Source organism: Podarcis gaigeae (assembly GCF_964106915.1).
Source record: "Podarcis gaigeae genome assembly, chromosome: 5".
NCBI classification, from domain to species: Eukaryota; Metazoa; Chordata; class Lepidosauria; order Squamata; family Lacertidae; genus Podarcis; species Podarcis gaigeae.
The window spans coordinates 59,256,880-59,369,736 of NC_139681.1; the positions used below are offsets into that span (position 1 = coordinate 59,256,880).

At 47.0% G+C, this 112,857-nt stretch overlaps 8 protein-coding genes and 1 long non-coding RNA gene across 19 annotated transcripts; 5 read left to right on the plus strand and 4 right to left on the minus strand.

Moving 5' to 3' along the window:
* The first annotated feature begins 2,220 nt into the window (after window positions 1-2,220).
* ANKRD2 (ankyrin repeat domain 2) lies at window positions 2,221-12,044 on the plus strand. The gene is made up of 9 exons (XM_083740119.1): window positions 2,221-2,313; window positions 3,696-3,812; window positions 6,517-6,660; window positions 7,506-7,613; window positions 8,191-8,289; window positions 9,653-9,751; window positions 10,045-10,143; window positions 10,899-10,997; window positions 11,849-12,044. The coding sequence occupies exons 1-9, from the start codon at window positions 2,224-2,226 to the stop codon at window positions 11,945-11,947; spliced, it is 954 nt and encodes a 317-aa protein (XP_083596245.1). The 5' UTR covers window positions 2,221-2,223; the 3' UTR covers window positions 11,948-12,044.
* Window positions 12,045-13,887: 1,843 nt separating this feature from the next.
* HOGA1 (4-hydroxy-2-oxoglutarate aldolase 1) lies at window positions 13,888-24,394 on the plus strand. 2 transcript variants are annotated; one of them, XM_083738044.1, is made up of 7 exons: window positions 13,888-14,220; window positions 17,368-17,496; window positions 17,731-17,858; window positions 19,182-19,316; window positions 20,304-20,400; window positions 20,774-20,907; window positions 22,230-22,499. In XM_083738044.1, exons 1-7 carry the CDS (start codon window positions 13,962-13,964, stop codon window positions 22,377-22,379), a joined length of 1,032 nt encoding a protein of 343 aa, XP_083594170.1. In that variant the 5' UTR covers window positions 13,888-13,961; the 3' UTR covers window positions 22,380-22,499. The 2 variants fall into 2 exon arrangements, 1 of the variants encoding a protein (XP_083594170.1); XR_014563997.1 differs by having other exon boundaries at window positions 13,936-14,220; window positions 20,774-21,663; window positions 21,841-24,394.
* MORN4 (MORN repeat containing 4) lies at window positions 23,521-32,551 on the minus strand. Of its 3 annotated transcripts, none has more exons than XM_083738082.1 (6): window positions 32,361-32,551; window positions 31,165-31,269; window positions 28,048-28,145; window positions 27,183-27,297; window positions 26,647-26,756; window positions 23,521-25,611 (listed from the first exon to the last, which is right to left on the minus strand). In XM_083738082.1, exons 3-6 carry the CDS (start codon window positions 28,112-28,114, stop codon window positions 25,463-25,465), a joined length of 441 nt encoding a protein of 146 aa, XP_083594208.1. In that variant the 5' UTR covers window positions 28,115-28,145; window positions 31,165-31,269; window positions 32,361-32,551; the 3' UTR covers window positions 23,521-25,462. The 3 variants fall into 3 exon arrangements, with proteins under 3 accessions (XP_083594208.1, XP_083594206.1, XP_083594207.1); XM_083738080.1 differs by having other exon boundaries at window positions 31,161-31,269; window positions 32,361-32,488; XM_083738081.1 differs by lacking the exon at window positions 31,165-31,269 and having other exon boundaries at window positions 32,361-32,506.
* A 565-nt stretch (window positions 32,552-33,116) lies between these two features.
* On the minus strand, window positions 33,117-35,299 carry LOC310845204. The gene is made up of 2 exons (XR_014564574.1): window positions 35,068-35,299; window positions 33,117-33,440 (listed from the first exon to the last, which is right to left on the minus strand). It is a non-coding gene; the product is annotated as an uncharacterized lncRNA (long non-coding RNA).
* A 549-nt stretch (window positions 35,300-35,848) lies between these two features.
* PI4K2A (phosphatidylinositol 4-kinase type 2 alpha) lies at window positions 35,849-55,931 on the plus strand. Its single transcript, XM_083740059.1, has 9 exons — window positions 35,849-36,405; window positions 49,653-49,853; window positions 50,954-51,085; window positions 51,171-51,324; window positions 52,484-52,545; window positions 53,397-53,496; window positions 53,725-53,858; window positions 54,045-54,104; window positions 54,230-55,931. The coding sequence occupies exons 1-9, from the start codon at window positions 35,962-35,964 to the stop codon at window positions 54,389-54,391; spliced, it is 1,449 nt and encodes a 482-aa protein (XP_083596185.1). The 5' UTR covers window positions 35,849-35,961; the 3' UTR covers window positions 54,392-55,931.
* A 1,474-nt stretch (window positions 55,932-57,405) lies between these two features.
* AVPI1 (arginine vasopressin induced 1) lies at window positions 57,406-61,590 on the minus strand. Its single transcript, XM_083740079.1, has 3 exons — window positions 61,368-61,590; window positions 59,562-59,922; window positions 57,406-57,861 (listed from the first exon to the last, which is right to left on the minus strand). Exons 1-3 carry the CDS (start codon window positions 61,480-61,482, stop codon window positions 57,699-57,701), a joined length of 639 nt encoding a protein of 212 aa, XP_083596205.1. The 5' UTR covers window positions 61,483-61,590; the 3' UTR covers window positions 57,406-57,698.
* Window positions 61,591-63,219: 1,629 nt separating this feature from the next.
* MARVELD1 (MARVEL domain containing 1) lies at window positions 63,220-65,561 on the plus strand. Its single transcript, XM_083740089.1, has one exon. It carries the CDS (start codon window positions 64,116-64,118, stop codon window positions 64,638-64,640), a length of 525 nt encoding a protein of 174 aa, XP_083596215.1. The 5' UTR covers window positions 63,220-64,115; the 3' UTR covers window positions 64,641-65,561.
* A 12,987-nt stretch (window positions 65,562-78,548) lies between these two features.
* ZFYVE27 (zinc finger FYVE-type containing 27) lies at window positions 78,549-92,322 on the plus strand. Of its 7 annotated transcripts, none has more exons than XM_083740064.1 (13): window positions 78,549-78,748; window positions 79,856-80,059; window positions 80,596-80,666; window positions 81,141-81,327; window positions 83,646-83,741; window positions 85,056-85,168; window positions 86,148-86,290; window positions 87,588-87,659; window positions 87,967-87,987; window positions 88,292-88,439; window positions 89,428-89,474; window positions 89,658-89,739; window positions 90,010-92,322. In XM_083740064.1, exons 2-13 carry the CDS (start codon window positions 79,857-79,859, stop codon window positions 90,072-90,074), a joined length of 1,248 nt encoding a protein of 415 aa, XP_083596190.1. In that variant the 5' UTR covers window positions 78,549-78,748; window position 79,856; the 3' UTR covers window positions 90,075-92,322. The 7 variants fall into 7 exon arrangements, with proteins under 7 accessions (XP_083596190.1, XP_083596193.1, XP_083596192.1 ...); XM_083740066.1 differs by having other exon boundaries at window positions 78,560-78,662; XM_083740065.1 differs by lacking the exon at window positions 78,549-78,748 and adding an exon at window positions 78,779-79,155.
* A 3,641-nt stretch (window positions 92,323-95,963) lies between these two features.
* Window positions 95,964-108,677, minus strand: SFRP5 (secreted frizzled related protein 5). 2 transcript variants are annotated; one of them, XM_083740073.1, is made up of 4 exons: window positions 108,569-108,677; window positions 105,520-106,075; window positions 101,193-101,270; window positions 95,964-97,472 (listed from the first exon to the last, which is right to left on the minus strand). In XM_083740073.1, the coding sequence occupies exons 2-4, from the start codon at window positions 106,040-106,042 to the stop codon at window positions 97,129-97,131; spliced, it is 945 nt and encodes a 314-aa protein (XP_083596199.1). In that variant the 5' UTR covers window positions 106,043-106,075; window positions 108,569-108,677; the 3' UTR covers window positions 95,964-97,128. The 2 variants fall into 2 exon arrangements, with proteins under 2 accessions (XP_083596199.1, XP_083596198.1); XM_083740072.1 differs by lacking the exon at window positions 108,569-108,677 and having other exon boundaries at window positions 105,520-106,382.
* Window positions 108,678-112,857: the final 4,180 nt, after the last annotated feature.

Here is a 112,857-nt window from a genome sequence, read left to right on the forward strand (position 1 = left end):
TAATAAAAATAGGAACAGCAAGGAACCCCAAATCCCCCGTTATTCAAAGGCAGAGGTAGTGATGGCCACCAACGTGAATGGCTTTGGAAGAGGATTAGACAAATTCGTAGAGGATGAGACTATTATAGCCACTAGCCCTGGCGGCTATGTTCTCCCTTCACTGCCAGAGAAAGCATTCCCCAATACCAGTACTTACCAGTTTCTCCAAAGCAGCGTACAAGATTTCATGCGAACCAGCACCCACATCTAGTTATTAAGCGACCATCAGTTCCCATCAGATTCATACATTGGTTTTGTTCCGTGGCACTCGTACAGCTGCCATTCTTTAAAAACAATGTGTGACTAAAATAATATGCATACTTGCTCTCCTTATAGGTTGGTTTGGGGTCAGGACTGTGTAATGAAACAGGGCTGGTGACAAAAAGAGCACCCACGGATTTGTAAGATGGCCCAGGATATATTTGGAAGGTCCTCCTTCCCGCTGCTTGACTGCCGTGGCTCATCCTGGCCTCTTATCACCTCGGAAGCTGCCTTGCAGGCTTGGAAGGCGTCCCACGTCATTAATTCTCAGACTGGTTATTGGGAAATGGGATGTTATCTCCATCCTGTTGTGCAGAAGAGCACCCTGGAGCTCAGGAACGACTTAAGTAGCACTGCTGTCACGGTACAATTGGGGGCTATGAGACTGAGAGGGATAGACTGATGTGTCTGTTGCCATAAATAACTTCCAGCTCATCCCTTCCTGGTGTCCTCTCACCTGCCCCCCCCCTCCCCAGTTCACCCGATGTTATTCATCCTGTTCCACTACACTTTCTGTTCCAGGCTTTGTGCCTATGTTAGCTGCTTGGCAGGTTGGTAAGTTGTTTCCTGGCAGAGATCAGTGGCTTGGGCTTGTGCCCTCGTGAGCAGGCCCCTCAGGAGATGTTGGCACCTACAGCAGAGGGCAAAAATGCCCTGTGGGTATCATGTGTCTCATCACAGAGGCAAGAGTTCTATGCTGGGGGAGCAGCAGCCACTAAGGCTAGTGATGGAAGCCTTTTAGAAGAAGGTTGGTTGGTTGACTTAGTTGATTTACCTGCTGCCTTCACACAATGAGCTGTGCCCAAAGTGCCTTACAAGTTACAACAAACGTTCACTTATCAAAATACAAAGCACTGGGGTGGGAGTGGGGAGAAAGGCCAGTTTACAATATGTATTGATAAATTCAGATACCTCTATTCCCAGGTAGCACTTTAAAAAAGGCGTGGTCCTTGATTCCAGAAGCTCATAGTCATCGCAGGATGGAAACCCCTAATTTTCACACTGGAATATTTATCATTTATTACATTGATATACCTTTATCTTCCAGGGATTTCAAGGGGGTGTACGTGGTTCTCATCCTCACAATAACCCTGTGAGGTAGATTAGGCCAAGAGATGGTGACTGGCTCAGGTTCACCCAGTGAGCTTCATGGCTGAGCAGGGATTTGAACCCTGTTCTGCTAGGTCCCAGTCCAACACTCTAACCATTACGCCACACTGAACAGAAGGTGGTGGACTTGCCTCTGCTAGAAGTTTTAAAGCAGTGGCTGGATTTTCAGGGATGTTGCTGGAGTGGTTTTCCTGCATTGACTGATGGCTGAACTAGAGGAACTTTGGAGATCCCTCCCAACCTGATGGTTTTATTACGGCCATATTTCAGATGCTACAGCTTTTGAAATTATGATCGGCAGCTCTGTGCAGGGACCACCACTTTTGGAAACTCCACGTGTATGTGGAGTTTCTGGGATGTATGTGCGCATGACAATACAAATCTCCCAGGAGTGACTCATAGGACAACTCGGGAAGCTTGCAGCTGGGCACGGAGCCACAATCCCTGTCCCCAATGTATCTGGGAGAAGGACATCAGCCTATATGGAATGGACAAATCTTCCCCAGGAGTCAAGGGGGAAACTCAGTGCTCACCTCCCGATTGGGAGGGGTTGTCTGGCTACTAATGGGTCGTTTTTAGGAAGGTGAGCTGTGTGCAGTTGGAAAAGGAGAGATTGCGACAAGCTGAGCTCACGGCAAAGGCCTTTGGGGTGGGGAATGTGAACAGGGTCACTTGGGCAGGACGCACATCAGGTCTTTTAAGTCAGCGGCTGCGAGCGGCAGGAACAGGTCCACAGAATCCTGCATAAAGCTTGGGAAGAGAGCAGAGCCAGGATCAGGGGGAGTGTTGGGGAGGACTCACAACTCCAGGATAATGACAGAGAAGATGGCTGTGGACCAGGGGGTGAAATGGGTAACAGACCTGATTGAACAGAAGCTGGCCCTGGAGGAAGAGGAAGAACAGGTGAGTCTTGGGGATGCATTCCTGGGACTGAGGAGGCAGACCCAGTGGCTGTACTGGATGGGGCCTGGATTCCTGGATATCCACGGGAGGGAGAAGGATCTCATGTTCTTGCCAACCACAGGAGATGGGACAGCTTTACTATGAAGTGGTGTGAAATGGTTGTTTCGAAGCAGCCAATTTATTTCCTGTAACCTCCTTTCCATGTAATTAGCAAATAATATATCGGAAAGGGGGTCACCATTTTGACTGTTTGAGTAAGGGATGTTTAAGGCTGGCGCTGCTATCACTGCCCCAAAAGAAAATGTAATAGAAAAAAGACGGTCACGGAACTGAGAAATTCCACAAAACAAATAAAATACCGTGAAAATCCCTGAAACGAGAAGTAATCGACTATAAATATTATCTTGCGGAAATCAACTAAAAAAAATAATAATCAAAAAGCTTAAGGGAAAAAATTAGAAAAACCTAAAACAGAACAAAGCCTTAACGGGATGCCGGCTACAAACTTCGTTTCACTGAACTATTCAGTTTCCTCAGAAGGAAATAGAAAAATCATAAACTTTAAATGACCAAAATTCAAACAAGGGTAGAACCCCAAAAATTCTGACGTGTTCATAATCCTAGCTCGACCTAGGTAAAATAAAGTGCAGTAATAAAGGACTGAGGACTCAAAAGTACAGTTTCTAATACTGAATTTACAAAAAAGGTTTGAAAACCTAAATAGCAAGTTTTAAACAAAGCTCACTTGAAGAGTGGCTTATTTATTTGGTTGCATTTATTTCATGTGCTTTAGACAATTTGTTGTGGGCAGCCTAGTAATTATGCAGTGGTTATTCTGGGCAGCTTCTGAGAGATGCCCCACCAGAGATCATGGGGAGAAGAAGAGGGAAATAAGGATAACACTGAATGATGGGGCAGGCATGTCCAACTTTCTAGAGACTGCGATCTACTCCCACTGTAAAAAAACTGGCAGAGATCTACCCATTTGATTTACCAAAGTTGTTGAAGCCAAAGTTGTTGAACTGTGTTTTTTTTTTGGGGGGGGGGGGATCATGTGATCGACCGCAATCAACCATGGGACACCCCCCCCCCCCGCGATTGACCAGTAAATCGCGATCAACCTGTTGGACATCCCTGCTCTAGGGCCTCAAAAGAGACTGATATGGAACATGGATGGCTCTGGGAGAGACCATTTTGAGGCTGACAGCAATTTTCAGGAAAAGGCTCTCTCATGAAACCCAGTCTGCTTATCACTGTGATCATAGAATACATCTAATTTTTAAAAATGTGTGGAAAGAGAAGCCACAGCTCACTACACGGTCAAAAGAAAAGAGGTGTGGGATGTTGCAATGCTTTTCCTGTCTCCTGTTTGCTTCCCCCAGAAACACCGTTCCTGCCCCCCCGCTGCAGAACCGCCAGTCGTGGCCCGGCTAGATACCCCACTTCTGGAGGATGAGAAGAAGCACGGGCCTCTCAACAAAGGTCTTGAGGGGCTTAAGGTGAGAGAGGCTGCGGTCCTCAGTGAGGCTCTTGTATCCTACTCTGTCAGGCACAAAGCTTTATAATGTATGAATTTATAATACTCCTGGGGGCATCATCCAGGATCTATCAATCCAGTAGTCACACGGATCCAGTGGAAGCGTCTTAAGTTGTCTTTCCTGGCATTATCAGCTATGTCATGTTAACGGCCTTCCAGTGTAGTGTAATGGTTAGAGTAAAGCACCAAGGTTGGGTGAGGCCTGGGTTCAAATCCCCGCTTAGCTCACTGGGTGACTCTTTGGCAGTCACTCACTCTGAGCCTAATCTGCCTCCTCACAGGGCTCTTGTGAGGATAAGGTGGGAAGGAAAGAGACAGCCTCAGCTCCTTGGGGGAAAGGTGGAATAAAACAATACTAAGCTAGGAAAGGCCCATTACGGAGTATGCCTGCTTATGGTCTCTCTTCCTTTCCCTGGGCGTACATTCCAAATGAATTCCCAAGTGCCTTTCCTGCCCTCTAGTGGCTAAATACTTCCACCGTTCCCTAATATTGGTGTGATAATCAGTGGTGTTTTTTTTCCTAAAAGAAAATATTTAGGGGTACTCTCATTTTCCTAGGGGACGCAGGTGGCGCTGTGGGTTAAAGCCTCAGCGCCTAGGACTTGCCGATCTAAAGGTTGGCGGTTCGAATCCCTGCGGCGGGGTGCGCTCCCGCTGCTCGGTCCCAGCGCCTGCCAACCTAGCAGTTCGAAAGCACTTCCGGGTGCAAATAGATAAATAGGGACCGCTTACCAGTGGGAAGGTAAACGGCGTTTCCGTGTGCGGCTCTGGCTTGCCAGATGCAGCTTTGTCATGCTGGCCACGTGACCCGGAAGTGTCTCCGGACAGCGCTGGCCCCTGGCCTCTTAAGTGAGATGGGCGCACAACCCCAGAGTCTGTCAAGACTGGCCCGTACGGGCAGGGGTACCTTTACCTTTACTTTACTCATTTTCCTACTCATATTGAAATACTGCCTCTCAATGAGGCGAAAGTTAGATTCACAAAATGTCTAGGGGTATGTGTACCCCTGCGTCCCCCCCAGAAAAAAAGCACGGATAATAATAGCCTTCCCGGGTACAAGGCCCCTATCCTGACTCTAGCCAGTGCTGGCCCATCCGTGAGGTAAAAGTGGGTGACTGCCTTGGGAAGCAGGATCTATTAGCCTATCTAGATCAGTACTGTCTACACCAGGCATAGGCAAACTCAGCCCTCCAGATGTTTTGGGACTACAATTCCCATCATCCCTGACCACTGGTCCTGTTAGCTAAGGATCATGGGAGTTGTAGTCCCAAAACATCTGGAGGGCTGAGTATGCATATGCCTGGTCTACACTGACTGGCAGAGGCTTTCCGGGATTTTAGAGAGGATGAATCTCTCCCAGCCCTACCTAGAGAAGCCTGGGGCTTTCTGGGTGCAAAGCAAAACACCCTTCTATGGTCCTTCCATAAATCTCTGTATCAGTAGGGCTTGGATTCCTTCAAGCTCAAGTCGGACCATCAGCCATATATTGCAGCCTCCCCACCAAGGGCTTGACAGCCCCCCTCCTCGATTTCTGCAGTTCCCTGACAGGCAGCCATGCCAGGAGATTTACAGAGCCCCGATGGGCTGTCATTCAAGATTGATGGATGGCCAGCATGCAGCTTGGCAGGGCACAAGCTACGCTGAGTGTTTTTTTCAGTGCAGTACTAAAAATAAATCCCACACGGTAAAACAGTACATAAAAGTAACGTCGTTTGATCTGGCACCAGAGCAGGAAAGTTAATGTTCTGATAGCTACATAGGAAGTTCTGGGCGACATGTGCCGTTATTAGGTACAAATTCTGCACACACCACCAGCAAGCCCCACATGGTAAGAGAAAAGCCGTGGATATTCCTTTTATAATCTCCATTTCCTGCAGGAAGTTTCATTTCATAATGAGACAGCTGGGACTCTAGTTGGCCTGGGAACCCAGTTCTCTCATGCCTTTGGGGGACAAAAGAAACACACTCTGCATATGCTCAGATATGCTCCTGCATGCTCTAGGGCTGAGTTCTCTCATTAAAAAGGGCTGAACCCATTGGCTCCATTGCAGAATGCTGCTGTTCCCAGACTCAGCTGAACTCTGTTCCACTGTCCTCAGCCTAGCAGGATATCTTGCTTGGAATCTGGAACAGTCCAACCACCTCCCCCCCCCCCCCCGATCTTTCAAAGGAAGTTGCTCTCTTGGTGAGTGAAAGGAGAGAAGCCAGCATGAGTCAGCAGGACTTTACATTGCTCATCACAGTACCAATTTTAAATGTGAGAACTGGAGTAAACAAAGACAAAAATATTCCATTTGATCAGCAAGCCCTTGGTTACAATTAGCTGGGCCAAGCCCGGCCCTACCATTAGGCAAAGGGAGCATTGTTGCCTTCGACAGGAAGCCGTGGAAGGCAGAGCTGTGTTGATGACATTGCCTACCCTGCACCTCAGAAGGTCCTCTGCCGTGTTGGGAGCAAGATCAAACTTCCTACCCACTTAGCAGCTGCACATGGGAAGAGGGGCACCATCTCATCCTTCGCGTCTGGGCAGGGCCTCATGGGCCAGCCCTAACTGGAAAGCAAAAGAAAGGGGTGGGGCAGAGTGGATTTGCTGCTAAAGGGGGAAATAAAAGCAGGGATTTAGTCCTAAACTAGAGTTTTTCTTATAAATCTCTCTCCTCCCACAGGGCCAGGAAAGGGTGCGGAAGAGCTCTGTGGACCTGAGACGAGAGATCATCCAAGTTGGTGGCACACAATACCTCTTCGAGTTGCGCAAAAAGCCTAAGAAGAAAAAAGAGGAGAAGAAACCAGAGCCTGAGCCAGAGGAGATTGTAAGGGGTGGGGGGAGCTTCTATAAGTGGGAGGGGGGAAAGGGACTACGGAGGCAGCAGCAGTGAGAGCCTGAGATTCACCCAGGAGCAGCAGAAGCAAGATGGCATAGCTCCAGTACAAGGGAGTTGCCTTATACTGAGTGGGCTTGTTGGTCCACCTAGTTCAGTATCACCTACTCTGACTGGCAGCATCCTCCCCAAGTTTCAGACAGGGGGACATTCCTGGTCCTGCTTGGAGATACCAGGTGCTCAACAGCTCTTCCCCCAGGGAGGAGTCCTTGGGCAAGGTCCCATGAGTGGGGCCCACTTTGCCGTTGCTGTTGTTGCCTCTGCCCACTTGACTGCCGTCTCCCTTTGGCCACCATCTACCCAGCTGTCTGGAGGGAGAGGGCAGAGTGAGGTGGGCCTCCTGCTCTCTCCTCCTTGCTCTTATCCCTGCTCACTTGCATACTGGCAGCATCAGTAAAGAGGAAGAGCAGCAACAGCCACAGAGCCCAGGGGCTTCAGCGGTTGCGGGTGATGGAGGAAACCCTGCTGGGGGGTGGGCAGGTGCTCAAGGACCCTGATCTCCAACACTCACCCTGAAGAGTGCTAATTGTGCTCCTAGAGCCCTCTCAAAATGCATACCCCATCCCATGAGATCAGGGATAGCTATGCCCCTGCTCCTTTTTTCGGAAAAGCCTTCGTGATGAAATTTTATTCATTTTTATGGTTCGTTTCCTACAATTTATATGCCGCTTGATTGTTTTTTTTAAAAAGAAGCTTATAAAGTGGCCCAAGCCCCTCGCCGTGGGCTTTCAGAGCTTTTGCAACACCCATTGAAGCATCGACCCTTTCCCCTACAGACGGGCCCTGTGACGGAAGAGGACTTCTTGAAAGCAGCTGTGCAAGGCAAGGTGCATGTGGTGGACAAGTTCCTGGCAGACGGGGGATCCCCAAATGCCTGCGATGAGGTATGACGAAGGGAGCAGAGATTGTTCTTTTCATGAAATGCCTTCAAATGCCATCACCCTCTTCGGAGAACCAACCATCTCCACACTTGGGATAAGGCTTACAGCAGAGCATTGGGGGGGGGTGTCTTCTGCAAGCAAATCAGAATAAATAATAATTATTATTTATACCCCGCCCATCTGGCTGGGTTTCCCCAGCTACTCTGGGTGGCTTCCAACCAAATATTAAAAACAATACAGCGTCAGACATTAAAAACTTCCCTAAACAGGGCCGCCTTCAGTTGTCTTTTAAAAATAAAATAGTTGTTTATTGCCTGGACATCCGCTGGGAGGGCGTTCCACAGGGCAGGTGCCACTACTAAGAAGGCCCTTTGCCTGGTTTCCTGTAACCTCACTTCTCACAGTGAGGGAACCGCCAGAAGGCCTTCAGCGCTGGACCTCAGTGTCCGGGCTGGATGATGGGGGAGAAGACGCTCCTTCAGGTATACAGGACCGAGGCCGTTTAGGGCTTTAAAGGTCAGCACCAACACTACTTAATCACTATGTCATGTGAAGAAGCCCTAATTCTGTCCTCACTTAGTTCCGCAGGACAGCATTGCACCGTGCCTCACTTGAGGGGTACATGGAGATTGCAGAGAAGCTTTTGGCCCATGGAGCCACTGTCGACTTCAGAGATCGAGTAAGATAACCCTTCATTGCATCATTCTGTATCTATGCCTGCTCATTCCCCACCACCACTACCCTGCTATCTCCAGCTATGCCCATATATGCTTCTTCTAAGCCACTACTATCAGCTTCCTCTCTCTGGTACAGGGGTAGCATTTACTGGGTGCTCCAGGTAAAAAAAAAAAAAAAAGACTGGCATTGTGTTGTGTTCTGAAAACAAAGGAAGGACTGGACCCTGATTAATACAACAGACATGAGGCTTGACCAGCAAGACCCTGGGAGAAGTGTGCATCCCACTCCCTGGCCCAGGTCGTTTTTATTCACAAAAGAACTTTAACACAGCATTTGTAAGAACCAATCAGATTTCCTCTGAGCATTTCAAAAAATCCCTACGTGGGGACAAAGTCAGATCAGAGGAAGCCTCTTAACTACAAAGAACTATTTACTATTTGAGCATGCATACATGTTTAGGCTAAATAAACAGGAACCAAGGAGGAATGCGGGACGCGGGTGGCGCTGTGGGTAAAACCGCAGTGCCTAGGACTTGCCGATCGTATGGTCGGCGGTTCGAATCCCCACGGCGTGGTGAGCTCCCGTCTTTCGGTCCCAGCTCCTGCCCACCTAGCAGTTTGAAAGCACCCCTAAGTGCAAGTAGATAAATAGGTACCGCTTTATAGCGGGAAGGTAAACGGCGTTTCCGTGTGCTGCGCTGGTGCTGGCTCGCCAGAGCAGCTTCGTCATGCTGGCCACGTGACCCGGAAGTGTCTTCGGACAGCGCTGGCTCCCTGCCTCTTAAGTGAGATGAGCGCACAACCCTAGAGTCGGACACGACTGACCCGTACGGGCAGGGGTACCTTTACCTTTTAAGGAGGAATGCATTTAGCAAACCCTGGAGGTAATAACCCACAGTAAAAGGAAATGCAGGCATTTTACCACCTCCATGTGAACTCTGTTTCTGGCCCTAAGATCTACCTATAGATTAACAAAGGCTACCTCCTTCAAAGCTACCTCCTTATTTTTATGTACCCAGGATGCCTGGTAAGCAACTGGTCTGTAGAATGCTTTAGACGTGACTGTCAGGCATAGAGAAAATGGGGCAGAGATGCAAAGGCTCATGGGATTGATCAGAAATCATGTTGATGACCCAAACCCAGTCAAAGCGATGCTTTCACCGCTGACACAATGGCTTGCTTCATTTTTCATAATTCCTCATAGCAATCCTACATGACCACTACAGCTTTGTTATTTTAAGAAACGCTAGGAGATGCAGTTGCATGAATCTCAAAAGGGTTTGGGGCAGGGAAGGAAGGGGGTGAACACAGGTGCAGGAGGGAGAGGTTCTCCTCTTCTGAGGGATGTGTACTGCTTGCCAACAGCTGGATTCCACAGCCATGCACTGGGCCTGCCGAGGAGGACATCTGGACGTGGTGAAGCTGCTGCAGGAGAAAGGATCCAATCTCAATGTCAAGGACAAGGTGGGAAATCCAGGGTTTGGTTCATGGTGGGAGAACAGCACTGTGGGAGGAACTCAGCAAGCAGACAATGGTGGAGGAAGGAGATTTGCGCGGGAGGAGTGGAAAGAAGGAGGTTTTAAGGGACTGTGGGATCTTGCAGCTATTCTGGGTTAACAGGAAGGTGGTTCTGTTCTGGAGCAATGCAAAGTCCTTCCTATAAGAACATGATGAAGCACATGAAGGAAGCAGGCACACTAACATGAAATCATGTTTCCCCTTTCTTGCTCCCGTCTTCACCACCTGCCCAAATCCAGCTTCTCAGCACCCCACTGCATGTGGCCACCCGTACTGGCATGGCGGAGATTGTGGAGCACCTGATAAACAATGGAGTGGATGTCAATTCCCGTGACCGGGTAAGAGGCACATTGTATGGTTGCTTATTGCAGTGTACCCTGCTCATCTAATTCCAGTAACTTAATGTGAGTCTAGGCAACAATTGTACACACGCACAGGTTTGTGTAGGAATCACACCAATCCATGGAAGGGCAGGTTATAAATATAATACACAATACATGGATACACAAAGTCCTTTCTATAGGGAGGTGCATGCATGCACACAAAACAAAAAAAGTAAAAGGAAAGATCAAGTTTTAAAAGGTGGTATATTAACTTAATAATGTCAATAATATCCCCTTCCTTACTGCCTTCAATTCCTGAGTCCAAGTCCTAGTTTCTCTTCTTTTCATTGAAGGCTGAGCTGTTCTATACCTCTCTAGTAATTTTTAGCTAGGGACGCACAAACCGAGAGATCATCCATGCATATTCCCTAATCCCCAGTGTTAGTACCTTCCATCCATTAGAATGGGGAAATTGCAGCCCACTCTGTCGATGGCACACAGAAAGGCTTTACGTTCAGCTGGCTTAAGTCTTTCAAGGTACAGTATTTGCCATGCTCTTCTCTCTTTAGCTCACCAACTGATCTCTGCTCACAAAGCTATCTATACTCAGTGCACCCAGACTCTCGTTTCAAAGCACTTGATCGATCTGAACTGGATGAGCAGGCGGATAAACTAACAATTTCTGCTAGTCTTATGAGCAGTGAGCATAAGTGTTCTGGTGGCTGCCTGTCCTTGCCTTACACATAACGGTGCTGCCATGTCTGTTGCAGGAGGGAGACAGTGCCCTGCACGATGCTGTGCGCCTCAATCGCTACAAGATCATTAAGATGCTGATTCTGCATGGGGCAGACATGATGGCCAAAAACCTGGTGAGTGTTGCCCCCTTGTGGCTTATGCATGGAATAACAATGCAAAGTACTAGATTCAGGTAGGTAGCCGAGTTGGTCTGATGCAGTCAAAGGAAATTAAAAAATTAAAAAATTGTCCAGTAGCTCCGTAGAGACCAACTAAGTTTGTTCTGGTCTCTAAGGTGCTACTGGATAATTTTTTTAGTTTTTAAATTTAATGCAAAGTACATCTGCTTCCCAATATGTCCTTTTGATTCATCATGGTTTGTGTCCAGGCATAGGCAAACTCAGCCCTCCAGATGTTTTGGGACTACAACTCCCACCATCCCTAGCTAACAGGACCAGTGGTCATGGATGATGGGAGTTGTAGTCCCAAAACATCTGGAGGGCCGAGTTTGCCTATGCCTGGTTTGTGCTCTTTGATGTCACTTTCAATTCTGCTTTTGCCTGCAGACGTTTTGGCGCAGCCATACGGCTTTGTTTCCAGTTGGTGCATGTCTCATGGTCTCCTGCTATACCCCAGATGCTCTTAGTTTAGCACTTCCTTTCGTTTTGCTATATAGTGCAAGGGTGCCCTCCCAGTGGCAAAGTGATATCATTATGGGAGCATTGCAGAACAACTACAGTAATAAAGTGGAATGATGTGGATGCTTCAGAATAAATCCACCACTAAGGCACTATTATCGTATCAATGACATGTTTCAGACTACATTTGCAAAAAAATAAAAATAAAATAAAAATCTGTCTGGAGGAGACCCCAGAAGCATGCTTTCTTAATTTCAGTTGCTGCCTGTGTCAGGTTTTTTTTTTTTTTGCAGTCTGCTGGTTAGAAGTTGCAGTTTTGTAACCCAAGGATGCTGGTCTTTCCACAGGCTGGGAAGACACCTACAGACCTGGTGCAGCTGTGGCAGGCAGACACGCGGGAAGTGCTGGAGAAGCGAGAGCCCGAGGCAACAGAGTCGCCAGCATGAGCAAACGGACAAAAGATGGGAGTACAAGCAAAGACAGTTCTGGACTTGGGGGAGGCTGTGCCATTAACACTCAATAAAGAACCAAGCAAACGAAAAACCTGCGGGAATCTGATGTCCTCTTTGGGTTGCTGTGAAGCAGGAGGTGACTAACTTGTGGCTCTGCACATACTGTGGGGCTCCAGGGCCCATTAGCCCCAGCCAGCATAACTATGGGAAGTGGAATTCAACAACTTCTGGAGGGGTGAAGGTGACCCACTGCTTTAGAAGAGCATAATGGGCAGAAATTCAGCAAGTCATTGCTCCTATCAGCCTCATGTGTGACATTTTTGCCAGCCCCACAGCTGTTACAGCAGCAGGGACTTTCTTAGGTAAACAAGTGCTAATTTTATATCCACTAGGTCCAACTGAGCTGAGCTATCCACAATGCCTGTTTGATCCAGCTCCATATTATTCAGATAGGTGCACGATGGCAATTTTGCCCATGAGATGCTACAGTCCAAAACTGTTCGCACTCTGTTGCATGGGGGTGGGGGATTGAGCATATGTGGAAGTCTAGATTCAAAGCATCTCCTAGGGATTCTAATGAAACCGTGCATCTTTCCTCAAGTAGTGCGGAAGGCTTGGAGCCTGAGCAGCAGCAAAAATCTCCGCGTGGGCCTGATCTGAGCTGCTATGATTGAATGCCCGGAGATGAAAACTGGCTGCAAATCAAAAGCTATTCCAGGAATGAAGGAATGGTGAAAGAATCAATGGAGGTCCAGTAGGCTCATATAACCATCTGCATGCAGATCTTTGCAGAGTCTTTCATTGTCTATACACAGAACCTCCATCCTGTGTATCTACTCACTAACTATAGTAGCTGGCAATAATATATCTGCCCCAAACCCCATCTCCTCTACCTGTCACACATGGAATACAAACATATGTCACATTAAATACAAACTTCAAGCAACTAATGCCAAACTGGCTCAGCAAAAGGAGATAAGACCTGCTGTTCAAGGTACAAAAATTCTTGGTGCCTAATATTAGGACAGGGACGCGGGTGGTGCTGTGGGTTAAACCACAGAGCCTAGGACCTGCCAATCAGAAGGTCAGTGGTTCGAATCCCCGCGACAGGGTGAGCTCCCGTTGCTCAGTCCCCACTCCTGCCAACCTAGCAGTTCGAAAGCACGTCAAAGTGCAAGTAGACAAATAGGTAGCGCTCCGGTGGGAAGGTTAACGGTGTTTCTGTGCACTGCTCTGGTTCGCCAGAAGCGGCTTAGTCATCCTGGCCACATGACCCGGAAGCTGTACGCCAGCTCCCTCGGCCAATAAAGTGAGATGAGCGCCGCAACCCCAGAGTCGGTCACGACTGGACCTAATGGTCAGGGGTCCCTTTACCTTAATATTAGGGCAGCAAACGCCTCTTCCTCCTAAGAAGACTAAAGCATGTTCCACATACATAATAGATATAACACCACATTTCACAAAACCGAAACAGTGCATTAATGGCATAGTCCTATGCATGTCTACTCAGAAGTCTTAGCGTGTATAATGAGGCTTTCTCCCTAATAAGTATGTTTAGGCTTGCAATCTAAAACGTTCAAACAGATGGATCAATTACCAAAACCAGAATTCCCAACAAACCCACAGTCCCCGCCCCCAATCCTTCACCTCTGCTAGCTGAAAGAAAAGCAGATTGGCAGGGGGGATTTGGGGCCCCTCCAAACATCCTTTTATTATGCATTTATGCTCAGGGTGGCATGGGGGCAGTCACGAACAATTCCACTCTCCATACTTTCTGCACCTGCAAAGTTTGGGAACAGGGCATACGACTTGGCTTCCTATCAGGATCCAGCTGACGGAGCCGCTTCCACTCCTCTCTTCGAGTTTGATAAGGGCTGTATGGTGCGGCGAGGCCGATCGGCTTGGACTCCCACCCCACGCCGACGGGGCGGACTTCGCCAACTCTCCCCGCCCCGGATCAAGCCTTGTGCAGCTCCCACAGGGCGCAGCGCTACGCCGCGACAGGGCCATGGTGCGGGTGGCTGTGGTGGCTGCGCGGCTCCTGCGCCTGCAGCGGCAGAAAGGCCCTGGCCTGCGCCCCGCGGGGATTGGGGCGGGCAGCGCGCCCAGGAGGTTTGCCGCGGGGGCCTCGGCAGCGACACCCTCCCGGCGCCTCGACCTGCGGGGCATCTACCCGCCCCTGGCCACCCCGTTCACCTCGCAGGGAGAGGTGGATTACAGCCGGCTGGAGGAAAACCTGCGCCTCTACTCCGGGATTCCCTTCCGAGGTAGGGTCGGCAGGCGGGGCAGAGCACCAAATGGAGAGGGCGGGTGGTGCAGCAACTTTGTACTTTCTGGAGAGGGATGTGGGTCGCAGTTTGTTCCCGTGGGGTTCCGGGGGCGTTGGCAACGCTGTTGACTACACATCCACACCATTCATTTAAAGCGCTATGATGCCACTTGGAACAGTCATGGCTCGCCGCTCCCCCCCCCCCCCCAAATAATCCTGAGAGCTGTCCTTGGCTAGAGGTGCAGAGAGTGACGGGCAGCGCCTCTCGTTTAGTCATTTGGGGTGATAGGAGACATGCTGCCCTACCCCGCTGCCACCTGCCCTCCCATCCCCATTGGAGCAGCCCTGGATTCCCCCGCACAGGGTGCTGAGCCGAGGAGATGCAAAACTGAGAAAATCCATCATTGAGAAGATCCATTTTGGGGCGCCCAATTTAGGCCTCACACAGAGCGCCATATTACGAAAGATTACTCAAGTCTGCCCCTGGCTGGAGAAATGGTGCTGGCATTGGCACCGATTTTGGGCAAAGCCGTGCCAATTTCCAGCGGGATCTGGCAAAAATTGTATGAGATCTCACACAATTTCAGTGAGATCTTGCCTGAAATCTGTGCGATCTCCCCCCAAGTCTACACTGGTGTTGGTGCCACTTCACTGGCAGATGGTGGTGGGACAGACCCACAAAAATGCTGCCTCAGGGCTTCCACCGCCTGAGGCAGTGACCTCACCCTACCCAATGGCTGTGTAGGCCTTCCTAAGAGTACTTAGGAGACCCCTGTTCTCCTCCCAGAGCTACTACAGTGGTACCTCGGGTTACAGATGCTTCAGGTTACAGACTCCGCTAACCCAGAAATAGTACCTTGGGTTAAGAACTTTGCTTCATGATGAGAACAGAAATCACGCGGCGGCAGTGGAAGGTCCCATTAGCTAAAGTGGTACCTCGGGTTAAGAATAGTTTCAGGTTAAGAACGGACCTCCAGAACAAAATATGTTCTTAACCCGAGGTACCACTGTATTTCCAGAATGGTTTAAGACAAATCCCTCTTCATGGGGGAGCTCTGCGAAGTGTAGCTCTTTGAGAGGAATTGCTCTTCATTCAATGGTAAGGTAGCTAGGGATAAGGACCCCATTCTTGGAATATACTCTCCAAACAGATTTGTGGGGGTCTTGTTGTATCCTGGAAGGCAGGTTCACAGTGAACTAGGACCCCCCTTCTCTATAACTCTGGAAAGAGAAACAAAAAAAATCTCAATGCCTTTAAGAACTATCTGATACACAGAAATGCAACGTGTCTTGCTAGACCTTCTGCCCTGAAACTGATAAAGGCACAGAACGTTTTGCAGGAAAAATGGATGAGCAAGTGGTTTCACTGTATTGTAGGCACAGTTATTCCCAGCCAGCTAGAGGGGGGGGGGGGTGTGCTGGATGCACATACTGTGCTGAAAGGTCCTTCAGAGCTAGCACTGCTACTTCTCCAGTGGTGACAATTTAACAGAGCAAAACCAAGCCTTCCATTTACTTGTTTCATCCAGCGGGACCTTTTCCAGTAAATAGGAAAGGGGTACACAGCTGAATTGTCAACTATGCTATTTCTTCAAAGACACACATGGCTGCCTGCACGAACTTTGGCCTTTGTCTGCTGCTCTGCTAGAGATGGGGGAGGAACCTGCATTTTTGGCGTATTTTTCCTTCCCCTCCCCCCAATGATGCTATCCTAGTCTTCACTAGCAGGGGACAACTTTGCATGGATACCCTACCAGTAACCGGCTGCCATACTTCCTGGATTCCACATGCCCAGGCATTCTTTCCGAAAAGATCTTGGTTTACCACCTATCCAATTACAGTGACTCCCCTTTTCCAAGTGTAGTTACTATGTTGTTGACAGTTCCCCATCCTTGCTTTTGTAGCCTTACTTGTTGGATTTCTGTCTGAAATGCATCTGCTAAAGGCACGGGAGCCCTGCCAGGAAGAAGTCAGTAATGCTGCCCAGCATGATTTTCTTCTCCTGGGGGTTTGGACATGGTTTGGCAGGCAAGAGTAGAAAGCTTCTGTAACTCAACTGTTGTTATAGCTGTGAGACAGGAGTCTTCATTTGGTTGGCTACTTACCACCTTCTTGACTTTGTGGCCAAGCCCACTCTTAGATCACCAGACTTCAGCTCCAGTAACATCCTGGTTAGACTACTCATGTTCTCGATGTGGGGCTGTCTTTGAAGACTTCATCAAATCTTCAATAGGCTCAAATTACAGCAGCTAGGAGGAAGCAGTTACGAGTTCCCAGTCTCTGCAGCCACAGCAGGGGCTGTGATTCTCCAGTGGTTTGACTTTACCCCCGGAGGCACACTTCATGAGCTAGACTGATGCCTGGAACACTGGAGACCTCAGTGTTGGCACCCTCCCCAAGCAGATTTATGGAGTCCTTTTAGCACAATTATTGTTTAAATTACAGGTTAACACTTTTTAAAAATTCATCAGGGTTCCTACTCCACTCCTAGTTCGTCTAGTTTTATTCACTCCTGCTTTATTGTTTTCTACTGCTATTTGGGCTTGTTTTGTTCATGCTCATTTGTTTTACATTTTATCATTTTATCTAGCTAGCTACACACACACACACACAGAGAGAGAGAGAGAGAGAGAGAGAGAGAGAGAGCTTTTTTTCAGCCAGAACTTGCCAGAACTCAGTTGGGTGCCATTGCGATTATAAGAGAGCAAGGGAGATGTTCATGGTGAGTTCTGGCACCTCTTCTTTCATTCATCTATCATCTATCTACCTATCTATACAGTGGTACCTCAGGTTACATATGCTTCGGGTTACATACGCTTCAGGTTACAGCCTCCGCTAACCCAGAAATAGTGCTTCAGGTTAAGAACTTTGCTTCAGGATGAGAACAGAAATCGTGCTCCGGTGGTGCGGTGGCAGTGGGAGGCCCCATTAACTAAAGTGGTGCTTCAGGTTAAGAACAGTTTCAGGTTAAGAACGGACCTCTGGAACAAATTAAGTACTTGACCCGAGGTACTACTGTATTGTGATTTAAGGTTTTGGTGTTTCTCTGTTGCTTTGGGGTCCTTCTGTTTAAAAGCAGAACATAAACTCTTGAAATGAAAATGGCTGAGTTCCCATTGCCAACTCTCTCTCTGTCTTTTTGCAGGTTTTGTGGTGCAGGGTTCCAATGGGGAATTTCCCTACCTGACTCAACAAGAACGCCTGGAAGTGGTGAGACGGGTGCGCCAAGCTATGCCCAAGGATAAGCTCCTGCTGGCTGGGACTGGATGTGAATGTGAGCAGCATACAGGGGATGGGGCCAGAGGATGCCATTCTCCAGCCGCACCACCTCCTGAATTAAGATGCTAGAGCTGAGCAATGATCTTATATAGGCACTTTCTATCCCCTGATTCCACCTCTGGTTCTGGGAGCCTCTTAATCTCACTGAGCCCATCCTTTGGTCCCACAGGCCTCTTAAAACCCGTTTATTATTTTTGTCCATTTATCCTCTTTCTCCTCCTTCCTTTAGCAACTCGGGGCACCATTGAGATGACAGCACAAATGGCTGATAAGGGCGCAGACGCTGCCCTCGTGGTGACGCCTTGCTACTTCCGGGGAAGCATGACCAGTGCAGCCTTGATTCATCATTACAAACAGGTGAAGGATGCAGCGCAGGCATCTGGTCAGAGCCGCAGGGACTGGGGGGAAGGCTGAGATGGTACCAAGATGATGGTAGCTTGTATTACAGGTTGGTTGATGTTGCAGGCATGAGTGGATTTTCAATAGAAATGCAATTAAAATAAATACCTTTAATTCTGAATTCAAGTGCAACTTCTCCCTAAGGTGCTTAGGGTTTTTATTGCAGGCACCAGTGTTTGCCTGGGTTAAAAAGTATTTATACAGAAAATAAAAAGCTTATTTGAGAAAGTAAAAAATGTGGGTTTGAAAAGAGAGAGCATTTGGTCTCTAGCTACCTTGAATTTTAGAACAAAGATCTGTATATTAAATAGTCATTCTCTGTGTCTAATTCAGATCAGTGATGATTCATTTGCAGGGTTCGGTGTAGTATGAAACATGTGCTATATCTCCACAGCTACTGAGCAGGGTACCCATAAATCAGAATGAATAAACACTTGACTTGTTTCTTCCAGGTCCTGTTCCCTTTCATTATCATGATGTTCTTCCTTGGAATGAGACTGACCTTTGAGTACTAGTTATTTAGCTTGTGTGTGAGAAGTTATTTATTTATTTCATAAAAATTTATACACCACATGATTGTAAAAAACAAAAAAATCGGTTTACAAAAAGATTTTTTTTAAAGAAAGGAAAGGTATGCTTTAAAACATACAAGAGTTAAAATACTAAAGCAGATTAAAATTAGCTCAACTTTCTAAGCACCTGGGTAGACCTATCTAAATAAGAATGTTTTAAGCAGGTACTGAAAAGAGTTAAATGGTTCTCCAAGTCAAAAAATGCTGGCAGACGCTTAGGAGCCTGGGAGCCATTGGCTGCCATGTTAGGGCTGCAAGTCTTGTTTAACATTGCTGTGCTGGAAGTGTGGAAAAACGTAGCCCACGAAAAGGAGCATTTTGTTGCAGGGATGATGAAACCTGTGTTGCCACTACAACTCCCATCATCCCCAGCCAGCATGGCCCAGTGGTCAGGGATGATGGGAGTTGTAGTCCTGCATCATCTGCATGGCCGCAGGTTTGTTGTATTGCTTCACACTGAGAATTAAAAAAACCCAGACCTGTCCAGTCCCAGTGAAAACATTGGCTAATAAGTGTAACAGCACACACAGTAAGTGTATCTATACAAGATCTACCACAGCAAGGGGATGGCTGGAGTTGACATGGATTTTACTGTGTGAAAGGAAGCATGTGAACCAGGCTTTGAAGGGTAACTTGCTGTGTGGAGGCTTCTCGCGGTCTGTATGTGGGTTTTCCCATGTGCCACTACCATGCTATTTTGTGTCCTCAGGTAGCTGAAGCATCTCCAATCCCTGTGATACTCTACAGCGTCCCGGCCAATACGAATCTGGAGCTGCCCACCGATGTGGTGCTCAGCCTAGCACAGCACCCCAACATTGTAGGGATCAAGGACAGTGGTGGCAATGTGAGTGAAGGGGGGAAGGCCGGGTGCTGAGACAAAGCGGGTTGCGATCGCATATTGGGGTGCTGGCAAGAATCTGAGTTGGAGGGCCTGTCAGTATTGGCCCTCTTAAGGAAGCTAATGGCCCACAGGGGGATCTGGAGCATGTCCCTCCTCCTAGACTATTGAAAGATTAACTTTGAAGTAATCATTTCCCACAGCTTAAGGCTGTTTTCCACGTCAGGACACAGCCAGGTGGCAGTTTCCTAACACACTTTTCATTAGCTTCGTTAATGTGTAACCCCCAAAATTTGGATCCTCTCCAAACTGATGCGAAGGTTTTGTGCTCTCTTTAATAACCCTAAACGCTTAAACACTCATATGCAGACACTTTCAAACTGTGGCCCATCCTGCCAGTGAAGCTATGGAATCAGCCGTTTCAGTAATAAAACAGCTCCATTTGCTTACCCCAACAAATCCACCAGGAGATATGTGACTGGAAAGCGGCTGTGATCTCTGTTGAACCCAGACCTTCAGTGGTGACTCTACCAGTGAATTTCACCTTCTTTTGGTATTACACTATCTCTGTTTCCCAAAACTTCAGTGCCGCCTTTGTGGGTCTCTCGTCTACCCAAGAATTAGGCAGGCTGTGCTGTTAACAATGTGACAGCACCATGTGACCTTAGACTACTACCCTCTGCTTATAGTAGCATAGTCCATCCATCCCTCCCCACTTGATGTTGAGATCGCCCATTGTAGGCAGAGCATTAGATAAGTGAGGCAAAAAGAGGGGAGTTGCTGTAGGGGCTGATGCTCTTCTTTCAAAGACAGGAGCTGCCTGTTAGCTTACAGGGGGAAGCTGCAGAACTGATAAAGCCAGCTTTGCACAAGGGGACATGAATAAAGCAATGGCAGAGCAGTGTTTTCATTGTCAGCGTCAACTGCTGCCCCCTCATTTTGATGGATGCCTACTGCTGTCCTCCCCTATCAAGCGATCCCATCTCTTGCCAGATCACCCGCCTCGGACTGCTTGTCCACAGGACCTACCATGAGGACTTCCAGGTACTGGCAGGATCAGCTGGTTTTCTGCTGGCCAGTTACATTGTAGGTAGGTGATACTGGGAGCTGATGTCCATACGGGGCTGGCTGGCTGTTTCAGGACATGGGGAAGGGTTACAAAGTAGCCTAGGGTGTGCATTATAACATTTGTCAAGAGATTAAAAAAGCATTTTCCAACTTGGATACCCTTGAGCAGAGTATGATCTTCCTTCCTTCCTTCCTTCCTTCCTTCCTTCCTTCCTTCCTTCTTTGGGTTGGAAGCTGCTACAGGGAGCCCAACATTTGGTCCAGGCTTTGCTAGTTTGAAATGAGCAGAGAACGAAAAAATGCTGGGGAAGTGGTGTGTGTATTATGCAAAGATGCCCGTTTCACTGCCTAGGTGCCCTATTCTTTTTTTGATGGAACTATGCTCCTTGCTCCAGGTGCTGCTGGAGGGATTTGTGCCCTTGCCAATGTGCTTGGCTCTCCAGTCTGTCAGCTTGAGCAACTGTGCTGTGCTGGAAGCTGGGATGAGGCCCGTGCACTGCAGCACCGACTCATTGAGCCTAACATTGCGGTAAGAGCCAGAAAACATGAGGAAAGTGGGACGTAAGAAGTGGGGACGCCCCACTTCCTTGGGAATGTATGGGGAGGAAAAGGCCCAACTGGAAAAGAGGCAATTGCTTTGGTGGAGCTCCCAACAGAACAACATACAGTTGTTGCTCATGTGCTCATGGTTTGCAGCAGAGGCTGTGGGTCAAGCCCTATCCTTCCCCATCCTTTGCAAACCATATTTCCTGAAGCAGAGGTTATCTGCTTCAGGAGTCAGCAATATGACCAAGCAATTGTGTTTTATTGCTTCCCCTTTGGTCTTACATTTCTCCCACTTTGCCCTGTCCTATTCTGCGTGAGCGCCAGTGTTCTGAGCCATCTCAGCATTACATTTTTATTTTTGTGACAATTTTGGGAACGTCAGCCATGCTTTGGATTTTTCTTGGCAAAACCTGTGACTTATTCACACTACAATCTTCTGGATTTTGCAAAAGCATGATATGCAACTGTAAATGTTTATTTTATTTTTTGGCAGTTTCTTTTCGGCTCCATTTAATAATTTCAGAAACATATCTGGGGCTTGTAATTCTAGTACTAATCCTCTGGAGCCCTTGCACCTCCCTCCCAAAGCTTGATAAGCAAAGAAAACCTGCTGGGTGCATGGGTGGGGAAAATAAATGAATGAATGAATGAATGAATGAATGAATGAAGAGCAGAGAACAGTTTCCCCAGTTCTCCATGTATTAATTTATTCCCCCCCCACACACCTGTGTAAGATTCAGTGGCGTAGCGTGGGTTGCCAGCACCCGGGGCAAGGCAAGTAATTTGCGCCCCCTAACACGTGGATTTTAGTAGGGGCAGAGAGCTGCGAGTGCGAGCGCCCCCCCCCCAGATGTTGCACCCGGTGCGTCCAGCCCCCCCTGCACCCCCACGCCCCCCTGCACCCCCCACTGGTAAGATTGCAATTGCATAAGTGAACGCAAGTTGTAAGCTTACTGTATATCCTTGTACTAGTAGTACTTTATTAGACCTCATGTAGTTTAAGAATTAACCAACCGCTTCTTCATATGCACATACACTGTTGACTTCAAACGTTCACGCTTAGTATGATCTGCACCATTACCTCCTTGCCTGGATTGATTAAGTGTCAAACAGGAATTACTGGGTCATAACACTTTCCCATGTCTAAATTTCTGGACATTCTGTGACCACAGACAAGTCCTTGACAAGTTTCTGCAGGCCTAGAGCTGAGTGATGCTTGTAGGAAAAGGGGGTTCATGTACACCTCTGCCACACTGTTGGCCACAGAGCAGTTCTGAGTGCCCTGCACTGTTTCTCTTTCCACAGGTAACAAGCAAGTTTGGAGTCCCAGGCCTGAAACAGGCCATGGAATGGTTTGGTTTAAATGGGGGCTTCTGTCGCTCTCCCTTGCTCCCGCTAAGTGAGGCACAAGTGAGGGAGCTGCGTCAGGATTTCAGCTCCAACGGATGGCTCTGAAAGACGAAGCTGTTCCAGGCAATGGTCGGAACCTTGAAATGGGCAGCAGGGATATTGCCATCCAGTTAAGCCTCGAATTTCATATCCTGCAGCTTACTAAAATACAGCTCATTCAACCTACACCGTTCATTGGCATGTTTGAAAACCAAAGTATTATTACAAGTGAAACAGCATAAGGAAGATGCCAGAAAGGTTTTCAAATGGGCAAGTAAGCCTTCTCATAAAGGTTCTAACCCTTCCGGCTTGGAATCGCCAAATTTGTCCTTAGCTGGGGTACTTATCTATTGTATCAAATTGACCATTGGGGGCCCATTTAACATTTGAGTGCCTGAGGCACTATCCTTTCAGGTTGACTTCCTTTCCTGTGCTCCCCCAGCTGACAAGAAAGAAAGAAGACCCCATGTCCATTGCTTTTCCAAGGGGGTCTGGATAACAGCTGGAGCCAGCAAAATTAAAACTACCATGGTCTGCCAATGGACAGAGTTGCAGTCCAACAATATCTGGAAAGAAATAGGTGCCTCATCCTCCTATTCCCCATCATTACAATCTTCCAAGGTGATGTCAAAGGAGTTTGCTGCATGACTACATGGCCTACTTCCATAAGTCAGTAGGTGTTGACCAACTGCAAATTCACAAGGTGTGTAAGAATGGAAGAGGGTGGGGCCATATTTGTTTGATCCATAGATTCATGGTACCGACTGGTGTTAGCTCACCAACTAGGAAGCACCGTTTAACAGGGAAGATGCTTTATTTGCAAGATACTGCTTCCTGGGGCGGAGTCTCTTGCCCTCAGTGACCAAGATAGCATGGGTGGAATTAATCTTTAGAAAAGTATGTTCTCCAGGTAAAAATGCTTTGCCCCATTTACTGTCTCAGTAATGGTACACTCTGCTTGCAAAGGGGAAATAGAGTGACTGAATAAATAGTGAAACCAGCACAATTTCAGGCCAGAGCTGTGCGTTGAGCCAAAGGAGGGAAACATGGATTGTCTGCACAAAACAAAAGCAGCATACAGAGCTGAGTGTGCCTGCTGCTGTATTCCCAGCATAAAGATGATTAGAAAGGCTATTACAGAATGCACACAGCCCACCCTTGATGATACGTTACATCCTTCCAATAGGGGAAAAAAGACATGGAGGCAGAGATTCAGCAACTCTTTATTTGGCCAAGGCCCTTACATGGGCAGAGACACAAAAGGCACGAGGGTGGCATTGACACGCAGACATTCAGTGTGGAGGTGGGCTGGTAACAAGAGGCTCCAGCATGGCACTTAGGGACACACACCATGCAGGTCAATGCTTGGCTAAGAACACCCCCCAGTCTCAAAACAATCCCATGTTTACTTTCAGTGCACAGAAACACAAAGTGGCTGGATAGAAACTAAGTCGCTCTTCAAAGGCCACTCAGCCCCAACTCAACCCCCCAGCCCATCATTTCACAGGCTGATATCCCACAGCTAGCTTTCCCCTTCTGCTAGCCCAGCCCTATATTTCCATTCAGCCTGCGAGGACCCTCCCAGAAGCTGTTTCTTTTCTTCCACGTCATTGCCCCAGCTTTGCATGCAAATGTATTAGGGATGCCCTGCACACACTCAAGTTTTTGAAGGCTCCAGTGCTCACTTACTTCCCCTACCAAAATGCTCCTAAAGAGCTACACAGCATTACCAGATCTCAGTGCAACCACCTCTTTGGACCTAGTGAACAAAATGGGGATGGACACCACTTCTTTTGGGTATCTACAGGGCTGTGTGTATGTCATTTCTCTGTGACTGCATTCAACAATATTGGACACAGCAGTCAGCATCATGAGACTCGGTTGTATATTTTAAAGCAAATTTCTAGCCATTAAGGCAGCAAAAGATAGGCTTAAAAGCATTCAGGCAATGCCTGATAAATTCTGAGAAACTGGAAGAGAGAGTTAGGGGATGCACGGCATTAGTGCTCTCCAAAGCACTTTTGACTTTTCCTATTACTAGCAAAAGCAGAAATCATGCAAAATAAATAATTATATGCCAATTATTTCTGTGTAATTTATACATGTTGCAGAATTCAGCTTTTCTTTGTACAGAATTGTCATTTTTGAAGGGCAGAATACACGCAGCCCTGTGTCTATGGCACTATGGTGCATGGATGCCATGCAACAGCTCTGGAAGATCTCTTCCTCCGGGTCAAGGAACACAGACCTTATATAAGGGAGAAAAGCTGACTTTCACCCAAGAGGCAATCCAAATACTCACAGTGAGAATGGCCCAAGTGAACTGGATAAAGCATCAGAAAGCAGTGGCAGAAAGCAATGGCAGTGCATCCCAGATATACTCTAGGGCCTAAATGATGGCAGGCATTGCAGCTCAGGTCTCCTTCTTTGGGCTGATGTACAACATCAGGGAAAGGCACATTCAGAAGGTCTAGAATTCTGCAGTATATAAATTTTCCGTTTTTGCATTAAAAATAAATAAATAAATAAAAGGAACGAAGAACCCCATTGAAGTGACAAGAGAGAGAACCAGAGGTTTAGAGCTGTGGAGGGTGACAGGTGTGCTAAATGCAAGTTCCAACTTCTCCCTTGAACACTGAAGACCAACCCATCTAATCTCATGAACTCTCAGCTGCATTAGTCTCAAGCTAAGAAAAAGGTAAAATGATGTCTAAGCATTAGTGAGTCACTCCTTGTGCCTCTAAGGTGGTGGTGGGAGCAGTAACACACACACACACACACACACACACACACACACACACACACACCACCGTTCCCACTGCAACTGGGGCACTAGAAGACTGTCCTATGGAGAACGCTCTTGACAAAGGAATGCCACAGCCTCAGGAGTGACAGACTCTCTGTTTGGCAGGGGACAGTGGCTCTGTAAGTTGAGGTTTGGCACCAGATTACACTGTGGGGGCCAGGCTGTTTTAAGGAAGTGACTCGGGTAGGCTGCCCACCTGATCAGGGCTGATGTGGGATCATCTACCTCCTAGAGATGGTGTCTGTCTCTGTGACTCCTGCACTCCACACTCCTGCCAACCCCCAGGTTGAGCTGCAGTTTCATGGGAGAGTCCTGGGGTAGGGTGCTTTAGAGCTTGCACCCATCATGCTGTGAGGCCATGCGCCAATTTAGAGGCACTCTGAGCGCGCTGGACCACTGCCTGGCACTTCTCCCGTCGCAAGAGTTTGTTGTTCTCAAAGAAGCCTTCATTGCGGGGGATTCCGTGAGAGCCATCAGGAAAAGTCAGAAGCCCTTTGGAAGAAAACAAAACATTATTATTCAGCAGGGCTGCAGGGCTCAAGGCAGAGGATCAGACTTGCAAGACTTCAGCTCAGGAGAGCTGAGAAAGCCACTTCCGGCCTGCCCAGGAGGTGGGGTTGCGGGCTTCATGCCTACCCCCACATGAGCGGGGGCTGGTTTCAGCCCCTGCGAGAGCAGGAGAATCCCGGCCGCATCTCTCCCCCCCCCAGCCAGCCAATCGGCTGGCTGGGGGGGCGTGGCCTGCCCTATTTAGGGCCGGTGCAGAGGGGGCTCGCCCCCACGTAGTGTAGAGTGGCAGCCCTGGGTGGGAGGGTCATTGACCACCCGGGCATACGTTTCAACTGTGAGCCCCTCTACCGGCTTGATGGCGTGCATCTTTCGGATGCAGGAAATTATATTTCGCTGATGGCGTGCATCTCTCGGATGCTGGAAATTATATTTGGCTGATGGATATAGCAAAGGGGATAAGGGATTGGTTTCAGGCATGAGAGTATTGGTGGCGAGCGCTTGCTCGTGTGGCGGTAGGCATTGGTAAGAAGGGATTAAGAGGATGTGGGGGGGGAGGAACGCCATCACCTCCCCCCTCCAGGGGCGGTGAGGGGGGGGAGCTCCTAGTTGACGTGCCTCAGCAGGAGACTCCCCCTCTATGGTGTTAACCCTTCCCGTGTCTCCAGCAAATGGGCTGGAGCCGGATAGTCGATAGGACCAATGCCTAAGCCAATGCCTCTCATTCCTGAATTCAATAAAGTTGTGGCCTAATTCGCCCATTTAACCTTAAATTATGGTGTCTTGTGTCTTAATTTATCCTGGGGGGTGGGGGTGGGAACTCGCCACGCAATGCAGAGCTGTGAATCAAGACGAGGCACTGGGGTATATGTCAGGCTATACTGTGCTTTGGAGGATGGTGTTTGCCTAGTTCTCACTTCTCCCCATCCCATACTGCAGCCGTCCTTCCAAAATAGATTTAGCCCTAGAAGATCAGTGTTGCTGCTTGGCTACTCCAAACAAGGAGTTTGCAGTACTCACCAAAGCCATCAACACGTCCACCCTTGAATTCTCCCTCAAAGGTCATGTTGTCATACCGTGTGAAGACTCCAACGCCATTGAATTTTCCCTGTACAAACTCCCCTTCGTACCTGCGTCAATAATAGGATTGTGTAAGGATATTGTACTATGGCATACAGCCAGAAACTGAAAACACCAGGAGGAACACAGTATTCTGGACAGAAGGCAAAGAGCCAAAGAGGCATCACTAAGGAGCTCTTTAAACTTGAGTCTGTAGTAATCGCAGTGACTACAGAGAACCCAGGATGAGGATGGTGTAACAGCCAAGACAAAGAAGTGCTCGCTTATGGTTCTGAATCACAGAGGCATGCTCACATACAAAAAGGTCTTCATGCAAGGCATAGCAAGGAATAGACATTCTTCCAAGTCCAACAACACAGCAGAGCAGCCTGCTCCACAGAGCATCCTTTTATTCTTGTTTTCTTGGGGCTGCTTAGGTCATGCACATGCACCAAATGCAAGCCTAGAACAGTGTGTGCCCCCAGCCCTGTACCCACCTGGAGCCATCTGCAAAAGTGAGCACCCCACAGCCATTGAAGAGACCATTCTCAAAGTGTCCCAGGTAAATGCTGCCATCAGCAAATGTCAACTGCCCAACACCATGCCGGCGCCCTAGGCAGGGAGAACAAGCAGTATTGCTCTTTTGTCAGTTGTCAAAAAGGGAACCATGGTGCCCATTTAGCAACAAATCAATGAAATCTATGGTGGCACTTTTAATTTCAAAAAAGGGACAAAAGGAATAGTATGTGGGCAGTGGCAGAGGTCATGCTGGCTAATATGTCTTACAGAGAAAGAATGTAACAGACCCCTGCTGTTGCTTGTTCCTTCTACCCTCCACAAGGCATGCTGGAGCTTAGTATGCATTCATACAGAGACTCACAGTGCAGACACAATATCGTTCCTAAAGGGCTTTGTGGACCTCAAGGTTGCTAAGTTTGATTGTGCAGCCAGTGAAGGATCTCAGAGCTTCCAATATATCACATGCATGTTCCTAAAGAGCAAGTTTTGCCATCCACCACCACACATAAACAACTGCCAGCCAATGGGATACAGTGGCCAAGAAGAGGTTCCTTGTTCTCTCCATATCTTGATGGGAGCACTTGTGGGACCAGAGCAGAGAGCACTACCTGGGAGAGGAGGTTGGGACCACAACAGGCTATAAGGAGCTGTAGTTCCTTCCCCACATGCTATGGTCCCAGTCCAGATAAAGCCCCCTGCACTTAAAGGCATAGCCATACAGGTAATGTAATGTGTAGTTTGGCCCCTAGAGAGGAAGTTATATGCAGTCCACCAAGAACAGACCCCGTCCCCTGTACTTGGCTCAATGAGGGGACCCCACTGCACTTGGTCAGCCTCACTCACCTTCCTTCCACTCCCCACAATATTCCTCCCCGCTGGAGTAGGTGAAGGAGCCCTTGGTCAAGGTCATGGTGCCAGCTTTCAAGAAGGCAAGACAACAGCTGCAAGAAAAGATGCAGGAGTTTGAAAACAGGATAAGATGCCCATGGGGAGGAAGAGCACTTCAGAAACTAGGGAGAAGTACAGCAAGCTGAGGAGACAGGGAAGCCACATCCACCAGTTTTGGATCCATGCAGTATGAGCATCATGCAAGTGAAAAACTTTCTGACAGTAAGAGCTGTTCGACAGTGGAATGGTCTCCCTAGGGAGGTTGTGGACTCTCCTTCCTTGGCCACCAGTATGAACTCTGAACAGTCTATACTGTACTGGCATATTTATTACAAGGTAGTATAATTACATTTTGTTATCCCCAATCCTATAAGGAACTCTTTAAGTTTTTATTCCGCCTTTCCTGCAAAGGGACTTGGGACAGCATGTCTCCTGCCCCCCCTTCTGAATACTCACAACAATCCTGTAAGGTAGGTTAAAGAGAGAGAGAGAGAGAGAGAGAGAGAGAGAGAGAGAGAGAGAGAGAGAAATATTAATGGGCTGAAGTCACCCAATGAGTTTCATGGGCTGAGCCAAGATTGGAATTTAGGTATTCCTAGTCCTTGTCTGATACTCTAACTACTACACAACACACTCAGTATGCAGGAGCAAAACTCTCAAACACATGTTCCCCCCAAAATAGGGTATCCTACCTTAGTAGGGAAGGACACACAAGGCTTAAGCCACAGGAGTTCAGCTCGCATAGCTGACCTGGCATATATGTGTTTTGCAGACTCCTGCCCTATTTCTCCACATCAGTGCCACACAGAGCAATTTCCTGCCTCCACCAGACAAACGTATCCATTCTTGCCACAGGAAATTCAAGCCTTATGGCTCACGTTGCTATTTCTTCTTGGGTTTTTTTCACCAGACTAGACTCAAATGCAGGTCCAGCACAAAGGGCTCTACCTCCATGAAACATTCATGTGTGGAGCCCAGATGGAGACCCAGCCTGGTGCTTCCTATCTCAGAGGCTTATTCAGGCAGTTTTCAGCATTAAACGCTGCTATCTCCTACTATCAGCAAGAGACTAGTAGAACTGCAAAGTGCCCAGGCCCCTTTGTACTACATGTTTACTACATGCGGATGGATGGTGGGTATTTTAATGTATGTCATCTCCCCCATTTATTTACTGTTTGACAGATCCTAAAGCAACTAGCAGAACCTACATGTTGAATTCCTTGCTTAATATTCCAAACACCCGCCTGGAACTCTCCATGGCTTGGCAAGAGCAGAAACCTTTGTGCCAGGCTAAGCAAGGATAGCCAGAAGGAAAGTTTACTATTCAAATCTATCTACACTTGGCTCTGTCCAGGAAGACAAGTTACATTTAGAAAAATGTAAGGAGCTTTCAAGGGCAGATCAAGGGAAGGGGAGGGGCTGAATAATAAAATAATTACCATGTTGTTCTAAACTGCCTTGAGGGTGGTTTTGTTTTTGTTTTTTTGCAATCAAGTGGTGAATAAATTTTATGAAATAAAGTAAGAAATATATAAAATAACATTATTGTTATTATTATTATCATCATTGATTTATTAATCTTCATCTAAACAACAATCTCAAAGCCCTAAAAGCCCTGATCTGAGTTACGGCGCAGGAGGCTTCTGAAATCTTTGGAACTTACAGAAGACCTTTCACAACCTACTGGGTGTGTAAGGGATGAGGTGGTTGCTCAAGTAACCTGGTCCTGAGACACATAGGGCCTTGTACATAAGAAGCAATACCTTGAACTTGGTTCAACAGCAGACTGGCATCCAGAGCAAATTGCACAAGTAGGGAGTTATATGGAGGTGGTAGTTTGCCCCAGCAATCTAGCCGTCTCATTATGCCTCAGCTGCAGCCTCTGAAGCAACCCCAAGGGTAGCCCCACATAGAATGCATTGCAGTAATCTAGCTGTGACATTACCAATGCATAGACAACTGTGGTCAAGGTACCCTGGTACAGGAATGGCACTACTGACCTGCAGACACCTGCACCTCCAGAGACAGAGCTGGATCAATGAGAATTCCCAAACCACACCCCTCCTCCTTCAGGAAGACGTGAAATTTTGAAACATTGGAGGTTGTGCTGCTGGCTATCATACATTGTAAACCCAAACAGACAGAACCTTTCTTTCTTTCTTTTTATTTCTTTAGAGGCATGCAAGCTAGTGGGCATTACAGAATCCTGTGGCAATGAATTCCATATTGTATAGAGCTAGTCTTAAATCAAAAGTGTTGCCTATCAATTTCAACCAAATCATAACTCTGAGGACTCCACACAGACAACATTCAGAACAATGGACAAAACAACTGTATATCAGCATCTTTGTAATTGGAATATACAACTGGCAAGCAAAAGAGAAAGGAGCCCCTTGAGCAAGGAAGGATGTACACTACATCAATGAGCTCACAGCAGGCAATGACATGAGCTGCCTGGAAGCTCTGTGGGAAAGAGGAAAGCAATGAGAAACGGGAAATGTGTGTAATTTGTATTAGTGGAAGACAGAAATGCAACCACCTAAGATAATGCCTACCTTTTGGGAGGCAGCAAATAGGGGTGGTATTCAACTTGGGTTTACTCAGAGTTGGTACATTGAAGTTAGTAGACTCAATTTAGTCATGTTCATTATTTTCATTGGGTCTTTCGGTTAATTTCATTGAGTAAAACTTACGTTTGATTTTAGATGAAAAGGGAGATGCTGCAGCGCTAGAACCCAGACCTCTCCAAATAGAAACACCCTACCCTAGCAGGGGCAGCAGATAGGTGGAATCTAGAGTCAACTAATTTTAGTTTTGTCCCCATCCTCCTCCCTGCTGAATACTACAGGGGCAACACTGAGACCAGGGAGGAGGAAGCTGATGGCCCCTGACAGGTGGTAAGTAGGAAGGCAGGCATGGTGTGACCTGGCTGAGGGCAGATAGAGGTTGGTGGGGCAGTGCCCCATTAGACCCAATGGACTAGCACCTAGTTCTGGAAATAAAGAATGGTTAATTTATTTTCAAAGTCTACAGTGAATGATAGCAAATCAATACATGGTAGTGCTCACCTACCAAACTGCTGCTGTAGTAGAACAGCAGGGAAACTAGCATCACTACAATCGGAGCCCAGATTTGAGGCTAGCCTTAGACTTGAAGTCATGTAATAGTGCAGTTAACCTGTTACAAGTCCAGGAGACAGAAGAAGATATAAGAGGTTCAAGGTGCATTAAATGTCAATATGTAAATAATCACTACTCTTTTTACCACAAATTACCAAGACACTCAAACCAACAAAATAACTGGAGCAAAAAGTCATCCTTATGAAAATACAACTTTAATCTGTTCACGTTTGGAAGGTAAGATATACTTAAGAATTTTCTTGTTAATGATCAGCGCTGGCTGGAGGGCTACAGAGGAGGCGATGAGGTTCGCCTAGTCTCCGAGGGACCACGCGATGGCTGTTGCTTCCCTGGAAACAATTATAACAGATTGCTGGAGCAGAGCGATCCCAGCTGCTCTGCAGCAGCAGCAAACCAGGCGTGTGTAACAGTTTCTCAAGCTGTGAAGAGGGACACCCCAACCCACTCGGAAACCAGCAGAATTTGGCAGTAACCATCAGGTTGTCTTACCGGGCAGCGGGAGCCTGGCATGAGTCAATTAAAACAGAAAGGCAGCTACAAAGTGAGAAGTGTGTCGCTATTATGTCTCTGCTCCAGCTCTTCAAGCCGCGGCAAAATGCCTTTCAGGCAGCCTCAACACTCCCGAGTCACCACGGTGCAAAATCACAATCGCCAAACAAACGAAACAAACCCCCCCCACTCACAGCTTCGCCCCTGAATTCGGGTCCTTGCAGGATGCTGAAGTCACGCCATGCCGCCCGGCGAAGCCACGCCCATGCCCTAGTGCCACTCCGGCTACTCCAGCCACCCGATCATAGGTACCAAACTCCCTAGGGCCCTGGGTGCCCGAGCAGCACCCACAAAATTCCCCAGGAAGGGGCCGGACACCCACAAATTTTAGCGCCGGCGTCATGCACGGTGCATGGCACCCACGGTCGCGGGGCCCAGCTGGCTCTCGTGCACCCGCGGCGGGCAGCCCCCCGCTACCACCCTTTGCCACGCAGCCCTTGTGGGCGCTCTCGTCCGCCGCGGCACCCCAAAGCCCTCGTAGCCCACCCACCTCAGCAGCCTCCGCACAGCGGCTCCCAGCCCAGGCACCGCTTCCCCTCAGCCCTTCTGGGCGGCATCCCCGACGGCCGCGCCCCTCACCTGCGCTCCGAGCTTCTCCGCAGCTGCCACCAGCCCCACACCCCTTCGGTCTCCCCCCATCGGCCGCCGCCGCCTCCTCCTCCCTCCTCTCCTTTCGCTCCGTCAGTTATGCCAGGCTTCCTTCACACCCACCACCCAGGGCAACCGCCCACCAGGAACCATCCGCGCACGCCGTTGGCTGTTGCCCTGGCAACCCGCAGTAACGCGCCTCTTCATTGCCCAGCCTCGCTGCTGAGCTCCCCCGCCCTTCCCACAGCAGCCTTCTTTGTGAAGGGCGAGGAGGGTTCCCCCCTCCTTTTTCTATTTTTTTTTTACAGGGCGGCCATCTTTGTGAGGGGCAAGAGTTCTCTCTTTCCTTCCTACCACAGGCTAGGAGCTGCCATGTTGAGGCCTTCCTGTACTCGTTTCCTTTGAGGGCAAGTTCCTGTTGCTCTCCTCAAAATACATAATTTATGGTTAAAAAAGGGAAAATGTGAAGAAGCGGGTGCTACTTTGAAAAGAAAAAGACATTTCTGAAATCAGGGGAGTGTGTATTGTTTGTGTATCATTTGTTTATTGTAATGTAACAAAGAATGACATAATTTAAAATGTTTGTTTGGTGGGTTTTTTTTGCTATGTCACAATTTTATTTACTTGGAATGTGTCATCTCTAAATGTATGGTGCTGCTTTCGCAGATCAGGTACTCTTGATCTGTCTATTCAAGTGGGAGCTTAATATCCACTCCCACAGCAGACAATAAACCACAACTCTTAGTATTAAAACAAAGTAGAATTTTATTTCAAGCGTATATGTTCGATGCAATTCCATAAAAGGGGATAGTAAAGCAGTCCAACAAAGTAATTTATAAAGGTTAAGTGGATGAGATGTTCTATTTCAACCCTTGCCCTCTCTGTCCTGCAAAATTTGTTTTCAATAGCATAAGAACTTAATGACAGCTGTGCTGAATCAGGCCATCTAGTCCCGCATCCTGTTCTCACAGCAGCCAACCAGATGCCTACACAAAGCTCACAAGCAGGACCTGAATGCAACAGCACTCTTGACGTAACCTTTCTTTTTTCTCTTCTTCCAAAAAGATTTGACTAAAAAAAAAAGGAAAAAGATGCTGACATTGCTGGTGTGTTCCACCTTAGGTTGTGACATGACCTAGTTGTGGGTCACAACTCACCAGGTGGACTAAAGGAAACTTACTATGATTGCTGGTACTGGAGGAGCCTGAGATCTGTTACTACTGGAAAACTTATTGCACAGGTCAGGCAAATATCATGGTGAGAGATCAAAGCAAGTCTTAAACTCATCTTCAGCTTCCTATTGACCTAGAAATTCTAGGCTAGACTTAACAGTATAGGTAGCCAGACTGACAAGCTATGGGTCACTTCTGTCTGTACCACACAATCCAGGGATCAGCCAGTAGTGTAAGAATAAGCAAGGGGACCAATCTTCTGTCCCATTCATCTCAAATTCAATAAGTCACTTTGTTTTGCTCTCCATATAAATACTGCTTTTCCATGCTGGGTGTGTGAGACTTGGAATCATGGAATGCGTGCTGCCCAGATCAGTTCTGTCTGTTTTTCTGTTCAGTGCATTATACCTACCATACTGGCCACAAAAGCTGAAAGGAATAAAATATAAAATGGATACAAAGTATTGGAATAACTGTTAGTTGAATAATTATTTGAAGCTGTTAAGCTTTCATATAGCTAAACCAACCTAGCTTGGTAAAAGAAAATACATTTCTTCCACTCTATAACTCCTTATTTTAGTTATACAACCAGACAAGGATAAGTGACACTACCCTATCCCCATGTGTTACTAAGGTTTTATGTTAAATATCTTAGATAATTAGAATGCAAAGGCTCTATCTTTTCACACTTTCTCCGAAGAACAGCTTGATACACCACCACTGTTGCTCTATTGTTCACACAAAGAGAAAAAGAGAGGGCGAGAGAGAGCAGTATACAGCCCATAACTGCATTGTTGTAATGTCAAATTAACACAGATTGTTGAGAAGTCAGCAGACTACATACTTATGCAAAGGCATCCAAACTGTACAAAAACCCTGTTTTTCTTTTTTAAAGACAAAGCCATTCCATTTTCATGTTTAAACATCAGAAAAGCATTAAGAAGAACCTGCTGGATCAGGCCAATGGCCCACTTGGTTCACCATCATGTTCTCACAGTGGGCAACTAGTTGCCTATGGGAAGCCTGCAAGCAGGACCCGAGTGCAATGCAGTGTCCAGTAACTGGTATTGAGAAGCATACTGCCTTTCACAGTATAGGTAGTTTTTACCTCCCCAGATGGTGGTGGTTCAAATGGTGTTTGGCAGATGGTGATAGCCATTCTTTCCCAACATTTCAGAATGGCAGGTGCCATTGTTAAAATGATGCACTCTGCCATTCTCTCAATTTTGGAATATCTTAAAACAGGAAGGGCAGCAGAGGATTACAACAGTCAGGTGACCCAAGGGACCACTTCAACGGGTCAGGACAAATTCTTAAAGCTGCTCCCGCCTTACAATTGGAGTTAGTCATTAGTCATTCGTCTATTTTACATCCGAATAAAGTGAGCTGGGTGAATTCACAGAGACCATGAATATACAGATGATGCAATACCATTTTTATGCATCCATTTAGCTTCCCATTGTGAAGATGGTTTGCTAGGTTTTAATGAGTTTTCACATATCTTGAAAGTACCCCTTTGTGGCTACCAGGACTTATAAATCTGTTTGTCTTCAAAGGCCATAAGATATCACTGGGTTTGTTTTTGTTTGTTTGTTTTGCTGCAAGTCAACACGACGAATCTCCCAGGATCTGTGCAGTCCACCTGGGACTACTGGAGTGACAGGGTCGTTTATAGAGCATACAGTGGGACGTGCATTGTTCTCTCTATTGAAGGGACAGGTTACTAAGAGGCGTATACTGTAATGAGAGCACCCGATATGGCAAACCTTTCTCCGTGTGCTTTTTTAAAAAGTCACGGACTGAAATATACACGGATTGACAATGCAGTGAAAGGAGTCAACAGACCGCTAAGGGATGGTCAGTGCAGTGCACGTGGGCGTGTCTTTGCAATGAAGGAGTGGACGGACGAGATCCTTTCACCACAATGAAAGGCGACCCTTACAAATGTTATGCGGTGTGCCATGTGGGCTGTGCTTGGGGAACCAGCGTCGATGACGGCAAGCAGGAGCCTAAAGGAAAAGCACGGATCTGAAAGGCAAGGAGGAGTGGGAAGAGCGGCTCATCATCTCCACACACACTCTTCATTCCGAACGCATGACTTAGCTATGCGGTGGGAGGGAGCGCGCGCGAGACACAATGAAGGGGCGGGGCCTGGCGAGCCACGGGGCGGGGCTTCCGCGAGCTGGGCGGGCCTAGCTCTGCGAATGGACGGCGGCTTCTTTAGTGGGCGAGGCTTCCGGGCGCCCTGTAAACAGGGGGCGTGATTGGCTGGTGCCGCTCTGGCGGAAACGGCGGTGGCCGCGGGGCCGGTGTCAGGTGATCCGAACTGAGCGGCGCTGAGTCGCAGAGCGCGGCGGTGCCCTGGTCTGTGCGCGCAAGTGCCCGGAGTTGCATCCGCGCCTCGCTCGGGCTCGGCCTCTATGGATGAGACGAGCCCCTTGGTGTCTCCGGAGCGCGGGCCGGCCGCAGGGTATGGGGTGCCCGGAGGGGCCGTGCGCTCCCCGCCCTGCCCCGCCGCCCCCAGCGCCCCCTCCGCGCCGCCGCCCTGCCCCTCGCCGCCCGGCTCTCCCGCAGGTGGCCGCGACCGGGAGCGCCAGCCCCTCCTGGATCGGGGCGCGGGCGCAGAGCGTGGGGCGCGCGGGGCGGTAGGGTCGGCCGAGGCGGCGCAGGTCCAGGCTCCAGTTGGGTTGGGGGCAGCGGCTGCCGCGGCCCGGGGAGAGCGGGAACCCCGGAATGAATTCCCCGACGACCCAGAATTCGCCGAGGTGGTGCGGCAGTCGGAGCTGGCGAGCGAGCGCGGCATCTACCCGGAGCGCATCTACCAGGGCTCTAGCGGCAGCTATTTCGTCAAGGACCCGCAGGGGGTGAGAAGATTAGGGCTGGGGTGGGTGTGTGGAGACTATTCAGCCCAGGGTGTGGGGGAGCGAGGGGGTCTGGGTGGCCGAAAGGTGGTTACTTGATCTTGGCAAGTGGTCGCCCTGCCTTGTACCAGGGGCCGGGGAGTTTCAGCTGGGAACTCGCTAGCTGGCCTTTGACTGACTTTACAAGGGTCATAATAATGTATGTGAAGTCCTCTGAACACTTAAAAGCGCTAAACAAGTTTAAGAATTAGTATCATAGGTAAGGTTAAGAAGATGATGGTAGGATCGTGTGTATGCCTTTGCCACATCTTTGACCAGTTCTCTTAAGTATAGGGTGGTCTTTCTTTGTTCCAAGACACTCCTGCCTGCTAGTAAAGGTAAAGGGACCCCTGACCATTAGGTCCAGTCCTGACCGACTCTGGGGTTGCGGCGCTCATCTCACTTAATTGGCCGAGGGAGCCAGCGTTTGTCCGCAGACAGCTTTCAGGCCATGTGGACTAAGCATGACTAAGCTGTGAACCAGAGCAGCACATGGAAATACTGTTTACTTTCCCGCTGGAGCAGTACCTATTTATCTACTTGCACTTTGACGTGCTTTCAAACTGCTAGGTTGGCAGAAGGGCCCGAGCAATGGGAGCTCACCCCGTCACGGGCATTCGAACCGCCAACCTTCTGATCAGCAAGTCCTAGGCTCTGTGGTTTAACCCACAGCGCCACCCGCGCCACCCCTGCCTTCTAGTAGGTGCCCTCTAATCTCTATCTCCTTACCTTTCCTCATTTCTGTTGTTGCTTGCACTCTCTTTTTTCCCCTTCGCTGGAGTAGATGTGGCCAAAGGACAGTGCTCAGTAAAACCCATCAAGTACAGCCAAGTGTAGGCCTTATTCTTAAACAGAACCAGTTTTATTATTGTAAATATAATACAAACAGGTATGGTCTTGCTCTTTAGTATCTCACAGTTCCAATGTTTGTTTCATAGTGTTGCTGTCAGTGTAATACTATGGTTATTGGGGAATAATACAAAAAATAAAGCTAGAAGCTTTAGGCCTTCTTACCCAATGAGGAGGCACAGTACTGCTTGACATGTTGAGGTGTTCTGTTGTAATTGGGTAAAGTTATCTTGGACTTGGAGTGTATCGGTTGGCTGTTTCCAGAGGCCAGCATAGCCTTGTCCAGTTAAAGGCTTTAGTAGCTGGTATTCTGGTTTCAATTGCTGTCCTGGATTATTAGTTCTGTTCGGTTGTCTGGGTAGGGGAGGATACCTGTTGTTTGTTACCCATTCTTGGCATTTAGTTTGGCTTTATCTTCATAATGTGTTTCTTTAGTTGGATCTGTCTTTTTCTGATCTTGAATAAGGAGGCAGGTGGCCCAACTGCCCTAGGCGGTATTACTGGAGGCGGTATTACTGGCACAGGATTCTTCTTAGTAAGCTTCTAGAGCATGGGCAGGCATACTAAGGCCCGGGGGCTGGATCCGGCCCAATCGCCTTCTAAATCTGGCCCACAGATGGTACGGGAATCAGCATGTTTTTATATAAGTAGAATGTGTGCTTTTATTTAAAATGCATCTCTGGGTTATTTGTGGGGCATAGGAATTTGTTCATTCCCCCCCCCCCTCCAAAATATATAGTTCGGCCCCCCACAAGGTCTGAGGGACAGTGGACCGGCCCCCTGCTGAAAATGTTTGCTGACCCGTGCTAGAGTATACCATACAGTTCTTGTACTTGGGGGCATATGGATAGGAATTAGATTGACATAGATACCTTGGTAACAATAACTTTAGTGTGGCAAGAGGTGCCAACTTAAATAAAATATTGTGGGGGATGTAAGCTCTGCCGCACATAATTGATCACATGACGACATAACACACACACCCCCCCACACCATTTGAATGGCAATGCCCATCAACTTTGGGGAGCCCTGGCCCCTCAAATATTTTATTGGGGGGGCAAAGGTGCCTTGGTCCCTAGGACTTGGCTCCTATGAATGTGGTTGGACATTGTAAACTCCCTGCTGATTTCCCCAGTGTTCAGATGGGTTTGGAGCAGGGGTTGTATGGTATTGTTTTGTTAGTGTGAGTGTGCAGTTTAACCAAAAGTTACTCAACTAATACTGCTTCCAGCTCTCAGCTCCGCTTTACAAGTGGCTCAAGAAACCTAGCTCATTTGAATATGACCCCATTAGAGGGAGAGCTGAACAAATTCACTTGAAGTTCTTGTGTGCTTGCTGATGCAACAGCTGTATGCTTGTAAGGCAGATAGTCCCTTTTGCAGAGAATGATGGTTTGTGTCTGGGAGCAGGTCATGGATGTAGTTGGGGGGGGGGCAGGAAGGGGCTACTGCCCTCCATAAATAAATAAATAAATATCAATAAAAATACATAGTTAACTGAGGTTCTGCCTCCCCCCCCCCCCGCCCATGGAGCAGCTGATCAGCTTCCCTTCCTGATTGTGTGCTTCCTGAACTTTTTGACCTTTTGGATAAAACTGGCATTGAAATTTCTGTTCTTTAAGCTCATCTCTGCATTTTGAATATCTGTAGGAGCTGGCTGAGATATCAAGATGGCGCGGGTTTTATTTTGGGAGAAAAATCGAAAGAATTATACATGCCTAATTTGTAGAAGAATATTCAGACTGGCCTATTTCAAATTTCAGGTTATGTACTCTACCCGTTGCCCTTTGCTATGAAGAATTCCAGGTCACCACTGCTAATATTTACCCAGTCTACTTTCTAATCTTTGAATACCATATGTTGCTTTGGGTATTCCCCCATTAGCAGACATCAATGACTGTTTATCTAGTGACTTAATTCTTCCCGTTTGAAACCCAGATTTGTCAAGAGGGTATAAAAAAATCTATAAAGAATGGTAGATCAACTACTTTGTGCCTATTTTAGATGGCAAACTCCTTGAAACAAGATTTTCTTTCTTGTTGCATGCCTGCTGGTAGCAGTGCTATGTAAATAGTGAAATTAAGGACACAGTTATGGGTTTTAAATGTGTTAAACCTTCCATGCAGTAAACGTACTTGGGCTGTCCTGGGAAACACTGATATTCATGTCATTGGAAGTTTTTAAAAAGCAGATTGAGTCCTCTTATTTAGTTTGTTAATTCTAGTAATGGAGAGGTAAGATTGCCTGCAACTCATACCTCGTCTGAAGTCCTCATCAGATAAGTTAGGTAGGTGTGGGTGTGTGAATGGTGTACAATGAAATCTGATCTTTTATTGTTTTGTATCAGACATTTCTGTTACTGCTGTTAGCAGCATGTGTATTTTTTTAAAGCAATACTACTGTTGTTTTTTTCAAGCAGATTTGAGTAAGCCCGTATTGAATGAAAGCAAGATGTATGCATTCATGCTTGACCATGCCTTAAGGGAGGAGGTCTGGTAGATTCAATAGCATTACCCTTTTTAAGTTCTAGCCCATTATTTTCTTGTTTGCTCCACTCCCTTGCCTGCTTCTAGGAAAGGGAAGACTGCTTCTATCATGGACTGAGTGAGATCCAGCTTCTGAGCCCTACTCCCTTGCCTTAGGATTTCCATGGGAGCTGCTGCTTGGTATGACACTTGATAAGAACATGAAAAAGGCAGGGAACATTGAATAATCATGGATATATACGGGCACCATGTCATTTCTGTTCCTGTACTAGAATTGAGTGCGATTTTATTTTCCATAAGCCATCTTGAGAGCCTTTGAGACTATAAAGCAGGCTATAAGTATTGGAAATGAATAAATCTAAGCAGAGAATAATCCTGAGGCTTTGCTTTCTCCTCTGGCTTGCTATATCATTGTACTTACAAGGAATTGGGCATATCTGTCTTGTGTTGGGATCTGTGGGCTGAGTTCTCGAATAACTGATCCTACTATATAAATGGATTAGCATGAGCTGTGGTTCCGGTCAGCTGCAGTGTATTCTTCATGCCTATGTGAGGGCTGACTGTGTGCATGGCCATGTGGCTCTCCTTGTGACCCGTCATAACTAACCAGATTAATTTAGCTTCCTCTTTCTGAGTTGCATGTGTTGATTGTATGAAAAGCATGACTTATTTGCTGGCCATGTCAGTTTTTGTTATAGTGATCCAGCTTCTTCTTCCTGTCTGGTTTGGGTTTTGGATTCACTTCCCTTTTAGCTGAGTTTGTGGGAGATTCCGCCGGGATGAGTCAGCCTGGTCTTTGTGCTGCTGCTCTAGGTGGATGGAAGGCAAATGGATCGATGCAGCGCTACTTCCTTTAGTTTTTGTTCATTAGAAAGGAGCCATTTCAGCCAGAGCTTTGTAGGGGGGGGAGGCTATGGTTTCTGGGTTAGTTGCTGCCAATTAGACCTGACCTCTTTATATGTGTGTATGTGTGTGCCGTTGGTAGATGGTTGGATATAACTGTTGTATGTGTGACTGGAGATACGCTGTTAACCCTGCCTTTCTGCTAACTGTGATGGCAACTCTTGTGTCCTCTCCACCCCATGGTTTAAAAAGTCATGTCTTGGTACATGGGTGGGAGAGAGAATTATCTAACATCTAGTATGGAACTGACCAGCTAGAAGACATGGCTTCCTCAGCAGTGCAGCTGCCTAGAGAGGGAAAGTGAGAGCAGCCAGCATACATGATAATCAGGGGTGTCAGGAATGAGGAATTTTGATTCTGGTAGATTGCCAGGGTTTCCCCACCCAGGTAAATAGACATGTTTAATGGCATCTTCCAAAGCATAGGCCTGGCCCAGCTCTATGTGGCATTGGAATATATAGTATCCAGGAGCCTGGCTGGCTTATTACATATTACAGCACAGTACGTATTACAGCATAGTACAGCACAGTATGTACCCCGGAAATGATCTCTTTCAGCTTCTGCCTTCTGGAAGAAGGTATAGGGTTATGTGATGGGATAGTGAGCTGCTTGTGCGTAAAAGCTTGATCCCTCTGGGGTTTGGCTGGTCATCCAAACCGAGGCACTAACGGAGCCCCCAAAGCATGACTCCGTCAGTCGCTGGTAGAATCTGACAGTGGGCGTCTACGGAATTTACGCCAACATAAAAGCTGTTTGACGGACATGCGCCTTCGTGACTCTCTGCGTGACAGTTTCCGGCGAAGGGTGGGAGTTCCTAACGGGGGTCTTGTTACCTCTTCGCTATTCTCACTAGAAGTATCCCAGAGCCTCCCCTCCGCTGTGACTCCTGCACTCCCCCTGCTGGTTCCTTCCTCTGCTGCAGATTCTCTCCTATTCTCCTGGAGCCTGTCCACCACCCGTCCCTCCGATGGCAGTTCCCTGACATCCACCTCCCCCCCAGGGCCCCCTTCACCCCCTCCCGCCTCCTCTCCCACTGGCGGTGAGGGCGGAAAGCCCCTGAAGGAACTCTCCTCATCGTCCGAGGATTCAAACACTTCTAGCCACGGCGTACCGTCTCTCTCCCCGTCTTCCTCTTCTTCGTCGGAGTCGGCTTCCTCACCCACCCCTGACTCTGGGAACCCTTCAAACTCTCCTTCCTCATCGGTGGTCCCAAAGTGTTCCCTTCTAAATCGTGCCACGGGTTGCGGTTTTCTTGGGAAACGCTGATGAAATGTTTCTATTAAGACCTCGTCATTGACTACCTCTGCTGGTACCCAAGTGTTTTCCGACTCTACTTCCCCCTCCCATTCTACCAGATATTCCACCTGATTCCCCTTCCACCTGGAATCAATGATTCGTGCCACGTTCATGTCGCGCTCTCTCTCTTCTATCACGGGCGTTTGGGTGGCCTCTCTCTCACGCTCCCCCCACTCACGTCCCTCTCGGTACGGCGACAGTAATGACCTGTGAAATACTGGGTGTAATTTCATGTGACTGGGCAGCCTGAGTTTGAATGCTACTGGGTTGACCTGCTGTATGACCTCAAAGGGTCCCAATCTTTTGGGTCTCAATTTCTTACTCCCGCCCTTGAACGGTAGTCCTTGGGTGGATAACCACACCCGGTCTCCCACCCTTATAGTTTCACCTTCCCTCCTATTTCTGTCTGCTTGCTTCTTATATTCTTCCTTGGCTTTCTCTAAGTTAAGTTGAAGCTGACGGTGGATCGCTTCCATCTCTTCAAAAAAATATTCCGCCGCCGGCACGCTCCACCTCTCCCCTCCCTCTCCTGGGAATGCCCGGGGGTGACACCCATAATTTGCCAGAAAGGGACTCATCCCTGTGGACACGTTCTCCGCGTTGTTGTAGGCAAATTCTGCTAGAGGTAACTTATCCACCCAATCATTTTCTCTGTCTTTTACATAACACCTCAGGTATTGTTGTAAAATCCCGTTTGCCCTTTCCGCTTGCCCATTTGTTTCTGGGTGCCGGGCAGTTGAGAAATTGAGTTCTACGTGCAGTAAGCTCATAAGTTTCCTCCAGAACCTGGAAGTAAATTGTTTCCCTCTGTCGCTCAAAACCCTCAAGGGGGCGCCATGCAACCTAAAAATATGTTCTACAAACAACTTGGCGGTTTCCTCCGCTGTGACCGCATGTGAACAAGCTATAAAATGACACATCTTGGTTAATAGATCTACCACCACCATGACAGCTGTTTTGCCTTTGGATTTTGGCAGGTCCGTCATAAAATCTATGGATACTGCCTCCCATGGCCTTTCTGGTGTGGGTAAGGGTTGTAATAGCCCCGCTGGCGCCACCCTCTCTCCTTTCGCTCGCTGGCACCTGTCGCAACCCCTGACATATTCCCGTACGTCCTCCCTCACCTTGGGCCACCAAAACTCCCTGGTAACCAACCACATGGTTTTGTGCTGTCCAAAATGTCCCGCTGTGGGGCTGTCATGCAACTGCTTGAGTACTCTGCCCCTCAGTTCCCCATCGGGTATGTACAGTGCCCCTTTGTAATACAACGCCCCGTTCTTTTCTTCAAACCCCCCTGTGTTCTCCTCTGTCCTCCTGAGCTCTCTGAGTTTCTCTTGGGCGTATTCATCGTTCTCAGTACCCTCTATCAGTTCCCTCTGCCCCACCAATGCCGCCCCACACACCCAGCGGTCTTCAGGGATTACATGCCTTGCCTCAGGCGCTCCCTCCCCCTCTAAGTACTCAGGTTTCCTGGAAAGAGCGTCCGCCCTCACGTTCTCGGAGCCGGGCACGTAACGAATCTCAAAGTGGAATTTGGAGAACTCCTGGGCCCATCGCACTTGTCTCTGGTTCAGCACTCGTGCTGTTCTCCAGTATTCCAGATTTTTGTGGTCAGTTCGGACTTGAACCTTGTGCTGCGCCCCAATCAGCAAGTGCCGCCATTTCCGGAATGCTTCATGAATGGCGAGCAGTTCTCGGTCGTATACTGTGTAGTTCCTCTCGGATTTGTTCAACTTCCGCGAGAAGAATGCACACGGTCTCCATTCAGACGTATCTTTTCCCGGCTGGAGAAGAACGGCCCCCACCGCTCGGTCTGACGCGTCAGTCTCCACTCTCATTGGTTGTTGTAGATCCACGTGCAAAAGTTGCTCTTCCGACGCAAACGCCTGCTTTAAACGTTCGAACGCCCGCTGCGCTTCTTCCGTCCAAACAAATTTCTTTTTGCTACTAAGACAATCCGTGATGGGCGCTGTTAAATGGGCAAAGTTTTTGATGAACTTCCTATAGAAGTTTCCGAAGCCCAGGAACCTTTGCACGTCCTTCTTGGTCTTTGGTGTTTTCCATTCCAGTACCGCTTGAACCTTGCTGGGATCCATGGCCAATCCCTTGTCAGACAACCGGTACCCCAGGAATTCCACCTCCCTGGTATGAAACTGACACTTCTCCAGTTTCACCCACAGCCGGTTTTCTCGCAGCTTGCTCAGTACCTCTCTTACATCTCGCACATGCTGCTCCTCATTCTCTGAGTACACCAGGACGTCATCTAAGAACGCTACACAGTTCTTGTAGAGCAGTGGCCCCAGGACGTGATTCATGAATGATTGAAAGCAGGCGGAGCCCGCTTGTAATCCGAAAGGCATAACCCGGTACTCAAAAGCCCCCAAGGGGGTGAACATAGTGGTCTTCCACTCATCCCCCTTTCTCACACGTATCAAGTTATATGCCCCCCTAAGGTCCAGCTTGGTAAAAATTTTCCCTTTTCTCACCCGTGTTAGAATGTCATCAATTCTAGGCATAGGGAAAGTCACTGGTTCTGACACTGCATTTAGGGCCCTGAAATCACATACAAGCCTGGGCTTGCCCGTGTTTTTTTTGTCCACAAAGAACACTGGGCTGCCCCCCACCGCTCGTGACTCTCTGATGAAACCTCGCTTGAGGTTCTTGTCAATGAACTCCCTTAACTCCTGCATCTCACTGTCTGACATTGCATACAGCTTGCCCACTGGCAATTGTGCTCCTGGGAGTAAGTTAATTTGACAGTCAAAGGGTCTGTGCGGGGGCAGTTTATCTGCTTCTTTTTCGCTGAATACGTCAATCAAGTCAGCGTATTGTGGTGGCACCCTCCCCTTGTCCATCACTTCCATCCCTGCTAGAGTGGCCCTGGCCCCTGCCTGAGCCTCTCCCTCCTTGCAGTGTTCTAGGCAATGTGCTGATCCAAAGGAAACCACTCTCTGATGCCAGCCTACTAGCGGATCGTGTAGTACCAGCCAGCTCATTCCCAAGATAATAGGAGCTCCTCCCAAGGTGGCTACGTTAAACGCTATCAGTTCTGTGTGTCTTGCCACCCTCATTATCATTGGTACAGTCTGTTGGCTCACTTCTCCTCCCAACAGTTCCCTCCCATCAATCGTGGTAACCTGCAAAGGCTTACTTAATGGGATAGTCTGTATCTGGTGTTCAGCTGCAAACTCCTTACTCATGAAATTACATGAGCTACCTGAATCCAATAGCGCTTTTATCTTCAGTGGGTGTCCGTTTGCCAGTTCCAGCAACACCTCTATCACAAGCGCTGGTCTTGGAGGTTCCGGCGTGGGCACATTCACTACTCCCTGGCCTGGCTGCTGTGCCCTGATGTTGGCAACCAGGCGTTGGCTTTTACTTGCTCCGTGATTTCTTCTTCCTCCTTCCCCCCAACAGTTCCCGCCATCCCTTGCCATTCCTTCCTTTGCGGACAGACTCTGGCAAAGTGACCTGGCTGTTGGCAGAGATAGCATCTCTTGCCGCTCTTTCCCTCCTTCTTCCGCCCTTCACTGGTGTTTGAAACTGTGCGCGCGCGCGCTGTTCCAAGTTCCATCGGCTCTGCTGGCGGGAAAGGCTGCTCCGGAATCTCTGGAATGCGGAAGTCCTTCCAACGTTCCCCCTTTCCTTCCCGCTTTTCCATAGCTCTAGCCTCCTGGCGTGCTCCTATGGACAGCGCTGATTTAGTCAGCTGATCCATAGACTCCGCCCTAGGCGCCCGGGAAAGTTCATCTTTCACTGCCGGAGAGAGACCTTCTTCAAACAGCATTTGAATAGGTTCACTAGCAAGGTCCCACCCTAGTCTATGAATCAGCATGGTGAACTCAGTCCAGTACTCACGTACAGATCGGCTCCCCTGTTTACACGCCATTAACTGTCTGCGCACCACCCCCTGCTCGATCTCGCTGGAAAACATCAAGTCCATGGCGCGAAAAAACTTCATAGTGTCCTTTAAGATTTCATTATTGGCTGCCATCAGGGGCCGAACCCAGTCCTTCGCCCCTCCCTCTAGATGGCCAATCACGTACGCCACTCTAGAGTTCTCATCGGGGAAGTCATCAAACAGTAGATTGAGAGCATATTGCATCTCTGTCCTAAAGGCTTGATAGTTCCTGGGATCCCCCCCAAATTTCTGCACCAATCCAGGCACCCGTCTGGCAAGTGGGGTGGTTTTCCCTTTATCCGCATCTTGAGCCCTCCTCTCCTCGAGCCTCGCCGTTTGCAGCGCCAGCTGGACCTCCAACGCCCTGTACCTTTCTTCCAGGCTTGGACCTGCTCCAGCTCCAGCTCCTGCTCCTCCGGTTCCGGCTGGTTCGCTCATGATGCCCTCTGTTTGCACAAGCTGCTTTCAAAGACTGTCAGATTGCTGTGATGGGATAGTGAGCTGCTTGTGCGTAAAAGCTTGATCCCTCTGGGGTTTGGCTGGTCATCCAAACCGAGGCACTAACGGAGCCCCCAAAGCATGACTCCGTCAGTCGCTGGTAGAATCTGACAGTGGGCGTCTACGGAATTTACGCCAACATAAAAGCTGTTTGACGGACATGCGCCTTCGTGACTCTCTGCGTGACAGTTTCCGGCGAAGGGTGGGAGTTCCTAACGGGGGTCTTGTTACCTCTTCGCTATTCTCACTAGAAGTATCCCAGAGCCTCCCCTCCGCTGTGACTCCTGCACTCCCCCTGCTGGTTCCTTCCTCTGCTGCAGATTCTCTCCTATTCTCCTGGAGCCTGTCCACCACCCGTCCCTCCGATGGCAGTTCCCTGACAGGTTATAAAGGCCAGGACTAGCCGCCTGAAAAACAGTTTCTACGCTAATGCAATTCTGGTTCTAAACGCAGCATAAGGGGTCTCTGTAGTATAGTGTATTTTAAAATGGGGTTTTAGAGTTTTTAGGGGTTTTTGAATGTTTTATGTAGTTTTTATGTAGTTCTATGTAGTTTTTATGTAGTTTTATGTAGTTTCATGGTAGTTTTATGTAATTTTATGTAGTTTTTCAATTTCATTGTTCCATAAGGGACAATGACAATAAAGATATCATATCGTATCAGATCAACATTTTTTTCTGGTTTCTATGCCAGCCACAATGCTCCCATTCTTTTTAACTCTTAGGTCCCCTTTACTAAGAGCCTTGAATGTATTTGGTATATGTAGAATTGTGTGCTGAAGCTCCAACTTTCTGTTACTATACAATCCAGAACTTAGGAAAAAACTATGCCAATTTTGCTTTTGCGCCGCATGTGTTTCGTGTGCACATCTGTCCTTTTTTGGGTCACAAATTGGAAGATTCTGATGGCAGAGCTGTATGAGTGAAAAGGTCGTGGGTGGGAGGGAGCTGCTGACTGAAGGAACCCTACTCCTTGTATTTGATTTTCAAACTTTTAGTAGAAATACCCATTGTATCTTCAGAGGCTTTACCTGCAGTCGTGAGGCCTAGTATGTTCTGTTAAAAAACAAATGCTCATAAATTGTTTTAATGAAGCATCTTCTGTGGAAGGTAGCCTCCTATGTTGAATTATGTCATGCAGTTTCAGCTACCCAGAATCCAGGACCGGCTGGTGGTGCATTCATGGAATAGGCCAGGCTATAGTGTAGGCAGCAAATGGCCTGGTGCTTGTAAGTAATAAGCAATCAACTAGTGCCCCGTCTAGTGGTTGCACGCATGCATCTGCTCCTTCCTTAAATCAGTGCCCTAGGCTGGAACTAGACACATCAAAGAAACGTTTCACGCGTTGCAAACTTTGTATGATAAATCGGGTTAGCAAAAACGGAATTCCACAGCGCCATCTGGTGTCACAGTGTTAGAATGCATAAACAAAGCATAAGTGTTTTTTCTTTGCCGAAGCTCTTTCTAGCTGAGTCCCCAGAAGCTGTTCCAGAGTTCTCAGTGTGGACCTTTCCTAAGCTGTGTGCCTGCTGCTTTGGTAACCTTGTATGGGATGCTAGTATTGTTGTTGGTGTGGGGACAGAGAAGGGGGGTGGAGAACCTGTAGCCCTCCAGTGGCTGCTTGACTACAGATTTTCATATTATTGGCCGTGCCAACTGGGGCTGATGGGTGTTGTAGTCCAACATCTTAGAGGGCCACAGATTCTCTATCTGTGGAGCACAGTCTACCAGGCTTACAAAGTATCAGGAGGGACGGGAAGAGTCTTTGGCAACACGTGGCACTCTGTACACTTTATTTCCTTTCCGGAGTTCCCCAGGATCTTTGTCTCCTGACTGAGCGTCATCCTGCTAGAGTCATCCTGAGATGAGAAGCGGCAGCTGCTTGACTTGTCTGCATCTCACTGTTGTAAAAAATGACATGGCAATCTTTCTCTGAGGCCCATGGGTGGGACTCTATAGAGAACCCAAAAGGACTTGTAGTAGGAAAGGCTGGATATTTGTGCCACAGTAACTTCTCTGTGCGCTCCCTAGCTAAAGAGAGCACTGACAATGAGGTTGAGTGGGCTTAGAAGGCGGGGTGGGGGAGTAAGTTTTAGAAGGGAACCAGAACTCAAAAGGTTTGAAACATTGCTTTACGGTGGAAGGCCCCATTCCCCCGCTGAAACTGCAGCAGCTAATTGTAGCTCTCAGCATACAATTTAAAGCACTGGGACTATGTGGACAGGGAAGTGAAACCTCCTAGTAAATTTCCCAACTAGAGATGCCCTAAACTTCGTTATACCTACCTAACCAGTGAGGTGTAGCCGATCAGTCCCAGGAGGTGGAACTGATCAGTCTGCTTATTTAGGTCATTGTGCACCTGGATTATAGAATCGGAGAACTGTAGAGTTGGAAGGGACCCCAAGGATCATCTAGTTCAACCCCCTGCAATGCAGGCATCTTAGCTAAAGTGTCTATGACAGATGACCATCCAACCTCTGCTTTAAAACCTCCAAAGAAGGAGAGCCTACCACCTCTCATGGAAATCTGTTCCACTGTTGAACAACTCTTACTGTTAGAAGATTCTTCCTGAGGTTTAGTCAGAATCTCCTGACTTGTAACTTGAATTCATTAGTTCAAATTCTAGCCTCTGGAGCAGGCAAAAACAAGGTTCCTCCATCTTCCATGTGGCAGCCTTTTAGATATTGGAAGATGGCTATCATATGTCCTCTCAGTCTCCTCTTTTCCAGGCTAAAGAGATTACCGGTAATTTTACCAGTTTTTAATTTTGGAATTATTTGATTAAGACAGGGTAGCGAACCTGTAGCCTTCCATATGTTGTTGGACTCCAACTCCCATCATTCCTGATCGCTGGCCATGCTGGCTGAGGCTGATAGGAGTTGGGTTCAGCCTCAAAGGGGCTCAGCCTCAAAGGCCCTGGAGGGTCACAGATTTCCCCACTGCAGTTAAGAACTGTTGTCCTAGGTAATATGTTTGTTCAGAGAATGCGCACTCAGCTTGGCTGCCTGAACTCTTGGGAGTGAAAAATGAGAACTATTGGTTGAAGGTCTGCTCTTGAAAAGTAGGGCACCAGGTCCCTTTGTGACCGATGTGTATGTTTTAACTGGAAGCATTCTTGTAAATGTGTAGCTCTTAGCAAAGAAGACCTCTAACCCCTTCTCTTTCTGCAATATTGATCTGTTTGGCAAGAGCCTGGTACCTTGCCATATGTTGTGGGGGGTTGGCTGCCCTTGCTTTGCCCAGCTTGAATTAACCAACTTCCCATTTTTGTCTGTCTCAGAAAATCATTGGCGTATTCAAACCCAAGAATGAGGAACCTTATGGGCAGCTGAACCCTAAGTGGACAAAGTGGCTGCAGAAACTGTGCTGCCCCTGTTGTTTCGGAAGGGACTGCCTTGTTCTTAACCAGGGATACTTATCTGAGGCTGGTGCTAGCCTTGTTGACCAGAAGCTGGAACTGAACATTGTTCCCCGCACAAAGGTGAGCCTGGGACAGAGGAGGAAGCAGACAGCAGGATTTAATAGTGGATAGGATGCCTGGATAGAGACCTGTGTGTTTCTGTGTGGGATCCCCAGTGCCTACTTCCTAAATAATAAAATCCTGCCTTTCATCCAGCTCCCACTTCTGTCTCCTATCTTAATAGTTTGTTCCTATATATCTATTGATATTTCTCACTCCTAGCCCAGTGAGGACTTCTGGCTTTGGATTAGAAGCAGGGAGAACAGCAATTGAGGGAAGAAGCAACTGGGAGTAGTCCCAGAATTATTATATTCCATTCATTCATTCTTTTAAAAAATTGCCCTTTGCCAAGTGTGGTGAGTTGCTGGTTTTTGCATTAATTAGGTTAATTTGGTTACTGCATTCTTGAGTTTGATCTCCATATTTGAGTTTTGGGATAGGAACTACATGTAGAAGTAGTTAGAAAAACCTGACTACAGATGAAGAAAAGTTGTAACCATAAGCATGGAATGTTTATATCACTTTTAAAGTACTATATACAGTGGTGCCCCGCAAGACGGAAAACCCGCTAGACGAAAGGGTTTTCCGTTTTGGAGGCGCTTCGCAAAACGAATTTCCCTATGGGGTTGCTTCGCAAGACGAAAAAATATTGCGAGTTCCCGTGGGTTTTTCCCCGCTTTCCCCCCCTTTTCCTAAGCCGCTAAGCCGCTTAACAGCTGATCCGCTGATAAGCCACTTAACAGCTGATCGCTAAAAGCCGCTAGACCGCTAATAGCGCTAATCCGCTAAGCTGTTAATGGGCTTGCTTCGCAAGACGAAAATACCGCTAGACGAAGAGAATCGCGGAACGGATTCTTTTCGTCTTGCGAGGCACCACTGTACTTTTATTTACTTTTTAACAAAGCTGCTAGAAGGTATAGGGTTTTACTCTCCCCACCCCATTGTAATTTTTCAGGTCAATAAATCATGCTCAGAATTTGAGATGCGTAGGTTTTGTTTTTTGTTTTTAATAAAGTAGGCAGACCTGTATATGCCTAGATTTTTACCATGTTCTGTAAATAGCAGAGTGTGGCATTTATGGATTATGCTTTTTAAAAGTCATCTCTTTTCCATGCCCACAGGTGGTGTACTTGGCCAGTGAAACATTTAACTACAGCGCCATTGACCGAGTGAAGTCCCGGGGCAAACGCCTGGCCCTGGAGAAAGTGCCAAAAGTGGGGCAGAGGTTTCACCGAATTGGGCTTCCTCCAAAGGTAGGGGAGGTTTAAGGTGTCCAGAAATGTTTTGTGCCACTGAGCCAGGCCTTGTTCCCTTAACCCACCTGCCTCTTGCTCTCAGGTGGGCTCCTTCCAGCTCTTTGTGGAAGGCTACAAGGATGCAGATTACTGGCTACGGCGCTTTGAGGCTGAGCCCCTCCCAGAGAATACGAACCGCCAATTGCTGCTGCAGTTTGAGAGGCTGGTGGTGCTGGACTACATCATTCGCAATACAGGTAGGTTCTGTGTCAGCTCTTGGCCCATAGGGTGGGAGCACTGCCGACTGAGGAATCTGATGGGAGAGATATTACTTGTTGGAAAGCCTTGTGAAGAGGGAAGTATATTTTGCTCTGCTATTCTGAATGTAGCCCTTGCTCAATGCACATATTCCCTGGTATGCTACTTCCGAAACTCCTTGGCCCTCTGATGTCCCACAACGTTGTCTATAGGTACGATCGTAAGAAAATGAAATGACAATCATTCTCCAGTTTGTTTTTGAAGAGGTATGCAACATGATACAGTCCTGGAGTTCTTATCAATTACTATTTATAGTAATTGGGGGGAAATTCCTTGTTTTCTACACAGTGCTTCTGCGTTTTGCACACATATACTTGCACATGTTTATATTCATGTTTCAATAATTTATATTCTATTGTCATTTGGGTTCCTGTGACCTTGTCTCCTTGTCATTTATATTTGGGGACTTCCTCCTGTATTTGAGGGGAATAATAGGAAACTGCCTTTTACTAAGTCAGATGGTTGGTTCACTTTAACTCAGTATTCTCTACATTGATTGTTCAAAAGCCTTTTCCGGCCCTATCTGTAGATGTCAGGGACTGAGCCTGGAAATTCCTACATATGGAGCATGTGCTCTTCCACTAACCTAAAGCCCTGCATAGCTGTGTGCTGGTGCTCCTTGGCTCTTGAGGCAAACCATTGTGTCGAAGACGTGATGGATAGCCTGCAAGTGATTTATGCAGAGTTCCAACCTGGAGCCCTGCTGTAGCCATAGGTAGTCTTATTGTCCTAAAATCCTCGTAGAGTTGGGATACTCTTACCTGAAGGCTGTACAGCATCTTCCCAAGCTTAGGATGTAGGCTCTGCAGCTTCCACTTCCCCTGAAGGAAGGATAGTAGGGGATTGCCTTGCTGTTTTGCATGGGAAATTCTTCTGTGGCTTGACAAACCATGAGCAGTAATGACAAGGCTGGAATAAGGTTGCCTTCTCCAAATAATAGGGGATGAACGACTGAAAGATTGTAAGCTGCCAGATTACACAGTTTGATGATGTTTCTTACTTCTTCTCCCCCCACCGCCACTTTTTAATACTACAATGTGGATCTTGCTATCTGTGAAGATTTCTCTGTCTTATCAATGTGTTTTCCTTCTTCCACAGACCGGGGAAATGACAACTGGCTTATCAAGTATGACTGTCCTCTGGACAGCACAAGCGTGCGGGTGAGTAGGGCCCATGTTGCTCTGATGGTTCCACTTGGGGATCTATCTTGTGTTCTACAGCAGCAGGCAGTATGGGACTAGAAGGAATTGGTATGCAGCATTGAGGAAGGGCCAAATTTAAGGGAATGTCTCTAATCAGGTGCCGTAACTGCTGAACACATCTTAGGCACAGGTAGACTAGCTGACAACTTGCTGCTTGTGGAGTGACAGCCCTTAGTTCTGAGTGATATAAAAAGTTGGTCTTCAGTGTATAGCCTGGCACCAAGACATGGAAGAGTCCAGAAGTTGCTGAGCCCTTTCCAGTGAGTGCCAGAAAAGAGAAAGCTGGCATCATGGCTCTAGCAAGCTTGCAGAGGAGCAAAATTGGGAGGGAGAAGGTAGTGTCAAAGGAATGCTAGACTCACTTTGCTCATTAGCAATGCTTGGACTCCCTTTGGGCCTTGGGGGGGGGAAGGGGGGCAGAGAGGATTTGAGGTAGGGCTTGGTCAGAACTTTTGGTAGTATAAGCAGTGCCCATTGTGTTGCTTTTGTGGTGCTGAAAACGAGGACAAAGCGGAGCTGCAGAATGGAAGAGACAAGTGGCTTCAAAAATTAGTTTGGGAAGGTAAAAAGGGGATTACGTGGATGCACGGGGTGGGAAGGGGAATCTGTAGAGTGTTAATGTGGGAAGAGAAGTGGAGTTGCGGTTGGTAAACAGTGAGCAGTGGGGCAGAGCACCCTGTGTGTGTGTGGACGAACATTTTAGATATTGTTTTACTCTTGTTCTTATATTTGGTTTTAAACATTTTCCTGTAAAAAGTAACAAATATAACAGTACCCTTTTCTGGTTCAACATTCTTCCCTCTCTGTAGGACTCAGAATGGGTGGTGGTGAAGGAGCCTATAATTAAACTGGCTGCCATTGACAATGGCCTGGCTTTCCCTCTCAAGCATCCAGATTCTTGGAGAGCATGTAAGTAGTCCCAAGCCCTAGAACCCAAGCAGATTCCCAGTAAGCAAGTGTTTCTGGCTGGTCCAGGGTGCTCTTTAAGGGCTGACTGCCTTGTGTTTCCATGTGGAGTCCAGGATGTTCAGGGTCTCCAGTGCTAGGATTGAGTCATCTTCAGTGTCCTTTATGGGATGTTGCCCTCGTAACAAGCCTGTTAACATTTGCTTTTTGTTCCCCCCCCCCTCTCCAAAGACCCTTTCTACTGGGCATGGCTTCCCCAGGCCAAGGTGCCCTTTTCCCAGGAGATCAAGGATCTGATACTGCCAAAGATTTCAGACCCTAATTTTATCAAGGATTTAGAAGAAGACCTCTATGAACTCTTCAAGGTAACCACAGGCACCAGGGCAAGTACACCTGTGATTCTATTCATTCTGCTCATGAGCAAATAATTTGTGTGGATGCTGTGGGAGGGTTACTGCACCTATTCCTCTCCATAAGAACAGAAGACAAGAGATTTGTACGCAGCACCCACCCTAATTGTGTCTGTCTATCTGTTGCTGTCTCTTTTGTAGAAAGATCCAGGCTTTGACAGGGGCCAGTTCCACAAGCAGATTGCCGTCATGCGTGGCCAGGTATGCTCCTTGCTCCCATTGGAGGAATGGGATCTCTGCTGGGCACTGGGCTGTCTTTGCCTCCCTTTACAATTGGGTTCCTGCTGACTCCGGGCACTCAAGTTTCCCCCCTCTTCTCTTCCTAGATCCTGAATTTGACCCAGGCCTTGAAAGATGGAAAGAGCCCCCTTCACCTGGTCCAGATGCCCCCTGTAATTGTAGAGACAGCTCGCTCCCACCAGCGCTCTGCCAGTGAGTCGTACACGCAAAGCTTCCAGAGCCGCAAGCCCTTCTTTTCCTGGTGGTAGCAGAGGTCTCTGCAACTCATCGAGGAACCCGAGTTATCACTTGACAGCGGGCAGCCAATCCTCCAGACTGAGGCCGCTGTGCTGCTGCCAGTGGGAGATGTAAGCAGGCGCTACCAGTCAGCCTCAACTCTGCACATTCCCAGCAGGAAGGGAGGCCTTTCCTTAGACCTGACTGCTCCCCCCCCCCCTCTTGCTGCGGGCTGGAAATGCCCGTCCGCTCCCCAGCCTGAGCATGGCAGCATCTCCCAGCAGGTGCCTGCATGCAGCATCCTTTGGTTTCAAGCCGTCCCTCTAATGTCCACCTGGGGGGAAAACACCCCAGGGTCTTCTGCCTGGGAAGGCTGGCGATGAAGGGGGATGATCTGAGTTGGATAGAGGTCTCCTGCTGTGTACAACTCCCAGCCTTGATATTCCTCCCTCCTTCCCTGCACCCTGTTTTATCCTGCAGCGGAGGGGGAGGACCCTGCTCCACTAGGCTTGCTCTGTTATCCGTGGTCCTACAGAGCTCCTCCTAGTACTGTAGGCACCAGTCATGTCTTGGGGCCATCCATAAAGAGCACAGCTGCCACCGACTGCTCCTGGGAGGATGCAAGTTGGGATAGAGAGGAAAGAAGAACTTAAGGGTCGGACTAGAGTCTGTTGGTGCAGCTTTTGTCTGCCTTGGGTAATATTAGCAGGTAGGTCCTGCAAGAGTATAACTGCTGTGCTTCCTTCCCTTCCTTCTGCAAGGGAGTAAATGCCTCAAATAGTAGATTTTAACATTGGTTTTAAATAATTGAACCCAAGTGAACACACATGTTCTCCATGTAGTGCCGGAGCAACTGAGAGGATGATTATATCCTAGCACTGTTAGCCTTGGGCTAGTATTTCACACCCATCTAGTCTGATCCCTAGAGGAAGTAATAGCTGTGCCTCTTCTCCGCCCATGCTGGGGTGAGCGGGAGGCAGAAAAGAGGCCACTGCCAGAGGCAGAATCCTCCCCTGGGCTGCATTTGGGCATTGACAATCGGGAGGGGGGAGGAGGTTCTCTGGGTGGGGTTGCCTGCTGCCATGGGGGAACTGTCCTCACTGCATCCTCATAAGGGGAAGCACTCACATTAGCATCACTACCATACCAAGTCCCTTTACACCCCGTGTGCAATGGAATGGTACAGTGAATGCTGCTTTCCTGAAAGCTACTGTGCTAAATCCCTGGCATCAAGTTTTCCTCTGAAATTGTCCATATAAGTGTCCTGAATTCTCTTTGGGTGTTGCTGATTTGGCTGCCACCCAGGCCTGTGAGGAGAAGCCTTGCATCGAGTCCAGCTTCTCTGCTGTTCAGAGCAGTCGCCTGGTGCCCTGTATGTGGGGGGGGGGTCTGCCTCTTTCTCACTTGGGGGACAATTCCCTGCTGTATGCCTGAGGTGCCAGGCTGAAGCTGATGTACTTGATGCCAGGCACGGGTTCTTTTCCTTTTTGCCAGCCTGAACTGAAATGTATCGTTCTTATGCACTGTAGAAATGTATGTAATATATTTAAATCAATGCAAGTATCTTCATAACAGGCCTGCAGTTGCAGAGCCAGTCTCTTGCGTGGTTTTTTTTTGGTCTGCTTGTGTTAATGGGAACTGAATTTTCTCCCTGCTCTCCTCCTTGCAATAGTGCTGCTGCTTGCAATTGTGTCATGGCTCACACTTGCTCTCTACTTCCCCTGCAGTATGAATATTCCCCACTAGGTGAAGCTTACACTGCATACATCATTGGAAAGTCCTTCCTTGTGTCTGACTTTTTTGTATTGCAAAGCATGGGATGGGAAGCTGGCCTGAACCCATGGGGTGGGGAAGCTGTGGCCTGCCCGCCCGATGTTCCAGGCTATAAATTCCACTATCCCCAGTTACTGGCCATGCTAGGTGGGGCTGACTAGAGTTAAGAGTCTAAAAACATCTGAAGGACCACATATTCTCTACCCCTTTACCACCTGCAGAAAAACATTCCTGAACCTTTTATAGCCTTTAGGAGAAAGAATCATGCATTTCATCCTGTTAGCTTGGATGGCCCTGGCTCGAAGTGATATTTAACACAACATATACCCTTTCATCGCCTTAATGTGTTAGTATTTACTTCTATTTTGGTAATATAAAATCTGTGCAGTTAAAAGAAAAAACAAGTTGCCCAACCTCTGCACCAAGTATGAAGCTGATTGTGCACAAGACCCACCTTCTTGCCTTGAGAGAGCTATTATAGCTAGGCACCCAAATGGGCAGGCTTCAGGTTGTTCAACAGGGGTATGTGAGTACATATAGGCAGAAGACTGTTTAAACATAATGCAGCCTTAGTTCCTGTTCTCTTTTTGAATTACCAGGACTGTGTATGTCCCCACACTCCATCTCATAACTTTTTCGAACACTTAGTTTTTCAGAGGACTGACCTCCTATATAATAGCAGTATAGGAACTACTCCTCAGTCAACATGATCACACCTACAGAGTGAAAGAGCATTATACTTGCCCTGCCCCATTATTATTCTTTGTATAGGATGGAGTGACTACCCTCACAACTAAGTGGGCGAAGAGAACTTATTAAGACAGCTAGTCTTGCAGAAAGTGAGACTTTCTAAGGCTGTCACTGTAGACGGTGCTTTTGGTGCAAACCCAGACCCTTCATAATCCATTCCCCAACCCCAACACTTGACTCCCCTCAGATTTAGAAGAGGCAATTGACACACTGGCATAATGAGGAAATCCACTTCAAGACGTGACACTAGCTGATCTTAAAAGGCAACTAGACAAACTCATGAGGGACAGCCCTGCCTCCAGCTACTTACATGAAGGTGCCACATAGTTTTCATGCAGCTGGGGCAGCCTGCATCCAAATACAAATTACTGAGTGGGAGCCAACAAGAAAGTTGTTACCTTCATGCAGCCTCCTTGTGGACTTCTCAGAAGCATCTGATTATGCAAAATACAGTGCTGAACTAGATACATTGGTGCAATTTAAGCAATTACTACTTGCATTCACAAAGTGCTTTCATAGAGGGGACTGTATAATAAGCTTTATTAAATATGACCAGGTACATTCAGTCTGTAGTGTTTGTGCTTTGTCATAGCCGGATGTGGTCAAGTCAGAGAACCAGAACAAGTAGTGCTTGAAAGAGGAGGGTTGGTTTCAAGTTTCTCCACCATTTTTGCCAGTGTGAAGCACAGAGGATATTATATGAAAACATTTTGCTGTGAGAGAAGTGCATGTTCCATACGAACCCCCTTGGGTTCAGGCTACTCCTGTTCCGTACATTGACATTTAACTACAACTGTTGCCATCAGGTTCAGTTGCTCACCGGCGGAGCTGGTGCAGATAGTCTGCAGTTCCCATTCCACTTTTTTTCTTCCTGTAGTGGGAAGCAGTGTAGTGGCTGGTTTGATCAGCTGCATCTATCTCCTTATCACTATTGCTGCAGCCATCAACATCAGCACATGATGTGGTGCAGTCTTCAATCCTATAGGAGAACAAAGGCACCCATTAAGAAATGGAGTAGTATGTTATCTCTTCTGGAGAAGTAAGCAATATGTACAAGCAATAAGAAGAGAATTGCCATGGTGTCCTTCTACAAGTAAAGGAGGAAAGAATTTACAGGTGTGGCTACTCTTACAGTTGAAAGTTACCTTGCTAGTTTGTGAGAAGCACACTTGCTCTCCTTTTCCTCTAGATCAGCAGTAGTGCCCAATTCTCAGCCCCAGCCATATGAGCAATGATCAGAGGTGAAGAAAGCTATACAGTGGAACCTTGGGTTACATACGCTTCAGGTTACATACGCTTCAGGTTACAGACTCCGCTAACCCAGAAATAGTACCTTGGGTTAAGAACTTTGCTTCAGGATGGGAACAGAAATCGTGCTCCAGTGGCGCAGTGGCAGCAGGAGGCCCCATTAGCTAAAGTGGTGCTTCAGGTTAAGAATGGACCTCCAGAACGAATTAAGTACTTAACCCAAGGTACCACTGTAGTCTAGCAACATCTGGTTGGCCACAGGTTCCCAAACCCTGCTGATCTAGCTGTCTTTGTATCCTCCATGTTTAAAAAATTTAAAATTCTGTTCAAAGGGAGAATAAATTGTGTGAACTGTACAAATAATGCAAATGAATTACATTTACATGTTTACTTACTCTGCATACATAAATTCTGCTTCTGTTAATGATGAGTAGAGGGCAGGAACTAGAGAAAGCTTTGCCCCTCTGGTTTCTGAAACTTCACATTACTCACATACTTTTGCATCTACATTTTCAACTTGCGTAAGCTGAAAGCTGAGGTTGGTAAGAGGCTAAACTCTGTCCCTGTCAGCAGATTCTGTTTACATGCTATACCTGAGTACAATACAAAGCACATTTGCTCCAGTTTTGAACACACTGCAATATAACCAATGAACACATTTTTAAGCAAAGGATGCTCTAAGTCGTGGCTTTATTAAGAGACCACTGTTGATGACATATGGCCATAACTATTTTACATCTGCACAACAGCATTAAGAGCAGGTAAAGCTAGTTACTTAGGAAGAGTTATGAGGTCGAGGCTGCATTCACACTATAAAATGGAATCATAGTGCTTTAAATGTAAACAGTCATGTCTTCCCCCCAAACTGCACTTTACTAAGGATGCTGAGAGTTGTAAGGAAGTCCCTGTGTCCCCCCCAGAGCAGTTTAACAAGCAATCCCTTGTCACAGGGAACTCCTGAGAACTATAGTTCTGTAAAGGGAACAAGGACATCTAACAACTCTCAGCATCCTTAAACTACAACTCCCAGAATTCTTTGGTGGAAGCCATGACTGTTTAATAGAACTTTATGGTGTGAATGTGACATGACTTGAGGTACAGCAGCTGGCCAAAGGTATACAAACCAGGAATTTATAGAATACATCTGTAGGTAGGAAGTTACTGGTTTTAGGTAGAGATCTACTGCTTACTCCAGGAGTTGAGAACCTGAAGTCCTCCAGATGTTGCTGAAGAAAACCCGTTATCTCTTATCATTGGCCATGCTAACAAGACAAATGGAAGTTAAGACTCCAATGAGATTTGAAGGGTCATCGCTGGCCTACAACCTGCTGTTGCAGAAACAGCAGGGGAGAGGGGATCTTTGTGGCTTTATTGTTAGATGGTGAATGCAAGAGCTGTAGAAGCAGGGTGGCATGAACATGGAGACCATACCGTAGGCGGCTGAAGTGTTGGAGCTCTAGGAGTCTGGTGGCACCACTCATTTCTGAAGGAGGTCTCAGGTGTGATCTCAGCCTCAGCTTTCTCTGCCTCCTTCGGAGCTGCTGCAAGGCGTGAGCAATGCACCGGCTCCCTGCACATTCCCAGACCAGCTGGGCCCTCTCCTCGGCTTGGGCATCCCCACTGCTGTGGAAGAGGCGGCGCAACTGCAACAGCCCCACCCCCTGAAAGATGTTGGCAGATGCTCTCTTGCGAGTGCAGGCTTTGGGGGTCTGATGCTGTGGCAAGTCACAGGCAATAGAGGCTGGGGTACCCATGATGCTAGGGTCCCTCCACTCTGTGGCTGAAGGTGGCTCTGTGAAAGAGAGAGGAAATAGGGTGAAACAGCAGAATGACTAATCCTGCCAGCCACTGCTACTCCTCTGCCACCCTCAACTTCACCTATGCCTGCCTAGCTGAGAGCAGATGTGTAAGACACAATCTTTCCACAGCCATGCCTCAAGGCATCTATCCCTTTTGCCAACACAGCTTATCTGCCGCCACCTCCTACAGAACAAAACTGGTTCCTTCCCCACTGAAGGAATTGGGATTCCTATTCTGCAGCTGACTCCTGGCCCTTGGGGAATGTGTAGGCCATCAGAAAGAGAGCACCTCCATTTTCCTAAGCAATCCTCTGAGCTCCCCCAACACCATCCAGATTGTGTTGTTAATTCTCTGGCAGCAGAGTATTAAGCCAGGCCTCTGCTTGCTCAGTACAGGTGTGCTCAAGTTGGGAGGAGCTACATACCAGAAAACAGCTCCAGGCTAAAAGCCGGTTTGCATGCACGGAAATTCCACAGAAGCTGGGATGAGTGCCAGGGTGGGGCCATATGGGGCAACAGCTCACATTCTTGCACTCAAGCAAAAGGGGTGGCATTTGTCTTCTCCCAGCAGCCTCCCATGCCTTGATGTCTCTTATGGTAAAGAAAGCCTAGGGACAGCAGTTAATTCCCAAAGAGAGCCTGATGACCCACTTGCCCTAATATGAGCTACAGGTTAACTCTGGAAAGCTTAGACACCGGCAGTGTCCACTCCTCACAGCTGGAGCCTCGCTTGCCAGCTCGCCAGATGATCCCAATGAATCATGATGTTCAAGCCATGAGATGGGCACGCGGGAGTCGTAGAGACGAGCCAATACGTCAGTTACCGGGAGCTAAGGGTGCACTTTTATATCGCTCCGAAAATGGCATTATACATACGCAGCATGCATATTTGTCCCTCAGCCCGGTTGCTGTGCAGGAACCGATATTGGGACTGGATGGAAAGAGAGAGCTGATGTTGACTTGAACCACGGGGAGACGCAGAATTGAATCTCCGTGCTCAGCATGGAGATAACTGCGTGACAACGGGCCAGGGTCTCAGCCTATGCTACCTTACCGGGATGTTGGGAGGATAACTCCCAAGTATGCACCCCTCAGCTCGTTTGCATTACAGTATTATTATACCCAAATAATACAGTAAATCACGCGGGGCCCTGGGAGATCTAGGGCAAGTTACACTGTCCATCTAACCTTCCCCACGGAGTCGTTCTGAACTTCTTCGAGCAAAAGCATGATGTCAAGGGAACAAAAAGGAGCCCAGCAAAAAATTATTCTGGTTTGTGCTGCCCCGAGATACTGGCAAGGATTGTTCCCTCTCCAGCCGAGCGAGGAACCACGTCCCTTCCCCCACTCGGGGGAATCTGGCATTTTACAGCAACAAATCGAGGCCCATGCCCAGACCTGAGTGGATTCGGGCTCCTCGGACAGGTAAGTCACAGACCTGGCGGCTGCTGTCGTCCTTGAGGCCACGGGTCTCTCGAAGGCTCCTGGAGACCCGCCAGGGCGGGCGGTTCCCCTGCTCTCGCCTTGCCTCTCCCCAAGCCGATTCCCGTCATTCGCAGGCTCACGCGGCGAAGATTCCTTTGTCCATTGAAGAGCGCAGGCAACCTGCATCTCAGCCAATCGGCTTCATCTGCCTCTTAACTCCAAGGTTCTAAATCCGAACTCCGAAGATAACCAAGGCAGCCAATCGGGTGGGGAGGAGGCGGGGCTCCGCTGTCCCTGCTGGTAACGCGTGGCAGGCGGCGTTCTTGACGTCACTGGGAAGGGCGTTAGCCTGCAAGGAGAAAGAGGGGCGTTGCTTTTTCCTGCTGTGGTTGACTGACAGGGACGGCGGGGTGTTTTTGTGTGTTTTGTCCACAGGCACAGAGGCGTCTGCCTTTCCTTAGGCTGAACCTAATTCCAGCAAGGAGTTAATTGGCCCTCTGAGAAACCCGATCGTGCCATGTCACCGGCGTGGAGGCTTAATCTTCATCCTCTCCTCTCCCCAGCCCCACTTTATTTTCTGCTTGTTTTCCTTCAGTGGCTCGCGCCGAATTCTCTCTTTGCAAATAGGACGGAGTATCTGGTTCTGGCAGGGCAGGCAGTGGAGGTCCCCAGGGGAGCGAAGCACGATCGGCCTCCCTGACAGCAACCTGAAAAATAGGAATTGCTGCTGGAAAGGATCGCTAGCCTGACCCCGTAACGTCTGGCTTCTCAGACCACTTCGGCAACCTGCTCGCCTTTGCCTGTCTGGGCAATTACGGGCCTGTCTGGCAAGGCAGCAGGCGAGAAAGGGTTTGGAGCGTGCCCATGGGCGTAGCCAGGATTTTTGTTGGAGGGTGGGGGTGGGTAGAACCTAAGTTAGTTAGGTATTTTTATTAAAGGGGGGGGGGAACAGCTGCTCCTCCCTGCCCCCCCCCGGCTACGCCCTTCAACGTGCCTATTCCGCTCTACTGAGCCACGCAAAGTAGTCGCAGCCAGACACGTGCTAAGGGTCGACGTGGAGGGAAGGCGCGGGCTCCACAGCCAGCTCCTGCTGCGTGCCAGGAAGCCAGAACCCTCAGGCATGAATTTTTGCCGCCGTGTTCTCTGGGAAGTATGTAGAAAGATGCCATGGGATTTGACTTGCCCTTTGATCCCCAAGAAGACGCACACTGAGATGTAATTTTGCAAACTTGTCAGAGAAAAAGGGGATCAGGGTTAAAGGAATGCCCTGTTTTCATTTAGACCTCTGCACCCCTTTCCAGGGACAGTCACATCCACTCAGGATACAACGTCACATGGGAAAATTGTACAAGTGTGTATCTTGCTGCAGTTCCAAGTTGAAGAATGCGTCAGCACAAGCAAGAGCTTCCAAATGTGCAATAGTGGAAAAAGACATACTTAAATAAATTTTTAAAAAAACAAATAACTAAGTGCAATGTAAACTTTTTTTCTGGAGAATACCATGTGAGAAGTGGTGCCGTGAAACTTAAAATCCTGCATGTCACACAGAAATCATTGCCTGCAGCATCTTAATGAAAGTCAAGAGACCCACTAAGATCAAAATTAGAGTGATTTAAAGAATGGATCCTTTGTATGCGAGCTGACAACCTTCCTTTTGGAACATTCAACCCTGCTAGAGGAAAAGCTGGTTTGGACCTGTTTAGGAGAGGTCTTGACTTACTGATTCATTCATGTACGACATATCTTGGTCACCTGTTCATCCTGTCCTCTGGGCAGCTCACAGCAGTTTTAAAATAAAGCCAGGTCTCTAAAGACAAAGAGTGGAGTTTACAGGCACAGGCCTGTAAGTTGTTTCCAGATAAGGAAACAACTTATCCATTTAAAGCCTCCTAAGTTTTTTATTTTTATATTCACAAGTTAAATCAGGAGTGTGGAAAGAAATACCACTGGTTTTTTCCTGGTCTCCTCTGCCTCTTTAGAACATAGAAAGAAAATTGACCTGAGTTCTGACATCCAAGATGAGAGCAGGCTGGAGTTTGTTTGCACCATCTAGTGGTGCTGGCCAGGACCTGGGCTACCAGGAGGGTCAATACAATGCAGAGTTTTGAGGCTGTGTATGTGCCATACACTTCAAGCACTTTACCCCCTTCTGAATCCTGGGAACTGTGGCTGAGAATGGGAAGTAAAGATCCTGAGAATTGTAGCTCTGTGAGGGGCAAACTATAGATCCCAATCACCTTATGGGGGGGGGGGAGGAAATGTGCTTTAAATGTATGGTGTGCTTTAAATGCACGATGCCTATGCAGCCAATGTGCCCAAACCCATCTCCTGCAAAAGGGAGAGGCAAAACTCTGTGCCTGCAGGGCCCACATGCTGAGGCAACCTTTCTGCTTAGGAAGAACTGTTGGCTGAAGCAGTACATAGTGTGTAGCTGAGGAAACTGTGATGCTAAAGCAGCCAGCTTTACTGGGTGTTTTGAGAGCTCTCGGCTTGGGACTGCAGGGGCGTGAAGGAGAGAGGAGTGAGGAGTTAGCAGAAGGATGGAGAAAGAGAACCACCCAGAGAAGAGGAGGGGCAAGGGGGGAACAGGGAGGGACAGAGCCGGGAAGCTGAGAGGCCCCTGCACAGGAAAGTCCATTGAGCTGCAGATGTTTGGCAGCTGCAGACAGAGGAAGTGCCTGAGAGGGGGGGTGAAGTTTGCTGGGCTCCAGAAGGCAGAACTGGACGGGACAGAAGCGCCTGGAGGCCGCAGTCTTGCAGCATGGCTCTTCCACCACCTCCGTCCTCCCCTCCACCGCCTTGCCCACAGTCGAGAGAGACTCTGAGTCTGAACAGGCCCTTCTTGAGAAGTCTGCTGGGAGTGCTGCGCATTGCCCAGCTGCTGACGGGGGCTGTCTGCTGGGTGACTTTAGCAGCGCACAAGTATGAAGGAGCCACCTACTTTGCGGTCTTTGCGGCGGTCCTGCTGTGGTTGCTCACCTTGGCGCTCTTTGGGCTCAGCCTGCTGGGCCGCTGGTCTCTGGTGCCGGTGCTGGGAACCCGCTGGCTTATGACGAACCTAATGCACGATCTGTTGCTTGGGGTTATTCTTTCTGCAGCTGCTGCAGGCATCCTAAGCCAGAAGGCACAGAGTTTCAGCTACTGCAACCTGCCAGTCTACAAATGGCCCTGCAGTTACAAAGCCTACCTGACTGCTGCCGTCTTTGCAGGTATCACTGCCTTCTTTTACCTAATTTCAGGACTCTGCTGCCTGGTACGACATTTCCAGGGGCACAAGGATATCTGAGAGATGCAAGGAGGTAGGCTGATGGGCAGGGATGGACAGACCCTTCTTCAACCAGACGGACAAGCCTTGTACACATACAGTCCCCACAGACTGCTCCTTGTTCCAGATTCATCGTTGCCATCCTGATGGAGAGAAAAAACTTCAGTAGACTTTATTGGGAGAGGGGGAGTAATCCCCTATGTCCATGGTACTGATGGATGCTCTATGCCCTTCATCAACGGATGGATGCATGCTTTCATGACCCAGAAGCTAGAAATGGTGTATCCTTCAGATTAAACGTGGGAGCCAGATTGTGGGTTTCCCTGTTTCTTTTCTTCTTTCCCTTGGCAGGTGGGTCTCTGTGGGTCTAGAAAGGTTTGGCCTGGTCTATGATTCCAGAATATGTGGTTGACATAAGGTGCCCTGGAAGCCCTTGATCATTCAGTGTTATTCATAATCCTTATAGGAGCAGATTTAATTTAGTTTGTAGTGTTTGTCCATATGTTTTTATGCCATATACATAAGATCTCATCCTCTCACATTTAATTAATGTTTAGTAATATTGAATATCCACCCTTTAGGGTGCTCTGTTGGTATATTATTAATATTATCCCATTTCAGAAGTTATATAAGCATAAGCTTAGGAACCACCCTCAAAAGCTTCCATTGCATTCTTTTCTTCCTCCATAGCATTCTGTTTTTAATCAGATATTTATAAATGATGGTTCTTAGTAACTTTTTTATTTTAGATATGACCCTGATGTGGACATTGTGACATTTATAGCATAGCATAACTCCAGTAACCAGTTTTTACTTTTTAAAAATGGATGTGTTGAGGCTCATGTCTTTTGGATATTTGCACTCCCTAACCTGTATTTCCTAAATGTGGGGCATTGGCTTTGCTGATTAAAGCAAAAGGCACATTCTCTTTGCTTTTGCTCAGATGAAGTTTCTTTGTTCTTACTATTAGATATGTAAGCTAAATACTGACACCAACAATGGGATCCAGAGCTGAGCTCATGAGTCCATTTCTGAGGCCTGGCAATCCCTAGCTCAAATTACACACACTGTGCCCATAAATGTCACTCTTGTAACTTCCTGAATTAATTAATGCTTCAGTTCCTTGAAATCTTCTTGAGCCATTGCCTCATATTTGAGCAAGCCACCCCACAAACCAATTGGTCATAAATAATAGGAAACATTGGAGAGTTCTGCAACAGGTTATGTAGTGATGGAACAAAAGAGGCCAGAGAGCAGAGCCCTCTCACAGAAATTGGAGTGAGGTGCTGGTCATTATCTGAGGCCAGGATTGGAATCCAGGTGGATCATAGATGTGAATCTACCCAGTGTGGCTCTATATGAGGTTGGGGCCAAACCTTGATATTTGGTATCTTTAGGAGGCAAGTAGTTGGATATTAGTTCTGTGATCTGCAAAGACTTCCTAAAGATACCCAAATTCAGGTTCCTACTGAAGAAGACTAATAGTGTGTGTGTGAGAGAGCTACCGGATTCCAGACTGTTCTTAGCCCCTTTTATGGCAGGGTCTGTATCCTCGTGTTCCCAGTGGCGTAGCGTGGTTTGTCAGCAAGGCAAGTAATTTGCACCCCCTAACCCGTGGATCTGTGCCCCCTAACCCGTGGATTTGCGCCCCCTAACCCCCAGATGTTGCGCCCGGTGCGGCCGGCCCCCCCCTGCACCCCCCACGCTACGCCACTGCCTGTTCCCATCATATTCCAGAGAAGGAGGCATATTTTATTCTGCATGAAACATCAAGATAAATCCTACCCTGGATGGGAGAAAGAATTGAAAGAGAACCCCAGGGTAAAAATTTGCAGACAGGCACTGCAGCTGAATGGTCGACCGTGGAGGAAATGTAATTACTGCAAAAGCTGGCTCTGGGCCAGAAAAGGGGAGGAAAATATTCCTATGGCAACTGTGAAGAGAAACAGTTACATCACATGGAAGACTTCTAACAGGGTCAGGGTGCAGAGTGCCCGAATTCCCCGTGCCTAGCAGGGAAACAGGATCCAGTGCTGTCGGGTACTACTCCCGCATGTCTCATGACTTTACATGAAATATAAGAATGTGACAGCACTAACCATACAAACCTTGGAACTAGGATCAACCCCCAGTTGCTACCATGTAAACTGAAGGCTTCATCACGCTCACGGATTGTCACACATTGGATTTCACCACCACTGGATTTCTGTCTCTGAAATATAGAAGTGCCTTGGATAAGAGACCCCTGCACCCCTTTGACTTCTACTGTTTGTCTAATTGTGCTAAACTCCCAGAGCAGCTACCACAGCTATCTTTTGCTAAGATGCTACATCTAATGTGCCTATATATTCCTACCTTTTTTCAAATGGTAGGAATAGGATCATTCTTGTTGGAGCCTCTTTTCCCTGTGATAAATGGACCCTATTCCAGCAACACCAAATGAGGAAGCCCACTTCAACCATGCTTAAGAAATCATATCTCAGAGTGGACCGCGGGAGTTTCCAAAAAACCCTTGGCCTCTAACCTCTGGACATTCCTGACTTTCTTCCTTCTATTCTACATGTAATAAAAACCTTGCTCCCCAGCTGTTTTCGTCTTCATTAATGTACTCTGCCAAGGGTATTTACTGAACATTTATTTACTTTCACAGAGATTACACAGAGGTTATACATTTCCAAATTTGTTTGTAGGAAGGTCACGACAATGAGCATCCTATCTGTTTTGGTTGCATGGAAATTATTTGTGGTATTCAATGAAGTTTTATGTGGAGTAGAGCCATTGGAATTAATGGACCAACTTTTCCATGTTCATTATTTTTATTGGGTCTACTCTTAAGTAAAACTTAAATAACACCCTATATGTCTTCTCATCAGTCATCATCTCGCACTTTTTAATGCATTTTCCTGTTGCTTTCCCAGCCATAGAAGTTTTGTTTTTTTAAAGTGAATTTGTTGTGCCAGGTCCCTTTAATTACACAAACCTAAATTTATGGTGTGTATTTTTCTCCAAAATAGTGAGACCAATGCTTTATCTAGCTCAGCATTCAATCTAACAAAAGTGGCTAATGAATACCATAGGGACATTCATAAACAAAGCATAACTGTGATATCCATCACTATTTTATGGCTCCCTGCAGAATCAGAATAGAAAAGATCCCCTGTATCTTCCCCCCTTTTCCTATTTTCTCTCTCTGGATTTGAAGGTTGTAGGTTTTTCTCCTGGGCCAGACCCTTTTTACTTCTCACTGCTGATCCTTGCTCACTGAACCTTACACCTATCACATGCCCTGCCCTTTGACTGTGTGTTCCAGGCACCACAAGATACCAATTTCATTGTCACCAACCCAGCTATGTGTGTGTGTGTTTTAAGAAAGCCGTCAGAGCAAACCTGGAGATGTGCTGCAGTGTATTTCACAACTCTCTTGCTACTAATTTACTCAGAGATATTGATTTTCTTATCTCTGTTACTCCATTTTAAGCAAGCAAAGGGCAATTATTCCATTGATGCTGTGCTATCGTCATCTATCAAGATGACGTCAGGGACCTTTTGAATATGAAACGGTCACATAATATGTAAGTTATAGGTACAGTACCAGGGCCCTGGCTGCTAGCCAGTCATGAACATGGAAGGTTATTCTATGTATCTAAAGCAGAGATGTGTGGACAGATGTTGTTGGACTTGTGTCCCATCAGTGCCAGCCAAAGTATGGCTGATTGGTCAGGGTTGATAGCTTGGTAGTTCAGCAACAGTCACAGATTCTCCAGCCTTGATCTAAAGGGTTGATAAAGTATGTGGTTTCCTACAAATTCAGGGCATTCATTACTCTTGAAATGATTTATTTTAAGTAGGCGGAAGTTTGGAATCCCTATCTCACTCCCTATCTCCCACTCAATCTGAACCCTATCTCTCAACTCAAATCAAGCCTTATCTCTCATCTCATATCAAGCCCTGTCTCCCTCAGAAACTGCTCCTTTTATTCTCCCTCCAAAGTGCTGCTCCTCTCCCCTCTGTGGCCAGCTGACTCTGTGGCTAGCTGTCAATCAGCGAGAGGCTCCAGCACTCTGGTGGAATTTCCGAGGGACTGCATCACCAGACTCTGGTCTGGCTCTGCTGTTTGTCACAGAGAGGAACAGCTTACTGGAGCCACATTGGGGCATTATTTGGTTCCATACTCCAGTTGCTATATTGGGATATGAGACTGGACAAGCAGATAATGGAACAGCAGCCCTGGTTTGGATTATCTATCCACTTCACAGTCAGCCATCATGTCTGGTGAAAGGTGCTCTCTATATAGGGAGTTCTCTGAATCACAGCAGCCTATGCTGCTGCAGCGGCAGAAGTCCATGATGTAAGACCCCTCATCATCTCAAAACAAGCACAAGCTGGTTATGAGCCAATATGAGGTTTAAGTCCTGGCCCTTCCAGGAATCCACAAACCCGTAATGATTCTGCTGATTACCTGCCAGCCAGTTTAAAGAAGAATGGGGAATTTTTGAATTTTTGAATAGAGAAGCAGGGCAGCCTGCGAGTCAAAACAGACAGAGAATGAGTAGTCCTAAATACAGGGCACTGTATCTCCCTCAGCTGTTTGATACTCAAGAGGTCATTGCATCCCTTTTGGGGGTAGATAGAGGGAAACACTGAGAGGTGAAAGGGTATAAGGCAGGAAAGGTGTTGGCTGTTTATTGGATCAATTTTTGGAGCGGTGTGTACAATTGTTTTTGGAAGAAGAAGAAGAAGAGGAGTTTGGATTTGATATCCCGCCTTTCACTCCCCTTCAGGAGTCTCAAAGCGGCTAACATTCTCCTTTCCCTTCCTCCCCCACAACAAACACTCTGTGAGGTGAGTGGGGCTGAGAGACTTCAAAGAAGTGTGACTAACCCAAGGTTATCCAGCAGCTGCATGTGGAGGAGCAGAGACGCAAACCCGGTTCCCCAGATTATGAGACTACCGCTCTTAACCACTACACCACACTGGTGTAGTGAGCCTTAGAGATGCTTTAGAGAGCCTTAGAGATCAGGTTTCTGGAGTCAAAGTCATTCTCTGAATAAAATTCTGTGAACACTGGAACAAGAGGCTGCAGTCAGGGCAACAGCCTTATTAAATAAATCACTCAATTGTCAGCCACCAAGGTTGTATCCACAATCCTCTATACTCCCAGTAGCAAAGCAGAAAACAAAACAGTAACACAAAACAGAAACCAAAGGTAGCACAGCAACAGCAATTCATCAATCACAGCATTGTGTACCAATGCCTCACATTACTCACACATGGAAGGCACCAATCAACACATGACAATGGCAGAACAATTTCATGGCATTGCCCTAATCATTGTACACTCCCACTACTTATACAACACCTTAGTCGTCCACTAGGTCGCTGCTACCTCATCAGGTACTGTGGCACAATTAAGAGGAGTGTAGAGTCAAATACATACAGCCACAAGCTTCAGACTTCCCCCCCAGAGAGCAGTTTGCATCCTACTCACAGTAACCCGTCTTTTGCTAGGCAAACAGACAGGCCCAGACATGGAAAGGCTGACATTCCAATCCCAACAGTCAGCCAGTTCCCTGGTCAATTCAGTAGGAAGCATGCATTGAGAACCCACAGGCGCCCCAGGAAAAGGGATTTCAGTCTCACAGACACAGATTGCTCCCACCTAGAGAATCATCAGAACATTCTGGATAGCATAGTTGGAAGAGGAGAAGCCAGAACTCATGGTGTTCTGTTTGGGAACCATAGCGTGACTCCCAAACAACATGGGTTTCTCATCTGTAAGTTCAAACCCTGGACAAAGTATCTCAACTTATAAGTGCCAACTTTTAAATGCCTGCTGATTTTTTTTTAATTCTCCCAGGCCTATGCAGACAATTAATAATACACCTTTCAACAAAGGTTAACTTTTGTCTCTTGTTAACTTGTTAAAATGGTTTTTATTGTTTAGTTTTACGTTTTATTGCATCTTCTAAGATAGTGCATGCCACCCCTGGTATTATATGTAACATCAGTACAAATAACCACAATGAGTTTATTTCTTTCATTTAAAAAATTGCTGCCCAATTAATCAGGGGCACATTTTAACTGATTACTGCATTTTTATAAGTTAAACTAACTAATCTACTAAACCTGGCAACATTAGTGTGATGCTCTTCTGATGGTAAACACACCCACTGCTACTGAAACATGGCTATGTTACAAGGTAAGCTGGGAATCCAATCCCTGATTCTGACACCCATTATACACCAAGCTTGTTCTTCCAAGAGCTGCCACCTACCTACCTACCTACCTACCTACCTACCTACGGGAAGTGCCAACTGGCTAAAGCCCAGATCCAGCTCCTTTTCCAAGCACTTCAAAACTTGTGCCTGTGCTGATCAGTTCCTGTTGCTAGACAGCAATAACATTTTCCACACAAAGCAACAAGTTTGCTTCAGATCAATAACATTCCTTAGCCACACAGCACTTTAGTTCAACTGTAACAAAACATATTCATACTGCAAATGTAAAGTGCTTAGAACCAGTTCCCTCAAAGAACAGGAGTTCCTAGGTTCTATACAAAAAAATGAAACCAGCTTTAAATTTGTGGTGCAGGCATATTTTGCTTCTCTTCTAGTTGCAGTAGGAAGCCTGAGAAGCCCCACCCCAAACCACTGGAAATCCTTCTGAGATTTCACCAGACTTGTTTTCAAGCCTACTTTGTGAACTTCAAGTCTAAAATGTCCTTTTTACAATGGCCATTGTGCTCCTCAAGATGCTAAATTCTACAGTCAAGGCCATTTCTGTACTTGTGCAATGTAATCATGCAGTAACACATGCTCATAAATGTCTGCCTCTAGTTTAATAGTAGAGCCATGTTGGATAAATGCACACAGTGAATACAAAACCAAAAAGCACTGTGGGGAAAAAGCAGTAGCAGACTGGCATTAGTGTGTGTGTGTGTGTGTGTGTGTGTGAGTGAGTGAGAGAGAGAGAGCGCATTGTAAAGAAATAACTTGAGGGAGGCAGTGTATTCTTAGGTAGTTTCAGATGCTCTCAGCTCAAAGTTGTACAGTGATACCTCAGGTTACATACGCTTCAGGTTACATACGCTTCAGGTTACAGACTCTGCTAACCCAGAAATAGTGCTTCAGGTTAAGAACTTTGCTTCAGGATGAGAACAGAAATCGTGCTCCGGCGGCGCAGCAGCAGCGGGAGGCACCATTAGCTAAAGTGGTGCTTCAGGTTAAGAACAGTTTCAGGTTAAGTATGGACCTCCGGAACGAATTAAGTACTTAACCTGAGGTACCACTGTACATAGGTTATTTTTGCAGAAGCAGAATCCCACTGAGGTGCGAGCAGCTGCCTATTCCTGTTGTTGTCATCTTAGCAGAGATCAGTTATCGGATCTGGACAGCCACCTTGTGGGTTTTGAGTGAAATTGCAGTTGAGAGTAAGCATTAATTTGAGTTCCTTTTGTCCCCGTTTTGCACCTAAAGCATAATGTATGAATGGGACCATTATATGCAACTTTATAGAATTTGTGTACATATAAAATTAGAAGATAAAGAGTAATAACCAGCCTGAAGAATTTGCCTGAATGAAATTTCATAGGACTCCATACATATGTTGCATTAGTTTTTATTCAAGGTAGCCACTTATTTCACTTGTTAAAAAAGAATGGATGGGATGTATTGTCAAAGTATTTTAGCAGCAGCTTTATGCAGAGAATTAATCAGGTTTCTTTTTGGTGTATGGTACTGCTCCTGCAGGTCCTTAATAGCTGGCTTGAGGCTACCCAATTTTACAAGTGTTTAATCCATTTCCATTCTTTTGCTGGTGCAGATCTTTGCTTTTAGCTTCATATTTGAATTTGCAGTTCCTCCCACCTGGAATCTCCCCTTGGACCATGAGTGTAGCTGGGGCGGGACTGTTGGAGATAAGCAGTGTCCAGTGCACAGCGGAATGATGAAAAGTACGTGCCAACATGCTCTATATTACTTTATTTACACTTCAAAGCTGGTAATTTACAGAAAAACATCTTCCCTCTGCCGGAGCAGAGAAAGGCATCCTCTCTCCTCTAAAGCACGGAGAGAAAAACACACTGAACTGCAAAGAACAGTGAAAAACAGGAAACCAGTGTACGTCACATCCAGTCTCCTTTCCCATGAGAAAACCCAACAGCACTTGACTGTGGAATGTAAACATTGTCTTGTGACAAGCACTTCGCTGCTCAGTGAAGGAAGCAGAAACCAACATCCTCCCCCTTTCTGTGAACATCACTGGGCAGCGTGTTCGTACAATATCAGCACAAACCCAACTTCTGCACATAGGTACAGTGTTGATCCCTTGATACAATCTTGGACAATACATCAGCAGGGATTTCACTACCTGGCATATAGGACACCGTTACGAGTCCCTTTTGAATACGTTCCCTAGCATGTTGCAACTTCAATTGCAAGTGCTTCGTGCTTTGCTTACAACCTTCAGAATTCAGCAAAGCCAAACATGCTTTGTTGTCCTGGTAAACCTGGATTGGACATTTGACAGGAATTTTCATGTCTTTGCACAATTGTAACAACCATTCACAATCCTTAAGTGAATAAGACAGTGCATTCAGTTCAGCTTCACAAGTACTTAAGCTAACTGTTGTTTGCTTCTTGCATGACCAATCAAATAGACCCTGATTGTACTTATAGCAAACTCCAGACGTACTTTTCCTGTCTGTAGTGTCACTTCCAAAACTTGCATCTGCAAATATCTCAAGACCACCAGACTTCTGATTGTTAAATCTCAGTCTGTAATGCATAGTGCCTTTCAAATACGGCGCTATGCGTTTCAGAGCTTTCCAATCCTTAACAGTAGGATTGTTGACTTGTCTGCTTAGCAAATTACAGCTAACAGCAATGTCAGGTCTTGAACATCTGGCAATGAAGTTTAGCTTGCCTAGCACACTTCTGTACAGTGTAGTATCAGAAAATGCTTCTCCAGTGTCATCTACCTGATAACCTGTTGTCATCGGTGTGTCTACAGGGTTAGCATCCATCAGGTTTAGTTTGCTTAACACATCAGCAATTTTCCGTGACTGGTGTACTAGAATGTTACCATCTTGATCTCTCTCTATTTCCAGAGATAGGTAGTTGTTTACCTCACCAAGATCTTTCATGTCAAAGTGCTCTTTCAGTTGAGCTAGGGCATTATTGTACATTGTGATATCCTTCCAAAAGAATAAAAGATCATCAACATAAAACAAACAATACAGTTTCTTTTGCCCCTCCTCTTTGACAAATACACATGGATCAGCTTTCCCTTGCTTAAAACCTAGAGAAAACAATACTTCAGTGAGTTTTGTGTGCCAACACCGTGCACTTTGTTTGAGACCATAAAGGGACTTCTTCAGAGCACAAACAAATCCCTGTTTTACCTGTACGCCATCAGGTGGAAGCATATAAAGTGATTCATCTAGAGATCCGTACAGAAAAGCTGTATTCACATCATGGTGACTAATGTGTAGATTCTCCTCTGCAGCTAGCTTGAGCATAAGCCTAATGCTCTCATACCTCACGGTGGGTGAGTAGGTCTCGTGATAGTCTTCACCTGGCACCTGTGCAAAACCTCTGGCTACCAATCTGGCTTTGTGTCTGACTATCTTGCCATTTTGATCTGTCTTCGCTTTGAAGACCCATTTGCTTCCAAGCAGTTTCATTCCTGGAACTACTGGAACAAGGTCCCATGTTTTGTTCCTTTCCAAGGAATCAAGCTCAGCCTTCATGGCATTTAACCATGGCTCAGCTTCCTTTGAATCCAAATCCTGGATTTCTTGGAAACTTGAAGGTTCAAATACCTTCTTGGAGCTTTTAACAGCTGTTACTGCTATCTTAGCAAACTCATCAGCAAATCTCTTTGGAGGTCTGCCTTTTGTTGCTCTCTGTGACCTGCGAATTAGCCTTAAGTCTTCAACACTCTCCTCTTCCTTCTTAGGAGAAAAGTGACCTATTGTGAACAATGGTTCCTCCAATTCTTGATCAGAGCTTTCAGAGGGTCGCATAGAGGCTTTCGCACTCTTGAAATCCTCTGAATCACCCGATTCAGTTTCAGACTCAGACTCAGAACCTTCATCAGTGGGTGTGGGTTGTTGCGGTTGCTTTTGACTATCCTCAGTTTCATCACTGTGATCAGGATAACATTGGAAAATTCCCACTTTCTCCCCCCACTTGGCATTGTACTCAACACTTCTTGTGAGCTTAATTTCCTTAGAGTCAGTCATCATTATTCTGTAAGACCCTTTCTGATAACCTAGAAAGATACCATGCAATCCACGCTTGTCTAACTTGGAGTTTTGTGGTGAGTGAACCCACATGTCAGAACCAAAAATTTTCATGTGTTTGATGTATGGCTTCTTGCCAAACATCTTCTCATAGGGGGTATAACCAATCGCTGAAGATAACCTGCGATTATAACTGTAAGTGAAACATGAGAGAGCTTCGGCCCAATAACTCTCTGGAAGATTGGCATCATGCAGCAAGGTTTTTAACCCTTGAAGCAATGTCTGATTTGCTCGTTCCGCAAGTCCATTCTGCCATGGCGAGCGAGGACTAGACAAATCGTGTTGAATTCCTTTCTCAGTCAGAAAAGCTTCAAACTGCTGAGAAGTGAATTCTCCCCCGCGATCACTGAAAAGAGTCTTTACCTTCTTACCATGCACATTTCCCAACCAAGCACAGAATTCCTTGAACCTTGGAAAAGCCTCTGATTTCTGCTTGAGATTGTACACATAAATATACCTGGAAAATGCATCAATGAGAACCATGAAGTACCTGTTTCCACCCAAAGAGGGCGCTAGTGGTCCAACCAAATCAGCATGAACAACCTGGTATGGTTCTGTAGCTTGCCTACTAGACACCTTACCTTTCGCAGCCATTTTTACCTTGTTTGCTGCGCATGCCTTGCACTTCATGTGGTACCTGCAGGGTTTAATAGTCATACCTTCAACCAAGGCAGGCATTTTAGATACTGCCTCAAAATGCAAATGACCAAATTTTCGATGAAAATCGTGAATACATTCTGCATGCAAACTTTTGTTAGAACCTGCAATGCAACAAGTGTCATCCTGCACAACATCATCAAAATACAAAACATACAAACGATCAACATATTCAGCATGCAATACATAATCATTTTTCTTTGTGATGATGCACCTTTTGTTCTTAAAGGAAACGTCAATTTTCCGCTCATTCAGCTGTCCAACGCTGAGCAGATTATGCTTGGCATCTGGCACATAAAGCACATCCTGTATCGATAAGTCCAAACTGTGAAGAACAACAGTTCCGTAGCCTTTACTGGGGATTGTGTGGTCATCCGCCTGGTGAATCGCACCTTCCTGCGGTGTAAAAGACACGAACAGTCGCTTATCGTTGCACATGTGGTGGGTCGCCGCTGAATCAACAACGAAGAAAGATCTAGACGTCTTCTGGACCTCTGCAACCTTTGGAGTGAAGCGTGAGACCATTGCCTTGTGCTGTGTTGTCCTGGACACCGGACCTTTGCCTTTGCCTCGGCCTTTTCCACGCGATGAGCTTTCGCTGCGCTGCTCTGTCTTGGCCCTGGGATATCTGCATTCCCTCTTCATATGGCCTAGACGTCCACACGAGTAGCATTTCACTGCCTTCAAAGCTTTGGCGCCATCTGGTGTTTCCACTGCACTATGGGATGACATCTGTGAAGTCTCCCCCTTGTTGATGCAGCTAGCACCCCGGCGATCCGCTTCATTCAATATCACGGCAGTAACATAGTCCACTGTTAGCTGAGCAGTTGGCTGTACAGCAATCTGAGTCGCAACAGACTCCCAACCTGAACCCAAAGATTGTAGTATCATAAAGGAATACACTTCCTCTGGAAAGTTGAGTCCTCTCTGTTGCAGCTCATGTCTCAGATTCTGCATCTCCATCAGATGTATACGCACATCTCCACCTTCAGCAAGAGCCATATTATGCAGCTTGTTAAAGTAAAACATTGTGGACCCAGCTTCTGTCCTCAAGTGAGCCTCTCTCAAAGCGTCCCAAATTTCTCTGGCTGAGGTCTTATCACGCAACAGACAGAGCTCTTCTGGGGATACTATCAACGTAAGAGTTCCCCTTGCCTTGGAATCCATAGCTTTCCATTCATCTGTAACTGGAGCTGGGGGGGTCTCTGTAATAACTTTAAACAGACCCTCTTTCCGCAGAATAGCCTCTGCATAGAGAACCCAGTCCGCATAGTTCTTCCTATTGAGCTTAGGAATCCCACAAGCATCCTGAAGGGCCATCATGACTTTGGCATTAGCCTTTAGCGTCATCTTTGCTGCTTTAAATCAGGCTGCTTTATACATGCTGCGTCTGTGTACAGCTGCTTCAATCCAAAAGCAAATTCAAAACAGCCTCTGCCTGTGAACCTGTGCCTTTCTGCTTAACTGCTTTGCTTATCTGCAGCTGCTTCAAACCGCATTCCAAAGGCAAGTTCAAAAGTGAAAGTTCTCTCTGCTGTCTTAAATTCATGCTGCGACACTGCTGCAGCTGCTTTACTTTCGATTTCCCCCAGCATAGGAAAAATTTATCCTTCTAGCCTTTTGCCTGTGCCACGGCAAAACCGGCTATAAAAGTTCAAAGTCCAGCCATAAAGCCATTAATTAGAAGCTGGCAGGCTGCCCGGAACTGTAGCACATACCTCATCAAATAATCTTGACGCGCAGAGATATCCGTTCCGATCTGTCCCTCTGCATTCCGATCCTTTGCCGGCACTCCAATTCTTTGCTCCTTTGTTCCTTTGCCAGGAGCCCGACTTCTGGAGTCCATTCTCAAAACACTGCGTTTTTCTGGGCCCATAACCAAATGTTGGAGATAAGCAGTGTCCAGTGCACAGCGGAATGATGAAAAGTACGTGCCAACATGCTCTATATTACTTTATTTACACTTCAAAGCTGGTAATTTACAGAAAAACATCTTCCCTCTGCCGGAGCAGAGAAAGGCATCCTCTCTCCTCTAAAGCACGGAGAGAAAAACACACTGAACTGCAAAGAACAGTGAAAAACAGGAAACCAGTGTACGTCACATCCAGTCTCCTTTCCCATGAGAAAACCCAACAGCACTTGACTGTGGAATGTAAACATTGTCTTGTGACAAGCACTTCGCTGCTCAGTGAAGGAAGCAGAAACCAACATGGACATCTGTCCCCCCCTAAATCAAATAAATCAATAAAAATACTTAACTGAGGTTCTGCCTCCCCTAACATAAAGCCTTCCCTCTCTAACATAAATCCTGTCTACGGCCATGTCTTGGACCACTGAAGCCTGCTTTGTGCCCCACAAGTCTGATCACAAAAATCACACCCGGTCACTGCACCATCTCCCAGGAGCATGTACAAAGCCATGCCATAGGCTCCCTGGGATACCATAACATTCAGTGAATATTATGAGCTATTGAAGCTCTTTTGAGACTTCAGGGCTGGTTAGTGCTAGTTTCTGGACTTCAGCGAGTTCCTCTGGGAAGATTCAGGTCAGCCCAAGACATTTTGCTGTCTGAGGTGGAACAGCAATTGCCTCGCACACCCAGGTCAAAGTGCATAGCATCCAAGGCGGGTCAAATTACAGAAGGGCCGTAGCTCAGTGGATGCATGCAGAAAGACAGGTTCAGTCCCTGGCATCTCAAGGTAGGGCTGGGCAAAGCTCCCTGCCTCAAATCCTAGAAAGTCAGTGCCAATCAGTGTGGGCAGAACGACTGGCGGAAAAGCGGTTCAGAGACGGGGAAAGGGACGAATCACTGAGCTTATAAAAAGCGGCCCGCGGCGAGTAAGAAGTACGAAGGCTCCCATAGGCTGGCGGTGGGAGGCTCTTGCCCAATAGGAGCTGCAGCTTTTCCAGCAGAGGACGCGCGCGGCGGCGGCCGCTTCCCGCGCTTCTGATTGGCCGGCTGCCTCAGGTGGGCGGGTCAGGTCGCCGCTTCCCCGAAACGTGCGCTGCGCAGCGGAGCTGAGGCACAGCCGGGTCCTTCTGCCCAGGAAGTGTCGGCGGCCGCGGCGGTGTTGGCGAGACGGGTGAGGTCGAGGTTGGACGTGGAAGGGGAGGCTCCGCCCTTTCGCCCTATTTGGGGCCGTAGGGCTTGTGGGCCGCTTGTGTAGAGGTAGGTGGGACGAGCCGGCGGCGCCTCCTCCTCCGCCGGCGGAGCTCTGTGGCTGCCCCGCAAGCTGAGCGCTGGTTCCGCCGGAGCCTCCGGGGTCCAGCTCGTCAAGAGCTGAATTCCCGTTTTTCTTTTCTTTTCCGGGAAGGGGCTGCTGTGCCGCGATGTGCGGAAGTGCAGCAGATGAAGCTTACCCTACGCTGAGAGGATCTGATAGAGAGCGCTTCACCTGCTGGATTTCTGCCTGCCATGGCGCAGGAGCTCCTCGGGGGAAGAGAGAAGAGGCTGGTCATTTTAACCTCCTTGTCTGGAGGAAGACATTTTGCCTGCCTCCCAAGTACTGAGCTAGCAGGCCGGAGCATCCCATGCTGTCCTGTTTTGCCCCTTTTGACTCACCCGGAGTGACCCAGGTAGTGACATTGCCAATATCAAATAAGTTGCAGAATATGATCTGGTCATTCCTCTCTCCACCTGAACATGTTCCTCTCGTGTCGTAGATGCACCCCACATTCTTGGATGCTGTATTTTGAGCATCACTTAATGTGGGCTGCTTGTCCCTTGTCACCCTGGACCTATCCTGCTAGATTAGCTAAAGAGGATTACAAGAATGGATTCTCTCTGTGCCTTTGATGCATGTTTATGGATATATTTTTAAATATGTGCTTGCAATTGTGGGTGTATAAAATAAATTATTAGGCCAGATTAATTAGCACAGACTGTCTGCATGCCTTTTGGTATATATGGTATAGGGTTACAGGGGATGTTTCCCCACCCTGACTCCCAGGTGGCTGCAGTTGTTGTTGTTTGCAAAAGGAGGAGATGCTTTTGATGAGCTTCTCCATGGCTCTGCAGCTCTTGGGACAATTTGTGTGTTGGCTCTCCCTATTATGCAGGTTCTGGGGCCTCAGTGGGGCAAAAGTGACACCTGTTGTAGGTATCTGTTTATCATTACTTGCCCAGTCATAGTGAATGCAGTTCCTTTGCATGGGGGGATGTGGGCTTTGCCCTTCCCAAAGGTCATCTCTTTTGTTTCCTTCACACTAGGGGTGGGGAAGAGTTGACTATTTTTATTGTTCTTTTTTGTGTTCCTCTCAACCTTCACATCTACAGTATGCAGGTTCCAGAGCGTGAGAGTGGAGCGACCACAGGGAATGGACTGGACAGCCCCACAGCTTCCGATTCCCAACCAGTTTCTCCTTTGCCACCCAAGCCCCCTTCCTTGGATCTCTTCAATCTAGTAGTATCCTACAAGCGACTGGAGCTGTACTTGGAACCACTGCAGGATATTGCGGAAGGGGTGTGGTTCCTCCTCAGGTTGGTGCCCAACTACTTAGTTGCACCTTGTGGGGGATGGTTGTGGTGGAGCTAGAGAAATTTTTGTTGTTGTCTCCTGCCATGTTGGAGGGCAGAAAAGCACAGGCTCTTTGGGAGTCTCACTTTTGCAAGTGGGAGAAAAAAGAGAGAAGACGAAGAGTCCTGGCCAAATACTTAATTCCACTTGTTCTAAGAGACACCAAGCATTCAGCATGGAAAACGCTCTGTGCAGTTGGGCTTAAACAAGATATGCTGCTGCATTTGTGACTTGGCTAGTGTCTGTGGCTGATTACAACATTCCCCCATTTCAAAAAATACCCTACCCTTACATTGCTTTTGTCTTCATTCAATCTAATTTGATTTCTTATTTATATACCGTTTTTCTGTGCTCAAGACAAGTTAATGTACTCCATGATCCGAGACTTAAACTTAGGCTTGCCCTTTCCATCTCCACCATTCTCATGTTCATACCTCATTTATACAGCTAAATATCCTTTTGGTGTGGCAATAAATGCTTGATCATGTATGTTTCACAGCTGGCAGATGCCTCTCTGCTCCCTCCTTACTTGCCTGGGCCTCAACTTTCTACTGCTGACTCTTAGTGAAGGTGAGAAATGTTGGACCTTTGTGCTGGGGACCCAATAGGCCTCCTTTCAGGTATGATGTGAGCCTTGGGGGATTGATCCTGTGGGGAATAGAATATGTTATTGGGGGCAGATTATGAGGGCTAGCAGAACCAATTGTGAGAGGTAGTAAGGAAATGGAGTGACTGGCAGGCAGATGGGCCTCCTTTCAGGTGGTTTATGGGGTAGTACATAGGAAGCTGCCTTATATCAAGTCAGACCATTGGTATGTTATGCTCATTATTGTTGACAGTGACTGGCAGCAGTTTTCCAGGTGTTGAGAAAGAAGACATTCCCTCTCCTACCTGGAGATACCAGGGATTGAAACTGGGACCTTCTCTGTTCAAAGCAAACACTCTACCACTGAGCTATAGGTGATAGTGGTACAGGTGTGTTGTGACTGGCCAAACAGTGGGGTGGTAAAATGTTCTCTGCATCTATTCCACTTTTCATTCCAGCTGCGTGGTATGGGCTTTGCGTCCTGCTGGTCTCGGTGCCAGCCTTGCTGGGCTACCTGCAGGAGACATGCCGCATCCGTCTGAGTGAAGAAGAGCTGGCACGTCGTAGGTACCACAGTGTGCGGCGTGAGGATGTGAGAAAAGTTCAGCTTGCACGACATGAGGCTGTAGCTGAAGTGAAGGGCTTGTAAGTGCTCTTAGGGAAGGATGGAGAAAATGCGTTGACCCGTAGGTGGGTCCCTTTGAAGTATGTGATTGGAAGGATGCTTCTTGGGCTTCTTGTTCACACTACACATTTTTTTCCTGATGGTGAATATTGCACTCGTTCTGAATCCACTGGGCTTAATAGTCAACCCGTTGCAAGATCGAGATTTCCACCTCGTCGTTGTGTTTTTCTCTTGTTTGATTTTTGTAACCATTTTTCTGTATTTTGTGTGGATATTTCCATTGTAGATAAGTAATGTGCAATTGTTACCCTGAATAATGGGAGCAATTTAGCCTGCAGAACTAATTTAGTGACCCTTCTGTGTCACAATTTGTGTGGTATTCCACCATTCCCCTTCTTTTGTCTTCTATGATTTCAGCCTCTTCACTTACAATGTCTTTTTCATTTATTTTTGACCAGCTGATTTTTCCTTTTGAGTTTTTATTTCTCCCAATCATTTGTGTGTGTTTTTTAACACAAGGATATTTCAGGTGCACAACTACATAGCTCTGAAGCTGTGCCCAGTAGGGCACAATAATCCATTTCTTCTTCTGCTTCTTCTTCTTCAACCATGCACTTGTGCACTTGAAGAGCTGTGCACAACTGCACAGAGTTGATCTTTTAATGTTTAAGTAAACAGCTGCACAGGCCAGTGTGTGTCATGGAGGCTTTTTTGGGGGTGGGCAGACAGTGTCTTCCCAAATGGACCCTATCACGGATACTGCCCACAGCATTCTAACAAATGCATTACGCAGTTGGCCAGCAACACAGGCATTTGTGTCAAATCTTAGTGGTTGAGGGGGAAGGTTGGGACTATATTTCAGGATAGTCCATATGCTATTTCAGGTGCTAACCATTTCATCATTGCTGTGGGGCAAGAATTGTGTCATGACTGGGGGGAATATAATTGCACAGTAACGTTGCGTGTGTGGAAGATGGTGGTGACCCCACTTTTAAGAAACTCTGGGAGAGCAGTGCTGACTCCTCCTCTAGATTAGCTACCTTCCAGGGTGCTTTACTGCACTACTGCCGTTCACCCTTTGGGGGCATTGCACACCCTTGCTAGTTGGGAGTGTGGCTCTAGGAGGAAGAGTTACTAAGCATTTACATGACTCTCCTGCCCATCCCGCAAAGTATGCATCCTCCTTCCAGGACAGTGGATCGATTTCAATCACCAGGCAAGAAGCCTCATTTTTAAATCATTGATTTTAATCAACTTTTCCATTTGTACAGTTATTTTCCCCAAGAAATGGGTGTTTTTGCTGCTCGATAAAGCTTTTAAAACATATTGATTTACAGCTAAATGTAACTGTTACTTCAGATTTACTACATTTATTACCTACTTATGAGGAAGACACACTACTGGTGCATCCTTTTGTTTAAGAAATAATGGATTTTGATTATTATTATTCTTCAAAAATATGTTTTTTTATTAACATGTTGTATTACTTCAGCATGTCTGTACAGCCAAGGATTTGCAAGTCAAATTTTAGAAGACGCCAGAATTTTCCTATGCCAAGGACTGACGGTTAACTGCTCTGATAGATGTTTTATCAGGACATAACACTTTATCAGAGTGCTGTGAATTCAGAAAGCGGCTCAGTTTTTGAAACCTGCAACTTAGATAGGGAGAAGTAGCTGGAATCCAAGGGCAAGTTCTCCTTTTCCCCGTTACTTCCCTACCCAAAGCTGACCATGCCAGTAGGCACTTTGTCAGCATTTTGCACAAGGCATTGGAGCCTGATAGCCGACCCATCCATCATATGACTCGCTGAGTTGTAGCCAGTGAACTCAAATCTCTTTCTTTACATGCCCCTTTAGTATATAGGGTCCAGGCAAGCCGTGGTTAGGATTGCACTGTTAGTTTTGCGGCAACTCTTAAGTTAGTTGTCGTCATTCAGATTTGTAGCTATAGGAAAGAGATGCCCAAGATTGCCTCAGCAGTGGATGTGAACCCAGGGTTTCCTATACTCCACAGACAAGAGTGCTGGACTCCAAATCATGCTGGCTTTTATCCCTCTTGTTAAACTTAGACAGTTGCTTTCTGTATCCAACTTGCCTGCCTGGAGCTAGCTGGCATAGGAGGTTCATCCTATGCAGGACTCATCCTAACTATGCCCTGTGTGGATGAGGGAATCTTCTTTTGCACTTCAACCCTTGTCTTGAACTGAATGAGGGGCTGGGGATCACTTTTCTCCATTTGTGAAGCAGCTTGGGCATAGGTTGATGCAGCAGCTGTGAGGTTGTGCGCAAAGGGGCCTGAGGAACATGTTTAAATCTGCTGTGATCTCCTTTTCCAGCTTAATCCAATTAGAGGCCCTATTGAGCCGGCTGTGTGGCAGATGTGAGGCTGTCTATCGCGTCATCTACTGGGAGAACCCTTCTCTTTCTTCACAGTGAGTGTTGCCTTAGGACTACTTCGTGGAAGCTAGGTGTCATGGGCTGGTTGGATGTAGAGGAATAGTGGGAGGAACCAGCTGGGGAACCCTCAAGGGAAGAAGGCTCAGAGCCCTGGGATTGGTGGTGTGATGATGATGATGATGATGATGTTGATGAGTGGTCGGAGGGAGGAGGAGGTGTCGGAAGCTGAACAGGTAACAGGGCTTAGAGAGCTGGGAGAGTCAGTGACAGACAGACATCCAGAATCAGGGGCAGAAGCTGAAACAGGAGAGGAGGGAAGCCAAGAGGCAGAGAGAGTCTGGCTGGGGAAGGTGGCAGGGTGTCTCCCCCTCCTGCTGCAACAGACTCCCCTCCCTCCAGGTCTCCCAGAAAGAGGTGGGGAAAAGGTGGAGGAGAAGTGAGTTTTGTGCTGGTGCAGTCTCAGATTGCTTGCGGAAAACCCTGGAGAGGAGGGAACTAAGGCAGCTGTGAGCAGATGGGGACCTTCAGCCTTAGCAACTGCTTCATAGGGGCAAGACCTGCCAGAGATGAGCTGCATTGCTCATTAGGCAGATCCTGCTTTTGCTAATAAGGAATTAACTCCAACTTGTTAGGTGTTATTTACTGCCAGCTAGCTCCTGTCACTGGGACATTGCTGCCTTGCTGCTTTGGGGGGTTTACAGGCTTGTTTACTGGGTCACTTTATAGGGGTACGGGGTCCCTGCCTTCCCCCTCATATTGGGCAGGTGTCCATGCCAATATATATCATGGCTGGTGTTCATGGGGAAGCTATCTGGCTGAACAGGTTTGTCCAGATTGAGGGGAGGTTATTTGCTTGAAAGGTAGGCAAAGGGAGGTGATGTCATCATCATCATCATCATCATTTTATATGTAAGCCGTCTGTCCACAGTTAAAACAATGCTCAAGGCGGCTTACAGTATGAAAAGATTTACACATTACAAACATAGCAAAGGAGTCATAAAAATAAACAAAACACATCAAAAACCACATAACCAAACTGAACAATTTCCACATAAAAATAAAGATACAAAAAATTAATATCAATAAGAGTAAAAACTCCCGACAAAACTTTCCCCAAAATACCCCAGTCCTTTCTGGGCAGCAGCAGCAGTTCTTGTGAAGCCTGTTAGAGCCGCCCTAGGACAGGTGGAGAGAGGCAGGAACAAGGCTCTCAGGCTCCCCCTAGATGCTCTCTGTTCCATATCCAAGAATAATGGGGGGCTGGACAGGCTTGAGGTGCTCTCAAGGCACCTGGCTGTCATCCTGATGCCCAGATGTGTCATGCCCCTTCTGCTCCTTTTTTTGCCCAGGTTTTATGGGATGCTGATGGCTTCCGTTTGTGCTCTCTACCTGCTGCCCTTATGTTGGGTCTTTGTGCTGCTCAATAATGCCCTTTTCTTGGGTAACGTGGCATTTTATCAAGGTAAGAGATTGCTCTTCTCTCCTATACCATTCTGTTCCATGGGAACCTTGGGGAAGTAAGCTGCAGCAGCTGACTGGAGACAGGGTGCCCAGGGTCAAGGCTTTCTTTGCTGTAGATCTGTGCACCCCTGCTGCAGCCCTATCTTATTCCAAATTAGGGCAACAGTGTGAAGCTGCTAGCAAATTTTGATGAGAGAGGAAAAAATGCATCTCTTCTGTGCTGCCCCAGTCCCATAAACAAGCTCTTTAGCATTCAAGAGACCTGAGTAGTCACTCTGTTCCTTGGGCACAGCTTAGTAGTGGAAGATTTTTCCATTTAGATTTTCCAGTGGGAAAGCACATCTTGGGATGCTAAGGATAAACTGCCTGTTGCAGAAAACGGGGCGTTATCACAAGGGAGACAGTTCTTTGCTGGAAAACAGTTTTGGTATGTGTTGTGAACATTTGCCCTCTGACTGCATCTCATTCTGGAATTTTGTTTGTGTGGGATGGTGGTAGGGAAGAGTGAAAACAGGCATGAACCTATTCAGAGCACAGTTCTTTTCACAGTGCCCACTCAGAGTGAAGGCACTGCTTCCTGGCCTCACTTTGAATAGGTTTTGTGAGGATGCTGGAGCAGTGGCCAAGGGGCTGTGAATATCAGCAACCAGTTGCAACCCACCCCCCAAACAACACAAATACCATAAGTGGTGGAGAATTTTTACTGTAGTGGTAGATAGCCTTTCCCCCTGTCTACTGAGGAGCTATGGGGTTATAGACAGTTCTGTCTGGGTGTGAGATTAGTGCTGGAGAACTGTGGGGTATTCAGGTAGGCCTACTAGTGTTTACCATTAGCTACATTGGACATTGGTTGCTTGTGTGCCAGTATCTACTTCTTGGGTGTTTGGGTTGGAGATAGGCTTGAATGCCATGCTGTTCCTCCAGTGCTGAAAGCCTGTGCTGTTTACTGCAACCATTACCCTTTTCCTCTCCCTCCCTAGTCTTGCTGGAGCTGAAGTCTGCTGTAGAGCAGCGTTTGGGCCTCAAGCCCGTTGCTAGGACTCCAGAGCCAGTGGAGCTGGATGCTGGAGAAGTTGGGTCTGGATCCCTGCCGGACCGGACACCTACGCCCACTAGTACTGAGGTAAGGCATGGTAGAAGAATAGATGGGTCTGTGTTGCCCACTTCTAAGTAGAATGAGAATTGATATGCTCATCCAATGTGCCCAGAGAGTGTTGCTTTATCTTTTGGAAATGCCTGAGGTCATAGATCATCCTGGCCTGCATAACAGTCTTATTAGCTGGTGGTTTTGTAGTTGATTCCAGATCTACAGTCCTAGGAAATGTGTCCCAGGCCGGAGCACAGAAGACAAACTTCCATCTTGCTTCTGTTTGTTGTGGCTCCATATATCTCTCCGCCACCCTTCCCAATCTTCTATAGGATATGAAATGATGGAAACTGCGGCCCTCCATATGTTGTTGGACTCCGATCCCCACCAGCTCCAGCTGGTCTGGTCAGTGATGCCGTCCAACAACACTTGGAGGACCACAAGCCATAGTGTGCAAAGTAAGGTCCCGATGGGAGTGGCAAAATTTTTTTGAAAGGGGCAAAGCTATGCATCGTGGATGTAAACCTCCCAGACCCTGTTCCCAATATTGGCCCTGGAGAAGTAGGGCCTCAGTTTGCCTACCCAGGTACGTCTCTTTAGGGCAGCTGCCATCCTTGTTCTGTCCCCTTGCTACTTTTCAGAGTTCCCAAACTTTTTAGTTGCAGCTGGTTGTGGGGAGGTGCACCTGGAACATATTGTTGAAATGTGGAGCCTCAAAAATTGTGCCTGGCTTAATTTTCTCCAGTTGGTGCTTAAAAGTATGGTAATGTTTTCAGCTTGTCCCTGTCTCTCTTTTTTTTAACAACTTAGCTAAGTTTACATGAAAATTTAAAAGGGCGATGCCCTTCTCTCCCTTCACACAGCTCTTCAGGCAGTCTTCACTGCTTGTTCCTGTGTTTTCCCTTTGTGCTGCCCATTAAGGCATTTCAGGATCTGCATACCAGCATTGTTTGGGGTCTTGTGTATTACAAACTACCATAGTAATAAACAACTGTGTCCAGGCAGGAGGGGAAATGCATCCTCGTAGCTTCCATGTTACTCTTGCATTGGGGTAGCTGGAATGGGATGGGGCCATCTGTGTAGCACCCCTCTTGGATTCATTCACCACTGTTACAAGGACTGGTGGGCCTTGCTTCCTTAGTCTTGTAACATCAGAACAGCCAATGGCCCATCTAGTCCGGCATCCTGTTCTCACAGTGGCCAACCAGATGACTGTGGGAAGCCAGCAAGCAGGATTTGAGCAGAAGACCACCTGCCCCTCCTGTGGTTTTCAGCAACTTTCATTCAGAAGCATTGCTGCCTCCAGTTGTAACGTTGTTTGCTTTCCCCATAGGATCTGACCCCTGGCAGTGTGGAGGAAGCAGAGGAGGCAGAGCCTGATGATGAGTTTAAGGATGCTATTGAGGTATGTGCCCTGAGAGAGCCGCCTAGGGCTTGGATTGATCTGTGCTGTGGTGGAGTCAGGTGATGCTGCTAGGCCAGCAAGTTTAAGAAGACACCCTTCATCCTGTCACTTAAGGGCCATGAGTGGCAGCCCATCAGAGTCCATGTCTGTGATGCAGTGAATATGTTGGTATGGGGAAGAGAGAGAAATAGGGGACTTGAGACAGTGCACTTTTCTAGAAATGGGTACACCATAAACGGTGATGGCTAGCTTGGGCTGGGCTCTTCTGGACATCATCTCTTGTCTTTTCTCTTTGCTGCGGGAGCAGGAGACCCAGCTGCTAGTAATGGTGAGTGTGGGAGCTGGGCCACCCTGCCTTTGAGCCAAAACTCACTTCAGTTGCTCATGGAGAGTTGATGTCTTTGCTGTGTTCTTTGCCCTGATTGTGCCCACCTTCCCAAGCTGGAAAACCTGGCTGCAACCCTTCCACCAGCTTGGCATTTTGTGTGTTGCCCATGGTTAGCCCAGCCTTTCCTTGTCTTAGCGCTTTGTCAGTGGGCGGTGCCCTCCAGTACGCCCTTGTCCTCCTGCCCCAGAGTAGGCACTGTGTGAACCAGCCACTCCTTGACAAGCTTCCCTCTCCACCTGCCCAGGAGGATGACGATGTCTCCCACTGCTCAGCGGAATTCGACATGGGCCATCCTGACAACCCCTTCATGATGAGCAAGAATGAGGTGATACGCAGCAGGGTGTCACGGCTGACGGAGCGGCTGCGGAAGCGCTACCCAACCAACAATCTCGGTACAGGATTTGGGAGGGTGTGTGGAAGTGGCAAGAGTGGATGGTGCCGTGGGACATGTTGTCTTGTTGGGGCTGAAGCGGGAACTGTGTAGATGAGCTTTCCTCAACCCGGTGAGGAAACCTGGTGCCCTTCAGATGCTTTAGCCTGCAGCTCCAACCAGCATGGTCTTGTTGGTTTGGGCTAATGGGGCTGTAATCCAAAACATTGGGGCGGGGGCACCAGGTTGTGGAAGGGGGGTGGAGAAGATTGGCAGAATGGGAAGACCCAGTTGCTGCCACAGATGGGTTAGATGCCAGAAACATGCCATTGTTCTTGGTGCTTTAAAAATATGTGTGCTGAGGTCGCTTCTGATGGTGAAATATTGTTGCAGATGAATCATTTTACAGGCATGTTGTGGGTGGGGTGGGGTTAAGTACTAACATTTTTACAAAAAGCCCATTAACTCCCTTTTTTTCATTACCTCCGGAAACTGGGCTTGTGAGTTCCTACTTGCCAGTGTAACATGTCATTCTGCCCTGAGAGAGAGGTATGAGCAAGCCTGCTTAGTGGAGCTGAGTGGTTATTTGTACCAGGCCCAAGTCTTTGTTCCTATTCCAAGTCTAGCACTTGATCACTTATGCCACACTGGAATCTCATCCTGATGATGCCAAATTCCACATTTATATGGGTTACGGCCATCTCTGCTCTTGGCACAACTTTGTGGAGTGGAGGATTGACATCACCTGGGAGGTGCAGTGTGCAGACCCATTTCAAATCTCCTTGGATCAAGGGTCCTGAAGACAGCCCTCAGTGGGATGCCCTCTTGGCACGTGGTCCCACCTGGATGAGCCTCCTGGACTGCCTAGTGGGGCAGTAGGTTATGTTGGGGCTTTTAGTAGGAAAGGACTGTGGGCAGACGTTGGGGGCAGGGCAATATTTCTATGCTGTTTGATGGAAGAAGAGGCACCAGGTTTGACCGATACATGTTTCTTTTCTGATTTTCCGCAGGGAACTGTGCAAGCTGTTCAGCCACTTTCTCTGTGTTAAAGAAGAGGGTGAGTCTCTGGCCCAGCATGCCCCCAACTACTCCTTTCCCATTTCCTGCTCCCCACCTTGTGGATCTCAAGCCTGACCTCTGGTCAGCAGTGAATGACCTTCTTGAATCCTTGCATTTGAAGCAATGGCTTCCTGGGACCTTGTTCCTATAGCTGTGTTTGTCTCTCTTTCCTTCCCTCCAGCGGAGCTGCAGCAACTGTGGGAACAGTTTCTGCTCCAGGTGCTGTTCCTTCAAAGTTCCAAAGAGCTACATGGGGGCTACAGGTGAGTGAGGAGTGGGAGAGCGAGAGATGGCCTTTCTGGCAGGCAGCTTGGAAGGCGACTCCTCCTTTGTGCACTTGCTGTTTCCCTTCTGGGGGAATCGCTGGGTGTAATTCTCACTAATTAATGCTACAGTGGGGAGGTAGCAGAGGATAGAGGCTTTCTCTCTCTTGGGGTGTGTGTGTCTGAGGGCTAATGAAACGCTTGTTGGGTTCTGTGGGTGGAAGCTGCACAGTCCTTGGCCGAGTCTCTGACCAGTGCTTTCTACTGCAGCCCCTGATGCCCAGCGGGAGACCGTCTTTGTCTGCGGGCAGTGCAACCAAGCGCTCGTCAAGTGAGAAGTCAGTCTGGAGCCCTGCCCTCTGCGGAATTCGCTCTGCGTCTCACCCCGTATTTGCTGATACTTGCGGGGAGCGAAGCAACAGCACCGTGCACTCCTTCCACTCTTCCCTGTACATCTAATAGGAAAGGGGCTGGTGCAGCTGCCACGTGTGCCCCCTCCCTCTGTGCGCAGCTGGCGAGAGGTCCTGCACTCATGATTAACTGCATAGTAGGAGACTTGTGCACTAGACTACTGTAGGCTCTCCCTCCTTCCTCGACCTTGAAGCAAAAAAGTCCTTTGCCCCCATTTTCCCTAGCAGGAAGCTGGCCTTCCCCACCTCGCAAGGTCGCTCATGGTATCTGGACTGTCTGTGTCTTGTGTTTCACTACTGAGCGAGGTGCTGCGTGTTTGGAAGGGGAAGCTGGGTCTTCCTCTGGGTGGCATCTGTAAGTTGGCTCTGCTGTGTAAAGAAGGCAGACGTGTGATTGTGTTATGCAGCTGGACCTGTTTCCTATCCCTGTGTCAGATACGGACGGCATCTCTTCCCTCCCCACCATTGACTTTGCTCTTTCTAGATAGCTTTTAGCCAAAGCTCTTCAGTCTGGCCCAACCTGGACCTGGCATTCTCCTTCCCTTTGACGCTTTGCTGTGTTGGAGGGAGCAGAAGCTGCTACAGCCAACGGGAGTTCATCACAAAGCCCAGCTGGAGGATTGAGGCAATTGCCTTGTGATGTGGATCTTTTCTACAGGAGAGGAGAGGTTTTTTGTTGTTCTTATTTTTGCTGCTCTCTAGCAGACTTACCCACACGCACACATGCATATATATAAATATATATATATATATATATATGTATATATATGACCAATAAATAGCGTCCTTGGAAAGTGGAGCCAGTGCTCCTAGTGTCTGAAATGGCTTTTGATGTGACGAAGGTGGAATGGGCAACAGGGGTCCTAGTTATGCATAAAGCTTGCTGCGGAGCCTTAGGAGTGTATCTGCAAGGTGAAATAATCAAATCTGGGGGTGCTAGATGGAGCAAATTAAACAAGGCATCTGGGGGCAGCAGGGCAGAAGAAGGGAGACTGGAGCAGACCACTGTGTTTTGAGAAATAGAGGCTATAGTCTATTGAGGCAGGTGGGATGGAGAGCTGTAGAGGAGGCATGGATGTTGGCCTAGTTCCCGTACAATGTGTAAAGATGGACTGATGTTGCAAACTGGACCACAGTAAGTGGGGAGGTGTACTGGGAGTGCATGGCGACTCATTTTCCAGCTCTTTGGGGTGAAGCATTTTTAATTGGGGGTAGGGGGCACGAACACATACAAGATACAAAACCAGACTGGAAATGGATTCAGGCCAAACAAAAGGTACTTTTTCACATGATATAGAATACAGCTCCTGGAATTCATCACTAAGAGATGTGACTGCTGGTAGCTTAAATAGCTTTAAAATTGTGCAGGGAGGCTCTGCAAGTACAGGGGTCTCCCCACATCAGATGTTCACCCTCCGTGTGAGTGATGGGCCTTGGCTCACTTTCTTCCCACTTGCTAGGGACGGAAGAGGAGTTCAGTTCCATATATATCTGAAGCCAAATGGTATCAAATCCACACTTTCCAAAACAATTCATGAACTGAAAGACAGCGATCCTTTGAAATTCACACTTAGCCAAATTTTGTGATGCAGTTCTCCTGCCAAGCAATGTTTACAGAAATGCACATATTTGTGTGTGTGAAAAATGAAGTTATATGTGAAAATAGCATACAAAATTATGTTAGGGAAAATTGCTTGCAAAAATGTGTACATAAGTCAAAATTGCATATAACAACACATCTATTGAGAGAAGTGTGCGCTAAAAGGCTGATGAATTTTCATGAGGATTTAAAAAAAATTGCAAATAGCTGCAATGCGAAGAACTGAATATAAGATAGGAAAAAAGAGAAACGGGGAGAATGAAATTGACAGATCCTTCGCTCTGTACTGCTTGCTGGTTGGTTTTATGTGCAAGTAGAGAACCTGTAGGGAACTATGGTGCTTCTTTCAGGTAATCTGTAAAAGGAGGTTAAAACAACATTCTCTTGCAGATGGTTTTGAATACTGAGTTGTGGTGTAGCCTCTGCTTTCCCCTCAACCATCTTAGCAGGAAAAAGCATGGGCAGACTCCTCAGTGCCGTGTCACAGCTTGCTGGTGCTTGAATCGGGGGCTGAAATGTCACTGATGATTTATTTGAATTCTAGTATGAAATAAACCATCCTTGGCAAACGAACACAGTCGCTGCTCTTGGAAATAACCTTAGGGAAAAGGTCAGGTTCTGTCACGGGTACAATGAGGAGAAAGGATTATAGAAAGAAAGTTCACACAATGTTCCCTGTGTTTAGAATCGCATCCTCAGTTCCCTTCTGGTACTTACAGCAAGGCTTGAGATTCTATAGCTTACTCCCAAAAGCCAGATCTCTGAGGCATTTTACACAGGTATAACACGGTTTGGGATGACTTGTTTTATTTTATATTTTGGTACGGCGGCTCCTTGTAGAGTTACAAAGTGCAACCACACGGAGAGCTGGTCCTCCGTGTTGCCTGGTCATAGCATGTGGCTGCCACCTCCCCGTCATAAGGTTGGAAATGTGCAAGAGGACAAAGCGCCACATGGCAGGATGCTAGCAGCTCGTTGGCTCTTGCACAACTGAGAAGCCACCCTCCTGCAACTGGTGAACTTGGTCTTTAGCCGGTTGGTAAACACTCATGAGCAGGATGATTCTTCAGGAGCAATTAGCCTACCTGGTGCAGCTGTATTTATAAATTGCTTGTTACATGTATCTCAAGGCAGCTCACAGACATACAGTAAAATCAGCTGAAATAGTTCTTTAAGCAGTACAAAAAACCCAATTCGGGTCCAAAATATTACACTGTGGAGATGATACTCGCTCAATAAACAGTATTTCTTAAAATTTCCTGTTTTGTTAGTGCAGTGTGACATTTTAAGCTTCGATGGATGGCGATTTTCATACAGAACTGAGCATATGATAAAGAGTGCAGCGGCTGTGGCTCAATATGCAGCTTCCGGTATATTGAGAGATCTTGGCAGACTCTCCCGCTAAGATAATGCAAAAGCTTTTGTACTATTTATTGCCGTGTGGTCGCAGATGTAAGGAAGTGGCAGTGCTGCAAGCTAGACCGAAGAACCACTGTGCTGCTGTGGGGGAACTCTGAACAGGGCCTGTATGGACATGGCAGTGAGGGAAGTGAAGAGGGGAGTTTAGTGCTGCAATGAAATCAGACGCTAAAGTTGCAGGTAATTTCCTGTGGCTTATTAGTATTTCTGCATCAAAAAAGAAGTGTCGTTTCAAATTAAATTATGAAGGATGCTTCTGAAAAAAATTAATATTAATTTGATAAACCCAGTGCCTTTTTAAAAAATCCACAAGTATCCATAAATAATAATGTTGAGATAAAAGGCAAATGAGCGGAATGTATAAGTTGGCTTTTGCAAGCAAATTTGAGGCAGAAGAACTTGCTTAGCTTTCTCATTGATTATCTGTTGATTAGGGGAACTGAAAATGGAGTGCTACATTCATGATTAAAGCCTGCCATTACCAGAATGCTAATGGCAGTACTCTAAACACAACAATGGTGCCAGAATTCAGTGTCCCTGATGACCTTGACATGAAATAAATGCAGCATGAATACAGCATATGACTCAAAACATTGAGGCTGCGCCAGACCTAGTTCCCACTGAAATCAATGGGGGAAGTTAGTTATGATATCAATGGGAATTAATTTTGAATTTGGATCTGCCATAAGCAGAAAATAAATATTTTATGAATACTTGGCTGAGCTGGAAATGCTATGCAGATGCCACAACATGAGTGCTCCAGCTTCATTTTGTGAAAGATTCATTTTTTTTTTAAAGCACCTCATAAAATGAAGCTGCAACACTTTTTAAATGAAAGACTTGGAATTAATAAAAATAATGAAAAAATCCTGAATGATAGAGAACACAGCAAGAGCAAGAGTTGTCTTAAGTTCTGCATGCATGTCCCCAAGATGAAACGAGGGTCAATGAAAATTTCAGCAAAATGGTGGCAAAACCAAGCAGGCAAGATGGTGATCAGGATAAGTTCTATGGGATTTATTAGAATGGATATTGGACAGGATAGAAGATGGAAGACCTGTTTTCTTTTTTTTTAAAAAAAATGGACCAAATTTAATAGCTTAAAAAGGCATTTTCAGTGAAGAAAATTGAATACAGATGACTGCATCCCCAGGTATGGTATGTTTAATAAAAGGCTGCTCCGTGAACAAAAGCAACCCCAAGCTAGGGATGCTCCTACTCAGTGGACCTGGGTCAGTAAATGTTTCAGGTTGCTAAGGCCTTGAGGACTAGTCCCATGTGAATGTTGATCAGCTGGGCACTTTATTTTCTACCTAATTTACTAACTGGATGTAGCATGGAATTCTTGGACAAAAGTAAATGCACTGTTAATCCCTCTCTATGATCTGATTCAAAGAAGTGGAAAGTGTTCCTTTTGTAAGTCACAGAAGGGTATTTACGGAGCTAGCGGTGTTTGCATTCTTCCCCTGAAGTCAAGCAATGATGGCTCTGAAGCTGTCAGGTGCCATGAGAATCTGTCAGTGTCCAAGTGATGTGCAGGCCATATAAATCAAAATGTAAGAACAGCGGGGAATGGCCTAGCTTGTAAATATATCCCAGTTCACAATCTGAAGGGGATTGAAGTCCTAGGGGGAACAAAATAGCTCACATTTTTGAGGGGACAGTGTGTGAGAAGTTACCAGCCCAGTTGTTTTGCCTCAGCATCCTCTATTGGGATGGCAAGTTTGCCATGACAAAAGGCAAGGCTAGCCAAAGACACTTAGCGGTTTGAGGCAAAGGACAAGATGGCAACACCTGACCACCACCACTTCAGTGTACAGAAACCGATCAAACTGGTGGTTGAATCTTCAACAACATCCTCTCAGTAGTGTGCAGGGAAAAGTGAGTCATGACACGCAGTTGTGGCCAAAAACCATGAACTCAATAGTAAGTTGTGTGTGTGACATGCTGTATGATTTGCAAAGCAGCTCATCTGGAAAATCTGAGGGTGGAGGATTCCCTGAGTGGAAGAGAGGTTCTTTCAAGAGCTCCTCAGCTACCACCCTCTCTTCCTCAGCAAACTTTGGCTGGGCATGAGCGCCAGTGAAAAACCCCTCTGTGTGTGGGAGCCAGACTCAATTCCTACAGCTTGCTTTGTGTTGGGCAGCCCCCACTCCCCCACAGCTGGTGTGGGGAGCGGTGAAACTGGCAGTGCTGATGCTATAAATATTCGCTCCAGGATTAACTTGCCAGCTGGTCTTGACCATTCAGGAGTCTGGAAAACTGCCAGATGGAAGGGCCCCAGGGAGACACATTCGTCCTGTGTTTGCCATCTGTCGGGCAGGCTCAGTTGGTGGTCTGGCATCCTGTGTGGTGGACACAGCCACCCGGCAGGCCCAGTTGGTGGTTTGGTTCCTCACTGATGCATGCACAAGTCTGATGTGCTCCTCTGGGGTTGGCGCACTAACCTACTTGGTATAGTCATGATATTTCTACAGGCCCATAGGCAAGTAAACATGGAGAGGGGGAGGAGGCGGAATTGGTGACGGGCATATTTTTCAGTGAAACTTCACATAAACAGTTTCATATAGCAAAGTGGTCTGTCCACCCCCAATTACAAATGGTCTTGAATAATTCAACCTATAGACCACTTGATGTCTATTACTCTGTAAGGGACCATGAAGGTCTCAGGCAGAGTGTTTGTGTTAGGATCAGTTCCAAGTCACTGCCTCATACCTCACTTGGTATTGCCACACACAGATCCCCACCATACATTCAAAGCACATTCGGTGCACATTTAAAGCACATGACCAGGATTATTAATTTGGGGGAGGGGGAGGAAGTCATGTGCTTTAGATGTGTGTTCAAAATCTATGGGGTGGATCTGCCCCACGATGTTTAAGGATGCTGTACAGATCTGTGCCTCAAAAGATGTCGATGCAATAATGACCATGTCATGACGGAAGACCTGGACTTTTTAGTTGAGAGGTGTCACCCGCCTTCAAGCATCACAGTCATATAACAGACCAGCAGCCTCCTGCAAACTGGACAACAACAGCCCCAGTCAGAGTAGTAGCCAATGGTCATGCGAGCTGGAAATTGGGGGAGGCTTCTAGGGAGGCCTTGTTTAGTGTCTGCTTAAGGTTCTACATGGCTTGAGAAGATGCTATGCAGAACCTAGGAGAGGAGGCCAGAACTGGGGATTGTCAGTCCAATGAAGTATTAGTTGGGACATTGTAGCTTGTACAACGCATCTGGTGTCTGGCAGTCTGAGATGTTTAGAGCTTCATACTGCGCCTGGCCAACTCCTACTAAGTCAGGGATGGGATGGGGATGTTAGACTCTCCAGATGTTGCTGGAGCACAGCACTCAATATCCCTGCCCATTAGGTTTGCTAGCTGGGGATGTGGGATTTGGAGTCTGACGATATCTAGTGGGCCGCAGGTTTCCCATCCCTGTAACTAAGTAGTTCAGTGCACTATGAAAATGAAAGGTTGCAATTGGAAAGCATTGGTTGCCCTGCTCATAATGTTTCAAAATCTTTGGCTTCTCACTAGTAGGAATTAAGAATGGACTGGGATTTTCTTTAAATGTTCCACTAAAGGTTGCAACTAAAATTCTGTGTGATTCAGCCTCTACTGGAGCTTGGGTGTACTGGGATTGATAAGAGATGTTTGCTTGCAGGTGCTAAGACTTATTCTTCTACTGAAGGTGTGTTGGGAATGAGGTGGATTTCTGCATGTTCTCCAAAGCTTCCAAGATGGGCACTTAACTGATCTGGAACTTAACGGAGCTGGTCCTAATGGAGTTTGTGCTTTAGAAGAAAGAGTCCTGTTGCAGGGATGGGCTCCCAACAGTATGTGGCTTTGTGTAGGTCAGCCCATGTAAAAAAGGGTATTCTGTGGACTACGAGTGGGGAACCAAAAAGTGTGGGGAGTGCTGTGAAGAAGAGTGAGCAGGGTTCTTGGAATGAGTGGCGATTCAGTGGGGGTCTGCCCCATAGAAGAAGGGGTAGTGCATGGAACAAGGGTAGGAGAACATGAATTTGACAGCAAATTTCATCTCCTTATTCTTCTTCTCCCAGCGGTAAATGGCCAAGACTAGCAACCGCCCACCCACCTTTCGCCCCATCACCAGAAAGCTGCCACTGAGGTCATCAAGCTGGGGGCAGGGGCAGGCACCTGCGTTCTTCATGTGCAGCACCAGCTTCTTGGTGTCCTTGCGCTTCAACGGCCCCACTTTGAGGAGCTTTTTCTTCTTCTGCGCAGCCACCAATCGCCTCTCCCCATTCTCTTTCTTGATCTCCTTGATGCGCATCTTCACCACTGTAGGGGTAAATGGGAAGCAGATTGTGTTAGGAGCTTACAGGCAGTTGGGTGAAGTCAAAGTGAAGGAACAAGAAGAGGGGGTGTGAGTTCATAAGGACATGGATTAGGAGGACTGACTTGTTTGACAGCTACGTATTTGGCCCTGTTAAAAAAAAGTCACCAAGGGGAGATGAGGAGTAGGTAATAGAGTGGGGTCACACAGATTGTCAGGCTCTGCTTTGTCTCCTCTGACTGAATGAGAGGTCATGGAATTCCTCTTCAACTTCCTATTGAGTATATTTGTTTGTAAATGATAGATTTGTATTTGACAAAAAGATAAGCCACCATCTATTAAGCTTTTAAACCCATCACAGGTTCATTGGAGAAAGGTTCCTCAACAGGTGCGAGTCATCCAGGTTTTTGTCCTTAGTCCAGGAGTGGAGCGAAGCATGCTCCAGCCTACTCCTACAAAAACCAGAAATGAAAGAAAATATCTCTGACTGCATGCCAGAAATAAACAACACAAAAATCAAGGTTAAAAAAGCTATAAATAATACACAGTAGTGTATTTTCCACCTTTCTATAATGTCAACGTAATAACTATAGGGCCAAAAAACGCATTTGCAATATTTATGCAAGCATGTGATAATAATAGAATTTGACCTTATAAAAGATTTGAAAACAAGGTTACAATCTAAAAGCTTAGGAAGCACAACCTTGCACAGAACCTATGCAATTAAAAAACTTCAGATGGCTAAATCCACAATTGTAGTAAGAGCCATATGGCAACAACATGTAGAAAAACATGGGGAAACTCAGTGCAATCAATAAAATATAATCAATATTATTTAGTGAAGTTCTGTAACCCCCTTGAATCCCAGATGCTTCTCAACTTGGTCAGATGCAGTGACATATTCTTGTACAGAAGTTCCTTATGCAGGAGTTCTAAATACCATTTAAAAATAAATAAAAATCTAACCATATGTCTTGGATTGCTATGAATTGGTTGGTGTTATTTTATAAGCTTTTAGGTTTGTTTTTTTTTGCGTCCTTGTTTTTAATCTGTGTGTTTAGGATAAGGTGAAATTCTGTTCTCATCACATGCGTGTATACATATAGTGCCAATAATGCATTTCCAATAGCAAGTAGGTTGGCTTCATAAAAGTATGGAAAATGCAGTATATCTTAATAGCTTTTTTTTTTTTTTTGAAGTACAGGGTTAGTTACATCAAGGATCAATTTCGTTGACTATAGCAGGACTTTGCAGCCGCTGCATAATTGTGAAAATCACTGTGATTGTATCCATGCAGTGATTTTCTATGTGAAGAGGATCCTATAGATGGCTGGGAGCCATATCATATGTAGAGGAAATATCTCATGTGAAGTGGTTCTGGGCCTCCCACATATCATGCCCAAGATGCATAATCAACAGCTGATGTTCCAAATTGCCTGGTCTTGTGTGTTGAGAAAAAGTGGTGTTCTACCCTGGAATGACGTGTGTCAAGGAAAGAAGGTAAAGGTGTTGATTTCTGACCACTTTCTGGACGGGTCTCTCCTGTGTATATCTTGTTAGCACCAGTATACACTGCCTTACTGGTCATGCTGAAATCTGAAGCAAAAAGAGCTTCTGGGTGGATACTGCACTGCTTTGTTTTAACTTTTTTTTTTTAAACCACACTGTGTCAGCCTGAACCCTCTTTGCCATGGTCAACTGGGAACATCGCTGTTGAAGCCAAGAGTTCATCAAAGAGATGGATGCCTCAAAGGGGAGTTGCTGGGAGACAGATCTGACAAACCTCTCTGATCCTTGCCTCCTTTAACTGTTTTTCTGGGATTATCATCTGAAGTAGCAGGCCGGCCTCCTTTCTTCTGGAATGAGGCACATCACGTTTTATTTTTATGATGATTTGTTTTAAAAATGTGTATGTTGTATTTTCCAGTATAAACAGTCTTCAGGGCAATGAACAGATTCTGCATGGTGTTAAGCCTAATTAAGCCAAAATAAAAAAATACAGATATAAAAAACACCAGCAGAAATAATACCGATGAAATAGTTACAACTAGTTAATAGCTTAAGCAAACAGACAAGCAGGCCTGACATGCTTTCTTTGCTTATTTTGCATGTTTATCCTTGTTTCCTACTAGGAAAACCAGTCCATGTGTATGTCTCTCTCCCTCCCCCCAACCTCCTGCCCTCACAATAACCCTATAAAGTTAGTTGGACTAGGCTAAGGTCACCCAGTGAGTTCTGTGGCCAAGTGGGGATTTGTATCTTGGTCATAGCTCTCAACGTTTCCCTTTTTTAAAGGGAAATTCCCTTATTCCGAATAGGATTCCTCGCAAGAAAAGGGAAAAGTTGACAGCTATGGTCTTGGTTTCTTCAGACCTGGAGCCCTGCCTCCAGAATGCTGGTCTTAACTTTTATTTATATATTTCTGCAACATGTCATTCGCACAATAATAGTGTATTAATTGTGGGTTTAGACCGGACCACTCACATATCGTTCTGCTTTACTAATGGTTCTGCAATGCTTCTCCGATATTACCACATTATTGCCATTTGCAGGGATACTGTGCAAAACAAACCAACCAACACTTGAACATTTGCTGCAAGGAAAGTTACAGGAGCTCAGCAGGAAGCTACAGGACATTCATGGATTGGCAAGTAAACTGTAAAAAGGTAAAGGTAAAGGGACCTTTGACCATAGGTGCCTTAAAAACTTTGTTTGCACAGGTACTATTGAAAGTGGGATCCACCATAACCACCCGAATAATGTAATGAGAACAAATCAAGATTGCACAATTAAATAGATGTTTGGGGGTCCTAGTTCAACACTCTAATCACAGGCCTACCGTCTAAAAGATATTGTTTGTGCCAAGCTAATCTACGTGGGGAGGCAATCCACATCCGGGGTCTTTCCACCTAAAAGGGCCTCTTCCCTAATTTCCAGGTGTGGAAATACTCAAAGGGTCTTGCATAGCATGCAGGTTCAGAGAGTGGTTCTTCAGATACCTTGGACTCAGTCTGCTCCTAAACATAAGAAGCTGCCTTTCACTGAGTCATACCAACAGTTCAATATTGTCTACACACCAGGGGTGATTAACCACGTGACCCTTCCGATGTTGGACTCAAACTCTCACCAGCCTTGGTTACAGTGGCGTAGCGTGGGTTGTCAGCACCCGGGGCAAGGCAAGTAATTTGTGCCCCCTAACCCGTGGATTTGCGCCCCCTAACCCTAACCCCCAGATGTTGCGCCTGGTGCAGCCGGCCCCCCCTGCACCCCCCACGCTACGCCACTGCTTGGTTAGTTATCAGGGATGATGGAGTCCAACAATATCTGGAGCAACAGGGCCTTAGCCACTCTTGATTGACAGTGGTAGATAGTGACTCTGCAGAGCTTTGGACAGTGGTTTTTCCCATTCCACTTGGAATGCTGGGACCTTCTGCCAGCAAAATACAAGCTCTGTTCTAAGGAATGGAGTGGAGTTGTAAAGCTTTCTAGGTCGAAAACAGTACCTTGCTTTGGGCCAGAAACAAGCTGGAAGTTGTTGGAGGTCTGACGGCAAAGGCTGGGGTTCAAAGGAAACCTTGAATCCCAGCAAGTTGTAGAAGATAGGGGAAGGCAAGTAAAGAATTTGCAACACATTCTCAACAGTTGTTCTGCGGAGCTTCAGCTTCACTCTCAGATGCCCCAAGTGGAGACTCCCCAATCCCTGCCGCTTTGAACGGATGACTCACCAAAGTCACTGGAACACATCTGCTCCATGATGCCATCTGCCTTGTGCTCCATCTCGCATTGGGTGCAGATCTTTGACACTGCAAGATGGGAAAAGAGTGAGTCCTCACCTGCCAAAATGTTTGGGACATTGCTCACAGCTCTGGCCCTGCAACTTCCTGGCTGTATTCTCATGGGCAGCCCACATCTAATAATGATTATTCTCAATCCCAGATCATCTGCCTCGTCACGAACTTTCTTTGGCCTGTCATGAAGTATCTTGAACTAACAGAAGGTTTGGGAGTTTGGCTCACCCAAACAGGAAGCCCGTAATCCTTATTGGAAAGCCTTTTGAACAGCTGGATAAGGCTTCTTTTTTTTTTTAGGGGGGAATATTTGTTTCTCGTTTAACTGATTCTTTATCCACCTCTTAATTTCCCCCATTATACAAACCCCTATCCTTGCCCCAGCTAAATAACATTCCATTTAATTTTACTATCTTCCCGCCCCCTAAAAGTGCGTGCCTGAGGGTTAAAATGATATAAATCAAAGGAGATATTTGATGGGAGAGGATGAGGAAAACCAAGGCTCTGTGTTGTATGTCACGAACCTGTCAGTCAAGGGCAAAACGACATTCTGGTGGTCTGGGCTGACTGGAGGGAATAGCCTGAAGTGTAGGCTAAGCCAGTGATGCTCAAACGTTTCTCCCCATGGACCACTTGAAAATTGCTGAGGGTCTTGGTGGACCAGTTAATGATTTTTCTGCTTGTTGTAACAATTGTAATGTGCTGGGCTATACGCTGCATGGTTTTGTATAGTATTTTGTATTGCTTCTTTTTTATATTTTGTGCTACAATTTGAATTCTATGGAATAATAAGTATAACAACTTTCAAGACAATAAATAAAAGAAGCAATAAAAAATACAATTAAAAATTGCTGTGAGCGTTTAATATGAACACGCCATGGATCACCTGAATGAATCTTGGGGGCCTCTGATGATCCATGAGCCACAGTTGGGGATCCCCTGGGCTAAGAATGGTCATGTCGTGACTACAGCAGTGATGAATGAAGCTTAGGACCAGCCTTCTCCTTGGACTTATAGCTATGTATTGAGGGGAATGCTTACTATTAATCCAGGCAGATGAAATGCTCCATGGGAAGCTATGGAGCCTGTTTTGGCTATCCATCCTGGTGGAATGTGTGAGGACATGGTGGGACCCACTCCTGGGCCATTCTGTGTCCTAGGTAAAGGGACCCCTGAACATTAGGTCCAGTTGTGACCAACTCTGGGGTTGCGGTGCTCATCTCGCTTTATTGGCCGAGGGAGCCGGTGTACAGCTTCCAGTCATGTGGCCAGCATGACTAAGCGGCTTCAGGCGAACCAGAGCAGTGCATGGAAATGCCGTTTACCTTCCCATCGGAGCGGTACCTATTTATCTACTTGGACTTTGACGTGCTTTTGAACTGCTAGGTTGGCAGAAGCAGGGACTGAGCAACGGGAGCTCACCCCGTCGCGGGGATTTGAACCTCCGACCTTCTGATGGGCAAGTCCTAGGCTCTGTGGTTTAACCCACAGTGCCACCCGCGTCCCTATTCTGTATCCTAGGGTGGTTAAATGAGATGTAGCACCACCCTGCCTCTCTTCAGAGAAGAAGAAAGAAAAGCAGAGAGGAGTAAGGAGACAAGGGTTGGCCTAGATGTAAAGAAGGACAGAGCTCCTTTATCTTTTAATAGTTAGGTAGAAAAGGTATTTAATGTGTGAAGCTGACCCTTATGAGGCTCCTAGCTTTATACCAACATTAAAAGTACAAGACTTCTGACATCCTTTGCCTACAGTTACCCTAGCATATATATATGCTACAAAAAACTAAAAGTATGAAAGGTGAGTGTGACCTGACATTTGCATGAAGACATTGTTTCTTTAGCCTTTTCAAACTTGCCCCTAACTTTATAGGACACACAACCCAGCCATCTGCTCTATAGGTGAGCATGTTAAGATCCTTACTCAGATAGGAGAGTCTGTAAGTTGGGTCACTAATTTAATACTGGCATGAAACAAGGAAGAGAATAGGACATCTTTGGTGCCCTCCTGAAGCTGCACACAGAGAAATGTCATTATAACAAGTTGGTAGGTGTTCCTTAGCATCCCAGATCTGGTATGGATGATCAATCTTTGGGGGTGCCATCACTCAGGGTATTCTACCTGGTATGGGTGAGTGAGAGTTCATTTTCATTTCAAAAAGTTATCGCTTAGCCCTGTAATGTCTAACCAGTGTGTTGTGAAACTGTAAAATGATAAAATTGTGAAAATTAACCATAAAACCAGCAATTCAGGAAAGCTCTTAAAATGCCTGCCTTAGGCTCTATTGCTGTTTTAGACTTTGTATCCCTCTTCCAGGGTCTCCCACCCCCGCCAGCTGTCCTACAGTTTTGAGAGTCAAGCCCATAGGACTTCCTTGGAGATCAGAGACAGGGTTGTTTAGGAGGGCAATTTGTCAATGTTAAGTTAGATGCTGGAAGTGATGACTAGGAAGAAGCAGGAAGTATGCTTGGAGCTTGCTAAACTTTGGATTCCAAGGTCTGTGCTAACAGGCAATATTTGTGCTACTCCTGGTTCCCTGCCTGTTCATTTGTAAATAAACAGATTTTCACAGCCGCACCATAAATCTCTGCTGCTCACTTCTCCAAGCAGCGATCCTCCTAGGAAAATGATCCTGCAAAGGCTCCTCTGAATTTCCCACTTGTTTGGGGAGTGAAATAATATACTGTGCCTGCAAGGATACTCCTGAATTCAAAATGAGCCTGGTGGAAACTCATCCATGAAAAATGTTGCTCATCAAACTAGGAGAGGAGTGTTGAAATATGTGACCATGAATTTTGGGAGATGCTCTCCACCTCACCCAATGTGCACAAAACAAAGTTGCCATATGCACTTAAAGTGGGGGATTGTAAGGTGCCCTATTCCACTGACTAGTAGGATAAGCTATAGAGAAGTCATGGATTCTGGCTCCTGTTTCCAATCTTACCAAATGTCCTATGCTATACATCTCTTTGGATGTTCTCTGTTCAATTGGATACTGCCTCCCAGTGGTTGCTGAGCTAAAGAATTTGCTATTGACCACACATAGGTAGATATGTGTGTTTGCTGCACTTGCTCTTCCATTCCATCCTTTAAGCCCTGTAACCTGCTTCTGACCCCCCAAATTAGGGTTCTAGCAGTGTGTTTTCAGGACCCACACTATTCCCATGACTGTAACCTGGTTTAATCCAATTAAGGAATATTTTTACAGATTTGAAATCTTCAGCAGAGGCTGTCCTAGAGACTGATAGGAAGCTGTCCCGCTGGGAGTATGCTATGTAGAAGGCTGTGCCTCTGCAAGGGAACAGATACAGGGCAAATGGTCAGATGGATGGTTTGCCCTGTGTTGGGATGCTGCTGCTGATTTTGTAAAGATGCTTCTTATGAAAAGAGACTTTTGGAGGTGGTATCTCAAGCACAAGGAAAGCCCCATATAGAGCAGGGTGGGGAACCTGTGGCCCTTCAGGCGTTATCGGACTCCATCTCCCATCAGCCCCTACTCAGCAGAGCCAATGGGTAGAGATGATGGGAGTTGTAATTTAGGACCACGGGTTCCCTGCCCCTGCCATATAGCAGCATTCAAGCTGGCAGGAAGAATCAAAAGCTCATCGTTGCAGTGTGCTATTTCAACATAATGAAATGGGAAATTATGTAAACTTCACAAAAGGAGGGGGATAAACACCACATATATTGTGAGTGTTGAGAAAGCAGCTTACGACTCTCATTTCGCAACTGTGACAGGATATTTTCTCAGAGCCTCAAGTACTGTATAATGTCTCACAGCAAACGTAATGAAAAACTGCCTGGTCTTGGGACATGAAGAGAAAGAAGAGATGATTTTCAGCTTGAAGCCACTTCCTACTATCAGTTCAGGAAAGGGCTTGGAAAAGCAATGAACATGGGGACAAACTCCAATTCTGGGCCTAGCCTACATGCTTTGTGCGCCATCCACCCTTCTGGACTATGCCCTGATAGACTGGCAGTCTCTTGCACACTTTGCAATACCAGCAGAGCTTTGAACGATAACCTGAGCCAGGAGCAGCGAGAGCAGAGCTGGATGCATGTCTGAACCTCTTACCCTAGGAGGCAAGGTCTAATGGGCTCCTACCCTTATCCAGTGCCTAGTTGGCTGTATGCCTGAGCCTCTTACGCTAGGAGGCAAGGTCTAATGGGCAGGATGAGTGTGGGGTTCTGTAAGAGAGACATTGCCTCCCAAACAATCTCTTAGCCCAGGTCCTTTCCCCCCATCACAGTCTCCCCATGCAGTTACCTGGTGGCTGAGTTGCCTGGCTGTTTCCAAACTGCACAGCGATGCACAGGTCATTGTCGAAGGGGAACTTGTTGCAGTTGAGCATGTCAGGCCAAGGGAAGCCGTAGGATTCCATGACAGGAGCGCACGAGTCGCGGACCACCTCGCACAGGGACCTGCACGGGTAGATGGGCCGGTCCAGGCAGACAGGTGCAAAGAGGGAGCACAGGAAAAGCTGTGTGTCAGAATGGCACCGCTTGGCCAGCAGGGGCACCCAGCTGCTGGCTTGCTGCTTTACCTCTGGCATGGATTCGTGTTCCAGCAGGTTAGGGAGACGCATGCGCTTGTAGCCCACGTTGTGGCAGAGCTGCAGGTCGGCCGGGATGTCCACGCATTGGGGCTGCTTAGTGTAGAAGCGTCCATGCTGGAAGTTGTCGGATTGCCAGCTGTAGTAGTCGTACTCCTGACTCATGGACAGCGCCCAGCCCTGCACCAGAACCAGCAGCACAGTGCCCAGGGCATTCCATGGGCAGGGTGACATCATGGCTCAGAGACACTCCCCTCAGGGCTCCCTCGGCTGCAGGGGAGAGAGACGGAGAGAACGTGGGACTCTAGTTGCCACGAGTGCCGATGGGAGCTAAGCTGAATGGAGGGCACTGCCTGGGCCAAGCCCAGCCAAGGAGCCAACACCTGCCTCTTAAAACGGGTGTGCCTAGGCAGGCAAAAGCATTCTCCCCCAAGGTTGTATCTGGCACTATCGGTGGGATGGAGTGAGCTGAAGCTAGATTAAGTTGAAGCCTCTGCTCTGGGCTGTTTAGCACCACCCCCTCTAGGTTTCCAAAGCAGCCTCTTGGGGGGAACCGGCAGCCAATCTTCACCAGGCATGCTCCCCCCCTCCCAGGATTGAGTTGGGAGCCAGCCACAAGGATGTCCCCACCTCCCAGTCTGGGCCGCTCCTCCAGCCCTCTCTGTTTCTTCCTCCCCCTCCTGCTTTCCAGCTCTCTCTCTCTCCCTCCCCCCTTGTTCCCGTTCCCTGCACACACAGGCATCGGGGCCCAGCTGGCAGGGCTATGAAATGCCATGAAGCACTCGGCGTTGGGCAGTAGATTTCAGGAAGGGTGCAGTTTTGCTGCCTCATATCTGAAGTGCTCTTAATAACGAACTCCTGTCCAGAGCAGGCTCTCAGCTATGTGGTGTGCATGTGTGTGCTTGTTTTGCTTCAAGCATAAAAATATATGTGGCCAGGACTGATAAACACATTTGCAATACTTGCTCATTGCATTCAATAGACTCTCTGAGATGGCTGAATAATATCCAACTCACCACTACTAACTACCGGTAAATGTTTAAAAGATCCTCTATACATGGAAATGACCATCTATTGATTTTGATGACCAGGTTATACAGATGAATAATGTTGGTGTGGAAGCCCAACAATCCCTTTTGCAACTATGGCTCGAGAGAAAGAAATGTCAGAAAAAGAAACTTGAATTTGCCATTGGGCTCTGGTACATTTGTGGAGGGGGATAGGTTTATATGGGAATATAGGGCATTACAAGAGCCAATGTTGGATACCAGGTGGGTGCCCAGTAAATGCCTGAAGTTTAATTGGAACATTATACTTACCACATTAAAGGAACATTATACTTACCACATTAAATCAACCAAATGCCACATTAAATTAAATAAAGTATTCTGGGATGGAGACTCAGAAGCTTCGGCAGAATGCTATCAATGATCCTAAGCTGACCAAGTGAGAAACTTGGATCACTGAAGACTGCCTAGCTATGAACCACATTCTACAACATCATTGGTTGCATGAAGGTTGCAAGTGCATACACCTGGGTACATTAACATTCAAAACCAAGTCAACAAGATTATGTCTAAAGCTAAAGGAAATTAGGGTTGTCAAATGTCAGGAACCCTCCCCCCATCCTTGTGAGTTATTGTTTCTTTAACAAAAACCTGATCTGCAGAAACCAGCATGAGAAGCTTATTACAGACAGGAGGTGAGGATTGGTGCTGGCTAAACTCTAAAGATCAAAGTGCTGTTGAAAGCAGAGAACCAGGAGCAAGTACGGGTAATAAATTTGGTAGCCTTACATGTTGATTACAGGAACAGTATACATATTTGAATGCAGTACACATTCAAAAGACAGAGGCTTTGTGTATTCTAGTGCCAGAACAAACACCAAGTTCCGCTTCAAGCCTTAAGAAAAACGAAGCAGCAGCATTCCAATATAGTCTGTGCTCACCCATCATGGTAAACCATAGTTAATTGTTTACCATGAATGTGCAGGTGTCTGTCACTTTTCTCCTCCCTAGAGAAAACAAAAAACCACAGTCCCTGGCTTAGCTCTGTGAGGGGGTCATGGTTTGTTTTGCTCCAAACAAATAACCATGTAATGTCAAGGTTTGTTCTTGACTTCCCGAATGTGGTTTGTTTGAGCTGTAATCCCTCATAGGACTAAGCCAGGGATTGTGGTTTGTTGTTTCAACTAGTGGAGAAGCAGGAAGGATATCCTTGTTCATGGTAAGCCAGTAACTATAGCAGCCTTCACCAACTTGATGCCTTCCAAATGTTATGGACTTCAGTCCCAGCTAGCATGTCCATGTGATGGATGAATTGGGCTATGGAGCGAAGCACATTTGAGCTCACTGAAATCCATGAATTTAAACTCTGCCATATAAGCGCATGCATGATGATTTGTGCTCATGGTGCCATCATGGCAGATAGATGTGATCCCACTTTCATTCCTGTTTGCCCCTTGAAGGCATCAGGACTGGACACACATTGCTTCAATTCCATGTCCTGTAACTTCCTACTGAAATCCTGTAACTTTTTTTGTGTCCAGCTTTTGTTGTGCTTTAGTGCCCTTTCAGATGGCAATAATGCGCTAATATTGGAGAACACCATAGAACAATTAATACAGCAGAGTGATGTGTGGACGGTCCAGTAGAAATCCACTAATATTGCATCAAAGGCATGAATACACCCGCAGAGAAAGCGCCCTATGTTTTTCAGCTTGGATAAGGCAGGGCAGTTCACAAAAGGAGGAGTTATTCCTACCTCATTGTTTTCCTTGTAGTTCTGCAATGGTTGTACATGCCTTTGAGTCCCTAGAAACAGGCTCGGCTGCAGCAGGTGCCCCTCCTGAGGGCAGGCACCATTAGAAAGAGATTATTATCCAGGGTTTATCTGGGCTGTCAGTGGCCCAACCCTTGTGAGGGGACCTCTGCTAACTCTTGAGTATCAATTAGTCATTTCCCTCCTGCTGCGGACTTTGCCCTATGTGGAGAGGGGAAGTCTCTAGCTGAGCTTGGAGGTGAGCACTCAGTGATGCTGGGCCTGCTTGGAGACTTAGGGAGGAGGAATTATTCTTGCTCATGATGCAGGTGTGAGGGTCTGGCTTAGCGGGACAAGAGGAAGCAGCCTGGCAAAAGTCCATTTTGATGGGATAGGCTGAGCCAATAATAACATGTGGAGAACATCAGGTTGAGGGAAAGCTGGGCCCATCTCTCATTCTTGGGGTCTTTTCTTTGTTTACTTGCAGAGATAGATGGAAATGTTTAGTAAAAGTCAAAGGAAAAGCATCTCTTTTGACTTAATGTTACTACCAGCCTTCTGAACCTTTCGGATCAGTGGCCTTCCCAAGCACAGGGATGCAGTGAATAGGGATCATTTCACTTGCTGCATGTTTGCTTATTCCACATCTCCTGGGAAGGAAAGCATCTAGTTAAGAATAAATCAAACTGGACACTTGACCAGTATGTTTCCGAGCACAATTCAAAGTGTTGGTGCTGACCTTTAAAGCCCGCCCAGTATACTTGAAGGAGCATCTCCACCCCCATCGTTCAGCCCAGACTCTGTGGTCCAGCTCCGAGGGCCTTCTGGCAGTTCCCTCACTGCGAGAAGCGAAGTTACAGAGAACCAGGCAGAGGGCCTTCTCGGTAGTGGCGCCCGCCCTGTGGAGGGCCTTCCTACCAGATGTCAAAGAAATAAACAGCTATCTCATGTTTAGAAGACATCTGAAGGCAGCCCTGTTCAGGGAAGTTTTCAATGACTGATGTCTTAATGTATTTTTAATCTTTTGTTGGAAGCCGCCCAGAGTGATGGGTGGGGTATAAATAATATATTATTATTATTATTATTATTATTATTATTATTATTATTATTACTACTACTACTATCATCATCTAAAAGGCAGACTTTCAATAAAAAAAGAAAAAGATAAGAGAATCTCTGCTCTGAGGCTCCCAGTGCTTGTGGTAAAGCGAAGCCTTTGCTGTTCACTTAATCACCTAAAGTTAGATTCCTTTTAATCAATTTTAATGAGCTACCGCTGTTACAAATAAAATAGAGGCTTCCCTGTCTTTGAAGCAGTGTTACAGGTTTCCCAGTAGCACCTCTTTGGGCTCAGATTGGGCTTTTCTTCTTTGGATTTCCACAGCCAGCTGAAGCCACAATTTATTTCTGGGCATACCAGAGGTTTTTCATTTATGCTCAGTAATGTTTCCCTCCCTCACCCTTTAATTTTTTTTTATTTAGTATCTAGTCTAATGAAGAGTGTTTATGAAGTCCAAAATCTTATTTGCCTCTTTGTGATTTTTAACATTTGGTCCAAATAAAAGTGCTCTGCTACTCTTGCTCTTAGATGACCTATAACTCCTCATCCAATACTATTACCATCATTTTGAGGAGGGGGTGCCACAGCAGCCTCCGACCCCTTTGTAGCCCCCTCCCAGCCACAGCAGCAGTGGCAGCTGCAGAGGAGGCCACTCTGTGTGGTGACTGTGGCTGTGGAGGCACCTTTGACATCTCACATCACTACTTGTCACTGAATCAAGAGTGACAACTAGGCAATGGAAACGGGTTTCTGGACCCAGCCAAGGGATCCTGCCCCACCCATGAGGACAACATTTAGAAGCTCTCTATGCTCCAGATAACACCTTAGTTGGGGCATAACGTGACTCTTCTTTATAGTGGGGAAACATTTGTGACATACCTGGGAAGTGAATTGAGTAAATTTATTCTGCATTTCAAGTCAAACCACTTGCTGCTGTCCCCCTCTGAACACACTGCATGCTCGTAATCCAGTTGCTGTCACACACAGTCCCTCACGTGAACATATCTCCGTCCACATTTAACTCAAGTGTAGACACGCGCCCAGCCTTGTCATTCCTAGCTGCACTGAAGAGACAAGTCGCTCTTTCTCCCTCAGCCCCATTAATCTGCGGCTGCCAATGCAGCTCAGATAAGATAAAGCCATGGCTTTATCAAGCCCACAGGAATGAGGGGAGGTGGCCTGAGGCCCCCAGGTATCACAGGTAGAAACAAGATAAGCTCAGCAGGCTCTGGGACTGACAGAAAATCACTGGCTCCTGATGAATGCGCTGGAATGAATCAGCGCAGTGTTCAGGGGGCGGGTGGAGAGAAGGGGAGACTGGCAGGCCTTGGGGTGTGAGTGTCACGAGGTGAGACTGTGCAAGAGGAATTTATAAGAGTGTGAAGGTGGACGTAAGTGTGTGCGAATCAGCATTGGGTGTGACTCGGAATAGATGGCTGATTCTACCCCTTTTCTCTTCTGCTTGAAAAAGGAATCTGTCAGATATGTGGAAACACCAAACAGATACTAAGTAGGGGACCTACTCAGAGGCAGCAGCATTGCCCAGCTTGCTCTACCTCTTTGAGAACTCCAGAAAAACTTGGCGTGCAAAGATTCTCAGGCAAAGATTTGTGTCAGGAGCTGAGTGCATGTTTCTAGGCAGGCCAAGTGCTCTCTGTGTGCAGCAGCACCTCCTATAGGCTTCAGTTTCTCCTTCCTTTCTGTTTTCATGCCAAGAAATAACCATTCCCAGATGCTGGATTGATGGGAAGGGGAGAAAAGTCCCAGTAAACATGGGCCCAGGGTGTGGAGGAGAGATCCAGGAACAGGCCGTCCTTGGCTTTGCATGCATGCACAAGTGCATGTGATGTATTTCCCAGGCATGCACCCCAAAGTGCCCCCCTGTGAATGTAAACACAGTTGCATAGGCATGAGTGGATGCTGACCTCAGTTAAATAAATGTAACCATATTGCTCATTGCAGGAACCAAATCCTTCCAGGACAAAATGTTTCTACAGCCCCTGGATATAGTATGGACATAATTCATGCATAGTCAGAATGATTTGTGGGCCCCCCTAATCCGTTGCTGCTCTGGGGTCTTGCACATCCCACACACCTGATGTTTTATAATGTCCAGTCCCAATTGCCATGAAACTGAGCATACATGTGTACAAGAGCACACAAGGAGGTTGTACAGTCACTGGCAGCACCTGCCAACCTAGCAGTTTGAAAGTATACCAGTGCAAGTAGATAAATAGGTACCGCTGTGGCAGGAAGGTAAACAGCATTTCTGTGCACTCTGGCTTCCGTCACGGTGTCCTGTTGCGCCAGAAGTGGTTTAGTCATGATGGCCACATGGACCAGAAAGCTGTCTGTGGACAAACGCCGGCTCCCTTGGCCTGAAGCGAGATGAGTGCCACAACCCCATAGTCACCTTTGACTGGACTTAACCGTCCAGGGGTCCTTTACCTTTACCTTTTTTTTTTACAGTCACTGGTTTACTTGGTACCTCTCCTACACATTACCTGCACAATCTAACTAGCTACTCCTCTTCCAACCTGCAGTGTAAACTGTGGTCAGATTTGCTCTAAATGTTGCTGATTTTAGAAAAAATGAAGATTAAGCTATGCTGATCCTCCTGGACCAATGATTGGTAATGCGGGTGACATGCTGTGATGGGCTGTATGTGCATCTAGGTCAGGGTAGAGAGAGTTAATCCTGATCTACTTTCCATGGTGGCTTGTTAGTGGAGACATAGAGTTGGAAGGACCTCAGAGATCACTTATTTCCCCTTGTTCTACTGCAGAATCCCTTGCAGATGCCCACTCAGCTTTAATACCTTCCATGTAGGAAAGTCCGCCAAATCTAGAGGCAGCCTGTTCCATTGTTGAACAACAATCACTATTAGGAACATTCTCCTAATGCTTGCCTGAAATATGTGTCCCTACAATTCCCACCCATTAGTTCTATCCCTGGGCTCTATACATACTATAAAGCACCCCCTGCAAAATTTGGAAACTGTAGTTTGTCAAGGGTGCTGGGAATTGTAGCTCTGTAAGGGCTAATGACAGTTCTTAGAGTTCTTGGGGGGGTGCTTTCAATGCATGGTGCATATGCACCCCTGCTCACCGGATCAACAGAGCACAAGTCTGTTTCATCTTCGGTGTGACAGCCTTTCCGACGTCTGAAGATATCTATCATGCATCCTCTTAATCTCCTGCTCCAGGCTAAACATGCACATCTCTTTCAACCA

Coding starts and splice junctions, on each gene's coding strand:
- MORN4 (XM_083738080.1), bottom strand. CDS start 31,252: ATGACTTCAAGTCTAAGGCTAGCCTCAAATCTGGGCTCCGATTGTAGT. Junction 28,146..31,160: donor CTACAGCAGCAGTTTGGTAG/GTGAGCACTACC, acceptor CTTTTCTTGCAG/CTGTTGTCTTGCCTTCTTGA. Junction 25,612..26,646: donor TGGACGTGTTGATGGCTTTG/GTGAGTACTGCA, acceptor TTTCTTCCAAAG/GGCTTCTGACTTTTCCTGAT.
- MARVELD1 (XM_083740089.1), top strand. CDS start 64,116: ATGGCTCTTCCACCACCTCCGTCCTCCCCTCCACCGCCTTGCCCACAG.
- ZFYVE27 (XM_083740064.1), top strand. CDS start 79,857: ATGCAGGTTCCAGAGCGTGAGAGTGGAGCGACCACAGGGAATGGACTG. Junction 86,291..87,587: donor CTACGCCCACTAGTACTGAG/GTAAGGCATGGT, acceptor CTTTCCCCATAG/GATCTGACCCCTGGCAGTGT. Junction 87,988..88,291: donor AGACCCAGCTGCTAGTAATG/GTGAGTGTGGGA, acceptor CCACCTGCCCAG/GAGGATGACGATGTCTCCCA.
- PI4K2A (XM_083740059.1), top strand. CDS start 35,962: ATGGATGAGACGAGCCCCTTGGTGTCTCCGGAGCGCGGGCCGGCCGCA. Junction 49,854..50,953: donor ACATTGTTCCCCGCACAAAG/GTGAGCCTGGGA, acceptor CCATGCCCACAG/GTGGTGTACTTGGCCAGTGA. Junction 51,325..52,483: donor CTACATCATTCGCAATACAG/GTAGGTTCTGTG, acceptor CTTCTTCCACAG/ACCGGGGAAATGACAACTGG.
- HOGA1 (XM_083738044.1), top strand. CDS start 13,962: ATGGTGCGGGTGGCTGTGGTGGCTGCGCGGCTCCTGCGCCTGCAGCGG. Junction 17,497..17,730: donor GGCTGGGACTGGATGTGAAT/GTGAGCAGCATA, acceptor TCCTTCCTTTAG/CAACTCGGGGCACCATTGAG. Junction 19,317..20,303: donor TCAAGGACAGTGGTGGCAAT/GTGAGTGAAGGG, acceptor ATCTCTTGCCAG/ATCACCCGCCTCGGACTGCT.
- AVPI1 (XM_083740079.1), bottom strand. CDS start 61,482: ATGACGGGAATCGGCTTGGGGAGAGGCAAGGCGAGAGCAGGGGAACCG. Junction 59,923..61,367: donor AGGACGACAGCAGCCGCCAG/GTCTGTGACTTA, acceptor TCTCTTTCACAG/AGCCACCTTCAGCCACAGAG. Junction 57,862..59,561: donor CAACACTTCAGCCGCCTACG/GTATGGTCTCCA, acceptor GTTCTCCTATAG/GATTGAAGACTGCACCACAT.
- SFRP5 (XM_083740073.1), bottom strand. CDS start 106,042: ATGATGTCACCCTGCCCATGGAATGCCCTGGGCACTGTGCTGCTGGTT. Junction 101,271..105,519: donor CCAGGCAACTCAGCCACCAG/GTAACTGCATGG, acceptor CCCATCTTGCAG/TGTCAAAGATCTGCACCCAA. Junction 97,473..101,192: donor GATGTGTTCCAGTGACTTTG/GTGAGTCATCCG, acceptor TTACCCCTACAG/TGGTGAAGATGCGCATCAAG.
- ANKRD2 (XM_083740119.1), top strand. CDS start 2,224: ATGACAGAGAAGATGGCTGTGGACCAGGGGGTGAAATGGGTAACAGAC. Junction 8,290..9,652: donor CTGTCGACTTCAGAGATCGA/GTAAGATAACCC, acceptor GCTTGCCAACAG/CTGGATTCCACAGCCATGCA. Junction 10,144..10,898: donor ATGTCAATTCCCGTGACCGG/GTAAGAGGCACA, acceptor TGTCTGTTGCAG/GAGGGAGACAGTGCCCTGCA.